At 40.8% G+C, this 144,179-nt stretch overlaps 5 protein-coding genes across 8 annotated transcripts in view; all 5 read left to right on the forward strand.

Annotated features, from left to right (window-relative positions):
* The first annotated feature begins 27,421 nt into the window (after positions 1-27,421).
* Positions 27,422-31,245, forward strand: rpl38 (ribosomal protein L38). Its single transcript, XM_088599883.1, has 5 exons — positions 27,422-27,503; positions 27,722-27,748; positions 28,191-28,251; positions 29,524-29,646; positions 31,182-31,245. Exons 2-5 carry the CDS (start codon positions 27,746-27,748, stop codon positions 31,205-31,207), a joined length of 213 nt encoding a protein of 70 aa, XP_088456009.1. The 5' UTR covers positions 27,422-27,503; positions 27,722-27,745; the 3' UTR covers positions 31,208-31,245.
* Positions 31,246-33,274: 2,029 nt separating this feature from the next.
* ttyh2 (tweety family member 2) lies at positions 33,275-85,375 on the forward strand. The gene is made up of 14 exons (XM_088599884.1): positions 33,275-33,792; positions 49,324-49,496; positions 59,894-60,005; positions 66,224-66,444; positions 69,193-69,288; positions 71,914-71,986; positions 76,089-76,158; positions 76,740-76,795; positions 77,584-77,676; positions 77,792-77,884; positions 78,296-78,438; positions 78,788-78,973; positions 79,157-79,235; positions 82,436-85,375. Exons 1-14 carry the CDS (start codon positions 33,661-33,663, stop codon positions 82,514-82,516), a joined length of 1,608 nt encoding a protein of 535 aa, XP_088456010.1. The 5' UTR covers positions 33,275-33,660; the 3' UTR covers positions 82,517-85,375.
* An 876-nt stretch (positions 85,376-86,251) lies between these two features.
* LOC148652758 (dynein axonemal intermediate chain 2-like) lies at positions 86,252-94,046 on the forward strand. The gene is made up of 14 exons (XM_088599885.1): positions 86,252-86,501; positions 87,347-87,537; positions 88,019-88,180; positions 88,476-88,597; positions 88,807-88,949; positions 89,384-89,497; positions 89,823-89,962; positions 90,205-90,327; positions 90,609-90,832; positions 91,415-91,550; positions 91,965-92,111; positions 92,298-92,528; positions 93,168-93,206; positions 93,751-94,046. The coding sequence occupies exons 2-14, from the start codon at positions 87,355-87,357 to the stop codon at positions 93,754-93,756; spliced, it is 1,770 nt and encodes a 589-aa protein (XP_088456011.1). The 5' UTR covers positions 86,252-86,501; positions 87,347-87,354; the 3' UTR covers positions 93,757-94,046.
* A 2,515-nt stretch (positions 94,047-96,561) lies between these two features.
* kif19 (kinesin family member 19) lies at positions 96,562-136,615 on the forward strand. 3 transcript variants are annotated; one of them, XM_088599887.1, is made up of 20 exons: positions 96,562-97,237; positions 99,780-99,860; positions 115,154-115,264; positions 116,349-116,436; positions 118,186-118,322; positions 120,274-120,399; positions 121,240-121,434; positions 124,675-124,821; positions 125,537-125,659; positions 126,294-126,450; positions 127,108-127,279; positions 128,053-128,251; positions 128,895-129,165; positions 130,055-130,176; positions 131,030-131,199; positions 131,654-131,759; positions 132,203-132,320; positions 133,028-133,413; positions 134,069-134,225; positions 134,660-136,615. In XM_088599887.1, exons 1-20 carry the CDS (start codon positions 97,199-97,201, stop codon positions 134,803-134,805), a joined length of 3,051 nt encoding a protein of 1,016 aa, XP_088456013.1. In that variant the 5' UTR covers positions 96,562-97,198; the 3' UTR covers positions 134,806-136,615. The 3 variants fall into 3 exon arrangements, with proteins under 3 accessions (XP_088456013.1, XP_088456014.1, XP_088456015.1); XM_088599888.1 differs by having other exon boundaries at positions 134,069-134,203; XM_088599889.1 differs by having other exon boundaries at positions 96,585-96,656.
* Positions 136,616-138,375: 1,760 nt separating this feature from the next.
* Positions 138,376-144,179, forward strand: part of abca5 (ATP binding cassette subfamily A member 5) — a 25,304-nt gene continuing 19,500 nt past the window's right edge. Inside the window, exons 1-6 of one of the 2 annotated variants that reach the window (XM_088599890.1) lie at positions 138,376-138,472; positions 138,796-138,996; positions 139,776-139,939; positions 141,588-141,783; positions 141,970-142,125; positions 143,753-143,850. In XM_088599890.1, the coding sequence (XP_088456016.1) occupies positions 139,835-139,939; positions 141,588-141,783; positions 141,970-142,125; positions 143,753-143,850 (555 nt within the window). In that variant the 5' untranslated portion in view covers positions 138,376-138,472; positions 138,796-138,996; positions 139,776-139,834. The other variant, XM_088599891.1, reaches the window with a different exon arrangement.

The raw sequence follows: 144,179 nt of genomic DNA on the forward strand, positions 1-144,179 counted from the left end.
CATGAGCCTGTCACAATCAGACGGCAGCACCATGCTGAGGCCCTGAACAGAGAACCTCTTGCTGCTTGCTCTCTTGTGACTGTCCCTCACCGGAAAGCGCTACTCTCAGAATGGACAAAGCTTGCAACTTGAGGGGGAATAACACAGTCTCCTTTTAATTGTCACGGATTGTTTTCAGAGCCACGCGGACACGAAGTGCATTCCTCAATGAGTGTTCTGCAACCTGGTTCCTCGCCTCATCCCTCATTTAAAGGATTATTCACTCAAGCCTCCTCTCCCTCATCTTTCAGCATTTCATTTCCAAGTGCGTCCCCCAAGGGAGAAGGCACTTTCTGTGAAGGTGTCCATAAACGTGCAGCAGGAATGTTCTATTAAAATGACCTCATTTACAGCCTAATTTTATAAAACAATTTCATTTCCCTGTAATGGTGTGAGCTGTTTCATCGCAGTGGCTTTCAAGCACACTTACAAGATCCCCTTTTTTTCCTGGTGAATTTATTCAGTCTGGATTAAAGTCTGTCCTTGTCAATGCCTAATTACTTTTTCCCCTCGTTACAACACTTGTTTACTAACTTAGCTCATCTCATTTAACAGCAGGGACATGGAAAGTTCCCAAACACATTTGCTGCCTTTGTTTTCCCTGAGAAAACATTTACCTGTCTCTTCATTTGCCTTTATATAGGTTTCTATTCCAGTTTCTGTGTGATCGTAAGACTGCAAATGTCTTCCGAATGGATGAGACTCACAGGTTAGTTTCACGGTTTTAAATGGTCTTTTATAAATGTTTAATGAATATGCCAATATATACTCTGAGTTTTACTCTTGCATCTGTGATTCATACTCAAACAGACCATTAGTAATATTCCCACCTTAGTCAGTGTTTCTTCTTGCTGTGATGTTTGTGTGCAGAAAGAAATGTGTACATACAGTAGATGTCAAAGATGACAAAATAAAATTACTTTATAAGGTAAAAAGTCCAAAGCTGTGCTTTGTTTATCTATGATTTAGGCTGCATTGCATTGGGAGAAGTTTTTTTTTAACCAAGGAAAACCAACTGCTTCCAACTGTAGAAAAAGACTTATTTTATTCTGAACTCCTCTTTATGACCTTGATTTAAACTTAAAGTAGAGAAAAAAGTCAAGAAAGAAAACTCAATGCGGGGAAATTGAAACTTGGATTTATTGTTATTTTTTGTATGATGATTTTTTTAATACTTCAAGGCCAAGAGTCATGAATTTACAAGGAGGAAAAAATCAGATTGTGATGAAGGAAACCAAATGGATTTTGTTTTTTCATAGGCAGTCTAGACAGAACAAGGTTCTAACAATGAGGTATTGATTTTCTTTTCCTCTCACTCCCCTTTTCTCTCTCTCTCTTTGGAAAAAGTAAAAATAAAAAAATAATACATTTGCTGTGATGTTTCTATCTGATCCTGAATTTCCCTTTTATTCCACTGTCCCAGAGGAACAGGCAGGGCTGAGATTGCGCTTCTTCAATTTGGGAAATAATGCATTTCTATTCAGTTAGAAAGCTGAAAATGTGTTGTGGTAATAAAGGCACACTTTTGATAACTGCCCAGTTGACAGCACTGACTGAGTTTTTAAGGCTTTGGAACAAGTAACATTTCGGAACAAAAGACTAAGGAAAATCATAGGATCCTTAAAGGCAGTTTCACTTACACAGCTCTTACAGTGTTTTGTAAAAAAAACTCTATACATGCAGTTTTTTCCAGCCTTGTCTCAGAGATCTCAAGCTTATTACAGATTGTCCATCTATTGCACCTTTTCTTACTTTCCCAACTGTGTCAGTAACATTACATTATTTTTCCTGACTGCCAGGGGTGGATCTAAACCAAGCTATGTAATGTCTTTGTCCATATACAGTACAGCATACATTAAATTGCAGGCATATCTATAATATATCTAATTATATTAGACATTTTCATCTAAATGTCTTTTATTTTTTGCTTTTATACTACTAGGCTATTTTGAGACACAAATTATCCATATTCAATATGCAATAGAATTATAGAATTTTTCTACAAATCCAAGCATGAAATAATGTTAACATGATGCACATGGAAACATCGCTCCTAAGAATAATACAGAGTCTGGGCTGGCTTTACTGTTAAACCGATATATAAGAACTTGAGAAGTGTTATTTTACTTCTATGAAATGACTCAATAATAACCTACTTTATTTTCATAGGGGGTTTATAGAACTCTCAACAGCATTTTTTGATTGCAGATCATTTCCACTGTAAAAGCACTTTATATACTGTATATAAATCCACTCTTTGCATTTGTGTCATTCTGCTTTTTTGCCATCTTCAGACTTACTTTTAAAAAGAAATAAACCCAGGGAGGCTCAGTGTAGCACTGCTGAGCAAGCAAACAGCCCCTCTCTTTCCCTCAGTTCACTTGCTCGTTGCTCCTGGCTGAGAGTGTATTCTGCAGGCCGGGAGCTGACCCGCGAGTGAGCCTGCTGTTGGTCACGTCACCACCAGCAGAGAGCAGTGTCCGTGCCTTCGAGCCGAGCCGTCTGTGCGGACGATCCCATCCCTAAAGGCCCGCTCTGTGTTTGGGCTCAAAGCCCAGAAGGCTGTGAAATGACAGTACATCTCCATCCCGAAAAACAAGGTCTTATTGTTTTTCGCAGTCATCAACAAAATAAATAGGTAATGGCACCGATGACTAAACATGAAAAACAAATGTCTTGATATCTGATACGGAGAGGCACACAGAAAACAAAAAGGGATTTGGGATCACAATGACCTTTGTCTGGTAGTGCTGGAGAAAAAGGTGACAGGGCTTCAGTTAAACTGCCAGAGACGGAACGACCCTCTCGGACCTTAAACCAAATCAACCCAAGGCTAATTTTTCTCGATACTGGAATGTAAAGACCCATATGCAGGCCCTACCCCTCAGTTAGTTTCTCCTTCTGAATGTAAAATTTAATTACTTTAATGTTATTGCTCATTCGGTGCATTAATAAAGATACATATTTTGCACCAGTAAGATTTACTCCCTTATAATACTCGGGTATTACAATTAATAATCATGTTATTACATGTCACTGTAGTTATTACATGTAACTACAAAGGTTTGTTCAAACTCAGACCCATCAAGGACATTTTCCTGCACCACAATCACCAGTTGTAACTTCGCCTGCACAAAACAGTTGAAAAAACTGCCCCATGTCATTAACCTCTTTCACATTTTATTTTTATCTGACTTCCACACACTCAGGAAATATGCATTCAGTCGGCACTTGCATTCATCACACTTCCCAGCATAATGTGATTTTTTTGATTTTCAGATTGTTTCCATCAAATGACAGCATGCAGCCTTGTAGATAACCAGAGGTCATTTGGGACAAAGGCACATGGGGTAAAGAAAGAAATGCATTTAAAAATTCATAACATGTCTATGCCCATATAGTCCTTCATATAGCTTTCATAATGGAAAACAAAACAATGCATAAGAGAGAGGATTTATTGGATTGCAGTGGATTAATGTCCTTACCCCTAGATTTCTTCTTTCACAACCTTCATCACAGTTTAGGCAAATGTATCATTATTGTCCCTTTTTAGCATTCAGCTGTAACCCTGAAAAGAATTTCACCTGCAGAACTCCTTGGTAATACAGGACGCGGCGCACCTGGTTATGGATGTACTGCAACCTTAGTTCTGTTAAAAAGAAAACTGCCCACCACCAATGGATTGAGTCAGGGTGCAGGCAGGCTGAGCTGGATATAAGAGCTCAGATAATAATGAATAATCCTTACACTTATATAGCACTTTTCTGGACACTCCACTCAAAGCACTTGACAGGTAGTGGGGACTTCCCTCCTCCTCCACCACCTGTGTGCAGCCCCTCCTGGATGATGAGATGGCAGCCAGAGTGCGCCAGTACGTTCACCACACATGAGCTGTTAGTGCAGAGGAGAACAGAGTGATGCTATCAGTGGGAATTTTTGGGAGGCCACGATTGGTAAAGGCCAATGAGAAATTTGGCCAGGATGCCAGGGTAATGCTCCTACTGTTTTCGAGAAACACCCTGGGACTTTTAATGACCAGAGAGAGTCAGGACCTTGGTTTTACATCTCCTTCGAAGGACAGCGACTTTTAACAGTATTGTGTTCTGGTCACTATACTGGGGCGTTAGGACCCACATGGACCACAGGGTGAGCGCCCCCTGCTGGCCCCACTAACACCTCTTCCAGCAGCAGCCTTAGCTTTCCCAGGAGGCCTCTCATCCAGGTACTGGCCAGGCTCACACCTGCTGAGCTTCATTGGGCTGCCAGTTGTGATCTGCAGAGTGATATAGCTGCTGGCATATGCATTAGAACAACAGCTGAGGAAACCAAGATACTGTTGGGCACTTATGCTTTTACATTGATACACAACCCTTGGTTCAAGAGCATTTGTAATATATTTAGGGTCTTTTTGTGTGTCTAGTGTGTAGTACGCAGCTAAAGCCATTGTGTCGGGGTATTTTGTCTTAAGGCTTTGGATAAGAGGAGCTTGGGGTTATGGAAAAGCTGTAAATAAAGGAGAGTGTAGAGGACTTTGTTTGACTTCTGCTGAGCCCAGCTAGCTGAGCCCATTTCGCATGTGAAAATTCATTTGGACTTGGCATAGAGAGGAAAGAGCAACAATAATCCTTCCCTCAAATGTCACCTGTTTATAATTAAGACTATAGACTTTAAAACAAGCTTTCATCGCAAATCCACTTCACAGAATTTCATTCTTGCAGCTGAATCACCCCTGACCCTATGAAGCCACAAACAAATAATAAATTCTGTCTCCTAATACTCTTTATTCCTGCTTTCTATTACACATCCCGAGTAAGCAAGATAAGGTTTTACTGTCTGACATTGGAATGGATACTTGGATCAGGATGTTTTTCATTATATTGTATTGTACTCAGTATGCTGGACACTGTTAACATACAAATGTGAAATATACCTTCTTAATGCATGTTTCGTTCTAACAGTAACACAGGGCTGCACTTAACATATTTATTTTCTCAATCTGATGTATGCCTTTTAGATTCAGCATTATACGTTATCTTCATTCCAAGTTGACTGTGTAGAAGTAGCTGGGGATTTATAGAAGTAACGGTTACTATGATACAAGAATCATGGCTGTACATTTTAATGTTTTGGTTCTTTACCACGCACAAAACTCATTTGGCTTTCCTGCAGACTGGATAGTTATATTGTCGTTTCTCCTAACACAATGAGCAAGCAGGATAGGCCCATGTCTAGTAATAATCTAATAAAATCAAAGAGAGATCTGTATTATCATCATCGTTAAAAGACCTGAAATGAAAAAGTATAACAGATGTATGTAAGGAACTAAAGAACTTACTGCTGCTAAGAGGTGTTAAAAACATTGGAACTAAGCAGAGAAAAACACCCTTGTTTTGTTTATTATCAATAAGATCTTTTACTGCGGTGAAAACAAATTCTCTTCTAAGCATTATCTTTGGATAGTCTACTGCATTTATCAGTAATGCTGTATTTTATTTTTATTGTCCACTTAATTTACAGAAATGCCCACTGATGTATTACGTTTTCCGGCATTAGGGGAGCTGGTTAATTCACTCATTTATCTGGACTTTTCCATTATCTAAGGTGGCTACATGCAGTGAAGCACTGCAGTGTAAGAGTTCCATGAAACCAAATGTTAAATACTGAGCAGATTCATAATCTAAATGCCAGCGAGTAAGCCTGGAATTGGGAGATTTGTTATTTTTATTTAAACAAAAGAGTGCCTAAATTCTTTAAATACTTTGCACTGGTAAAGATTTCAGGCACTGATTAATTTTCCATAGCCTGTTGTACATCAGCCCTTGTATCCATCAGGCATGTTTTACACACAAATTGTACTACTAATAAAAGCACCGAAAGAACTAAAACGTGCTCATGTTGGGAGAACATTAGCGAAATGTCATCCGGTTACAGATACTCAGTGCATTTTTTCCCCAAGATCTGATAAATGTGCATGCAGGCAATTAGGGAGAAATATAAGATTAGAAAAATAAATTAGGGGTTATACTCCTTGTAAAGGTCATTCTTTATTAGCTTAAAGATTCCTTTTGAATAACTTCAGAGCACAGTGCTGCTGCCAGAATTCTGATCACTGTAATTTTCTTGCAAATTGTTAGGCCCAGCTTTAAATGGACAAAGAATTCTGTGAGGGTCTATTGTATCTCACTTACTGCTTTTCTCCCTGTAATAAAGTGACATGCTCTATGTTGATAGTATCTCTATTTAGAATGGAACCTAGGATTTGAAAGGTGACTCAATTTTTTTAACATTATTCAATAAACAGACTTTAATAAGTTACAAACATTCATTAATAGCACCTTCATCAAGGAGATATCCATTCAGAACTCTGTTAGAACTTTAGCCAATCCACACAGAGGAGTGATCTTCTGAGTTAGTGGATCTGTAAAGATTTTTTAATTTTCCTCTCCTGAGTACTAAAAGACCAGGCTATCATCATAGCAAATGAGTGCAGATGGACTGAATGGCCTTTTCTCCATCTCTCTTTCTTATTTTCTTTCCAATCAGTAACTACAGAAGACCGGTTTAGCTCCAGTCGCCTTCAAAAGGAACAGGGATTGATCACTGAAATAACTGGTAAAGTAATGACCACTCCATGACATTTTCATTTTTTCCACTGTGTAGTCTTAAATCGCATGCACCCATAACAGATGATTTTGCTTCAGCGAACCGGGAAGTTACTCCAAAACTAAACCATTTGTTCAAGAGGGATGAGGTTTACATAGAGCAGTGCCAAGGTCTTACAAGCTTGTGAGGAGTGTGTGACAACAACAATATCTGCTAGTTTTATTAGAGCATGCGCACCAGGGCACCAGTCTGTTTCTGATTTATTCTGGACCCCAGTCCTTCTAGCTTCAACAGCTGATGAGACTCTGTCTTGTACACAAACATTTAATGAGGATTTATCAAGAGACCGGGTTGTCTCCGTATTGAATGCACTCCATTTCAAACATCAATAAAATGTGTTCATTTGTTCAGCAACAAGGAAAAAATCCACCCTCCCCCATTCTTCCTCTCCTACACACTACCTGAAAATAATGGCTTTGTTATATTTTAATTAAAATCCCCAGAAACACCCAAGGTAAATGCAGCATTCTGCCTTAATTAAAGAGATATTAATTAGTTCTTTCCCTCTTTCTCCCTTCTGCTACATTCCGCTCCAGGGCATTAGGATTGACCGTTGCTCCGTGTTTAAAGAAGAGCTTGTTAGACTAGTCAACCTTATTAAATAGGTTTGTGTGTATAGAATATATATATCTGTTTGTTTGTAAGATACATTGGTTCTCAATTCTACATTAGGAGAAAACTGAGAGAAAAATATTGCTGCAGCTTCTCATCCACAGACAACCAGTACACTTTATACTAGATCACTCTATTCCCGGTTCAAGCTTCGTCTTTTGCTGGTTAGCTGAAAATAAGAAAGGAAATCAAGCTTGCTGTCATGCGAGGTTTGTCACTAGAGAATGCTGTCAGCAATGCATTCATTTTCTTTGAAAATGGTTCTCTAGAACTGAACAACTGATGACCATTCATTGCTTGGTTTTCCCATTATCATCATCCAGAGTTTTATGCTTGCAGTAAACACAAAACATGCTGTACAGACAGTTTAACACTCTTAGGCCATTCCTTCCATTTGAGGTCTGTGGGAAAGGTTGCTAAGTTTGGTTTACGTTTACCAGTTTATAATGCTTTAAAAAAACTAGTGACTGTCTTTCCACAACACGAATGTTGATACATCTAAAGAGAGGCCCTGCTTATCCTCTGTGCCCTGTTTATTCAATGCAAACTTGCTCTCTATGAGAACTAGAAGAGCAAATCAAGTGGGACACAGTTTTCCTTAAAAATGTCAAAACAGATTAACACATCAAAATCTTGGAGCAGCCCACAAGCTGCCTGTTCCTGAGTGTGGAGGAGTGAGTTAAACACTCTTTGTCAATGTCCTCAGTGCCACATGTTCTGAGCTGATCTTACAACAGACTTAGATCCGTTGCACAACTGAAACTTCTTTTTCTGTGACGGGGGGAAATGTGAAGCCCCAGGTCAATTTTTAAAAGGGGGAGGGGGAAGTTCCCTAGTGTGATTTGTTGTTTAAGTTGAGGGACTGAAAGAAAATCACTGCTCTGCAATTATTGGTTCCAATTGAATGCACTTTCACAACAGTTAAAGTGTGGATACAAGATTTAAAAGGAGGGATAATAACAGTGTGGTGAGACATGCAGCACAATGTAGAGTAAAGAAAATCAGACTTGCAATTATCTTTGGAGTCTGAGCAACTTGAAATGTGTAGAGCCTTAGATCGCTGCCAGACGTGAATGAGTTGTAATAAACTCAGGCGAATGCTTCAGAAACCCAATCTAGCACCTCGAAATTGTGCGAGATTTTCCTTATTTTAGAAACATAGTTTTCCATCAGAGAGCGTTATTTAATGTGCTGGTCAATGCATTCATTTACATCATTCCATCAGTCAAGCGCGTGTCACCCTGCATCTGTTTTAATAAGAGCCTGGGCAGCACTCTGCTGTCACTTGCTGCTGCCCTAGAATGATCTCTGAAAAGTTATCCTCTCATCTTAATTATGAGCACCAATACTCTGCGTTCTCAGTTCTCCAGTATCAGCACCTCTGCAATGAACCCTAGTACACTCCATTTTCAATTCTCCCTGCTGTCAGTGAGGAAATGTTGTTTCTGTTCACAACATTAGGATCTCAATTACAGAATAGCACACTGTCTAGTGCAGCATTCGTTACACATCTGGCACTGAGGTCATCCTTGTGACTTGTCAAAAACCTCACCTCCTGCTCAAACACCTCAGTGAAAAGTAGTATTCTCCTCTATAGAAACAGGAGGGTTTTTGCAAAGTCACAGTTTATTGAAAATACTGTTGATATATCAAAGAACTAGCAAACTACCTTGTTGATATCTATTATTTTTCACCCAATAGAACATTATTTGAGTTAGAATTAAAAATGCAACTGAGAATAGATGAACAAGACATCTGAAAAATGACAAGCAACCCACTATCACACAAACAGGATCAGATCACTGAAAATCCCACCCATCCTAATTTCCCTAATGTCATTTTTTCCAGTATCGTCCCATCTGTTAAGTCGGGGAAGAGGTGTGATTCAAATAGCGAGCCTAATTGAGTTAACTTACTTGGCTAAGGAGAACACAAAGCCGTCTTTGAGGGTGGAGCAGTTGGAAATCCACTCCCTTTTTAAACAAGGTGAGGAGTTTGGGTGAATGATGGGATGTGAATGCAGAACACACACAGAGAAGTGAGCAGGAGCTTGACATTTAGTCACACTGTAGGTAGGAAGGGATGGGCAAGGTTAGGGTTTGATCTTCTCCTGAACCTCTGTTTAAAATTGCATTGATATGCTTCTGATGTAATAAAATAGGTTAACCTCTAAGTTAAATAAAAGCACAGAGCACAATATGTATTAGATTTGGTGGTGTGGAAAATATCCATGACTTGAAGACAGCTCCTTGAAGAGCAGACACTTTCACAAGGTGAAAGCTGAGCCCAAGAACATGGCATTCACTGTTCTCCAGCATAGCTTCATAAGGTAACCAAGACTATCCTCTTTATCTATTTTCACAAAGCCAGAACTGCATCTGTGTTCTTCATCCAGTGGGGATTCTCCAAGACTCCCTGTCTGATCTGGCTGTTACATGTGGTAAAACAAACCAAGGGGGAAACGAAGGCCTGTTTTTGTTCATATTTGTGAGTAATAAAGGTGACAAAATACTCTCCCTCCAGACAATTTTAGTAACTGCTCTCACAGTGCAGTGCTTTGCATGCTTTCCCACATCTAATTGGATTGCCCTGCCTGTGTTCCTGTCTGCAGGTGTGTGATCAGGTGGGCACCACATGTACAGTCTGTATCAAAGCTTCATATACTGTACATCGGGACTTTAAAAGGTACAAAATGAATAGGGCTGATATTAGTAAACAACTTTACAGGATTAAATAAAAAAAATTCTGCAATCCTAGAGCTAGAATGGTTTTCAATGAAATTTACATCGTCACTGTTTAAAAGACCCTACATTAGACCTCACTGATAATGTTTCAGGTGGGTAGCTGCGTCAGCATGTGTAGGCTGCAAAGGAACAAGTAATAGGTTTATTCCATGCTGGAAAAAAAAGGAAAAAGAAAACACAACGTTTCGGCTGTGGAGCCTTCTTCATCCTTCTTCTTCCCCTGAAGAAGGCTCCACGGCCGAAACGTTGTGTTTTCTTTTTCCTTTTTTTTCAGCATGGAATAAACCTATTACTTGTTCCTCACTGATAATGTGTAACTGTTAGGCCTGTGCTTGGGTCCTATTTACAACGTTGATTATTTCCAAAGTCTAGATTTAGAATGCTGAATTCTTCCTAAATTGAAGATGAATCAGAAGAAGCCTTTCCTGATGGAACTCTATTATCAGAGGTTCCTCACAGATTGGCAGCTCTGGACAAATGAGGAAGTAATGATGTGTTCATGCAGTTGCAGTATTTGCCACATTAGAGATGGGTTCCACAACAATTAAGATTCAATTACCTGCAGAAGCAAAGAAATTACTTTCCTTCTTAACATACGTTTGGCAAATCTATTTTCTCTTTGCAGCTCCTAATGCAATTTATAGAACGCATTAATGAAATAGAAGATTGAAAATGAAGTGGTAGGGAAAAAAGGACATGAAAATTGAAGTCTGAAGTCTAATAATATCCATCTGAACCCCTCAGCGTTTAGGAGCAAAGCAGAAGGGCCGAGGGGAAGTGATTCAGTCATGTAACAGGTTGCTATAAGACCTTGGAATGCAAGTGGAGCGAATCTGGGGGCAGCAAGACTTTATCCTGATATTAGAATAAAGAAATGTGGTTAGGTAACAAACATTGTGACATCTTTTGTTTTTCACTGTGCCATTGTAAGCTTTCAGCAGCAGGTAATTACAGCTGAAAAGCTTTTTTTTTTATTAAAAAAAAACTAACAGCTATGCGTGGGGGCTTTTACATGATCTGTTTCAAACGAAAAAATCAGTTGAACCTGGAGCTCATGTGCAATTAAATAACAAAAGCAAAGGAGTGGTTAAATCAAGTTTCATTCTCCAGCATGCTACAAGATGAAAAGATTGAAGAGGCTTGATGGGGAATGTCATTTCACTCAAAAAATAAATCAGAAATTATCCTATTGAAGGAATACAAAATGATCTCTAATGAATCAGAAATGTGCTATTAGGGCTGTATTACAACGCAGTAACATAAAAGGCTAAATTAGGCATTAGGAAGCAAAACAGTAATAAAAATCTTTAAATTACTCAAAATTTACAACTGATCCTCTGTGCAGACCCTCTGCTGAAGTGTTATGACTCGATTACTGGCTAGCAACATTAGCAATAGCACGCATAATGGAATTAATGCACAACATTTTTGAATAGCCCTTTTACTGTCCTTTGACTAAGGTATAGCTGATTAATCAGGGTATCGCTGATTAATCACATTAAAGAAAGAAGGGATTTTGAGTAAGATAAGATAAGATCACTTTATTGGCCATATACAATTTCTTGTATCAAGAATTTGTCTTTTTGCATACCCCTACTTGCTCTCCATTAGACAAACAGACAGGGAGAGAAGCTTGGAATCAGAGCGCAGGGTCAGCCATTTATACAGCGTCCCTGGAGCAGTTGGGGTTAAGGGCCTTGCTCAGGGGCATTACGGAGTAGGATTCCTCTGTCAGCCATGGGATACAAACCAGCAACCTTCCAGCTACAGGCGCAGATCCTTAGCCACAGAGCCACTGCACCACCCTAAGTAAGGTAATATCTCCAGTTTCAATCAGTCATTATAAAGCCCATCAACTAAGTAGAAGAAGTTTTAGAAGGCTTCAGTTTGGAATACCCTAATCGAAAAGTGCTAGTGCTGTAAATTTAACACAAAAGGTCTGACACACCTAATATCTATTGCAGCATCAACCCAGATGCTCTATAAGGATGTGTCCTGTCTTTTCAGAGAATCGGGTGGCTCTCATGTCTCTATGTTTAATTTGCCTACATCTGGAAAATCAAGGGTTCAGCAGCTATTTGGCTTCCCTCATTAGATACCTAAGGATCAGGCACTGGCTCTTCCAGGGAAGCACCTCAACTGGGGAGTAACCATGAGCTGCTTGGAGTTACGTGAATCTTAAAGGGTGAACTCTTACAGGTGTTTTGTACTCTGGGATTTTGGTTTTGCCTGAACGGGGACTTGTTGTCTCACAATTACATGGAGGAGATAGGGTGGGATCCTGAGCTGTTTGAAGGGATGCAGGCACATCAAGTGAAAAAAAAGGTGGTTAAGCAACAGAGACAACAGTTGTACAGACCATTTGTTTAAAAATAGCACAAAATGCATCATTTAGCAGCCCAGGGGCTTGTGAATACAGAACAATAAATGCAGCTCTGGAAGTAACTCTGAAAGTCCCCAGGCTAGGGGGCAGCTGATGTATTACTTAATAATACAAAACTCTAAATCAGTTAAAGATTCTAAACATGTGAAATGTAGCAATGTAAATGATATACAAACGTTTATGCGTTATACTGTAAATATAAATACTTACGTATTTATATTTAACTCTAATGCCAGATGTAGCTTTCGGCCTTTCACCATGCAAAGAAACTCTAATGCTATTAGAAGGAAAACAAATCCAGATTTTCTGCATTGCTACAGAGATCATAGCGTACAGTTAATCTAGACTTCAAGGTTATCTTCGAGCCACTTGCCGCATTTCCTAACATGGAAATTTTCTTGGCACAGAACAAGCCGCAGGGAATAGAGACAGCGGCTCTTGGCTGGGAACCGCACTGGGGGATGCTGAAATGGGCTCAGCCTTCCCATGGGCATGAGAGTTTACAGAGCAGCAAGGTGCAAAGTGTATTTCTTTTTTTCAAGGATCTATATATATGTTCAGAACCTGGCATGAACAGAAATTAAAAGATACCAAAAGGATCATCTAATTCATTGATGTCAGTTACTGCAATATTTTCCGTTTGTCTTTCCCTTGGTAATGGAGTCTCCGAAATGGAGACTGTACTGATTCTGTTCCAAAATGGTGCTCACGAGGAATAATGACACCAAGAATTAGATGTGTATGAGGAGGTTTATTGAGAAATTAGAGAAGATGAGTGCATAACTGTTATTGGTATCTTTGGATTACTTCACAATGATTAATATGTAGAGATAGGGGGAACCTTTTGCACTGTGGTACATGAGAAAACCATGAAAAGTTAATCATCTAGGAGCAACACCAAGGTTGATACGGTGTGTAATGTGTGTAGAACAGACTAACTTTTTTATGTCTTATGTCTTTATTTATGTCTTATGCAGGAGACAAGGGATGGAGAATTGGGTGTAGAATTAAGGAAGAAATCAGTATTAAATGCTATGAGCACAGTACATAAGATGCATGTGTGTGTGTGTGTGTGTGTGAAGCGGTTAGAGTGAGGAGCTGCATCAGTATGTGGACTGCGAAGGAAAAAGCAGAAAATTAATTCCTCGCTGAAAATGAAAAGGAAAGAAGAGAAAACACAAAGCTGTGATAGCAGAGCCTTCTCCATTCATACACACATTATCACACTAAGCCTCCTTGTGTTCCCAGGCTTTATGGACTGATGGACAGACAGAAGAGAAAGAGTCTTCTGTTAAAGCATCAAAATGGCTTCATTTAGTCATATTATAATATATAATATGTGATATGGCAATTGCGAAACATAATGAGGCTTGGAATGGAACAAGGAGATGTAAAACTAATTAGGCATTACTGCAGCTTTATTACTATTATTGCCATTATTATTATTTTTTACCATTCTCATTTTCAGTTGCACACTCAATATACACAAGCAAGATTTAGAACCTGTTATTTATCCCATGCAATCAGGCAGAATGCAGTGTACTGTACTGGCATCAATTTGCTCTTTATTTCTTAGGCTGAATCCTTCTTATGGCTAATCTAATCCTGGGGAGATGATAAGATTATGAAGCATTCATTGTCAGTATAATGTGTTTTTCTGAAGTCACAAACATGTAAAAACATCTGCCCTATATTTGAGGAACATGAGGATATCTTCCTCTTAAAGCTGTGTTGTAATCATCTGTTACAGTATGTACAGATTGACTCTCTCTGTGTCTCAAACCTTTTTCCAGAATAAGATATATTGCTATACAGTTATTACCTAAGTGCAAGACTGCCTTTTAAGAGTCAGACAAAGCTGTTCCTGAAGTAGCAGAAGACTATAAACACTAAAAGAATTGTTGAAATGTTGAGCACAGGACACTGCTCTTCCTTGATGATAAACTCAAGTGAAATGCATCTGAAATTAGGAATAAAAAGAAATGAGCCAATTCCACAAAATGCTGCCTATTTGCCAAGATAGTGGTTTCAGGGGCATTCTCAATTGGGCAATCCTGCATAATATCTTCATCTAATAATAGTTATTTTTTTAATCTATGCAGTTCTGGGTTTCTAACAGGCTTTGAATGACTACCTTGTGAATTACCTGAGAGAGCCATTCTGGTAATAGCTTTTTAATCACCTCTCAAATCACTATTCTTCAACAAACTTCCATGTTGTTAGCAGAGTAAACTCCACACTTTGCCTAATGATCCTGGCGATGCCTAACAATTTTGAAATGTACTGTCATTTTTCGACCACTTACAAACTTAGTTTCCAAAAATAAATATATGCATGAATATCCATCCATCTTCTAACCCCTTTATCCAGCACAAGGTTGGGGAGCCGGAGCCTAACCCTGCAAGCAACAGGCAGAAGGCCAGATACACCCTGGACAGGACACCAGTCCATTACAGGGCACACGCTAACACTGAAGCCAATTAACCTACCAGCATGTCTCTGCACTGTGGGAGAAATCCAGAGCACCCGTAGGTAACCCTTGTGAACATGGGGAGAACATACAAACTCCTTGCACCCAGGTCTGGAATTGAATCCAAGGCCCAGCACTACGAGGCAGCAATACTAATCACTGTGCCACTGTGCTGCCTGCACGTAAATATATAATACGTAAATAAAGCCACACGATGAGCCTTTAAGTAATGGGAAGGAAATTCAAATTAGCCAAAGCCATGAATGGTTATTATTACACAGGGTCAGCAAACACAGACATTAATAGAACATCTAAAGGAAACTAATGAAGGTGTGTGCCTGTTGTCACCCTAAAGCCACAGAGTACTGTCATATTCTCACTCTCTGCATATACTTGTGCTGTAGTACATGGTCCACACGCAGCCCCACTGTGCTCTTTAATGAGAGCCGTCTCTCAGTACAAGTACATTATGGATGGTAACTACTAATAACACACGTAAGGTTTAAATAATTATATTCCTACCAAAACCTTTCATCTACATGATTGTGCACATATAAGGTTCTCTGCCCACTTCTAAGGGAATAGGCACACATCCCTTCATAATCTACGGCAGCAGTTCCAAACATAAAAATGATTTCTCTCCCTCTCTGTAGCTATTGTCCAGTTGGCAAGAGTTAAAACAAGTGCTGAACAAAAGAAAAAAAAATCAGAGATCTAGCAGACTGGTAATGAGAGAGCCCATTGCAGAGAGGCGTAATCAGGCCCTTTCATGGCTTCATTGTGTGCCCTCTTGCTTTACAGTTCAAGGACTCTTGCTGGGTATCTTCTCTGGTTTGCAGCCCAGCCAGTCTGCAAGTACATCATCAAAGCAAAAGCTGCAGTTTCTTGTCTACCCACAGTGGTTCCAAGTGCGGATGAATTTTAATTACGTTTTGCTGGTACAGCGCATGTGCATGGCTGCCATTCTGTGGGGGAAGGAGGTGGAACACAAGTTACTCAAGACTATATCGTTCTGGGATTGGGTGGCCTGTGCGACAAAGTGTCAGTCTGCGTGCATTTTAGACTGCTGTGTAAATGGGCACAAATGTGGTTATGTCTGAGATTTGAGATGGGGAGTGACTGTCTCGCTTTGTGACAGACTCGCAGTGTAGCCAGGGGAATGGGAGGTACTGGGAACCCCTCTGACAGGTGCCAGCTGCTTGTTGCCCAGAGCCTTGTTTGGCTTAGAATACAGGCTGTGGCGTGTGTGGGTGATGATTCTGAAAAGTGAGGAGATAGGGAGACTAAAAGTCACGTCTGCCACAACTCTGCAAAACTCATGAAATATTAGACAGAACATTGGTGGGCAACCAAACACTTCCTTGCTTGGAAGCTGATGGTGCAGCAAACAAAAGCTGAAACGGCGTTCTCTACAGTGATAAATGTTTGCTTGAATGGAAAAGGTGTTTTTTAGGCCACAATGAGCACAATCAGGCCTCGGGGCTGTGGGGCGCAAGTTGGTCCATCTCGTTCAGAGCTCTGCTGACTTGTGGTCAGAAAGAGGAAAGTGATTGCTGTTGCTAGCTGACCTATTTCCTGAGAAGGCGCACTTCAGCTCAGTGAAGAGAGTGTGGGAGTGAGCTTTGCCACTTTTCAAAAGTGGCCTTAATTCTGCAACTGAAAAATGTACTTGTAAATGATGGAATACATTACAATACTGAAAATATCTGCAACACTAAGATGACAAAGAGCTAGAGGAAAGGGCTTGTGATTTTTTAAACTATGTTGGAAATAAGATCTAATGATGCAATGCGTAAATGTGTAAAATCATTAAAGGCAGCTTTTCAGCAAATGGAAAGAAAGAGAAGTTCTGGTCTTTAACTTTCTGTTGTACAATACATGCACACTAACAACCTTCACAACATACTGCACTGCAACAGCTGATAAATAATGCACCATTAGCCTTAAGACTGTCAAGTAAGAGTGTGTATTTAGTTGGTGTAGAGTGGTAAACCCTATTAAATTTGTTCTTTGCACACTTACTCATCCCTTGTCCTTTCGCACATACTATCTAGCTTTTAACAAGGATTTTGCATAAGGTTGAAATAAAAGGTAAACCAGCATAGTTTAAAACGATGCCTGAAAAATGTGTCAGCACAATTTAAGTAAAGGTCAAAGCCATTAAATTTCTTCCCTAGGTCAGCTTCTTTCACCCCCATTCATTCACCAGGCTTTGGAGGTTAAGAAAGAATTAAATAAAAAGCTCTTGTTTTCTGCATCACAAATACATAATGTGCTCATTTGAGGAACACTAAGAACCCTTTCATGGAGTTCAGTGAAGCTTCAAGAAGGTGCAGTGAGAGAAGGGTTCTGATAGCACATCTAAACAGCACAATGTTACACCAGAGTGAATCTAACAGTGCAATTCAAAGAAATACTGAACCATCTCTCTCCATAGCAATACTGTACATTTTCAACAGTCCTGACAGGTCTTATTAGAACACGCTAAGAGAGAAAAAGCCCTCACACTCTGAGGTACGGCTTATATTACACTATTAATGTGCAACTTTGTAAGGCTTCCCCAAAACATTACGAGTACTTGCTTTTAGTTTTTGGAGCTTATTTCTTCTGGCTTGAAGAGGCAATAAGAAATCACATATAATGGAATGTGAAAACTAAACCACTTTATTGATTTTTCCATACAAGGGCAATTCAGCTGACTTTCCCTCCTTGATCCAAAGATTTCCCCTATATTTATTTTCAGAAATTAATTCTCTTGTGTAACTTGTATGGGCATTTTCTTTAATGCTTGCACATATCCAGTAAAATGTATTGGGGACTGAAAGGGAAATGGTTTCTTTATGCAGAAATCTTCACACACCGTTATAGGAAGGATGCTTGTTTGTATTAAATCAAAATCTAGATACAAGCATGACAAAAGCACAGAACCAAATGCACAGAGGAGCTGGTAATTAAGGCCATTGACTGTTTGGTGTAGAGGACACAATAACTCACGGCACTGTTCAGCACATGTTTGAACCAAGTTTGAAACGCGAATTTTCTGAAGAACTCCCAAGAAGACATATGGTACACAAGTTGTATCCCCCTTGATGCTCTGAATCCAGTCAGGAAGAGTTATAGTACAGCTGTGGTCAATTTCTATTACCATGAATGTGTGTTTAAAAGTGATCATTGCATATGCATTAGAACATTTACAAAACAGTCCCACACAAGGCACAATATCTGTTTCTCACAAGGTTGTCCTTAAAGATCAATGATTCCCAAAATGTCACATACTGTACAGCACATGTCTGTCTCCCTCAGCAAAGAGTAAATTCAGAGTGCGCGTGGGTCAGTTCAGGAAGAAACCTAAATCAGGTCAGGTCCTACATTCGACAGATGGAAAGATGGACCACAATGAGCAACCTCACGACAAGAGACACGCCTGCTTTCTGGATGAGCAAGCAAGAGCTGGGGCAAAGACTGACAATCAGAGTGGCGGTGATCAGAGAGATGAACAGACAAGTGGAAACGCTAGCATGCACAGCAATCGATGGGGAGATGGGCGAAGATTAAAATGCTGACAGCAGGGGTGACAGCTGAACCCACTGACAACAATTCAACAGGCTGCACAGTACAAAAATTAGAATAAACAGAAACACATGCTGGACTACAGTGTGATAGCTTATATTGGAATTACATTCTATAAAGATGGTAGGTAATGTACACATATCTGGTTTAGATAGCTGGAAAGCTGCAGTTCAACAGCTGACGTACTATAAATCATATGAATATGTAAAGATCTTAACCTCCTTGTAACGTCACACACGTTACAAGGAGGTTACCACTAGATTCTTCTTCAATAGCTTCTATCCACAAGCAGTGAGACTGGCGAACACATTTAGCCATCCCCCTCGGACCACACCTACACCATCATTACCTTGACACAGCAAGGGGTTCAACCCTAATATTTCTCTATAAAAAAAATGAAGCAAGAAAAGTAAGAAAGCAGGAAAGTAACTAAGTAAATAAGTAAGCAAGTTTAGTAAGTAAAGAAAGAAAATCCAAAAGGTACATAAGTAAATAATGTAATAATGTATAATAATAAAAAAAGCATTGGGGAATTACTTTAAGTAAATAAAGTAAGTAAGATAAGTAAGTGAAGAAAAAATAAGCAAGTAAGCTAAGTAAAGAAAGAAAGTTAAGTAGAGTAAAGACAGATACTAAGTAAGCAAGTGAAGAAAGTTAAGTACTTTAATGTATGTAAGCAATTAAGTAAGTGAGCAAGTATGCAAGGTAAGTAAAGTACTGTAATTTAAATAACAGTCATTTAAGTGAGCTAAGTAAGTAAAATAACTAAAGTATGTTTACGTAAGTCAAGTAAAATAGTATGTTAAGTAAATAACTAAAAGAGCTCTGCAAGCAAGTAAATAAAGTAAATAAGTTAAGTAAAAAAAGGAAAGTTGCTAAGTAAGCTAAGTTAAGTAATTAAAGAAGCTAAGTAAGTAAGCTAAGTTAGTAAAATAAGTTAATTTAAACAAAGCTAGCAAGTTATTAAAAAGTTAAGAATAGTATGTATAATAGTAAATTAAGCAAATAAGCCAAGTAAGAAAGTAAGTTAAGGGTGAAGTGAAACTAAAAACATTATTATCTTCATTATTAGTCACTATTATTATAATACAAAAGTAAGATGTTCTACCCATAGGTGCCCTTTATGACTTTTAATTAAAAACTCCAAAGATTATGGGACTGAATTTCTAAATGTCTTTATTTTATTTTATTTTATTTTACTTCCTTCACAGAATATCCCTTCAGGCTACATGCTCAGGCAGCGATAATGCTTTCAGAATCTTGCCGGGGGAAAAGAGACTTAAATGAAGGGTGGATGAAGGTCCATTCCTATCGAGTTGTACTTAAAAATGCTTTATCGCTCTTCGTTCTCAAATCCTAAGATATCTCTGTAAGGGTCTCCATTTGATCAAGATAAACCAAATTAAAATTATCTCTCGATTTATGGCCCCTTTAAATGAAATCTATTTCATTCTATGCATTTTTTTTATTAACAAAATCACTGAAGTCCGGTGCTGGAGCCACAGTGCCCCCTTCACATGTTTGATGGAACATGACAATCAACAGGTCTTGCCGGTCTTCCTCCAGTTGTTTTCGTTGTTCCACCGTGCCCTCTAGCGGTGAAGATTCATAATTGCATGCCCGTTACACAAGAATAGATGAAGAGCTTTCTCGCGTTTAGATAGCGTTCTATGAGGAAATGGCAGCCTCCAGTTGTTATCTGGTTCATGGTTTATGATGTTACCATATTGATATCTTTTGGTTATTTGGCTTGTTTGTCTAAAGGTGGGGCCTGTTATGTCAAAGATCTTCGCTGACCAGGCAGGAAGACACTCTCTGTGGTTCTGGTTCTCTAGTGGACAAAGGGTCAACTTAGTGGGGTTGGACTGGGCACAAGGTACAGGGAAGTGATCATAGTGTGGGACAGTACAGTACAGCCCTGTGACCATTCAAATTCATCAGACAGGGCCACCGCTATAATGCAAAATAAACTGTAAAATTGACATCTTTCAATCTTAAAAAAACTGGTTAGGCCGTGACGTTAAACAGATAGAAAGCCAGCTGCTAAGTAAAATACTACGGAAGCTGATTAGTGCCACAGAGAACAAAAACTTTATTGTGTGTGTCGTTTAAAACGCAAAGAATATTTTTCTCCTCGGCACTAATAAGCTTCCGTAAAATACTTTGAAAGGAACTGAATGTATTTTAGCTTCAATAAACTAGACTCACCCCATTTCGCTTTCATTTCGGTTATGTCGATCATTTTAATTGTCTGGAAAAAAAACAAAAAAGGTCCGTTCACATTTGAGAATAAACTGCTGCATGTAGATGAGAAAGGCCTGACAAGCACCTCGATGGATCTCTGCTGGTTTGGCATCATTAGCACGGTGTATTTCCAGGCACTGACGATCCGCAGGGAGGCAGTGTGCTCAGGAACAAGCCCCCGAGAGTTTCTTCCAGAGCTGGAAAACTTTCGCTTTCAGATGAAAAAGATTCCACCACCTTTCTCTGCCGGGGCTGTGCGCTTGCTGACCCGCCAGGGTGGGATGGGAGATGGAAGTCCCAGAACCACACACAGCCACACTCCGGCTGAAGTAATTAATGGCCTGCCTGGACTGTCTGTCTTTATTAATTAACACGAGTCCAGAGTGCAGGTCCCCACGGAGATTCGCCGTGCTGCCACTCAAACCGGCTGCCAAGAACTAACCCTCTCCTTTCTGTTGTCATGAATAATTGACAGGAGTCTCAATGAACAGCCTCTCACACTTCAGTATGGGGGGAGAAGAGACAAGGCCTGAGAATTTGCCTAGCCTCTGCTTAGCGGTTTTGGATGGTTAAATAAACCTGCTAGAACAGGTTTTTCACAAGGATGCCTGGCATTCATTTCACTTAATTTTTTTTATGAAAGATAGAGCTTTTTAGCCCAAATAATTTAATGTGTTCAGAAGGATGAGAACAGGCCTTTGTCCAATCCAAGTTCACTAACGACCTGAAATTGAAGTGATGCAACTGCAACGCCTTGAAGACCCTTGTAGTAGTCACTGAAGAATCCCACAGTATTTCACCAATCTCTAGCCTCTCATCTGAACATGTGGCAGTTATTTGGATATTAAATATGCTTCTGCATGTGTGCTGGGAAGCTGGTCTACCCCTGGTTACTGAACCATCACAATTTATGAATCTATCTAAATACATAGCAAAGGGAGGGAAGAAGAACCCTTTTCCTTGCTGTTCTACCATCTGCACTAAACACAAAGTGAATTTGGCTCCACTCATTTCAAATGCAAATGAGCGTTTTGTTGAGCATACATTGGCAATGAACAAAACAGCATTAATTGCAGTATTGTTTTCAGATTATCGATGGACAGAATGTTAGGTTCTTTTAAAAAATGTATAGAAAGCAGCGAGGCATAATGCTGAAAAGGGCCGTGTAACTGTGATTGCAGTTAATGTATGACATAGGCCGGTGGCCACAACAGAACAGATTAGTTCTTCAGGAGCATCATAGCTCATAGATGACAGTTTGATGCCCTCAAGGTTGCCCTGAGTGACAATTAATTTTAGGCCAAAAGTAAGTAGAATATTTGGGGAGTTTTTGCAGACTATATATTTCCCAATCCAGGAAACTGGAAACTGGTCAGATTGAGATTGTGTTTTTTATTAGTATGCAGTGCACCTTTCAACAGAGATCTGCTGTACCTCTCTGGCATCGACAGGACATGCTACGGTAAATGTTTCCTGGGGAGCTTCTTTTGTATGGAAGGAATTAACTTCTGATTCCTCTTTCATTCTATTTCATGATAACTGCATGGATTCAGTAATAGGAGCTTTGCAGTGCAAGCTTTAACCAATGATTTTGAATATTTTGACATAATGCTAAATACTGTAGCATTATTTGGGGGGGGTTTGCTCAGGAAAAACTAAAAGGTATGGTAGTTGCTAAACACTACCGTTACCAATATCACCCCCCAACACCACAGACTACAATAAATTACACTGGCACATGGCACTCAAAAATATCTGTAAGGGTTTTATCTGTATCACCTCCTCTGAGCTTTCCTCTGCTTTGATAATTGGTTTTAGGACTGCCACTGATCTAATTGGTAGAGTTTGTCCACGGACCTGTAGAACAACACAGAGCTTTGGGGGCTCTATTAATCCTCCCTGGCAAGGAAGAATGGGCTGTGGCTGATGGACTGAAAAGGTGAATATAGAGGGAGACAGAAAAGAAAAGGAGAGATGCCACAACGATAAGGAAATGAAGAACAGGGAGGTCTAGGAGATTCAATGAATGTTTTCATCCATAGTAATGCTTCAGCCCATCACGTGTGACAGTGTAACTGGGAAATTATTTCCCTGGGGAAAAAAAAAACCCAACTGCTTTTTACAAAACTGGTAGCTTTGCAGAAGAGCTTTGTTTTCAGGTCCTGGGGGTTGTGGGAGTGAAGAGGTATTGTGAATGGATATCAATTATACAAAATGCCAGCTGTTTTGAAAGGATTTACACCATCCAGATGCACAGATGTCTCTTCTGGGTGTGCCCCATGCTGCAGGCTTGGATCTCTGCAGATGTGACATCATAGGAACTCGAAACAACATGGCGGCCATTGACTGTGGTGAACCCTAGTCACCAGCTGCCATATTTTCTCAAGATACCCTGATGCCCAAAGTATCCTTAATCTTTGGTACAGTATAGTCCCTTCAGTGTGTTGCTTTATTCTCATGCGACTACCATAAAATGATGGCTGGCACATAAAACTACTGGGACTTTATCAGACTAGATTTCTGAGATGTGAAATGCAATGACACAAACCAGTAGCTCTTCCAGGAGGCTAGACTACCAGAAATTGACAGGAAGTGACAGTGCAATGTGTGGGTCATGGTTTAAAATAAATAGGTGTCTAGACCTGGAGAATGAAGGGAATGTTTCAGAGAGGTCGGCGATATGATTGGCTGTCAGGGGCAGGTAATATTGGGTGGCTGTCTGGCAATTTCTACTAGATTGAACACGACTGCCAGGCTACATCTTTCAGCCGAGATTCCAATAAAAAGTGCTCTGCGTTCTGCACACTGACAAAAACAAGCCGGGGCGACAGACTTTATTATGAGTCACAGATTGGAAACAGCAAGTGTCGGCCTGCATCTGACTAGCACACTTGAGCACAGCAATTAGATTTGATTATCTGACAAGGAGTGGAGAAAAAAAAACAACTTGCATCGCCATCATCCTCTTAAAGCAGTCTCCCATTTTCTATAAATTAGTGTTGATTAAGGGTGTAATGTGAATGGATATGGAATATGTCGCAATGAGAAAATGCACATTCAATATCTGTAGAGATGGAAAATTATTGTTCAGCTGGTTATCTAGGAAGAGTGAAAGGGTTCATGTTCCAACAGCGTCCTCTAGTGGTGTTCATAAGAAGGGAAGGCTTTTGCTTGGAATGTTCCTTAATTGCCCTGAAATTTAATCACAAACAATAATAGTTGAAACTCATTGCTCCTCTGAAAATTTTGCTTTTCAGGACAAAGCTGCAGAAACCAATAAATGTATAGAAAATATAAGTGTTTAGTCTGTATTTTTTTTCAATGCCGTTTTTTGTTTCTTTTGTGGTTTTTGTACCTTCTAACCATTTTCTTTTTAAAGTTATTGCTCTGTAATCCCCCAACTGACGTGCAACTCTATTTGTATTATTACATTTGTTCCTATCTTGTTCTTGGTCATTTGTTAATTATTACAATTAACCACTATCGGGGGAAATAAAAAATGTATTGATGTCCAGTGAATCAAAAACCTGTGACATTTTAAGTCATATCTGAATTTAAGGTAAAATTTAATCTACCCTACTTTGACTATAGGGGATTTTGAGTATTTTTGATGTTTGCTCTCTCTAGAGATGAAAAAGCTTTCATTTCACTCAGTCTGCTTTCACTGGTTTGAAAGTCTACAGCTATTGTCAACAGAAGGAGTAGTCAAACTTAGTGTTTCCATGACAATCCTTTGCAAAGCTTTAATCCAACCAGTACTGTATTAATTTTATTTACTCATAATTACTCAATAACCAATGCGATAATCAATCATCAATAGTTCATGTGGAGTTTAAGCTACAGGTCATGTTGAGGGCTGACACTAGGGTTAGTATTGGAGTAAAGGATGGGTTTGAAGTAGGTTAAGCATTAGTATTATATCTTTTAAGGTCCAGGACAGAGTTCAAGTTAGAACAAGGCTAAAAGTCAAACATAGACTGAGGCACAGAGCTGGAATCTTGGTAAGTACAGGGATGTTTTAAGCTTATGGTTTAGGATCTAGCTATGACCTTATCGTCAAGTTAGAGAGTAAGTCTGGGTTAGGGAGAAGCAATGAAGAATACCTTTGGGTTATATTTAGAATTCCCCTAATCAGAATTTTCTTCTGATAGCAGCAGAAGTGGAGACAGAAGAGCAGTTATCATTCCCAAACTCTGGGAGGTTGCCATGCCCTCTTAGCCAGTGGAACACCATTGACATGTTGATGGAGTGCCATATCTTCACCCTTTCGTGACACGTTGAATGATTCAGGTCCTGTTCCTAATATATTTGACAGTCTATATTTTCTTCTGTCTCCTCCTGTAATGTACAGCCCAGTAGGCACCTGCATGGGTAGGCTTGCACTGGTTTAGGACAAGCTGCAATTTACTTTGACATCTGCTCAGATCTAACTTTGCTTAGAAGCACTTCTCCTTTACTTAAATACAAAAAGAGTTATCTTAAAATCCCTAAGATCAAAATTCCATTTAGAATTGTTCAATATTAATGTATTTTTCTCATTGAAATTGTGCAACATCTGATTTTCATGTTATGCTGGACAGTAAAAATATATTTATTTCATATCAGTCATTATGTTATAGATGCAGGGCATACTATATTTTTCTGTAAAGGAACGGTACAGTTAAAAGGTGTACAGGAAACACTGGAAGACATTTTGCTTTTGTTTTCTGAAAGAAATATCATAGTCATACGGGATTATTAAATCTCCTGTAGTCATTCAATGTGTCTGTAATGACATTATCATTGATCTGTCCACCCTGGATATATGATTCTTAGAATTCTAAAAGAAAACGTTTCAATATTTCAACACATTTCAGTACTTATTTAAAGATTTTTTCCTTCAGCACCCAAGATCATTTATTTTGAGTCCTAAGTAAAATAACGAATTGACAATAATTACAGTCTGCAAAGGAACAAGTAACAGGTTTATTCCATGCTGGAAAAAAGGAAGAAAGAAAACACAACGTTTCGGCCGTGGAGCCTTCTTCAGGTGTGAGCTGATAATTACAGTCTGCCAAGTCAACAAAACCAACAAAACGGTTCGTTTGCATGTAATACTACTAATGTGAAGAGTGATAGTATTCTTCTAGTCACCATTCTTGCCTGTTTTGCCCTCTTGGATGAATTAATCAGGAAAAACTGGATGAGTCATTTGATTCCAAAGGAGGCTGGCGTATATGAATTTGTCCTCTTCGTGGGCAATGACAAGGCATAAGAACAAGAAGTGAAAGGCCATTAGTCTTTCTCTGCCCTCTCCCTTTGTTCCTGTAATTTCTCTCGAGGTAGTCAATTCATTAGAGATATTAGAAGCTGAGAGAAAATCGGCACCAGACAGGTGATACTTACAGTGTGAAAAATGTTTTCAATTTTAAATACCATAAATATTTAATGTGAAGAAATACATTTTGCATTGAAGAACTTTTTTTTTTTTGCTAAGACAGTGACTGGTATAGCCGAATGATTCCCTGACATTCAAGCCTGGAAAGGTCACACGATTCCTGAAGGGTCTGAGAGCAGCACACAGAGCTTCAGTGTGAAACTGACAATGCTGGCATCCAACGATAAGCAGGCAGATTGCATTACAGATGGCTTATGTGTGTGAGTCTATATTATAGATGTGTGTGGACATAAAGACATACTGAGCAACACAAGAAGTGAATCACTCTGTGCATGTATGTTTTTAGAAACATAATGTATAGACTACAGCTTTTCAATATTGATTTTATGTGTTTTGGTATTGTTTTGATAAACTGGTCATTTATAACTGACCATGATACATTTAATTGAGATGGACTGATAGTATAGACCAGTGAACAAGCACGTGCTTGTCCAGGCTCACAAAATCTCACAGGACAACACTTGCAACCTCAAGTAAAGTATGTATTTTAGTTAAAATATGACCAGATGAGCTCTTAGCAAACGAATTCAAGAACATATTTCGATACACCAGCAAACCCTACATTACAATATTCAAACCTGGACAATAATACAGACGTGTTACTGAGGGTAATGTCTAACTAAATCCAGGTGAAAAGTTCAGTTCAAATATTACGTTAAGCATAAGCATACAAGGAGAAACGTGCAACTGGGCTGATGGCTCCCATAATGCAGCACTTCTGAGGAGGTTGAGTTGACCAACCTCATTTCTGTAAGAATAGGATCTGTTTCACAGTCTTATATCGGAATCCTTTTGGGTGAAAAGTGATGTGCTGAAGGTACAGATACAGTATAGTGAAATACAGATTAACTTCCTTCAATACAATGAATGCATTGTCCAATTATATATCGATGGGAAAGGGAATTAAAAAAAATACGAGTCGCAACAGCCCAAAATTGGGAAAATTTAATTGTCAACGCCTTTGTAAAAAAAAAAGGATCATGTTTGTACCGACAGCGCAATGCTGCCTCTACGTGGCAAATTTAGGGATTACTTATCTTCTCTATTTCTTTACAACTGGAGTCCCACTTATATTAATGATTCTCTTCATCCATCGTCTTCTTCTTTCACTTTAATTATTGCCATGGTTATTACTGTGTTAACTTCGTACTATAATTTTCTAGAACATTTTTAGTATTTTAATGGTGCATAATCCGATTCGGCGTTTTCGAGTGTTTTAATTCTGACTCAACTAAACAAGTCACTTGGAGCACTGTTTGTCCTTCTTAAGGTGCCGTAGTTTATATTTAAACCAACAGGAAACGGAAGTCCCGCCCCTTTTCCTTTTCGCTGGCCGACTGTGTGAGTTGGGTATTTTGTTTTTACTCCTGAAAATAAATTTTAATCTAAATCCATCCGAACCAGAATTAATTTATGCTAAACCCAAATCCCTCAGTTCTTGTATGATCAGTTCTTATCTACGACCCGATGCTTTTTTGGTGTTGTGATGGCTCGTTAATCTTGTATAGTTTTGACTTGCATGAACACTGATCCCGTCCTTTTTTCTGTCTTTCGTTTAGGTCCCAGCCGACAAATACAACAAAATGGTAAGGACTGCTTTAATATGTGCAGCCAAATGTTAGGTTACCATGGGATTGCGTCTTATTTTTACTTTTCTAATCCCAGGTTTTCGCAGTATAGACATTGGTGAAGCCTGACGTTTTGAATTTATAATGGCCTGCTGCACTGTAGTGGCCTAACGCACGTTAGTGCTGTGTTAGTATTACCTCTATGTCGTGACCCAAATTAAAATGATTCTGTTCTTCATATATTATTATTATTTTTTTAATCGCCGGCTTTGTAATGTGTGTCTGTAACCTTTGGTGTGATTTACAGTATAACATCTGCTGGGCCTGGTCAGACTTTTGCGCAGCGAAAACATTAATTCTAGGTTCTTGATCGCATTGGCAATAAAACTTGCATCCCTGAATTTGATGCCTATAGCTATACTGAGAGCATTTACACTTGTTTCCCTTTCATTCATTTCAGCCGAGGAAAATCGAAGAAATCAAGGATTTCTTGCTCACAGCCAGGAGGAAGGATGCCAAATGTAAGTTCAAGTCAGGGTGTGTAGGCTGCCACTGTTTTGTTTTAATGCTCTCTGCAGTATCAACTGATGCGAAGCCTAGAACTTTAAAGAATACCTTGTTTTTGGTTGTGAATGGTTATCATCTGGGAATTTGAGAAAAGGCTAATCCCAAACCTAGGGATCGTAGGTTGTGGGAAACTGTCACTGAAAAGCAGTTTGCACGTCAGTGTGTCATGATGGTAGAGCTCCAGAATAAAGGATGCTTTATGAAATTTGCTGTAGTGCTTCAACAGTTTGTAGTAAGTACAGCTTATTTGGAGCAAGGTTATTGTGTTTTTGGACTGTTGGGGTTTAATAATAATTGCTTACACATATATAGAGCTTTTCTGAACACTCCACTCAAAGCGCTTTATAGGTAATGGGGACTCCCCTCCACCGCCACCAAAATCCGTTTAGCTCGGATATTACTGTGTACAGCAGTCTCTTAGGTGTGATGTGCTTATGCATTACAAGAGAAAAGTTTAACTTTTCAGGGAGCTGTAGTTGTGATGGGCCCAGTTTAGATCACTGGCTCCCAGCTTTACTCTTTTCTAGGTTTTGGTCCAGGCAAGTTCTTTTTTCAGATGGTATTTCATTTCAGTTTTCTATTAAGATCTGCTTTAAAAGATGCTAACAGCTGTTGAATGGCATTTATAAGTGGTATCAGCCCTGTACCTCTTTCTGTGTTTCCGAACTGTACTCTTTCAGGTGGGAGTATTTGATACATTGTCGTTTTCACATGTCTGTTCTTCATACATCGATCTCTTTAGAGCAGTTTGGGCCAACATAGGAGCAGGCTATTAGGCTGCTGAGAGATTGAATACAAATTCTTATGTTAATGGGACAGTGTTTTAAGTAGCGCATTTATGATACCAAGGACTGAGTGTAGCAACAGATAGAAATGTAATCAAGCAAATGATTGGTGTAATCAAGCATTCATTGGTGATTAAGAGCTCAGATTTAGAGGTCCTGCAGGACTGAGTTTGAGAATCGCTGGTTTAGATGTAAAACCTCTTAAAGATTACAAGTGTTTACATGTGTGATGGGTAAGCATTGGCACATGTTTTGGTTGACCTCTGAATTATTGCACTTGATGAGGCAATAATTCAGCTTGCCCAAATACGTTTGAAGATACAAGTAATGCTCCAGGCTGTTCTGATTTCACCAGCATGTTGCTCACTGTTTATTCAGCAAGTGACTACATTTTTGACATGCTCAGTGGACTCATTGCAGTGTTGCCCTTTGCTTGTACAGCTGTCAAGATCAAGAAGAACAAGGACAATGTGAAGTTCAAGGTGCGCTGCAGCCGGTATCTGTACACCCTTGTCATCACGGACAAGGAGAAGGCAGAGAAACTCAAGCAGTCTCTCCCACCTGGTGAGTGATCACGCTTCTTTCAGGTTTAAGACGTGTTGCTGAGCGCTGTCCTTCAGTAAGGAAGTTCCGGGGCTTGGGGAGTGGAAGCTTCTAGGGTGGCTTCAGTCACTCCATTGCAGGAACCCTAAGAAGCACTCCGCATACCTGAGCGACCAAATGAGGATGGTGAATCCGGTTTTTCTGTTACACATCTGACCTTAACTGTAGTAGTTCAAGTAGTTAGCTGTGTCAGCATGTGTAGGCTGTGAAGGAACAAGTAAATGTTCCTTCCATGCTGAAAAGAGAAGGAAGGAAACAACTTTTCAGCTGTGGAGCCTCCTTCAGGTGTGAGCCGAAACGTTGTGTTTGAAATAAACCTTTACTTGATCTTAATTGTAGTCATTATTTTAGAGATGCATCCTTTGCTAATTGAAAATGGCTGTGTAAGTGTTAGGTACCTTGTCCTGGAGGCAGAGAACTGGAGATCCCATCTCTCTTTGTTGGCAGGAAAGCAGTACTATTGCTATGGACCATGAAAATCTAGTATACTTTTCTAGTGTGACGTCGTTTGACTTCACTTTTGGGCTGTACCTAAAGTTTTTCAGGGTAATAAGTACAGGGAAAATTACCTGAACAGCACCTGTGAAGTCTTGATAAAACACTTGAGGACTTTTTTTCAGTGAGACAGTTTCCTTATAGGTATGAAGCATCTGTTAAAAGAAGGGCTTATAAAGATGTGTGGCTTTAAAAACAAATCCTCACTTGTAGCCTTGGTGCAAGAGGTTATTTAAAAGACGTTATTAAATTTCTCATTTCTGTGTAGATTTAATTATTTGTAGCTAGAAAACCACTCCAGGATGTAAAAAGAAATCAATGCACAATACCTTATGTGAAATTGTAAAAATAGTTTTTTCAGATCTTTATGTATAATGTATATGCTGATTTACATGGTTGAAAAAAGTTTATATTAATTGCATTACCCTTTTCTCCCATTTCTCTTGCCAGGTAGTGTTTCGTGTAGGTGATAAGTAAATAGCAGAACCAGTTCAGCCATGTGATCATGTAGTGGAAAGCTTCAGGCCACTGGGGCCCATGCATTAGGAGGGAATTTTGTTTTTAAAGTCTGTTGTGCCGCCTCCTTTCTGGACAGTAACTGTCCTATAACATTTTTACTTTTTCTACCTCTGTATAATACTTCAAGTAGGTAGCTGCGTCAGCTGCAGAGGAACAGGTAACCGGTTTATTCCATGCTGAAAAGAAAGGAAACACGTTTCAGTGGAGCCTTCTTCCACAGCTCAAACATTGTTTATTTTCTTTTCAGCATGGAATAAACCTGTTACCTGTTCCTTCTATATAATACTGTTCCACATCATGAAAGGATTTGCTGCATTCTTATTGTGGCATGATAAGAAAATTATAGATGGGTGACAAATCGTTAGCCAGAAAACATTTTAAGGGTAGGCTCGTGTCGAAATGTATGTGTGAATATTTGCTCAATTAAATGAATAGCAAGAATTTGTGCATTATCTAAATGTGCCTCTTTTTTTCTCTTTTAGGTCTGGCTGTGAAAGAACTGAAATGAGCTCTTCATGTACAGAATAAAAATTTATTGTAATAAAACTTGACGTTGAGACTTGTGCTTTTTCATGCAGTACACGGGTCAGACTAAAATCAGATTTCTAGGAAGTTAACATGTCTTATGAAAGTGCATTAATGTCTCTGCTGGTTGAGTGCATTGGATTCCACTATTAGGTGAATTACTTTCAGAGGTTCTCACTGAAATGAAGGAAGTTTGCCCTGTATTCAGAATTAATGTTCAGAATTTGTTCAACTAAAGCCTTTAATAGCTTTCTGGAAAAGGTGGCATTTTTTAATATGGTAGGACTTCCTGTCAATGACATGAATTTCAGGTTATTTAATGAATGTGCTTTATGCCACTTGATGGCAGTATTGAGCTTTGCTAACCTGTGCTACTCTCACCCTTTCACGTTGGGAATCCTTATTTTTATACACGTATAATTACACATAAAGGAAGTTGTAATATGAAATTTAATGCCTTTTCCTAATGGGTGTCTGACTGCATATTGGCAGGTTAGGTTCCTAATTAGCAAGATGAGACGGATGTAGAGCTCTGATGCTTTTAGTCCTGGTCTGTAGACATCCATTTAATCTACTGCTTATTCGTGAATATTTTAAAATGTCCTTCCTAATCCCAAAATTCAAGTCCTATGAGATTTATGTCATAGTTTGCTTATTTTCTTATGTAGCCTGCTGTCATGAGAATACTCTTACACTGTACATGTATCAGTGCAGTATAATCCTGCGTTTACTATTTGCCGAGTGCTTGCAGCCAAATTGCCTAATGTAACCAAGTAGGCGAGATTACCTCACGTTAACAGGAAACCTGGGAGTAATAGAGATATACTGAGAACTTATTTGAAACCCCTGTCTCGTTTTCAACGAACAGTAATTCGAACAGTAATGTCCTAAAGCAGAACTGGGTTTCCCTGGTATTTTTAGATTAAAAGAACAGCAGGTGGTTAATTGGTAACTGCACATAGTAGTCCAGTAGTGCAGTTTTACTCATATCCCGGGGACAGTGAAAATAAATTGAAAGGGGGTTGGATTGCATGAGACAAAACGGCACCTCTGAAAGCAATCCGCGTGGTGTTGAAATCCTGCTAGATGTGTTGCAACTACCGAACACGTTTGCGGTATGCTAAAAATAAGTGCGATGGATTTTTACGTTAGAACTGAAGTTCGAAAGAAGATATTACACCGGGTACGCTTCTGATCTTGATCTCTGGCGAAAAGAGGGAGGTGGTCTAAGTGTAATTAATTCGGAGTCGAATGCCACTGTTTCAGTATTTAATGTTAAATGCATCAGGTGCTACCTAAAGCACTCGTACGTTTACACCTTGTTCAAAGCTGTATTTTCTCTAAACAAGCTTACAAATCTACACAAGAGCTTTCCACACATACTCTTTCCTAATTTAAAATATAGTTTTACAATTTAATGGTCTGTAGTTTTAAAACTTTTCAGCATTCAAAGGTGACTAAAAATTTCGGATCAATTCGGTACTCGTTTAGCGACTAGATGTGCCTTCTTGTTTGCAATTGTATCAACGTTCTAGAAGATAATCATCTTGTTAATGCAGTGTAAGATGAGTCTAGCCAGGGTGCCTGTTTGGTTAGCCTATCTTTTGAAATGGAAGCGAAGAGCTTCGATTTTCTTTTTAATGCTTTACTACAAGATGTAACCAAGTGCTAGAAACTGCTTTGGTTGCTTTTCGCGTCTCTTATAAATGGACATTCTACGCTGAACAGCCGTATATACTCCTATGTTCCTGTGATGGAGAGGGTGGAGTCAATCAAATATACAGTACAGTAATACCCCAGATCCTTTGAGATTTAACATGACCTCAATATACAGTTGCCTGTACTGCCGGCTTTTATACATCAACTAAGCCTTCAGTTACGTTTTGCATGTATATGGGCACCTAAGGGTATTACTAGCATTTTTTAGACGAAAACATTAACCGTACTGCAAGCGTACTGTCTCATAAACAGAGCAGTGCGCTAGTTACGCACGTCCCCGACCCTGATAAACGCGTGATCCCGTGCCCCTGATTTACGCGCGTTCCCGCGAGGGCTGCGTGCACGCCGGAGCTCCGAGTGAATAACTTGTCAAGGGAGAGAGAGAGAGAGAATGGCAGCAGGCGAAATGAAGTCGTGGAGCTCAGTGAGGACTGGTTAAATCGTCTTTTTTTTTTCTATCGACCTTAAGAAAAAAAAGAAAATCTCCGAAGCGGGCAGAAAACACTTCGTATTCTTTTAACGCGTCTTCTTTCTCTTTCCGAATTTTATCTCCATCTTCCGATCAGTGCATCGCACTCCCCCTCTGCATCCCGATGCCTTGTTTTGTCTGATGATCGCGGACGGGGCTGACTGGGGTTGTGTTTCCAGTTGTGGGGACGGTGTGCTTTTACTACTGAAACTCCGGATTACTGTAGACAGCCGTAGCTCCGCTTTGCAATGTTGCCTACGGCGCGGGTAGATTACATTGCCCCGTGGTGGACTTACTGGCTGCACAATTTCCCCCACGTCAACCTCAGGTTCCAGCCCGTGAACAACAGCTTTAACCCCCAGGACGACAACTACCAGCAGGTCAGTACGCCGGGCTGAGGCGAGCCGGCGCTGTGTGGTGTGCGCGGAGCCGCGGCGGGCTAGGGGAGCGGTCTGTCGGATTCACACACTTTGTTGTGCGGGGAGGGGGGGGAGTGTGTTACATATTTCGTGGGGTGATACTGTAGCCCGGCGAGACGGCGAGGAGAATTGTTTCGGTGTCCCGAGATCACGCGCTCATTCCCGTTTTGAGAAGGCAGGGATCCGGCGTCACCGTGCCCGCTCTGAAAAAATTGGTTGCAACTTGACTTTTTATTCCATCCGCGTTTCATATAGATGAGTTCGGAGATACGGAGTTGGAAGTACAACATCGAGAGTTTGGCGTGATAGATTACAGAGTTACAGTGACCCTCCCCACACACACACACCTGGTGCACGTTTGCCTTTTCTACCGTGAATCAGTATCTGGAAGGAGGATGCCGGCTGATCCTGAACGAATAACAAAATCTTTGGAACCGGCCTCAAATGGGAAACGAATTGTAACTGTATAGATTGTTTTCTGTTTGCTGTAATAACTTCTATCGCTAAGACCAGTTTCGGAAGACTCGGAAATCGTCCTGGTCTTGATTGTTTTCTGGAGGTTTTCGCCAGCGAAATGACTTCACAAAGATCCCATCTCGGACTATCACGTGCAATGCTGTATCTCTAATTCAATGCAGAATTCGCCAGGCTAGCGTGTCTGAAAATGCAAATGACGGGCTAATTTTGCAGCGCCAGTCTGCTTTATATTTGTTTTAATCAGATGCAGTACCAATAATACACTTAAGCATTCGTTAGCTCGCGATTTTCGTCTACAGACCGCACAGGTCACTTGAAAGTAACCCCCTCTCCCACATCACAGGCATTTTGATATCCCACACACTGTCCCGGGCTGCCGCATCCCCAGCGACAATAACATTAGCCCGAAACAAAAACCAGTCGGAGCCCTGCAGTGTTTCTTGGAAACCAGCCGCACGATATTGGTTTGTATCGGGTCGGGAGGGCTCCGGCAGATCCTCAGACTCCGCGGGACCGCACTAACAGGCATGTCGGCATTTTCGCGTGCGTTTCCAAGTCACGCGGGTTAAGGGCTACCCGAAAGGCATGCTTTTCTGGCACCGTGCACAGCCACAAAGAACGACAAGCCTACAAAGGCCAGGGCATACCCATCCGTTCAAGTCCGATTGCGATGTGTTACTCATGTGCTACATAATACAGTACTTGATATCGTATCTTTTAAGTTATTTGCATTGTTGTAGCTGATTTCACCGGGGCTAGATAGACCTGTAGCGTTGAATGCAGGACTGAAGATCATCTTGAGCTCTTAATCTTAAGAGACCATACATAATAAACCGCGTTTCAGTGTTGTTTATTCTGTCATGTTTTATTTTTCCATCTCTTGTCAATTCTGTTTTTTTTTTGCAAGTCTGAAATACAGTGTTATCTGCCAAACTTAAACTGTCATCGTAGTGTTTCGAAAATTCAGTTTCTTGGTCGGAAATCATTAACTATCTTTACTGAGAGTTTAGCTAACAGGCTCCTGAATCTCTCTATTCCTCTGCACTTCTTGGTTTTAGAGACACTGGAAAAATAATGTCTGGCTATCTAAAACTATTTTTTTCCCTTAATTTATAGCCTGGTACTTGAGATCACGTTTAAGACGAGCCTTTGAATTAGTGCAAATTTGATTTCTAAATAAGACCTTACTGAGATGTGAGCTAGGAGCATTTCCAGTCCACTCTACACCACAACAAGGAGCTGATGGAGGGCAAGTGGTTTCCTTATCAGACACTTTTACAGCTCAGTTATTTCATCTTTTAAGCAGCAGTTCAGACACAGAGCAAATGCTGCTGTTTATAAATAAACAAAATCACTTCCTTGCATTCATATGCAGGAACCGGCCTTTTGGAATGAGGTGCAACTAGATTACATCTTTCTAATCTCGCCGAAACGGTGAGCTGATCTTCCACTCAGAATTGAATTAGCCACCCTTTACTGTTGCGTGAGCTGCCCCATTTTAAAGTTTTGTTTGCTTGTGTCATACTGGGGAAGCCAATATGCAATGTAAAGGCGAGCTACAATTTAACATTAAAAAGTTGATAATAATTAGTATTTATTTGTCCAAATCACGATCCATTTTTACCGCTGGGTTTATCCATTTACACAAGGAATCTGGATGAAGTGTATTGCCCAAGGGTACGAGACATCCCACCTGAGACATGAACCCCCAGCCCTCCAGCTGGAGACCAAAGTCCCTTCTCACTACTCCACACTGCTACCATAATTAATGATTGCTAACTCTTTTCTTTCTGAATATTGTCCTCACTTTGGTTTGAATACTTCCCTTCAGAAGCTCTGGAATGATTCCAGCAGGGTTAGGTAGAATAGCTGTGAGGCTGTGTCATTTGTTGGAAGGTCGCGAAAAATAATGAGTTTCTGGTAGGTTTGTCTTTATTTGGAATTGCATGAAATAATGAAGCGAGGCATGTTCCTCTGGTAGACCGCGGTGCTTCACGCTGCAGGACAGGCTGTTATGCTGCTGTGAAATTCATATCGCACAGCTGGACTGACGGGCTGTGACTGGGAGCGGCGGGTTCACCTTGTGATTTGTCTTTAGCAGCGAAGCTGCCTGCTCCTCACCAGTTCTGTGGGGCAGAACCCGGGAGATGGAGCTCATTCTGTTCCTGTGCAGTCCCAATAGGCAGAAGGCCGAGGCTCAGAAAAGCTGCTTGAAGCAAAGAGCCAGAAGGGAAAACGAAATGACTTCTGAGTTAGGAAGACTCCTGTTTTAATAGCATGTCTGAAGAACCAAACTTGCAATGTTTTGCTTTTTCAGACACGCTATTAAAATCAAGATAATGTTGGGGGTAAGACAGCTCCTGTGGAGTTTTATGATATACCTTGTGTTTTATGGATTTGTGTCAGTTTCCTTTGAAAATATATATCCTTAGGTGATCCTGAACCATTATTAAGGTCTGCAGGGGAGAAAGAAATTCAAAGGCACAAATTGAAACCTTAGGGCTCTGGATGAAAGCCCTTTGAGTGATTCTGATTAGCGTTCCTTTGCTTGTGAGAAATGCTCTAGTTTTGAGAAAAGGAGGTACAGTACTGTACAGTATGTGTTTTGGATCATTTTGCTGGTGTCCCAAAGGGCAACTGACACTCTGAATTCGAACCTTCATCACCAAGCCCGGATTAGCTACTGTGTCCTGCCAGAGGTCTTCCACAGAGGAAATGAGTGCATGGCAGCCCAGCAGCTCGCTTGTTCCTGCGGCTGTCTCTTTGCATTAGGCTTTTACAGCAGTGGAGGAAAAAGCAGGATAGTGCAGGAATCAGATCAGGAGTCACCGTGAGCTGCCAGTCTCACTGCACTCACTCTGTCACACTGCAGCCTGGTGTTTTGGGGCACTTGTCCATTCTGGCAGTGAGGGACTGGTATCACATTATCAACGTGACAGGTTAACCAGTTCACTTCTGTACTTCAAGTGACTTTTGTGTGTTATAAAAACAACACAGAGCTTTGTCTAAAACCTTTTACTTTGATGCATCCCAATAATTCTATTCTCTTAGAAATCCGGCAGGCCAAATCTGAGTTTTTTTAAGCCTAAGTTGAAACCTTTGTATTGACTTGCGCTTTTAATGAATGTTACTTTTTTGTATGTCTGTATGTATTGTGTAACTTGGTTTAAAATCTGTGCACACTAGTGTGAAAAATAAACGTATAAAATTAATTAGATTTTTACGAGTACTGTAGCAAAAGCCAAACACATGTTTTGTACAGCAGTATTTTTCTAGCATGGTGCTGGCTTTCGCTGCCATTTCAGTCTTTTATATGTTCATTCAAGACAGTGTTCATGGTCAGTTGGATGATGTAAAAGAAAAGAACATCAGGGTTTTGGTACAGTTTAGTCTAATTTGTGTAAGTAATGAGAAATGGAATTCTTGATTTCTGTAAACCCTTTGAACTAAAGGTAAAATCAGAATCTTGAGACTCTTCTCTGGGCTTTTTCCTAAACAAGCTCATAACCTTCGATAAATGACACAGTTCTCCTGTTACATTGTGAGTGTCTTTCAAAGAAAAGAACGAAGATTAAAATGGTTGCATCCAGGAAAATGCTCTCCCCACCACTTTCCGGATTCAGTCTTTCCTGCTTCATCCTGAAGACCAGGTGGTGGTCTGAACCGTCTGAATCTGCTCTCAGGGGGGTAAAGTGGGAGTAAATATTTACTATAGGGGTAATTCAGCTAGATACTCCAGCTCTTATTTACTCAAGGATGCAAAAGGAAAAGCGTGAATACATCTTGGATTTTTCATTCCGTAACCACTTTTATCTTTCACACCTGACCCGAAATCCCCTCAGGTTATTCCTTTTTTAGGATGATTTCCACCAAGAAAGCGTTACTTTTCTGTAACGATTTTACACAGTTTTCACATTCCTTATGCCTTTCAATAATATCTTTCGTGCATTTAATAGCCAGCTGCATCAGTATCACCCTTTCCAAGTGCAACTCTGAAGCAAAGTACTGTATATATATAGTGCCTAATGATCAGTGCCTTGGTATGCTTCGTAAAGGGGGACGGAACTTTAAAATTGTGCTGTGCAGATCTCAATGGCATCCTGCTGTGTGAGGCTAACCTGTAGGAGCGCCCCACTGTGAGCAGTTGGGATTCACTAATTTTAGCAGTTCCTTCCTCCCTGAGACCTCAGACCTCCCTGTACAAACTGCATATCCTGTCAGGTGTTCTTTCTCTTTTATGATCAATTCTGCCAGATAGCTGTTCTCCATCCTGGTTGTTACTTCCCCAAGTTACTTTCCCCAAGCCCGGTAGAAGAAATTTATCAGTCACATATTCAGGAATTACCAAGATGGATGATCTTAGTACTGTATGTGTAGATCAGATGCATGTAATTGCTGAAATTGCTCCCTCTCTAGTATTGTGCGTCAGTTTACAGTTTAGGCAGTATTAAGCTCCCTTGTTTCCCTTATGCTGTCACTGAAGCAAGGTCAGAAAGAGTTAAGGGGCAATTCGTCATGCAGAAGTGACTCATAATCATGCAGAATAGTGCAGACGTCTCTAGATAAGAATAAACTCTTACAATCCTACCTTTGTTTTGAAGGATGCAAAGCTATCAAATCAGCAAAATAGACATCTGAGCCCCTGAAATAGCTGAATAACGGAAGAAGGGAATAGTGTATAAATGTTGCTTCTACTGTGTTGTTGCCCAACTGTTTATGTTGAAAATTACTCTGATGATTACTCTCATACACCGAAGGAAGATGGTTAATTCAGACATCAGTTATCAGACAGCTTATTCATGGTAGGGTCATCACATCTTGTAGCGTGTCTCAGAAACATGGGGTACAAAACTGGACTGCAATCTGGACCTGATGCCTGTCTATTGTGGGGTGTATGCACACAAATGCACCCCACAATAGACAGGCATCAGGAGATGCCAATTAGCCTTGCCAGCACATTTTTGGAAGATGGGAGGAGACCCATGTGAACATGGAAAGAACATGCAAACTCCACACAGAAAGGACCGAAATCCAGAATCAATCCCCAGTGTTTTTCTCCCCAGAAAAGTAATAGTGTATGCATACTGCTAAATATACTGTATATGATTAAAGAGAGCTGAGTTAGAAGAACATCAGGTTAATTTGGCATTAATCTTCAGGCTCTGCTGACTGAAAGATCAACAGACTGTGATCTTTCTTAATTAGCTACACCTGAGCTCGTTACAGAGTTCCTTAAGGCCACAGTATTAAGTTAACTAAGCTTGTAGTGGAGGTTAGAATGGGTAAATGTGGTCTACATTACACTGCAGTATTCCAATACTATTTCATAATGTGTTTCTGCAGCACCACCTAAGGTCTTTGAGTGCAAATATTCATATGGGGAAGACTGATAAGTGAGAAAATGGGCACACAAACACACAATAAAAAATAAAAAGGCCTTTCCGCTCTGCTAACTCTGCTGTCAGGGGCTCGCTGGAAATTGCTTTTTGCTTCAGTGCCTCTGAACACCCGACGATTCCCAACCTCCTTCTCTCTATTCTCCCTCCTCCCCCCCCTTGCTCTTTTTCTCTCCCTGTCTCCTTGTCTGTTCCCTTCTTGATTTTATTAAAAGACTGCTGCCAGTGTGATTTAAATAGGCTGTGTGTAAAATCAAGAAACTATGAACTTGCAGGGAACTGAATTACTTTCAGTCTGTGCGTTTGTATTGATTTGCCATGGGTGATACCCAGAATAGACAGAGGAGCTCCTGATCTCAGGATTTCTTGTCAATTTGAATAAATTCTATCTGTACAAAAGACTCTCTCTTAGGAATTGTAGTACTCAGAAAAGAGCACTAACATCAAGCAGGTTGAAAAGCTAAATACCGATGCCTGAATGTTTGTGAACTGAACCCTGAAAAACATTCATAATCCATTTGTTTTAACTGCTTTTGAGTGTTGTAGATCATACAGGGACGAGCAGGATTGACTGTTAAATAGCAACACTTCTGTTTCAAGATGCCAGAGGATCAGACGTGTTGACACATGGTGAAAAGCAAGGTGTTGTGACTTGTCTTCTTAAAAATTGTAGCTACTGAAAGATGAATGTGTGTTGTGAAGATGACATAAAACCTGCCCTCTGCCCTAACCATTTAAATGGGGTTTGATAAAACAAAAGTCAATTTTTAGGATTGAGATCTGTGTGCAGCACATCACAAGTAAGGCCATTTGATGTTATGGAAAGGATAGAAAGAAAACTTAGGCCTTCACTTAGGATTGCAAGCCATGTCAGGTTTGCTGTATTTTTTCTCCTGAGGCAGGATGTTTGCATAAATTAGCTTTTCAGTTACCATTGGTTTGCTTTTTTCTTTCCACAGCCATTGTTTAGCTTTGTGTGGTTTGCAAGGATATTGGAGTGGTATGTGGCGAATCTTGCCCCATGTCTCTCTGCTTAGCTCTGGTTTATTTGCTGTGGTTCCTGCAGTAGATGGGCCATGCGTGTTACTTTTAGGGATCAGTATGTTTGCATGTTAAAATGTATGTGTTTTAGAACAGAAGACAGCAGGAACATGCAATTAATTTAAGACAGTGGTGTAGAAGTATGATACATATGAGGTATAATTACCCATACACAAAACACAAAGCCCAGCTAATGCCTGTTCAAACAGTGTAAAATGTTCTGCCAGGTAGTTCAGTATAAGGACCTCAGGAAACCAGACTAAATACCAGAAGCCTAGAGAAGTTATTTACAAGGTTCCTTTTGAATTTGCATGTCTGTGTTTAGTAGAGAAATTGGCCTGTTATCAAAACAGGGATTAATTGATTTTTGAGACAACATTACTTAGAACAAATGTGAAAACTAGGCAGGGAGTTGTAAGATGACCCATAATAAGCCCAGAACTATATAATCTATATCTATATAAACGATTCATATTGTTTCTAAGGACGTTGTCACAAAGTTGATAATCAAGATGAGTTGGGTAAAAATATTTTTTTGAAGCAACTCTGAACTGCATATATGTTGATAATTTTCTGCTGGAAGATAAGAATGCTTGAAAAGATGCAAAAAAGAGATGGATCTAGTTCATCTAGTTCACATGGTTAGGAGTAGCTAATTGAACTGAGTGAAATGTTTCATAAAACAAAAAATGATGGAAGTTAATGTTCTTCCTCAGTCATTACTGAAAAGTGTTCTTCCATTTTTAACAGAAAACCGTACATTTTTTACTAATGACCGGAAAAAAGAATTGAGAAATAATATGGTTGGTTTAATAATAAAACCCTTCCAGAAATAAGCATTGACATTTTTACAGAGCACATATGAAGGTGACAAACACCAGTACTGAACATGTTCTTTCAAACTGGGCTGGGATCCAAAGGAAATCATTCTCTACGGGCTCCTAAGCACACCAGATTGATTTGAGGTTTTATTACAAATGTTAACTGGGCTCAAATCAAAGCTTTAAATCCCATTGTAAATGTACCTTGTTAAGATCTGTAGCACCCCTCACAGTAATATAAAAAATGCAAAATAATTGAGAGATTAATGAGTGCCAGTGTTCTTTGTAAAATGACAATCATTTTGCAATCAGACGCTGCAGAGAAAATTGATTTTGTTGTCTCATTTATAATGAGGATAATTGCCTCGAAAGGAGATCTAGTAGTAGTAATACAGTCTGTAGTATGTGCAGAGTCAACCACAGTAGTGCAGGAAACCATTATGTAGCGTTTTTTTACTGTGCATTATTTAAATGTGCATGGTATATATTTCTATAGACTAATAGTTGTCTGCATTCTGGAAGTTGCCCTGTGAGGTTCTCATTAATAAACAAGATATTGTTTCTTTCAAATGTGTCCCATATTGCAAATTTGTTTAAAAGGCGACTTGACTTTACGTGATTTTCTCAAGGGCTAAAGGAAAAGCTAACAAGCAAATTGATGTGTAGACACCCACATTGTTTCCTGCCTAACGGAAAGGAAAAGACAATTTTCTAGAGATGTTCTGTCCATCGCTGTCAGCTTCCTAAAGTTTTCCCACTAGATTCAGCATCAGCACTTCAAGACCTGGGAAACCACCTACTACATGCAGAAACAGATGCAGTGATTTAAGAGCCTTTTCTCTATGAAAGGTTCAGACAGGTCACCCAGCTATGATGTTGATGCCAATACCTTTCCATCAATAAACAGCTGGATTAGATCCTTGGATCTGTTAGCTACTATCAACCAAACAATCTGGTTGGGCCAAATAGCTTCCCTTCTTTTGCAGATATTCTTATGTACAGGAGTAGGGTTTGAAAAGAAGGAAATGAGAAAAGAGCATCGTGGCATTTGTATCCCTAGGCAAAACCTGTTCAAAGCAGAGTTTAGTTAAGTTTTATTTCCGTAGTTTCGCTTTTCTTTAGAATGGAGGCTAGTCCTCTGAACTGCCAGTAAACATTAATACAGCCATGAGGGCTACAGATGTTTATACGGTAGATGTACTTTCATGTTAATCTATATCACTGCTCATTTCATGTTTTGTGAGATTTTTTTTTTAACTGGGAATCAGTACTGATGCACATCATAAAATCCCCATGACAACAAAAAAGGAAATGTTAATATTTTGCCAGGCCAGTGCGTCACAACTGTAATGAGCAACACTGCTTCAAAACAGTCTTGATAATAATTCGAGCTCCTGTTCATTCTTGTGCTCATTAATACACTGTTAACTGTGATAAAATATGTTCATGGCCAGACCAGTGGCATTCATCACTTGGTTCTGTTTCAATGGATATCCCATAGCATTTTATTTGTTGTACCAGTACAACATTTTTTGTTGCAAGTTCAGTTTGTTGAACGTAGGCAACAGAGCTCTCGTTTCATTTCTCTATTTCTAGGTTGACACCTGTAAATATTACTTTCGTGAAGTGTGGAGTCAAGTGGCATGGAGGCACAGCGATTAGCATTGCTGTCTTGAGTGCTGGGGCCCTGGACTGAGTTCCTGCGGTGCCGTGTACAGTATGTTCTCCACGTGTCTGCTTCGGGTGTCGCAGTTTCCCCCTACAGTCAGAAGACATGCTGCGGGGTTAATGAAAGATTTAATTAATTTATTAATTAAAGGTTGCATCATCCAGGTGGCGCTACTCATTGGTGGAGGGGGAGGAGAGTGTCCAGAAAAGTGTAAGGATTATTTATGATTTGATATTAACTGGCTCACTGATGTGAGTGTGAGTGCATTTGTCCCTTGTGAGTGCCCTGTGATGGACTGTTGCTTACAGGGATTTGCTATGGCTCCACTGTGACCGTGTATTGGATAAAGCAGTTAGAAAATGGAGGAAGGGTTTAATCTGCAGTGATCTTGAAATATTCAAATGTTTAATATGCTTACTTCTTCTTTGTTTAATAATGGTTACACTACTACATTTCTACTATGGTTAATAAACTAATCCTGATGATTAAATTAATTATTTCTTGAAGTCCTGGTTCTAACTGTTTAATATTCAGAGTTCATGACACTTTGCTTTTTCTTCGTTCTTGTCTTACCACAGTAGAACCACAGTAGCACTCCTGAATGGTGTTGAATAGACTCTCGACTGTCGTAAACGCAGTGTTCCCCGGTGTAGAACTGCTGTCTGTTACCCAAGCACACCTTCACAGTCAGGCACAGCTCCTGCAGCTTCACGTTGAGAATGAATGGTGTCACATCAGTGGGTGAGGAGTGGGCCCGTTCAAGCGCACCCTTGCAAAAGCCTCCAAGGCCATGTGATGGAACAGGAGATGAGGGGAACCCACTGGTGGTGCACCAAATAACCCTTAGGTGGCGCTGGGACAGAGAACGATGAAAAGAAACAATGTCTTTGATTCCCCTTTGCAAGTGTTTCAGACACTTGCAAATATGGAGTGCAGTATGTGAGCAAAATCCTCTGAGATAAATACAGGTGTTTAAATATCGTGTTATTCCGATTGCACACTATGGGCTTTTCCAGTCTACTTCTCAACCCTGTTTTGGAATCATATCTATCCATTCTCTAACTGCTTTATCCGACACTGGGTCTCTGGGGAACCACGCCAGGGTCACAGTTGCCAGAAGCCAATTAACCTACCAGTATGTCTTTGGACTGTGGGTGGAAAGTGGAGCTCACTGTGGGGGAAACCCACACAAACACATGGACAACACACAGTACAGGCTCCATGTGGATAGCATCGCAGGTCTGGAACTGAGCTCAGGGCCCCAGCAGTGCTATGTTAACCACTGCGCCACCATGAAGGAATCATATTACTTATTTGTTATTTTGCTGTTTTTTCTTTTTGGGAAAATCGTTGCCTCTTGAAATGTGCACTGTAAATGCGCTGTGCTGCCAGTGTGAAGCAGGAGTCGGGGATTAGATGTTTTGCTACACGCAAGCTGGGCTTGAGTTCTGGGATGAGTAAAATTAAAGGACCAGGTGGATTTCGGGCTCGTGAAGCATTGAAGCGTGAGGTGATGCCCTTGTCTAAAGAAAAAGCTCACAGGCACTCCTGCTTGAAAACGGCAATATGTCTGTCGGAGAAGATTATCATCTACTCCGCGTGTGTGTGCGTGCACTGAAATACAGTATGTGTACTCTGTGTTCACATACAGATTGCAGTAAGTACTAGAGAATGACTGGGCCAAAATGTTATCAATTCTAAAATAACTGTATTGGCATAACACACTGTAAAACCTGAACATCCCAATATTATCAACATTTTCATAAACAAGATCATCGTATAGCACCGGATAACTAATGCAGTAGCTCGTCTAGTATTCCAGTGTCTGGATTTATGTTGCTGGTTCCAGTCTGCTCTTAGTGTAGTCGTGTTCTCTGGGTTTTTTTGATCTCCCAGATGTTCTAAAAGCAGCAATATTAGCATTTGAAAAATTGCCTGTACTGACCTTCTCTCAGTTCCTGCTCACTACAACATGGGTGTTGCATTGTCATAATTAATCTGCAGTGTTGTTGGCATGCTATCAAGATTTCTATGATTTTCTAGACAAATGTCAGAAAAGAGTCCCCCAATATACATCAATAAGACATTAGATGCCAGGTTAAAATAAACGTTGTGAAAAGAAGGAGAAACACCTGGGATCTTGAATGATCCACTCCTAAGAAAATGTTAGGAAGTGTTTGTAAAATTTAATTGAACAGCTCAGAAACAAATCGTTCTCTTAGTGTATTCTTCATTTCAAAATAGACATGAGCGTATAATGAAAGTGCCCTGAATGAATTTCTGAATTAAAAACATTTCTCATGAGCAACATTTAAGACAAGCACTGTTCATGAATTACCTTGAATTGTTGATTCATATTTTCATAGTTCCACGATATGTATGGAGACTAAGTGAGGGTGAAAAGCAGCAGTCAATAAAATGGACGTGCACTTGAATTTTAAAATGTATAAAAAAAATAACGAAGTGTTATAATATTCAGAAATAAAAATGCAGAACTATTTGTTAAAATTGAAAAATTTAAGCGCACATTTCAGTTCATATTGCTTTTATTATTTTTTCAATGTACTGTATGTAGAATTATAATTAAGAGTTATTTTAATGTTTCTGTTTTCTTTAATATAAGTAAAACATAAGGCATTAAACATATCTGGTTTGAGGTCATATAAAACAAAGCAGAGGTGCTTTCCCTTCCTGTTTTGCAATGCAGAAATTTAATAGTGGCACTTTGACAAAATTATGTAAAAGCAAACATTTGCTCCCCTGGAATCTTGGAATTGGAGCTGCTTTGCATTGTGCTTGGCCTCTGTGTAGTTTTCTAATTTCTCAGTTACGATATATGAATTAATCATAACTATGAAACAGTCCAGACACAGCATTAACGCTATATGTGGACCTACACATATGTGCAAACAAAGAAGGTTTTGTCCTGTTACAACAATAGATTTCATGATACCTGTAAGAAAAACATATTAAGATTAACTCTTAATTCATTTAATTAATCTGGGTTCTTGGTACCAGTTCCCATCTCACAAGTGAATGGTCTCTCCAGAAAAGCACGTCTTGTCATTGCCGATTCTCAGTGTGTAGAGTGGAGACAGCAGGAGATGCTGTTCTTGTTTCAGCAGTGTCAGTGGTGCTGTGTCACAGCTGCACCTCAGTTCTCCTGGTAATCAGCAGAGCCTGGCTGGGAGACTAGAGCAGACCCCCAGAAGGGATTATTACTTGCCCACAGGACACCTCATACCAGCTCTTTGTCTTTGTGATATGGTAAATGGCTCCCCTGGTGTTGTCTGGGAATTTCTTTTTCTTTCATCTTTTGATATTCCATTAACGTTAGACACAGATAATGATTCTTTTATCGCCCCAGGGCACACAACTACAGAAGACATCGCTGGCCACACAGAGACACTTGATTTTTATCCGTTTTGTCTGACATTAAAGTAAGTGCCTATTCAATCAAAATGGATTAGTCATGAACAGTCTAATGTGCAGTAGAAGTACAGTATTAAAGGATTAACAGGTGTACCTACAGTTTTGTTCACTCAAAGCTGGTCAATAAGGATGGTTGACCTAGAGTATTTTATAAGTAGACATGACAGTGTATATATTTTATTATGGATTCTGAATTAAAAAAAGTTACACATTATATAAGGTTGGAGTTTGTACAGCCAACTGGGAGATTCGGCAGTGAAGTACTATGTACCAGGTTTTTGAATGGCAGATTCCTAGTCCTTCATCCCAGAATAGGCTCCTTTGTTCTCTTCCCCGTTTCTTTTCTCTCTTCCCCCCTGCCTCCTTCGCTCCGCCCCTGTGTTTTTCTCTCCTGCGTCCCTGGGCTTTCTTCTCTCTTCCTCCCTCCCTCCCTCCCTCCCTCTTTTTTTCTTTCTGTGAGCTGAGCTCCTCCTTTGATTCCTCCTGAAGGCTCCCCCCACCCCAGTGCCCAGTAGAGGGAACTTTGCTGGGGGAAAAACTGCTAAAGGTGCTGTAGCACAGAACAACAGCTAACAGCAGAATGAGGACCGCGTCGCATTCTTTCTTTGCGGGAACAAGCCTGCTACAAGTTTTTAAGTCTGCTTCCTTTTTTTTTTTCCTTAAGGGCATATTGGAGTGGTGCATATTATGACTTCTGTATTTTGAAATTTTATGGCCGATTTTCTACATGCAGTAAGGTACTTTTGGAGTTTTACCACTTGCTGGAGTTGATCTATTCCATTGCTCCACTTTAATAATAACTGTTCTGTGTCCAGCCTTTCATTTCTAGCTCTCTTTGTCTCTCATGCTCATTTCCTCTTTTGCCGTCTCCCATGTGATAAGAACCCCCCTCCCTCCCACACACACACACACTCGCACACAGACCTCAGTGCTTAGGAATCACAAGACTCAAGTGCAGTGTTTCAGCGGGCTGTCACATGCTACTTAATTCAAACGGACTGTGATAATTCCTCCTTTCAGTCATCCCTTTGCCTGGGCACCCAGGAACCAGGAGGTTGCCATGGAAACCCGGGGCTCCATCCTGGCATTCTCTCCTTCACCTCTGCCAGGGGCCTGTAACCAGTGGTCTTACCCCCCATCCCCCACTGCGAGCTTCCCAGAAATCACTATTCGCTTCACCTAGAGTGACAGCACAGCTTGGACAAGGGAACACTACTGGGGTTTACTAATCTGAGCCCATTGATGAATCGGTGCTGTTGTGCAAGATGCTGTGCTTTTAATAATGCCACCGCTTCTGCCTAGAAAGTAAATTAAGTTATGCAGGGCTCTAGCCATTTGGTAATGGAGAGGCATCTAAGATAGTGCAATCGATCAGTGTTGTGGCTGTTTTCAAAAGCAACATGGGGAATTTTCCATATTACTCTCCATCAAGCTACTCATTGTCAATTCTACGGCTGTTTATAAAAAAAAAATCACTGTGGTAAACTACAAACAAAATGTCAAATTAGCTGAGAGGCTTAATTTGTTGGTATAGAAATAGGTAATAAAAGTAAACTGTACTTTTTATTTTTTATTCCTAAACCACAGAATGCCCATATCGAGCTAGTGTGTGCTCATTCATACTGGCTCAGTGGCTGCAAGATGTTCATTACCCCACAGATGGAGCAGGAACAGAAGGATTAAGAGTCTCTTGTCTTGGGCTGCGGAAGGGGTAATCCTGAGATGCAAAACCCAGGGAGTTAGGACTTTGCACACTCCCTCCCTATCTCCCAGGATGAATCACTGTTAAATGATTTGGATCCAATGAAGAACTCTTTGTTCCGGATCTTTTAAAGTGGAAGTGCAGCTTGTGTCTTGCTGACTGGCATCAAGCCGAGAATCCCTGGGTGGGGAAGTTCAAGTTTAAGGCCTGATAGACCGCGTACTGTATAGGATTTGAGCTTAGCTTGGCTTTGTGTATGGTCTTATAAGGACAAAAGTACTACCAGCATTTTAACTTCCAAACCAGTGTGAATGATAATATCTGAAATCCCGTAAAAGGGAGAGGTCTTGGCAGTTGAGTGTGAATGCATTTGACTGCTAGAGGACTTGCCACGAGGTCCAGGAACATCTTTGTAGATGCCATTCACTCCTACTGGAAATGATGAATTTACACAGGCCTCAGTTTTTACTGTCACAGACCTTGCTCGTTTGAGATGACTCAGGTCAGCGTCACACATAGTCATCCAGATATTTTTCTTTCCTCTGAGCACCATTACTCCCACATTCATCTGATATGACCCAGGAGCTACTAAAGCAAAGACGAAGATACCAGCTAAGCTCACATGTTTCAAGGAGGGACAGCGGCTGGATGTTATACTGCTCCTTTCTGATGTTGGTGAAGGCCAGGGCAGCCTTCTAGTCCATCCTGTAATTCTGTCGAGCATCCCACAGCAGAAGAAGAATTGTAAGCCCTGTTTGTTGTGCTGCATTTTTGTTACATCAAGATAGGCCTGATGTCCTGCATGGAGCTGCCCTAAAGCTCTCATAAGAGCACAAAAAGGTTACAAGTGAGAGGAAACTATTTGGCGCATCTAGCCCTCTCTTTTGATCTCCTTTACTCTTGTGTACTCCCTATCTCACTGTTCTCTTTCTCTCTTTCTCCCGCCCTCTCCAGTCTTTGATATTCTTGGTCTGTGTGGCGGCGGCAGGCCTGGGGCTCAACCTGCTCTTCCTGGCCATCTACCTGAGCTGCCTGTGTTGCTGCCGCAGGGAGGAGGAGGAAGAGACCAAGAGGCCCAACTCCTGCTGTGTCACCTGGACGGCCGTCACCGCTGGCCTGATCTGCTGGTAAGAGGATGACAAATGAGAGCAGCCTACTCGTCCCATCCCAGTGACTGTTCTAATGGAACTTGGAAGTGGTGCTGTTCAGGGACCTTACTCATGGTGTAGTCAGTGTTCCACAAAATTCAGACTTTCAGCTCTGCGACTTTACTGGGCTGCAGAGCCAGAAAAGTCTCCGACTTGAGGCTTTAAAACTCAAGATTGTCCTTGACTTGATTTTATTCTTGTTTCTCTGTGCTTAAGGATGCCAGCCCTACAAGTCTCCTGAGCTATGAAGGGATTTGCAGAGTAATCTGGTCCTGGGAATCACTTTGATTAGATTTAAGGCTTTCAGATATTTAAATAGAGATTGATGTTAAGGAGCTGTTTATGTGGTAGAGGAGCTGCAGTAGGTGCTTCCTGACAGCTCTCACCTGTCTTCTTTTTGTACACGTGTATTTCTGCTGTCTAGGATTTCCTGACTATTGTACTACTGAACAGGAGGCCAGCACTGGTCATGTAATAACACAAAAACAGGAAAGGGAGATCTTTAGTATCTAAAGCAGTATGTTTATTCAGCAGGGTTGTATGCTGAATAGTCGCTGAGAGGCTGTCATGCCAGGTGAATTAGTCTTGCTAAATTCAAATTCCCTCTGAATGCAAATACCTCAAAAGAGAGATATACAAACAGGACTTATCTAGCTCTTGAATGCCCAGACTTTACCCTTGTTGTCCTTGTTGATATAATTGTAAGCGTTGATGTTCGGTAACTTGTTTTTTTTTTCCATTTAGTGTTTAACATACTTTGAAAGGACTAACCCAGCTAGCGAATGACACGTTACTGAATTAAAAAGTCAAATTAAGGAACCTCTGGAAGGATTGATTTAGACAGTGGTGGAGCCTGCGTACAAAGATAAGTTAATTCAAAAGAAATAAGCTAAGGCTATGCACTTTTAAAAGCTCGCTGTTTAGCTTGCAACTTTTGTTATTCAGTGGTGCATCAATCTACAGTATGTGACTGAAAAACAAATTAGGTGTAGCAAAAGGAGCAAACGCAGGGGTAAACTGTAAAACCAAATCTGTAAAGTGCATGCTACCAGTGTTACAAGGAAAAGAATCTGGGGTATTAATCTAACTGACTGATAAGAGAGCATTCTTGAAGAATGGGGAAGACGCACATCTGTGAATGTCCACCACGTGTCAAAGTCAAACTGAATTTTCGGCATTAAGATAAATTATATCAGCATGGAGATCAGTATTGGAGTGGAGGAGGAACTGAACATTGATTATATTAATTCATAATGCAAATAAAAAGAACAAATGATAGCTACATAATGCTTGATTGAATTGAAAAAGAATTTTCTTAATCTCGTGACAGTCAGCTTAGTGAGCTGGCTGATTGAGTTAAAGCCCTATTAACATTCCAGTTTGAGACAAGGCTCATTGTAGTGTTAAGTGCATTGGCGTGATGCTGTTTAACTGGGAATCTCATAACCCTTTGCAGGCTGAAGCTGTGACACTGTTATGTAATATGCCTGTGCACAGAGACTCATATGTCCTCATCTTTTGCAGCCCACTTCCTTCAATGCAGTGAAGCACGTTTAGTGCAATGATTACAGTACAAAATTATGTCTCGGTAACAAATTAGGAACCTGCACTTTTTCTTCCCCTCATTTTCAACTTTCACTGCTGATGAAGGGGATTTAATCATTTTGTGCTTCTCTTGGCAGCTGAAATGTGAATGCTGCACTGGCTTACTTCTGCCATTCGCCAAGCTGTCCTGCAGTGGCTTTGAGGTTTTGAATTAAATCGCTCTGCCTGATTGTTTATTTGTTTATGGCCTTCTTAGTGGTGCCTCATAGTCAGGAGAAAGAGACAGAAATGTCACAATTTTAAAATTCTCAGTGAATGAACCCAAAGGAGAGGTTACTGCCTCTTCAGTGTTGCATTGTGCTGCACAGGATATTCTTCAAGCTGTGCCTATGATGCAACTTGTACTTGTGCTTCTGCAATTAAGGAGGTTTCCGTTAAGCCTTTTGACTTGAGAGTTGGGTTTTGGACAAGAGAACTTGAATCGGCACCAACAACAGGCCAACACAGGATCAGACTTCCATTCCTCTCCCTCTACAAAATGGAGTAAAGGCTGGACCTCAATGAGATACTCCAAGAAAAACATAAAGTTGTTTAATTCAGATAAAAACTAGTTATATAGTAAGATTTCCTTGCATAAGGAAAATATTTACAACATGCGTATGTTTAAAAGCATGTTAAAAGAAAACTAGAGAATAAGGCAAATGTAGTGTGAGGTGTTATATCTTGACACTAAGGGTCATGTTGTGTTATGATGAGCTATCAAGATCTAAATTTTAAATTCATACTGCAGCTGTGATTTGAAGGGAAATAAAAGCCTTGAGGTTGGATGAAGACAGTTTTCTTGGAAATGGGCCTTGTTTTTTTTTTTTAAACTGGCCCTTTAGCATTTTCTACTAAAGCAGACCTCAGTACAGTATCTCAGTTCCATTTTATGTGACCCTGAAGTCACAGCAGGGGGCTCATTAGCTTTCATTGTGTCTCTCAGCGGAGGTTTTTGGAATAAAAGCCGTGTCGGAGGTTTTTTATCTTTCCATAAACTCAAGCACTCCCAGCAGGGTGAGGCGCAGCCTATTCTAAATGAAGGTGGAGTTTATACCCCATTTTGTCCGTTTCCCAGTCTTACTGTTTGCATCAGGTTTTTAAATAACCACTGTGTACTGAACTATGTGCAGTAGTGCTGCAATTTTAACAGGATGTTTGTGCAAAAGGCATTCCTTTCTGTTTTGGAGAATGACATCCTAGTAAGAGCAGCTGAAAGCACTTTGCAGGTTTAAGAAAACAGGATCTACTGACATTTTAGAATTGCGCAAAAGTGGATCTAACATTTACCAACAGCCCATCTTGTCTTTGTCCCTTGCCCCATGGGAAGAGAAGGTCCTATTAACTGAATTAGCTGAGACAAGGGGATTAGTACCCCTCTGAAATATATGTATTTTTTTAAATATTTTGTGTCTGAGTGGTTTTGGAATCCATTGACAATACAGTGATTAATATGTTTTTCATTTGATCATGTTCCATCCATAGGTGTCAGTTCAGCTTTCCTCTGTAAAACATTACTTTGAGGAGCATAAAGCTGTTTGTATGGAAAAAGAAGATGGAGTTGGAGCCAAGCCACAATCTGGCATCTTTCTGTTGCCAAAACAAGACTGTATTCTAGCCTAGGGCTTTACTGAGTGAATGAAACAGGCCTGCCCGATTAGAGCAGACCTAGTTGATCTTGCATCTTTTACTGGTCGAGTAATGACTGGACAGTAGGGACATTCTGAAATATAACAGCACTGATATATCATACCATTTGTTCAGAAAGGACAATTGTGTGCATTATGAAAGGCATTGATAATCATTTAAAATCATTGACTCACCCTCTTAATCTCTATCTACAGTGTGAACAGTATATGGCCTTTTGTTGATTCCCAGTGACCAGATCCACTCTAGATAGGCCAGGATATTAAGGTGGAGTGCAGGCCCAGATGCATCCCTCATGGGACCCAGTATTTGGAGAAAAACTCATGCCACACGGAAACAATGAAACCACCATGCTAACATGCTGCATGCCCCCCTCAGTGCAGATGTCATGATTCTCTTGACAGCATGTTACAGGCTTTCTTCTGAGGAAGCAGCCTAGTCACAGTAACCACTTATCACGTCTTGAATTCCTAGAGGTTAGAGAAAGGTTAGCGCCTGATGATTTTATGAAATCCACCGGACACTCTAAAAATTACTCTAAAATCTTTTCCAGTTAATTATGACTACACGGGATGCTTTGTTCATTGCAGTTTATTTCCGAGTTAAATAAAAAATGCTTCGTCTTTAATAATTGAGTTTCTTCGAAGCTGTCTTGCGGCTCCATTTTCAATATCTTTTTTTCGGTATTGGTTATGTTCAGCTTAAACTGAACATGGAACAGGGTGTTTCCTTGGAATATTTTGGAGGATACTTCAGATGCACAAGCTTAGAGTTCAGGATGTTTGTAACCGCAGTGATCCATTTAGTAACAATAGCTTGGTATGCAATAAACATCTCAATAATAAGCTCAAAGATCTAGCTCAGTTCTGAGGTCCAGTTATCCCATAGAGTGTTCCTCTAGCCCTTGCTGTTATTTATCAGGATATTTAGACTAAATGCTTGTTTGGACAGATTCCTGAGGTTTGTGTGCTCAACATTTCAAACAGACTACACTTGACCAGATGCTACCTAGTATCTGGTCTGCAATAAAGCCAGAATTCCTAGGAGAGGCTAATTGTAATCTAGCAGGTGCACAGTAGATTAGGGTCAGATGGGCTGTGTTAATCACAGCATAGATTCAGGTCAGACTCGGGTATGACTTGGCGTGATCCTGGTCAGATCTCACTGAAATAGAAGAGGATAGAACATGTGCATGTGTTTCTGCTGGATTGGACAAGTGCACCGCTTCCTGGGTAGTCCAGAAGGGAATCATCAACAAAGTAATGAGCCTAATTTGATTACAAAGCAGTAGCAGTCGGCAACTTTGACAGACACCCTGATTGGCACCTCTGCCAGCACGCCAGCTGTGCACACTGCGCTCATCATGCACAGAGCGTGATTCACCGTCATTAGCAAACTGTTTTCTGCTCATCAGAAGGGAGGAGCCGTCATTGTGTTTGACATTCTGGCTTCTAAGGGGTTTGCTTATGGCAATATCGATGCAAGGAAGGTCCTGAGAGCACATAAAACTCACACTAATGCGCAGAAAGGCAGTTAGGGCTGTCAGACGTGGACTAATAGGTAGGATTTTGCCTGGAATCCATCATTTTTATTTGCTCTTAGAGGGATACAGGGATGTTACACTCCAGGTCTCCTTGTAAATCTTTAGTTAGCATTCTGTGTTGCTCATGTAATGTATTGTCTTTAGGAATCCACTGAAAATAACTTCCATGTTTTTACTTCTAAGCCCTAGGCCCATAAATAGCTGAAATGCTTTCAAAACGAGCTTTCTTGGACAGATTTCAAGAACAATTAAGAAGAGAGTGCCTTAATGTGCACTTCATATACCAGACCTTGGGTTTTGCTTTAACCAGTGTCTTTTAATACAGTATACTTTAAGGTCTCGAACAACAAGTACTGTATATTAGTATGTGTATCCTTTAACAGCACAAACTTTAATTGCATTGTGCTGTGCTGTAGTTGCTCTAGTATTTTCATTTATGAATAAAGCCCATTTAGTCACCCCTAAACTAATGTTTAATGAAAAACACATTTATTTGATTTGTTTCCCACATCTGTACTGTCTCTTGACTGAGTGACAACTTCAAACTTTTCCGATTAAAAATCTCTTATTGTTACATAAAGCAGGTTCGACGCATATTGTGCTCTGGAGCAAAAGGCTGTGAAAATTCCCGTTGTGTGTTCGTGTGTGTTTTTTAAAGTGTCAGACCCACAGTTTGGTTTCTTAAAGAGAAATCTAAAGCACTCTGATTTTTTTAAAATTTAGAAAATCTTATTATTCACAGCATGCCAGTGAGTTAGTTGTAGGACTTTAAAAGTGAATATTTTAAGTGTTGAGGCAATGATGAAAAGTAATAAAATTGTAGTTGGTGAAATAATAACACAAACTGGACTACTGAGGTGCATCACTGTTCTTTCATAGATATGAGAATAGATTCAATGTCCTGCCTTTTCGGACCCTTTCGTCTGAGTGCTTTGTTGTTGTATTTGATATGAGGACACTACAATGCCTACAAGCGATGTATGAGTCCTTTATAAAGAGCTCTGCCAATGCAGTTTGCAAGGTAGGGTATAAGCTCTATCAGAAGGCTATTGAGGCTTTGATATGGTTGATTAGCATTAATGTCTATTTCTCTTTTACGGAGTGTCATGCCACTGTGATGATGCAAATGCCTTAATCCCCTAGCTGTCTCAGCTTTGACCCTGCTGGGGACACGCACAGAGCAACAGTGCCTAAGGAAATTAAAGGAGTTTGGGGAATTTGTTTTAGGGAAAATATCTGTATAAGGTAGGGTAGGATGAATATCCTTGGAGCTGTACCAAAGAATATGCCTTTTACAAAACTTTAGTCAGTAAATATTTTATAACTCTGCATCCCAGCAATAGGCAGCTAAACCATTCAGTTAAATTGTTTTACTACAAAATAAATCTAGGCTAATGTAAATCAAAGAAAACAGTGGCTAAGGCAATTTCTGTCTTGAAACTGGTCATCGTCGCTATTAATTCATGTTTTCTTCCTTCCTGCGTTACCTGTTCCTGCTCCTAATCTTGTCATTTGAAAGCATTGCATTCATTTGCCACATACCTGTCATTTGAAGTGGGGTGTATGTTTTTACCCCTTTGAAAGCATCCCAAAAATGTTCTGGCAAAGTGTAGACTTCAATGCATAAACTACCCATACTAATACAAAAGTTCTGCCGATGCCTAAATTCCCGTCTGCAGAATATCTTCCAGTTTCATGTTCTAGAAGGACATTCCTTGCATTTTAAAGAAGCCTTCAGCTGTGTAAAGATTTGGTTGCTGCACAACAATCTCTTTTATTTTTTCATCCAGATTAGTCTCCTAAGTTTTCTCATTTTTTCCTGCCTGATCTAAATATAGAAAGATGAAAGCCTTTTGTCACGGTCTGTGTTCAGCTTTTTTTCAAGTGCAAAGTGAAGTGTGATTTTGAGGATGTTCATGCAGCACTCGTAGCCTCCAGGTACAAGGCTTAAAGATGCTGGTCCTTGCCATCTATCACAAGCTCCACAAGCACAGGGACTGCGTCAGTCTGTGGTGCCCGCTGTGGGCCATTGGAAGGCTCTTATTGAGGACTTATGTAACTTGTGTGTTGCTGGGTCACATTTGGTCAAATGCACCATCAAATAAATGCCAGGGCAGTCTTCTAACAAGACTAATGAGACAGGCGGAGTGGTGGCGCTGTGGCTAAGGCTAAGGTTGCCAGTTCAAATCCCATGGCCGGCAGAGGAATCCTACTCCATTGGGCCCCTGAGCAAAGGCCCTTAGCCCCAGCTGCTCCAGGGGCGCTGTATAAGTGGCTGACCCTGCGCTCTGACCCCAAGCTTCTCTCTCCCTATCTCTGTGCCTGTGTGTCTCGTGGAGAGCAAGCTGGGGTGTGCAAAAAGACAAATTCCTAATGCAAGAAATTGTATATGGGTAATAAAGTGAGCTCTCTCTTATGAAGGAGTAATTCTCGTTACTGATGGTGTTCATACGGTCATGTTTTCAACGTTAGAAACCATCACGGGATGTGATGCTGTGGGTGCCATTCTGTTTTTTTTTCTTCAGCTGAGATGCAAACCACCTGAGCTGCAAAAGCTGCAGCATTTGCAGGAGTATTGATAAGGTCCATCATGCAGTGGTTGAAGCTGTGGAGCCTCATTCAGGTGTCAGGACTCTCATAAGAACCATAATAAGAGGCAGAGGAGAAAAGTCACACAAAAAGTCACTTGTATGCTCTGGGAGTCTAGACTAAACATTTTGTCCTGATGGAAATCCCCACATTTACCATCCTTGGGTGTTACCATCTGTTTTTATTATTACTATGCTGCTTAATTTCTTAGGAGGATGTTTTTATACAGCCGGGTATTTTAGTGGAGCAATTTGGTTGAAGTGCATTGGTGCTCATGCTCAAATATACAACAGCAGTGTCTCACATGGTTTTTGAACCCATAAATTTCCAATTATGTGTCCAGCACCCTAACCAATGCTCTACACTGGGGTAAACCATACTCGTTAAAGCAAGTCATTATATTCTAGAAATCTTACTTCTTTGTTTGTGATGTATGTTTTGCGTGAAAAACGAGTGGATTAAAATAATGAAATCAGTATGTATAGTCAAGTGTCATCATAGTATTTGAATCACAATCTTTCGTTATGTCTGTAAAGCCCTAAAACCTCTGCTGTTCTTGAGTATCCCTGCTTAGGTTCTGAGCCATAGTTACACCAATTCCCATTACTATTAAACTGCAAATAACATTAAAATATCTGCAGAGCGAAGGCTTTGTGTTGAGGCCTGGGAACTAGACCCTTCATCTTCCTTCTGCACCAGTTCCAGCCCCTGTGCTGCATTGGTCCGGTGAATGGAGAACAGAGATTACATGCATGCACGCGCTCTCACGCCGGATAATAACTGAAAGTGCCGGGCTCAGATAAAGCGGCGTTTGCATACAGCAGGCAGTGTGGAGAAGAGTGATAAGCTTCGCTTAGATACTTTGCCAGCCATTCTGTCTGGGACACAGTCGAGTAGGAGAAGAGCAGGAATAAAGGCGATCGGAGTGAATACTAATTTGACTGAGCAGGACAGGAGCAGTCAGGACCTCATTCGTCTCGACCTGTTTCTGGAAATGGCCAGTTGCAGACCACCAGGCACCTGCACCCCTCATCTGTGCCACGGTAAATAGTGGGTGGGCTGTTTTGTCGATGATCTCCCACCAGGGCTAACGCATGGCCTCTGATAATGCACACTTAAGCTAATTATCAGCAGTGTGGAGTAGGGACTGGCCCTAGGGAGCTCAATGGATTCTCCTGTTTGTACATGGAAAAAACCCTGACTCTCATTTTGAATTACAATGTTAGAAGCTTGTTAAAGACCCAGCAGTCTTTATTGGGCTGTAATGTGGTATCATGTTGTCCCTATGGTACGAAGTGATTTAAAGTTCTTTATTTTCAGCCCTTTTCAGCATAAATGTGATCTCATTTCCCCTACTCTGTTTTATACTGTAATATGTAAGTTCTCTACTGTTAGGCATGTGTAGACTAAATGACTATGGAACCCTCATTAGCACAGAACTGCCATAAAACTCTTATTTTGATTTAAGGCAAAAATAAAATCGAACAGATGGCAGGCAAGCCCTTCAAGATGTTTCCAGATATTACTGTTGTAAAACTGGGAGCTTCCCATTTTCCTTTAAAGCCTTAAATCAAACAATCACTGCTTTTGAGAGGCCTCAGACAATACTGAAACCCACCAGTTTCACCAATAGAATATCTACAATAGTTTTATCGAATGGCAAACTCTCCGCAAACTTTAACTCAGATGAGGAGTTGCAAAGCACGTAAATTATTCAGAACCTGGGATTTATTTGCAGGTCATCTCTAGACTGTCACTCACCTTGTCCAGTAGTAACTCTCATATAAGACAGCTGAGTTACATGTTTATAGTAGTTTCAAGCCCCTGGAAAGTAAAATTTTATTTAAGAGATTTGTTCAAATAAATAAAACCAGCACAGTTACTTAACTTAATTTTTATCTGAAGGTAGGTCTGTATAAATCCTTTGTAAATGTATTACTCAAGGCTAATTGCTCATTTATTACCTTATTTATAAAGCGGCATCCATTTACATTGTCCGTTTCATGTCTGCCTTGGACTGAAGAGAATTCTGAGGCTAAAACGGTTCAATCACAGAGGGAACACAGGACCTATTCATGGTTAAACAGAAAACAGTTTGAAAGAAAAAACGTATTTTTATACTTATTTATTCACAGCACTTTATCAAGATGGGCATGCTGACAAATATTCAGGGGACATTGCGTAAGGTTTCATTCAGCCGTGTGAAAATATTTTCAGTTTTTATCCTTTCTGTTTTTATAGGAGAGGTGAATAACGACATGGCGCTCCAGCATATAAATATAGTGTTCATGGTTCTCACCACCATAACCTTGCCCACTATTCATGGACTTTCGTCTCAGTCTTGCTTCTTTTCTCTTGGATCAGTTTCATCTGTCTCATTTTGTGAACTTTATTATTTACGTTATTTTCGGAGGTTTCAATGAAGTCCTGGTCCTGAGGGGGTCTTCAAATTAGCTTAAAGGTTTCTTCATCTGGCTGACGCTTGTATCCAGTGCGACTTATAATTGCATCTGGTCAAGATGCAAAGGGTGCATAACCCGGAGAGCAGGAGAAACAACAACAAAACCACAGAAAATAACAACGACAACAACAAAGCTTTAATTAAGTGCTAGGATGTTGCACAGCATTAAGGAATTTCAGTATTGCTTGAAAGACAGGAAGTATAAACCCAAGAGCGTGATCGGTAGGTGAAAGAAGGTCACAGGCCTCTGGGATCAGCCACTGTACAGTATACCCTGAAGACGCAACTTCAACAACTTTTGCGTTTGCTTTTACGCACAAATGACACTGTTGTCTTGTTTCTGGCTCTGTTTTGTTTCGGTCAGTACCTGTGGCTCGTGGAAGGACGCGCAGTACAATTTTCCCGTCCTGTTTATCTATAGCGCAGACAGTCAATGAAAAGTTTATTCCGGGAAAAACCATCACCGTAAGCCTGCATCAGATAAACTTCCTCATCCTCTGGAGGGAGAAAAAAAGAAGGGAAACTAATGGTCATGTTCTTTCTTGTCTGCAGCGCCGCGGTTGGAGTTGGGTTCTATGGGAACAGTGAGACGAATGATGGAGTGTACCAGCTGACTTACTCTCTCTATAATGCCAATCATACACTGGGTGGTGTCGACAGCCTGGTAAGTATTAGAAACCCCCCCCCTTCCCCTCACAACTTCAGGCTGTTACCGTAGGTACAGTACCCAGGTGTAATGTCGGAACAAGGAAGTCATGACAAATTTTGAGTCACACTACAGGAAGCCAGTAGCAGGCTTGACTTGGCCTTCGTGTATTCCCTTGCAGAAGATCACAAGACCACTGTTCGCCCGGGCTTTCCTGGAGACAGTGTCGATGAGCTGATGCTTACAGAAAGCCATCTTCCCTCTGAGCACAGACACAGACAGTCCCACGAGGCAGTGAAAGTGCGAGAAAATAAGATGTGAAGTAAAAAGCCCAGTCTTCAAAAGGCCAACATCTGTTTTCCAGCTCCTGTTATTGAATTACCTTCCCACTGATCTCAGTTTTATAAAATTATGTTTTCCCCATAGGCTTTTTTGCATCCATCTTCATTTACAGGAGACTTTCTTTTTCAGTTCAAATACTGATGGTTTTAGTGCTTTTTCTGTTAAATGCTGCCCAAAGTTAAACTCATACCCAGTACAGTTAGACGTGCTGTCACCCTCTGTCCCTACAGTACGTACCCTACAACAGAGTCTGAAGCTGACAGTTCTGAGCAATAGTTCTGTTTGATTGTGAACCCCCTAGGTTAGTTCGTATTCTCATATATGTTAGACCTAAAACGTATCTAGACCTTCATAGAAGTTGTAATAAACGATTAAGATAACCTCATTAAACATAGAACGCAAAGACATAAGGTAGAACAGGATTATTTTAGTATCAAAATGATCCAATGGCGAATATTCTCTTGTGAATTAGTATATGATCCCCTTAGATTCAGTAAGTGGTGACCCCTCCTTGAGAAACCTGTAACTCTTTATCAGTCTCTTTTAATTTGGGGCCCATTCTTTCATATAGACCTTCTTAATGACAGATGCTAACTGTGTTAATGACATTTGAGGAATTGATGAAAACCTTACTTCAGGTCCTGCCATATCATTTCAATGGAGTTTAAGTCTCCAGAATGTCAAATTTCTTCTTCTCAAACAATTGCATTGTAGATCTCCCGGTATGTTTAGGGTCATTTTCCTGCTGCATGACTTACCCCACAATGTGCTGATACATCACCATGTTTCTGTCAATGACAACAAGCCTTTGGGGCCCTGAGGCAGCAAAGCAGCCCCAACCTGTGCTGGCTGGGGTGAGGTTCTGCTGTTGAAAGGCATTGTCTTTCCTGCTAGAAGTGTCTGGTTTTTGCCACACAAAACATTTCCCTTTGTGACCAGAAATTTCAAATTTCCCATCTGTCCAGAAAACATATTTCCCATAGTCTCGAGGATCATTCAGGTGCTCTCTAGAGAACTTGAGACGGTGAGCCATGCTCTTGTTAGAGAACAGCGGTTTCTTCCTGGCTGTCTTACCATGAAAACCATTCCCATTCAGTCTTTTCCTGGTGGCTGAGGTATGAGCCCTGACATGCAGTGAGAGAGCCAAGCAGATCCCCACATGTTAATACAAAGGCCTTTGTGACTTCTGGATGATTTTTCAGGTTGTTCTTGGGAAGATTTGATAGGATGACCTGTCCTGGGTGGTGCCACTGTGGTATTGGATATTGTCCTGTCTTGGATGATGGCTGGAGCTCCGAATGTTTAGGAAATGGTTCTTGCAACCCTCTCTTGTCTGATCCTAATCACCTATTTTCTTCTGAGCTTTTTAGTAATCCTCTTCCTCTGAAGCTCTCCTTTGATCGTGGCGTGACATATTTCCACTAACCTCTGTGATAGGACTAATCTCCTGAAGATTCTGACCATTATATAGGACAGGGCTGCCCAAACGCACTTCATGTTTACTCGTTACTCAATGATTTAATCCCTTGATTCTAATTACCGCCTTTTTATTCAACATTTGCTGCGTCTTAATACCTCACTCATTTTTTTTTTCAATTTCATATACCACCTTGTCTCAAAAAAAAACATTGTGTTGCTAAGTAGACACCCTTTTGGTTATTTAAGAAAAGGGTTTGATTAATATAATATAATGATAAGAAATTGGCATTTCCATAATTATATTAATGGTTCCCAAACTATTTCTCAGCACTGTACATCTCCTACTAGAATTCAACAGTTCCTCCAGGGGACAATTGTGACAGATGTCTGCTCTGCAAAAATTGGAATGGCCTTTTGATTTGGAATGCAATAGCCACAATCAAAGCACTGGGATTAACTCTCCCACATCTACATCAACAGGGATTAAAAACTCTGTGAATCTGTTAAACGCCGAAGCTTGAATCTCTTAAATGGGAAGTCATTCTTGTGCCAAAACCCCTGCGTCAGCGACCTTACCTTTCTTCTGCTTGGTCCACCCCCTGGAAAATAATGAAATAGAGAAGATACTCAGTTCAAAAAGGAACCAAAAATAAGAAACGGGAACCAAGGAGACATTCATCGTTCCATGTGTGTCGTTTTGTGTCATCGGAATTCTCTAGAGTGTTTGCAAGGAGAGCCACAAAGAAAATGTCTGCTGTTGTGCACAAAGCCCACAGTGTTTAATGCAGAGCACAGCCAGTAATGAAATTAGCCATTAACGAGTCACAAAGGCCCTTTGAAGTTGGTCTGGAACAAGCACAGGGCTGTCTCAGCTGCCTCATGCGGTCAGTTTAGTTGTTAACCACTATGGTAGAATCAATGGTTTTAAATGGGGATGCTGTTTCCTAGTGTGCTTGTGCAAAACAAAACCCAAAATAAGGAAAATTCATTGCAGGGAAAAAGAAAACATCCATACGTTCATGCTGGATGGAGACGTGATCTTCAAGAAAACTGGTTTTTGGAATCTGTTTTTAAAGAGGGGCCTGTGATCCAAACACAGTGATCTTCTGTCCCTATAGCTGCAGTATAATTAAAAATTGTAACTCGATATCCAGACTGCAGCTTCCTAAGATGTTCATATTGTAATGGAATTTTAGAATGCTACAGAAAATGGGATTTTTATCAATGTATTTGAAGTGCCAGGCTAAACACTCTTCTCATTCTTCCAGACTTGATTTTTACTATTAGAATATCATGGCTGCCTGTTACTGAGGTTGCCAAAACAGGTCAGTTGGATGAGGGAGCTGAGGTTTGTTGGGTGTCTGCCAGTTACATAATTCTAAACATATTTTTTAGCTGAAGAGGGGGCGAGTTTCCCATAACTATAGACGACTGAATTGGAGAGCAGGATGATTGATGGGTTTATTGTGTGTATCCCTGTGTTTAGTCATGATTTCAAGTACTTCAAGTAAGGCTTTGGTAATAGAATTACAGTAAGCATACACAATAAACATCATGCGGTATTTATTCATTTGAAAAGAAACAGAAATATTTCAAGGTACATCACTAAAATACTGTAAAAAGGATTTCAGATCTAGGGTACAACGCCGGGCAGAGGTTTTTAAAGCTCTTGTTTTGTGAATAACCTGTAACATTTATTACATAATGCTCTTGTTACTAAAAGATGCCTTACTAAATGACACCGGACTATCTCAACACCAGTGTCTTATCATGTTTTATTATCAAAGATGCATCATATTTTTCTAGCCCTAGAGTTGCATTTGAAATTGCCCTTCAGCATGTCATTAAAGTTTAGCTGGCAATTTGGTGTGCAATGAATTTTAAATGTAAAATAAATAGAAAAGAAATTCTGATGGAAATGCCACTTTTTAACCAGTAATTAACAAGTAATAAGCCTACTGAAAACATCTTAAATTGATAATGGTTAAGCCTGCTTTAAGCCACACTGAAGCAACATTAATTGAAAGTGATTTAAAAAAACTAAATATCAGGCAAAACTCCAATGTATGTATGAATTTGCTGGAGGCTTTATCTTCTAGGATCATGATCATACACTTGTCAAAGTAAAATTAAGTATAAAAATATTGTCTCTGCTGATGACAGCCTACTAAAACTGCCTTAGTGCTGTGTAATCAGATAAAAGAAATGATGCACTTATGAGAAATGATCAATGCGACTGAATAAATGGTTTCCAGTTCTTGAAGGAGAAATCTCTTTACTTGCAAGATAAGATCCCCAGGAGTAACCTTGCATAGGCCATTGTAGGCAATGAATCTGTTTCTGATGCATGTATGAAAATTGTTATTGACAAATCCCAGAGACCTTGAGGGAGATTAAAAAATGATGTACTTGCTAAACCAGGGATGCTCTCCATATTAATACCCCATTTTCGTACTGGGAAATGTTGCACTACTTTGTAGAAAAAAAAGTAAATTGGCTGCCGTTTGCTGACGTTTGCTATAAGCATTTTACGTTACAAGCAACTGTTTTATTAAAGCAACAGATAAATGAAGAAGACCACAAGATTCCTGTTTTTATTTTAACATTGGGCCCACACTGATGCCTGTTTACTGCAAGTCTTTCACAGCATATCTGTGCTCAGTGTGCCCATAATATTTGGGGTCTTTGTGCTAAAGTGGTGCAGAATCTTTAAAGGTATGCTATTGGCATTTGGCAAGGAGTGGTGATTATTCCCCATACTCCCCCATGCCCCCTGCCTGCCCCTGCTACCCTTTCAAAGCTAGGACAAATTAAGGAGCTACCTAGATATTCAGAAGCAGAGGCCAAGACAATAATAAAGTCTTTTCTCTAGATTTTATCCAGTTCCTCTCCGAGTCTCCTCCTCCAGCACATGCACCTCCTCTTCCATGTAGGGACACACTCAGACAATGAACAAGTGACCCCATGAGAGCCACAAACCCTGACATCAGGGGATGAGTATCACATGCTCTGGAGCTGCCGTAAAGGAAACTGGCCCAGGCAAGCTGAGATATTCTCTCAGATTGTTGTCATTGAAATTTAAAAGACTTTGTCCTCTTGACTCTTTTTGTGAGTTTTAGAATTCTGAATATCCTCGTCGAAAAAGATCTTAACTTTTTGCCTTTAAAACTTCATGGTAAAATTGGATCTTTTTGTGCGTTTCCAGGGTGTCCTCTGTGCTTTCGTTCTGACACCACATTACTCATGCAGCTTGTCCAGTTCCCCAGGAGACTGATAAAGATGTTGCAAATCTGTTTTCCTTCTATGCCCGTGGCTCGACAGTCGAAACTATCGACTTTCCTTCCCAGCCAACTTTGTGCCACATACTTTCAAACACTGAGCCTTAAAAAGTGACCTCCTGCTCCAATTTTACAGATCTTTTTCTTTAGTTTTCTGTAACTCTTTTTAAAAGGCAAGGTGTTCTCTGCCCTCATTTGCCTGTCTTGCTTTTTTGCAACACTTTACTTATAAGGTACTGCATTATTACACTATATTAATACCGCTTTGTGCTCTATTAGTGCAAAACTGTATTATCACTTCTCTTTGGTGCTGAAAATGCCATTTTTGTTCTTAAAAGGAACATTTTAGAATAACAGAGCAAAGCCTATAACAGTTTCCAATAACAGTGCAAAGATGGTACAGTATGTTCCTCTGTCTGATAATTTGTGGTCTTTTGGGGAATTTAGAAATGCTGAATATTGTGGAAACTCCTAGGAATATGCTTGTAAGTTCATTTTTGAAGGATTTTACATGTAATAGAAAAAAAAGAAGAAATGAGGATGGGGATTCACAAAGTATTTTGTTCCTGAATGTCTTCTGCACCACTAACAAGTGCCTACCAGTTTTTAGTTAAACATCAGAGACCATTTTTCCATTGCCTTCTGTTCTTAGCAATGCTGAATAAGACAGATGTCTATTCATTGTTTTTGCAGACTTAAGGACGTTTCCGACCCAAAAACTGGAAATATTTTTTGGTACTTGAAACAGCAGTAGAAGCAAAACGTTACAAGTAACATGCAAAGAAGCAGGACAGGCAACTGAGAGCAGTAATGACTGTACCACACCTTCCCTCTTGCAATGTCATTTAAAAAGAGTTCCGCATCCCAAACAAAGATCTGTAACTGTGGCGCGTAGGTGCTTTTTGAGACCTGGCTGGCACCATGCTGTCTGCTTAACAAGCCCACCTCGAGGACCCTGGTCCTCTGGAACACACAGGTTTTGATGATGTGATGAGAACTGAGATTCAGTCATGGAGCTTACTGGAAAATCCACTAATTAACAACCATTGTATTATTTGCCTCTGTTTTGCAACAGTATGGATACAGGCATGTAGAAAGTAAATGATGAAGTCCAACTCACCCTCTGCTTTTTTCTTATAACAGTAACAGCTGTCCAGCCCGAGCTGTGCTCATGCCACACTTCTGGTCTCCCCCCAGGTTTCTGGTACCATGGACAGCATGCAGAGGGGCCTGAAGCAGCACCTGGAGCGACTGGATGAGATTTTTGCCACACGTGGGGACTACATCCAGACCCTGCGCTTCATGCAGCAGATGGCTGACAACGTCATCGTGCAGCTGACGGGCCTGCCAGAGTGGGGCCAGACCAGAGTGGACCTGGCGGCCACCGCTGTCCAGATCAGCTATGTGGAGTACTACAGGTGACGAAGCCGTTCGTGAACAATAATCAGAACTGCGAGACGCTCGGGTGGGGATCTGAGTCAGCGTGCGTTGCCCTACAAAGACACGAGCGAAGGTTGTTCCATCCTGTAGTGGAGAAAGACGAAGCAACATTTTGGCTGTCCAGCCTTCTTCAGCCATCACCCTTTCCAGCGTGGCGTTAACCTTTGCCGGTTCCGCCATACTTGTTAGTAATATTTGCGCTTCTCATTTCTACAAAGAATCACAGAATGGTACCCGCTTCTCCCGCCACTGAAATGCAGTGCCCACCGGCTGGGTGATGCACAGCAGCCATTTTACACCCCTGCAGCTTCACTGTGCAGCACAGCAAGCGGCAGGGTGAAAAATCACCCGCCACCCACCACCTGCTGCCCCGAAAATTATTTGGTGCAAAATGCAGGGAGACAATACTGTGCAAGCCCAGAGTGGAATTTAGCCAGGACACGGGGGTTGACACATCTACTTTTATGAATACGTTTGATCTTTAATTTCATTTGTGTCTTACTATTTGGTGTGGTATTCCATGGATGTTTGTATCTGTGTGTATATTTGCACAAAAGTAAAGAGAATCGTCAATGAAGTGGGTAGTTGCTATAGGCCACTTTTATTCTGTAAAATCTCAAGTGCAAAGCAAGAATGGGGAATTTTGCGGGTTTTACCTGGATTTTTCTTGTCACGAGATTCGAAGACCTCTTTTCATCAAAACAATCTTGGAAAAATTCAAGAGCTGTAATTCACTATTGTGCTGCAGGTGGCCCTGGTGTACGTAACACACCAACCCCACTGTTCTATAAATGCCCTTTCCTTCGAGAGAGGAAGGCTATTACAGCTAGATTTGTTTTTCCACACTAGAGAGCTAGTATTGATAAAGGTGTTTTATTTCAAATAGCAGGAGATTTCATCATTGAGTGGAAATATAAACTCCTGTATTTGACTCAGTATTCTCCGCGGCTTTAAAAGCGATTTGAAGATCAGAGAGACCTCTTAACACAACAGCTGCTGTCTTCATCATCAGCTCAAGATTCTTATAACAGAGTAAATTTGGTGTCATTATCCTGCACAGAAAATCAAGAGGGGATGGACTCAATTTCTGCCTCTGTTACTATTTCCAGTATCTGTTTTTTTTTTGGATTGTAGGAAAATACTTCAGTAACCATGAGTGTATAAACAGTATATACGATTCAAACCTCCCAACTACACACGTACAGGCTCACCATCAACCAGTGCAAATCTGTGATTAGGATTCATAAACGCAGTCGATTTCCACAAATTCAGATCAGTTGTATGTGTTGTGATGGCCAGCTTACATGTATGCTGTCATTACGTTGCTTTATTTACCCAAACTTGATGAGAACTGATTCAAGAAACGCAAGTCGGGAAGAGAAAAAACAAGGCCAGTGACCTCTGTGCAGCTTTGACCACATTAAATATTCACTTAAATGGATTGGTATCATTAATTATTAACTTTTGGAACTGGTCCACAATGCTTAAACCAGTAAGCCTCCAAATGTCTTGTATAGGTTTTAAATCCTGGAAAATCCCAGCAGACTGATTGCAATAGAATTAAACCTCTATTCAAAGCCCAGAATGTTATTCTACTGCTTTCTTCCCAATTCATAAAGCTGAATTAATTTTTCCTCTTATTGCAAATGACATATGATGCAATGAAAAGAAGTCCACAGAACGTACCTCTCTAACTCAATTACCGAACCCAAGCTGAGTTTGTGATACAGTATCTACAGTACGCTTAGTTATACAAGTATATGGTGAGCTGGGTACTTTTTAGCATCCATTTTTTCTTCATCAGTTTCAGAGGAAGTTATAGGTCAATACAACAGTCCCATAGGTACCAGACTATTGATCTTATCCATGCAATGCAGGATTCATGCTAGCCACTAATGATAGTGTGTCTGATCTGGCATTCTTGTTGCTGTGTTCTGGAGACACAGGAATTTAAGGAACTCAGAAAGGATTAAAATGATCAGCAGTAAGTGCTATCAATCTGTAATTCTGTGGAAAGGGTTTCCAATGTGGGTAACCGATATCAGCAGATATTTTTTTTTCTGCAAAATACATAATAGGGCTATCAATATCCCATGTCATTTATTTAATCTTGAGCAAATTAATGTGGTGTATCAGGTCGCCTGAAGGCTTCAAGAGCCACTCTCGTGGAACAGAACAATGACAGGACATCATCCTTTTTGTGGGTGGAAGATTTATATGTTTGTAAAACATTGCCGCAGTTCTTTTCAATGTGTCGAGTTGCTTTGCCTCATCAGGAATGTTGTGATAAAACATGCTTCCGAAAGGGCAGAATTGTAGGAGCAGGCTGTGTCTGCGGTTGGATTTTAAGTTGCTGACAAAGGGTTTGTAACTGGAAATACTTACAAATGCTTGCTATGTAAATTTTAAAAATTGTAGCGACACGTTTTTTCCCCAGATTGTTGGCTGTCTTCAGAGCTGGATGTCAATAACAGCCCCATGTCATGTCTACTGGTGGAGAATTTCTAAAACCATTACATTTTTAAAGTAGTGCCTTGCGGAAAATGGATCCCTTACTATATTGTTCATCTGTCTTCCTTTCATTTTACTGCTTTTCTTCTTTCTACACATTAAACTGTAATTTGTCATGTCACTTTAATGCTTTAGAGGAGAAAAAAATCATTTGTATTTCTGCCAATATTTTGAAGGAGAAAATAGTTGATTGTATTTCTATCTCCTACCTCTAGGTGGCTGTCTTATTTGCTTCTACTGATTCTGGACCTGGTCATTTGCCTGGTGGCCTGTCTAGGGCTGGCCAAGCAATCTCGGTGGCTTCTCACTACGTGAGTACCTCTTGGTTTTTGCCAGGACTGTCTTTAATGCTCATTGAGATCAGCCGGTGTGGAATACTGATAGACGACGATGTCTGTAGTCCTGCAGCTTAACTGCAACAGTACCTGGACAGAACTTGAATTGAAAAACAAGTCCTCATGAAAAAGAAATTCTTTTGAATTGTAGTGCCAGCATCCCTTAGTTCAAATTAGTCTAATGGTCCCAAAAGCTCAAAACTAATTATTTTAGAATGAATTTTAAAGGCTTTATGATTGAGAAGATGTGCATTATCAGGAATATAGAATATATTTAGGTGGGCAGCTGTGTCAGCATGTGTAGGCTGCAAAGGAACAAGTAATAGGTTTATTCCATGCTGAAAAAAAGAGCCATGGAGGCCCACAGCCGAAACGTTGTGTTTTCTTTCCTCTTTTTTTCAGCATGGAATAAACCTATTACTTGTTCCTAGAATATATTTAGATTTTTATGTAATCTTTCTTTCAACTTATCTACGTTTAGCTGCTTTCAGTCAACTGCTGAATATTGTGCTACGGTCGCCAGTGAAATGAGTGTCTTACAGTATGTACTCAGTCTGGGAAGCAGTGGTTAGCCAAGAGAAAAACTCCCATCCCCCTACATCAGTGTTATAGACCAATGCATTTAGACACTCATAGGATTTGCAATGGTATTACTAAAGGAGAAATGTATTTATATGAAGACGCCACAGCATTGCACCAGTTTTACATACAGTATACTGTAGCTTCTGTAACTTCATTTAGATAATATGAATTTTATAGAATTGTAAACGCTAAGGTGCCATGTATTTAGAATCACAAAGTTAATTCTAAACACAAACCAGTGAGTCACAAGTCCTTACCTCTTGCACTCTTTTGATTGTTGTTATTCTGGATGTCTTCTGAGTCTATTACTATAATCCTGATCAGCATTGTGCAATGTATTGATGATTGCATTTTGCACTTATAACAATATGCCACACATTCATTGGTGACCAGTCTCAATGATCCCCCCCCACAACTCTGCTACGTGTTGGTAGCAGCGCAACAGCTTTTCTTGCATGCTCTTGAAAATTGTTCAAAAACATGCCGCTCTTCAAGACAGGGCCTGCAGTCAGCTGAGCCCATCCTGCAGTGGACACGGACACGTTGATGTTCCTTATTGTGCCGTGGGCAATCCTTGTTTCCCCTGGAAACACAGACTTTATCAGACTTTATTTAAGATTAGGTCAATGCACATTTACATATTATTTTCCTCCACAACTGATTCAAAACAGTACTAATAAATACTGATGATTTATCCACTACCACTCTTTTTTAGAAAAATAAATCTGGGAACATTGTGGCGTATTAGTTAGTTCTATAGAGGTAAGTTTAAGCCTAAACAGAAGGATTATGTACCACTAGATGTTTTGGTGCCTATGGGAAACCAGGTCTGCAGATCTGCAATTGGCAGTGACTTCATGAATAAGATCTGGTGTCCCATCCACAGTACATTGACCTGAGCTTTGTGCCAAAATGGAATTTGCTGCTTGCTACAGGCAAGGGAACAGTACGGCTATCTTCTCTTGTTGTGGCTGCAGTTAGCTCAGATCATGTTGTGTGATGGCTATTGATTTCTTGCCAGGATGCGTACACTTTGACTAATTATTAAGTACTTCCAATCCAATTTCTTGATGCTTTTAGGCATGAGCAGAGCCGCTTGTGAGAGAACTTGGCAGCCTTTTAGTTTCCATCTGGGAAATATTCTTTTTACTTCTTAGGCAGTTATGTATAGTCAAAGATGGATATTGTAGCCTCATAGTGTGCAGCTGGTTGAGGCTTCAGAATGTCTTCCTGTAAATGGAGTATTAGTTTCACTTGAAGTGCTTAAATTGCGGGTGCTTTAGTGCATCCTTCTACAACATGAAGATTAATACAGTAATACTGTATATATTGCGCTCTGTATAGACTTTTTCACGGACCACAGAGCGAAGCAAACAGTCCACACAGCTCTTAGATAGATGATGGTATCTGGAGGCACCTATCGATTATCTGGTCCCTTTAGCTATTGATGTGAGACAGCTGGGCAATGATATTTTCAAGAAACAACACTTTAGTTTTCTCTCCTCTCAGTCATTCATTCCCTTCTTCTTGTAATTGAGGATGGTTGTCTTGCCTGAACCCTGAAGAAGGCAGGACACACTCGGACAGGTAGTGCAGGTGTATGATTCTGTTCTTGTCAAGAGAATAGAAAGATGTGGTATGAGAGCATTTCTAAATGCATTACCAAGAACCGCTACAGTATGTTGATGTGAGCACTCTGTAATAAGAATATTAGCTATTTAAGTACAGTACTGCATTGTGTGATGCCTGTGATTGGCTATAATTACTTTACAGATGGGAGATAACCTCAACACCGCTGGAGTGCTCTCATGCACCTTACCTGTATGATACAGTACCTTGTGCAGTAGTCATTGTCTCCACATCAGATGCATTATGGACTGGTGAATGAACCTCTGTTCAGTTATCCCCACTATCTCTCCCCATATGTAGTCACCAAAATGTAATTGGACAGCAGCCCAGTGTGGTACCCACTTATGCACCCCCATTGTTGTCCTCTCTCTATGATCTGTTGGTCTCCAGGATGATGGTGTTCGGGGTGCTGACACTGATCCTAAGCTGGGCATCACTGGGGGCAGATACAGCCACAGCTGTGGTAAGTGTTTTTTTAACGTTTTGCATTGCTACAGAAACAGTACGGGGAGGTGGGATGTCTACTGAAAGTCCAAGCCTGGCGTGTCAGCGGTTGTTTACGCAAATGTGTTAAGAATCTTGCCAGGAGCTGTCTTCTGAGGGTACAACTGGAAAACTGGTAGAAGGTTGAGTCTCAGTCCTGATTGGGCAAGTATTCCGTCCCCACTGCATTGTAGTATTACTAGTGTGGGTCTTCTGCAGATAGTACAGAAAAGGGCTGAGTCTCTGACACTGATCTCACATGCTTGCAAGAGGATTAACTGGCAGGATTTTGCCGCTGGACAGCTGTGCCAGTGACGCATGTCAGGTGCAAAGTGGGAGGGAGAGAGCCACCAGCTCCAAGGAGCTTGGAATTACAGGCTTGGGAAATATCTTGAAAATGTCAGTGTCAAATGGCTTGTGTTTGCTTGCTTCTTTGTAAAGGCCAAATGTGGTAACCTGCAATCACAGAGTATTACTTGTTTCAGATCATTATGTTATCTCAAGAGGGATAGCTGTATATCGTTGTAATAAAGGTCTTTAACTCATGTCAGGCAGGTCATGTCAGAATATTATTATCCATGCAATCGGCAATAATGTTATTGGTCTTGTTCTGTAGAAGGTCATGGTGAACAAATAGCCAACTTTAGTCCACAATACAACTGATTCACGTGCCTCTTGCTTCATAGAATTGCTTCAATAGAACTCTTGTATATACAGTGTATATGAAACAAGCTATAGATGAAAGTCACTCTGGGTTTTATAGAACAATGAGGCTTATTTTAGCCTGAGCAGAAATTGTGTGAAATTGCTGTGCCTGTGCTGTTTGTCCGTCCTTCATCTATTAGCTGCCCTGAATACAGTCTCCTGAGCTAATAGAACAACTCATGTGTGAATCAACCTATCAACTGTATTTATGCTTTTGCAAATGCTCTAGAAAAAGATGTGAATTCGATGATTGTGACAAAATTATTATTATTTTTATTATTATTCAGTCTATCCCTCTGAGAAATCAAACAAGAAATTAAGTTAAACCATTTAATCTGGCAGTGATCCAGACAACATTTTGATAAATGGGATGATGGATGGGCATGAATAGTCTGGCCCACAATCCTTTACCCCCAATCCAGTTAGTATTTCCTGGGGTCAAAGGTCAGAGTGAGGTCAGGGGATGAATGTAACCCAGGAGAGTTTAGGGGGTGAATGCTTTCAGTAAGTGGATTATCACTGTACTTACAGCTGGGTCCTACAGGAGTTATTGATTCATCAAAGCTCCAGCAGGAACAAATAATGACAACATTTACCTTATAACATTAACATTTACAGAAGCTTTGTAAACAATTGATAAAAAAATGTAATAATCCTTTTAAAATCAACAGTGAAGTCCAATAGGTATGGGAAAAGGTTTTATTCATATTAATGCTGATGAATTTTGTTACCCAAAGCAATGAATATGCAGTGAATTACAGATTTTTTTCCTACGAATTACAGCTTTCAGTGAATGGGCCATAATAGTTATTTATTGATGCAATTTATCACCGTAACCTTCAGGAGTTCACATAGGAGACATCACTCCTCTATGCGTAGCAATTTTGGTGCCGATAGGAATCATTTTTAAGATTGTGCGGCACCTCATTTCAGTAAAAGTCTGATCAGAATAATAGACCTGACTTGTCAAAACATAATACCGAGCTGCTTTTACCATATTTGCAGTTTGTGGTGAGATTGTGATGATTATGTTGGAACCAAGCTGAGGTTTGCTTGCAGCCTGTACTGCTGGATGTGAACCCTGATTTGTATGTTATTTTGTCCTCGTTTGAGGCCTTCATTCAATTCATTCAGTTCTTAAGGTGGTCTGAGCATAACCACATTGACTTGTGTTTTGCTTTGCTAGGCTGCAGAAGAGCTTTTCCCCTCCTTAATGGCATTTTGTAGCAAAAAACCTTTTATGAGAATAAATCCCCATAACACCAGCTTGGGCGGCAGTGTTGTGTTAAAAACATCTACTTGACGTTTGTGCCAGAAAATAAACACTCTTAGCTGTTACTGGCTATATAATTGCTTATGCATGCACGTAAACAGCTGTCCACAAACCAATTACATTCTGTGAACAGTTTGTACAGTTTGTAGCACTTGGCAAAGCTGATTATGAGCCTTGAGACTGATGAGAGATAGCGAATGGGGCTCCACTGCTTGTGTGGTTACCATAGATTCCAAAACCTTTGAGCTGCAGATTGAAATGGGGCCTGCCTGGTCATAAATATTGATCAACCAGGGAAAAAGAGAGTGTAGGAGTAGGTTTCCATTTTAATCACCAGCTGTAATTGTTATACGGTACATACTGTTGACAGACAACTTTAAGAGGCATTTAAATATGACCCATCTACTTTGAATAAAGTATTCCTCTGGAGTTATAGTGAATGGAAGACAATTTGTGGCACGCTTTTGCCTGTAGCAGATCATGAAGTCTGTCATGAAGTTCTAAAAGAAGAAAGCTAATTCTATTGGTTCAGGCAAACTCCAGGACTCACCTCACCTTGCATGTTTCCACCTTGATCAGTAGGTCGGGAGCTCAGGAATTAAAATGTTATGTAGTTGTTTGGAGTGACCACTTAGCTCACTTGGTTACAACCTTGTACCAATAAGGTGAAGGTAGCAATTTTGTGTTGCCCAACATGTCAACCAGTTCATCCTGTCCAGCATAGACATTTGTGTCTGACCCCCTTACTGAGGGAACCTTCATCCCCTAGTACACAGACTGGGGTTGGGCATTTATCTTTATATTTTGTAATTGTATTTTTAAAAATATAAAAAAATATGTCTGTTAATCCATTGTATCCTTTTAATCTGAATCCTGCGCTATGTCATGAAAGAATGAGTGTCTGCCAATGTGGATTCAGGGAATTCACAAGCACTTAAGTCCCATTTTCCAGACCCCATCCAGCTTCAAGTCTGACTTCCATTGACTTGGAACAGCGCAAAGTATATGTGGGACTTACATATTCCCAGCAGTAAACAAACAGTTGGTTTTTGCACTAATCCTATTTCAGACTGCCCACTGAGGAATCATAAAGCACTTGTAATGAATAAACAAACACTTTGTGGCCTTCTACTATACTATCACAAAGAAATTACACATTAAAATCTCATCAGGAAAGAGATCTAAGCCAGTGGGATTTAATATACCCTTAAAATGCACTGAAATACCACTTAAACACCACCCTTTAGCTAAAAGAAAAAAACATCCTGGGCTCTAATTATCAAATTGTAAGATTAAAAGATGTAAGGTATGCACCATACAGTATATGCTGTACATACATAGTGTTTGGTAGGTATTGGTTATTTATTTGTGTAAACAGATACACTATTGCTGTGAGATATCAAGCAGACTCTCAGCTCTTTGTTAATGTCTATAATCCTGCCTTAGTTAAATCAGTTCATATTCACAATATGCCAGCTGTGATTTAAAATAAAATGTTTATGTGCCCCCTGATTCCTCCCATAAATTGTGATAATTCTGAGCATTCCATATCCCAGCCAGAATTTAAACTGCATAGCAAAAGGATAAGAGATCTTTCACTCTTCACGGCTTCAGGCTTGAGATAATAAAGACAAAGTGACTACATCACTTGGCTCGGCGCTCCGGTTGCTAAATTGTATTAAGGGCTTTCTCCAGAAGGAAGAAATCAATTCTGTCTTAGCCCTGAGTCTGGTTTGCTTCACTATGTAATGTAATGTCCGATACCAGGTGATCATGTCTCTCTTCAACAGTAGCTGTGATCTCCATGCCCCTTCAGCATCAATAAAGTCTATATTAAAATTCCCCACTGCTATAGGTGATTTGTAGAGTGAAACCAAGGGGGGATACTGCATTATATGTAATTTCTGAAAAAGTTTGCTTTGAGGGGTACTTTTTTTCTACAGATTAGTACAAATGTGTATAGCAAGGTGAAGGGTAAGGTACTGTTACCTGTATTTTATTTGCATTACAGGTCTTCGGGACCTTGTGGAAATCTTCGATTATTCAAATGTTATTAAAATGGTCTCTGTCCTCTCAGTCTAATGTTATCCCCGTCTGTCCCCAGGGTACCAGTGACTTCTGTGTGGCTCCTGACAAGTTCATCATGAACATGACCCACAATGAAATCAGCACTGGTACGCCACTTCTGTGCAATCCTCTGTCCTGCCCTTTTCATGCCTTTCTTGCTCCAATGCATTTAGGAAGAAAGGGTGTTATTCAGGCACATCAAATAAAATTGTTTATTTATTATTTTTGTCTGGACAATGATCCAGCTGCATCTTCCCTTCAAGACCATAGGATAGGAAAAGCTGGAAACAAGAGGAGGTTATTTGGTTCAGAGAACTGAATCAATCCCAGAATTGCTCTCATCTTACAGTACATATATAAAGTGTCCTAGAGAGGCAGTTTAAGCCTGCATTTAGTCCCAGGCACCCACATACTCTTTCAAGAAAGCCATACCTCTTATTTTGAGCTGTAAATGCATCTCTTCATAATCGTAACTTGATGACCCAGACGTCCATGCTTGCTTGCTCAACTCGAAGCAGACCCTTGAGCATGACTTTATCAAAACCTCTGAGGGGTTTTTGAACACTCCATTCAGTTTTGTGACCTAACGCCTGCACATGCAATTCAACACCAGCTCTGGTTATAGAGGATCTGCACTGTGGCATGGAGTCAAACAAGCATTGTAACGCATCTCTTCCCTGTCTTGCAGATATTGTGCACTACTACTTATACTGCAGTCAGAGCATGCCCAATCCGTTCCAGCAGGTACAGTGTTCAGATATTATTATGCTGCATGTGTAGGCCCCATGGGATCTGTAACACACTTTCCACTGTGCAGTGACATGTCTGTGATCCTGATAACTGGATGCCCCTCCATAATTCATTGCCCACACCTACAGATTTTCCCTGTTTGGAAGGGTCCCAAAGCAGCAAGCTGCAATTGCCATTAGCCTACTGTCCTGTATTTGGATTTATTCAGCTGACCTACATTTGTACATCTAAATGTCATTATTATGAAATTTATAATACAAGCTTTTGTGAGTCAGTTTTTCCTAGAGATGTTTAATTGTTTTTCAGTCTGGAAATCTGAAAGAAACACTAGTTTACCTCTTTTATTCTTTTTTTTTGCTAATTTGTCTTAATGCCATGTAATGAAGTCCCTTAATGTTTAAACCCTTGATCGTTTCAGGAGTATTCAGTGCACACACACTAGATTCTAAAGTCTTAAGCACATCAACAAGGTCAATAAACATTGCTATTTTTAGAAAATCGCTCTTGTCAGGACTGTACATCACAAAAGTGCAGAGGGACCTTGTCCCAGTGTCTCACCTTCATTTCCAGTTTCATAATAATTATGTCACAGCATAACCCTTGGAAACATTATACTCGTTTTCTGCATTCTGCTTACAACTATACAATTGAATATGGGCGGGGGTTCGTTGTCCAGGAATTTCAGACTGGAGTTGCTCAGAGTTCAGAGTGGTTAAGAGGGATGATGGCGCCACCTGCTGGGGAAAGTGCTCATTGCAGTCCTGTGTGGTTTTTCTCTGCAGGCCCTGACTATTTTCCAGAGGTCCCTGACCACCATGCAGATCCAAATTCAGGGGTTGCTCCAGTTTTCCGTGCCCATATTTCCCACTGCTGAGGTAAGCACAGGAGCAGTTTGCACGTTGCCCACTTCAGCATGTTCAAACGTGCATCATCAATCTTGCCATTTGCTCCCCATTCCCTCATTGCCACGTGCCTGTGTGTGTTCTGCAGAAGGACCTGCTTGGGATCCAGCGCCTGTTGAACTCCTCAGAGTCCAGCCTTCACCAGCTCACTGCCCTGCTGGACTGCCGCGGTCTGCACAAGGTGGGCCGAATCTCTCACGCCTCATGAGCGAGCAGAAACATCCCACATTTCGAGCCCTGATTTAACCACAGTTAAGTTACTTCAAGGTTGGAGGTATTTGGTTCTTTAGTTCAGGCTGAAATCAGTATCTTAACCAATAAAGCGGAATACAGGAGTGAATGAGAATGTAATTCCTAGTAACTCCTTATTGGGATCATTTGAAAGTGATTGGGAAAGATAACGTTTTTCTGCAACTTTGCTCTTTCTCTTTCATCCCAGCATCTCAGTTCACCCCAGGTTAACACAAGGCTGAATGGGAGTGTGGTGCCATGCACATTATGTCTTAAAAAGCTTGCCTGTCAACTCTTCAGCCCCGTTTACCCCAGACTGAAGTGTCCATGTGCTAAGCGGTGTTTGTGTTGGACTTGGCAGGACTACCTGGATGCACTGATCGGTGTGTGCTATGACGGGGTGGAAGGCCTTCTCTATCTCAGCCTCTTCTCTCTGCTGGCTGCCCTTGCCTTCTGTGCCATGCTGTGTGCCATCCCTCGTGCCTGGAGACACTTTGCTAGCAGGTGAGGCTCTCAATTCAATTTGTTGTTTTTTTTCCCCAATTTTTCCACTTCAAGCTTTTTATCCCCTGGGGGGAAATTAGTTTTTACGGCAGGATCCGACACAACAATCCAACAAAAACAGCGGAGAATACACTACAGATAAGAGACTTTTTCGACATTGTTTGAGAGTGAGTTTGCAGAGGGGATGAAAGATTTCCAGAGTCAGATACCATGACACTTCTCAGAAACATAAATCCGCTTTGGACTGTAGCCAGGTGACATACCTTGTGTGGCTCCCTGACATTTGTGCTGTCCAGGTGTTCATCTGCGTCTTCTTTGTTTTTCCCCGCGGCGTGCCTGCTCCCCTCAGGGATCGGGAGTACGATGACATCGACGAGGAAGACCCGTTCAACCCCCAGGCGCGGCGCATCGCGGCCCACAATCCCACGCGAGGGCAGATGCACAGCTTTTGCAGCTACAGCAGCAGCATGGGGAGTCAGAGCAGCCTGCACCCCCCGGCCCAGGCCGTCTCCAACGCCCCTGTCTCCGAGTACATGTGAGCGCCCACAGCCGGACAGCAGGGCTGTGCAACACGGGCATGCGGCGTCTTTGAGTGGTTTGAGGGACTAAAGAGGGCTTGGTGGTGGGGTATGCTGGGTTAAGCTAGGGCTCTGGTTTGAGGGATTGCAGTGCTGCTTCTGAAGCTGTAGTAATCTCCTCTCTCTCCTGGTCTGCGCAGGAACCAGTCGGTGCTGTTCGGGGGGAACCCTCGCTATGAAAACGTCCCGCTGATCGGCAGAGGTTCGCCACCCCCTTCGGTGCGTTGGGCCCCAGAGGCCAAGTCCTTCTTGTGACCACACTGTGTTCCAATAAACGCCACTCAATTATACTCCCAGGCACAAGGAGTGCATTTCAGACACATTCCAGTCCTTCAGAGATATTCATCTCATCTACTGCTCATTTTTTTTCTTTGCTTAATTTATTGTTAAAATGTAAGCCATATACAGTAGATCCTAAAAGGCACGCGGTCATGATCATGAGGGAATGTCGCGTATTTTCAAACTGCAGTATCTTCAATGGGAGAGACGCGAGCAATTGTCAAGACTGGGTTTCGTTCTGTTTCTGTGTTGTTTCACGTCTGCTGCACGGAACATTTCTTCACTTCGTGTTAGTGTCGCAGAGCTAGACACATCACCTACATCTAGGCTGGGGTTCACTCCTGCCGTTCACCGACACTCATGCAGGATAGTTTGGAGTGTTTCTCGTTACAGCTCAGTGTAGACGTTTTTCAGCTCGATAAGGGTTTCAGTCGCCCAGTAAGCTTGTTGCGTTCTTTATTTTGATCTTATCTGTGTCTGTAGAGAACTCGGTAATGGCCCCTACACTGAGTTTAGTCAGTGTGTACAGAAATTCAATGCACAGCTGTTTGTGCCTTCTCTCCCTTATGTAGCAATTTCCAGTCATTCCAAAGTGTTAAATGATAAAAGAAAGAAAAGAGATTGCGATTATACTTTTCCTTTTTGAATCTGTACAGGTACAATTGCTGAATTGCTTGTCTTTGACAGATTAAAACAAATAATTAAAATGAATAATACCAGGTTACAGAGGCAATCATCTTTCCTGTTCCACTCGTTTGGAAAAGTCTGTGAATATAATATATACACACCGGTCTACTGTAATTAATGATGTACAGTATAGCGAAGTATACAAAATGCAATGTCCGTGTTAATTGTGAGTAGAATACTATATGCTGTAGTTGTCTCTCAATGGTGCTTTTAAGTGGTCAAGGAAAAGAACATCTCTTCTGTTTTTTCCATTTATTTTTAAAATGTCCTTTTTAGTGACCTGGTGCTACACTTTTTTGCGTCTTAACAATCACTTGAAAGATGTGTATATGATAACAAAAAATATCACACAACATGCAAATATATATAATATACAGCACAAAAAATTTAGAGTTGAATTGGGGGAGATGACCTTCTGCCTTTTTAAGAAATAGAATTACAGCCAAGTTAACACCATCAGGTGATACAATAGAATTTAGGAAAAATGATATTTAAATATATACAGTATATATTTTATATACAATTATATATTTTAATGTACTGTACTCCTTTGTGTTTGAGATTGTGAGCATATATTTGAAATGTGTACAAGACGGACGGAATATTTTCTTAAACTTGAAAATGTTTGAATAGAAAACTTACAGAAAATATATGATCTATATTATAAAGTAATCAATTCTTAAAGGAAAGTTCACATGACAGCAAAAGCCTTTTATCTCCTTTTATCCTGGCAGTGCCAAGATCAGTGCCCACTCTTTGACACCATGAATATGAGCCATTTCACATGCAAACCAGAATCAGTCTCACATTGGCTCTGACATGTCCCAAAAGATTCTCCCGATATCTTCGTTTTTTTCCTGCCACCCCATCCCAGTTCATGCCCTGCCTCTGTCTTTCTCCCTCCCTCTGCAAAGCAGCTTTTTATATTTTCAGCTAATAGCTTCTTTGTTTGTTTCTTTGTTTTTATTTTTCGACTTTTTTGGAGCTAAACTCTCAGCCATTTTACAAAAAGAGTAAGTTTTCTCTGGATTTCTTTGTCTCACTCCAAGTGCACCGTTTGAGTTACTAATTTTTCCACTCTTTCTAAATCCATTGTTCTGACTTCACCTCATCGTGCAGTGCAGTCATGTTTCCATCTCATAGTTCTGCATGTTTTTTTCAAAAAAACCTTTGGTCTACTTTTGTTTACAATTTGGGTTATTTTTTTTTATCTGGAGACTGAGAGGGTAAGTTTTCACCTTTACAGAAGTGTTCTCTGAACTCTTTTAAGAAAGCAGCAGCGATCTCTGATGTAGGACTCAGTGTCCAGGACTTGCATGACTCCTGCATTTTCAACAGTTCTATAGTAACTGTCACAGGCTTATGCATGACTAGTTTCCTGTGTTTTCTGTCATCTGTTGCTATAGAATTGATATTCAACAATGCACAGTCCTACTTCAGACCTTAATCTTAAAAACTTTTATTTGTAAGGGCAAGTACAGTATATAGTTAAAAGTGCATATGTTTTTGACAAGAATTCTTGTTGAAAAGAGTGAAGGTCTTTGTACTGGGTGCAGAAGTGGCCTCTCTTTTGTGTTGTGGAATATTTCAAGATGGCATCCCAGACTTTAAAGGTACCCCAAGTGCCTTTAACACATCTATTTCCTTTCATCTGTTTCAATTCAAAAACGCCCACCAAACTATACTTAATGCAGATGTTCACAGGCAAAAGAAAGGTACTTCTGTATTTCATTTGCATTTGAAAACTAAGGGCTTTTAAGCATTATGCAAGTTCCATTGCATCTTTGGAATAAAAAGGTGTTCTAAAACTGGAATCACCTTCTGACTCGTATGGTAATTATCATTACTGAAATATTTCAAAATAAAAATATACCTTTTATTGAGTTGTAAAGTATAAGTAAATAATTAGAATTTGTTCCTTGCAGTCCATGTTGTTAAGTTATTATTTCTTCTTGGCCAGAGATTAAACTTCAAACCTTCCACCAATCACTGGGCAGAAATAAGGCAAAACCCAACAGAGCTACCATCTAGGGTAGCTGTGTCACATGTTAATACAGTATGTTGAATTAGAATTTCAGGCTTTACTAATGAATAAAATACAGGCTTACAATTCATTTTGTCATAAAAGTAGTGTTATCCAACATGTTTACTCACCAAAATGAAAAAAAAACGACAATTTTATTTTTCTCAAAAAAAAATTAAACGTCACATCTCTTAAATTCCCAGTTTCATTTTGTTGTGGAGATTTGCCATACATTGATACCAAAGATGAGTTTGATACAGGCTCCAGTTGCTTCCACCTTACGGTGTAAAACATGGAAATAAGGATTTAAAATTTGGAGGAATAACAGTGTGGCGAAAGCATTGACATAAAACAGCTCTGCACAGATAATAATCAGGTGTCAAATGAATGCATAAATGAAACTGTTTTCTCTCTCTCTCTTCCTCCTCAGTACTCTCCCAGCATGAGGGCTGCCTACCTGTCTATGACTGATGACCAGACAAGGCATTTTGGGAATGATTTTCAGGCTTAGATTCCCATTTTCCCCTCCTACACCTCCATGGCTAAGGAATCCGCCCAGTGTCGCAGTGTGTGGCATTGCTTTGCCAACAACACTGTTGAAATGGAATCTGCACTGAGTGTCTGTTCTCTCTCCAGCATGCACAAGCATGGCTGCACAAGGGAGAGAGTCCTCATGCCATTCTCACATGCCTTGAACGAAACAAATGAATGTTAGGTACCAGTTTGGAAGCCGGACTCGCAGTACATTTCTTCTAAAACCATTCCTGGCCACTTGAAGGCACACAAACACTTAGCATCAAATATATAACTCCACAAAAGAGGTGTTCTGTTTTCCTCCCCCTGAAGCCACAAAGCTAAATGTTCAACAAGTGTTATTTATATATCAACAAAAGTTAAGACATTCTTTGACTGGACACACAGCTGCATTTTTCACATATAGTCTGATATTTTTAACTGCTTCATATTTGAGAAATTCAATGTCAATGTGAAATTTCTGAAAGCGTCAAATTCTGTGCCAAAGAATGGTACAAAGAGAAGAAATGGGTGATCTGAAGTAAAAAATAAAAAGCCTGTTAAAAAGCTGGAACTTGACATATTGTAATTGTTTAACAATAGCAATGGCGTTTTGTGCCATTATAGAAATGTTTTTGTTTTCTTCACCTATCCTCAGTTTGAACATGGATTCAGGGTGGACCAGACAATGCAGAATCCTATTTTCTGTCTTTCATATAGAGAGAGTCAGTGCTTCCATCTGATTTTACTGGGGGGGGGAATGGATAGATTTTTTGTCTTTTTGTGTCTGATCAAAACTTGCAGATCGGCGCGTTTTAGGTATTTGGGGCAGAATATTAGAAATTACAGCTTTTAAATGAGCATCCTCTTTCCATCTCTACTTTCCTTCCTCTGCTTCTTCAGCTGAGAAGCTACACGACTGTTACATTTCTCGATAATCCTTTGCTTCTCTCTTCATCTCCTCCTTTAGGCCTTTCGAATGCCCTGTCAGAATGTATCCCCCCACAGTGAGAAACAATGCAATAGGAAGGTTTTCAAAGCCTGTACTGTATATTTACTGCTAATTCCAGACAATGGTAGTCTGTAAAATGTAAAGACAAGGTAAGGGAAAGGGTGAACAGGCTTCCTACAAATAGTGAGATTTTGAATTTCTTTAACCTGTATACTCACTGTACAGACTTGAGATCCTAAAGAACTGTGGTCTTCCACACTTTTCACTTTCCACACAATTTACTGCCCGGTGTTCTACCACTGTCTGTGCATAGCTGTTGAACGCATTGAAGCACAGTGCAGTTGGTGACCATAATGGAGGTCTTGTAACTGGAACAGGGACCAGCAATCCTTTGTATCCTAGAGCCTTCGAGTCTCAGTTCATGCAAGGCAGTAGTCATGCAGACTTGCACAGATTTGTTTTCCTTTCTTAGGCAGGATGTCCCATATACAGTAGGTAATCACCCAGAGTGAAAATAGACCTAAAACAAAGTTGTTTAGCACTTTTAGATTAAAACGAATATTTGTTACAAGTCCTGTCGGGGGTGTACTCTGCTTACACCCATTGCCTGCTGGGATAGGCCCCGGCTCCCCTGTGACTCTGAATTAGAAGAAGCAGGTAGAAAAAATAGTAATTTAAATTGTGGAGATGCATGATATTATTTACCAGGGGTCACTAAATTTGTGGGGATGTGTTACCACATTTTGTCCCGAGAGTGATTGCAATACATGCCCAGTCTCACACACATCACCCCCTCATGTTATTGTAGAGCTACAATGGAAGTACTGTACATTTTCCAAAAGTGGCCGCAGACTCTCGCTTTGCACAACGGTTTTCCTTTTTTTTAAAAAAAACCTGTATACATCACCTTGACAAATTAAATACTGAGCACACGAGAGCTGAAACTCAAGCCACAAGCCTCAATTCTGGAGCCTTAGCTCAGAATCTTACACTAGTGGAAGGTTTAACTTTTAGTGGGTTAGTCTGGGAAAGCCGGGTTTCCTAATGTTGATTGGATGCTGAAGTGTTCAAATTTGTTCCAGACCATTATGATGATTTTTGTTTCTGTACATAAAATGTATAATAACTGCATTTTGTATGTTCATGTGTCACAAGTGGTTAGGCATCTGCTGTATATTGTAACTGAATGAGGGCTGGCACATGCTTGCCAGGAACTCTGATTTTAGTCATTTGATTCTGGGGCAGGCTGATGTTTTCTCCTTCACAAAGTGCATCAGTTCTTTCATTCTAGGACCACAGATTTCTAACAAAATTAAATAATTTACTGATTCTGTGTTCTGTAATAAAATAGGACTTGAGAACGTACAACTGGATATATGAAGAGAAGAGATCAGGAAATCCCAATCAAACTCAAATGGCACTGTGTCAGTGTGCTTTCAAAATGGGGTCTTAAGGGGAAGGTTACAATTCAGCCTGAGCTGCTACAAGTGCTCTTTCTCTTGTGTGCCAGTTTCTAGCTTTTCCAATGTGGTTTGCATACAACTGTTATGCCAGTACTTTAAAGGCATTGATAAAAGCACGGCAAATTGGGCCAATCTGACGGGGATACTAACGATACTAATGTTGCTAATACTGTACTGTACGTCTTCCACGGGAGAAAACGCAGAACTAGCCCCTTCACCCCGATCAAATCTTGTTTGCCTCTTCCGTGTCTGATAATGTTTGACTCAATATAGGTATGTTTTTTTATCCTTAGCGCCGTCGTGGTATTTTTTCTTTTTTTTTTTGCTGCATGTAAACTTGTTCCATCGCGGCACCGTCTGCAGTCGTTGAGAGTGGTGCTTTATTTTTATGTATTACGCCCCCACAGGAGGGGCAATAATAATAAAAACTTTTAAAACGGTTTCTCTGATGGTTTTTTTTTTCTGTGTGCATGTGTGAGGCAATTAAGGCAGGACTGTCTCAAAACATTTAAGGATTTAAGGCTTGGTGTTGTAGTTATTTACTGTAGCAATTTGACAAGTTCGGCTGATGACAGTAGGTTTACAGTACATTAGAACAATAGGTTTATTCCATGCTGAAAAGAGAAGAAAGAAAAAACAACGTTTCGGGTGTAAGTCTTGCCCTATTGTAGCCTACGCATGCTGACGCAGCTACCCACATGAATTACAATACATTAGCTTGATGGACGATACAGGCAGTCAATTAACAGAAATCTGACCTAGAGAAAAGAAACATGCGCTGATTAATACCTTGGACCAACTATTACAAACCTTTGCAAGACCTAGAACCTCTATTGCCCGTTCTCCTAAAATAATATTTTTACTGAGTTTTACTCAGTCTATCGCAGCAATGACTTATTTGAGTGATGTTTCATTCCTGAATAACTTGCTGAAAGCAGTGTCTGGAGACCCTATAAACCAGCAAATCGTTTTTTTTAAAGTAGTAATTATTAACACTGAGAAAAGGCCAGTAAAAAGTAACGTGTTGTCTTTTAGCAAATAATTGAAATAATACACAGCTATGAAACATAATTCCGTGTCTATGAACACGTTTAACGATACCTGACGTAAAGACTCTATTACAACCAATTTGTAATTGTCATGATGGTCTATCGATTAACCAAAAATAAAGTAACATGTGTGGTACAGTAGTTACAAACGCAGTTCTGACTACTACTGTAAGTTTTAGCTGAACACCGTTGCAAAAGGTTTATTTTGAAAAGTAGAAACGCAATTAAAAATTGTATTTAGATTATATTTTAAAAATGAATTTAACATTTCGTCTTCGTTTGCTGAATTAATTTAGGATACTTGTGAAAAAGACCGAATCATATATAATGCCAGAGAGGAGACGCTCGCACGGCGTGACCAGAAACGTGTACTTGAGGGTGGAACTGTTGCTAGGAGACGGTAAACTGCAGCTAGAGCTGTTTACTCCCGGACTCGAGATACTGAGAAGAAAACACCTAAAAACGAAAAGAAATACTGGAAAAAGAAATTACAGCACAATAAGTCACCCAGCAGACCAGGTATGAGAGTGATTGCAGATGAGTGTGAGTGAGAAATACTGTTGTTAGTGCTCTCTAAACTTGACTCGGACCAGGCCCCCACCTAAATGCTCTATTGCTGCTATCCATATTACAAAGTAAAACCGAGAAACGCTGAGTTATAATTCAACGGTTAAATGTTTTGAGTATACAGTTGTTATTCTGACATGGTCCTTACACTTGGAAAGTCTTGAAAACCCTTTTTTCATTTTTACAATTTGTTAATTTACAGTACTTCATAGATGTTTATGTGGTGTTGATCGTTAGGGAATCATGGAATGATTTGTTTTATCTGTATCTTCATATGTTAATATATTAGTATGATGTTGACCAAATTAATTATATTTTAACAGCTGTATAGCTGTTTTGTCGAGGACTACAGTTTTTTTAAAAAAATAAATATTCCCTAGTGCAAATTTGTGTTCCTGCGCCCTCAATCGGGATTATACGAGTACGGATTATGATTCTAATGAGAATGGCCCGCTGTCATTACAGGTGCTATTACCCTTTTAATGTGGTATTAATCACGAAGCAGTTATTTTAGTTGCTTATCTACAATGAAATATCTCCCTGTGCTCATAAGTGAAAAATAAACATTCTATATGATGTATAAACCTTCAAACTACCCTTTTTGCCTCATGAATATATTTATTGTCCAATGACCTTTAAAAATGAAGGTACAGTACATTACTCTTCTCTAAAATGTTAAGGAGACTGATTCAGTATTAAATTAAAGGCCATTTGGTTGCCAATTTTCTTTCTCTGATTTCTTAATCAGTTGTTTTAAGCTAACAGGAATGTAATATTACTGTGTTTTGTATGTCCAGTAAGCACCATGGAGATAGTATACGTGTATACGAAAAAGCGCAGCGAGTTTGGCCGGCAGTGTAACTTTTCAGACCGTCCAGCAGAGCTGCATGTGGACATTCTTCCTGATCCCAGCCTGGCGGTCAATTTCATCGAGAGAAACCCCTGCGACACCCCCACACAATGCACCCAGGAGATGTCCGAACACGAGGTCTGTCTTTGCTTTTGTTAAGGATGAGTGCGTTTCACATCTTTGGAGGCCTTGCTTTTAGTGTTCTCATTGTGCTTTGGCTGCCAATGAAGAAACAGTCTTGCACAGATTATGACAAAATGCAGAAACAGCAGAAGAGGAAGGTTTTCAAGTTCAGACTGGGAACACTGGGAAGGATATTGACAAAACTAGGAAATTACTACACACTCTTAGCTGAAACCATCTATTTAGCTGCAAATACGATATGGTTCAGCATGTCCCACTATATAATTCAAACTGACTTAACGCCTTCAGCCTTTAGGTTGGTGTAGTGATTACACCCCTCTTGCATGGTGCCTTCAGAGTCCTTTCCTACTGACTAATGTCTTTTATCTTTGCAAAACAATTTTTGAATCCAAAAAATACAAACCACTAGCACCCTCTGAGCACAGACCAAACAATGAAGTCTGTTTTAAAAACTGTGATGCTTGGCTTTTGTTAGGTGAATACAGAGCGGTTCGAATCAGAAACCCGAGGCATAAACCATGTAGAGGGGGGCTGGCCAAAGGATGTTAACCCCCAAGAAATGGAACAAACCATCCGGTACAGAAAGAAGGTGGAGAAAGACGAGAATTATGTCAACACCATCATGCAGCTGGGCAGCGTGAGTACTGGTGCTCGGGGTAAATTCTGGTTGGGGAAAATAATACAGATTTTCAATTTTGCCCCACAGACCTGCTGGTCAGAATGCATGAAATAGCATTGTTATTGTCAAGTGTGGTTGGATGAAAGAACATTTGTCTGTCACTAGAAGATAATGTTTTTTATAAGTGTTATAAAGTACATCACTGCACCTAAGACTATGTACTGATATTGTGAGTTAAGTATGTATTAGTCTATTGTTGTACAAACATATTAAAAATTAGGTGTAATAAACTACTATTATCTCTTTACAATAGGCAATGGAACACTGCATCAAACAGAACAATGCCATTGATATCTACGAGGAGTATTATGAAGAGGAGGAGATATTAGAAGAGACAGAAGAGCAACCTTCAGCAAAAACTATCAATGTTTTCAGGTAATAATATTATTCATTATATTGATGATATAATAACAGCTATAGAGAATGGGAGGTATAATCTTTAATAACATGTATTGTACTATAAGGTAAACTGCACACTACACTAAGAGAGTTTCAGTGATTTTGAAGAACAAGTATCAAATTTGTGTACTGTAGTAGTTGATTTTTCATTCTTTCATTATGTTTTCTATGTTTTCAATTGATAGGGATCCAAATGAGATCAAGCGCACTGCCACAGGCCTCTCCTGGCACCCAGATGGCAGCCGAAAACTAGCAGTTGCCTACTCCTCTCTGGAGTTTCAGCGAGCAACCAAAGACATGAGCTTTGACTCCTATATATGGGACATTGGTGAGGAGGACTTTGTGTATCAAATTAACTGCAGAAAAGATATGTCTCACCCCTAACAATGAAATAATAGAATACATCCCACATCCAATTTCAAAAACTAAAACATTCATGTGTTTACAGCTGGTTCAAGGCTTACTCTTTACTTGTATGTCAAATGCTGAGTCAAATGCTGAGTTATTGACAACATCATTACCGCCTTTTGGCCTAACCTGGTCAGATGTCTGAAGCTAAGGAGGCTAGGCATGGTCAGTCCTGGGATTTGAGATCTTCAGAGAAAACCAGGTTACCTAATCAATTATTATTAAGTGGTGGTTGTAGGAAAAAATGACAATCTAATCAAGGACACAATACAACAATATAACACAATATAACAAAATAGCTAAAGTACAGCTGTGTTTTCTAGTATGTAACCTTCCTCTGCTTCTATCTTACAGAGAATCCCAACAAACCAGAGATGGTCCTTAAGCCTGTGTCACCACTAGTCTGTCTGGAGTACAACCCTAAAGATTCACACATTTTGGTTGGGGGTTGTTATAATGGGCAAATAGGTGAGATAGTTTTATGGAGGTCTTTCTTTTGTATTCAGTGCTTACAAAGCGCATGCATTTTTAATCTACTATAAATAGCACAGAATATTCAGGTTTAAAAACATAATGCAGGTTTTCATGTATTTTGTTATGAATTTCATATGAACAGTACTGTATGTTATTCACAATTGCTGATCCATCTAATAATTTATCATGTTTTGTAGGATTAACATGTGTTTCATCATTGATACATTGATGCTACCCATGCTTGAAAGGTTTCATTATGTTTTCAAAAATATTTAAAAGTAAAGGTTGAGTTGCACATATCCAGCTTGTTTCTGAGCAGCTTACTGGGACACACGTAAAGGCAGTCATCCAGTGGAAATGTCCACCATTGAACACAGCCACAGAGACCCTGTCTATAAAGTCATCTGGCTGCAGTCAAAGACAGGAACGGATGCCTTCTCAGCCTCCACAGATGGCCAGGTGCCCTCATATTCTTTATCTGTAATTTATGTTGTGTGTAACTGTAGTAAGCAATGGTTTTGATTTAAAACATTTGTGATGATAATGTTTACTAACACAGATTGAGAAATAATACTTTTTCCAACTTACATTAAGAGCAAATGCTAAAAAAATGCATCAGGTTTACAGATGCTGCAGAAAATCAGCCAAACATCAGAATTATTTCTGATCCTTATTCCAGTAATGTTATTTGTTCCTGGCAGGTTCTTTGGTGGGACATCCGAAAGCTGAATGAACCCACAGAGAGACTGGTACTTGACCCTACTAAAAAGGGAAATCTGGACAATGCGCTTGGAGCCATCTCTCTAGAGTTTGAAACTACTATGGTGAGACTCACTCAGCTTTACTTCACCCATTTAAAGTTCTCACCATTAAGTGTTTTGTACAGTATTTAGAGTATTTCTTCATAATGCACTTCACATCATCTTCTTTACAAAAATAGTCATGTTAGCTTTGTATGAACAATACTGAGAAAACATAAAAATAACCACTCTGAAGAGCCATATAAAATTAAACATATGTGTTTATAAACAGAATATTTAGCATAGAAGGAAGTTCTCAATGGTTTAATTTGTACATTGCTTTCTTTTTCTATTTGTTCACTCAGCCCACAAAGTTTATGGTGGGAACAGAGCAGGGGCTCGTTGTGTCATGCAATCGGAAAGCCAAGACTCCAGCAGAGAAGATTGTGTGTACCTACAGCGGCCATCATGGGCCAATCTACTCCCTGCAGCGAAACCCCTTCTTTCCGAAGAACTTCCTGACTGTAGCAGACTGGACGGCACGTATCTGGTCCGAGGATATCAAGGAGTCTTCGATCATGTGGACCAAGTAAGAAGCCTCTGGACATCAGGTTTTGTATATACTGTAGGTCTTAAAAGACCTCTCATTTCAGCCAAACCGAACATTTGCAGAATATTTACACGGAGAAGTTGCATGTTAAGTAAAACTAATCATATCTATACAATAACTTAGCAGTGTGAAAGTTAAGATCATGTTTTATTTTTGCTATCACTTTCATTCAAATACTTCACATCTGGTGATTAAGCTGTTAATTTTTTTATGTAATTTGTCTGCTGTCTGTTTTTTAAGACTTACATTATTTTTTATACGGATGTCCTGAATGAAAGGCTTTAAAGTCTTTAATAAACCTAGAACAGTTTTAGATGTTTTGATAGTTCAAATACCCTTGCTATTTGAAGACATTTGTGGTACTGAAATTAACTGCTTCAGAATTTACATTATTGTTAAAGTAGCTGGAATCCCCATTCATATCAATCCAGGCTTTATACAGTATGTCAGCAGAGCAGTACTGCATTTGCTCCTTTTCTCCACAGGGTGCCAGCAGTCATCTGTTTTTGATCCTGTATTCTCTGGTTAACTTCTAGTTCACTCAAATTCCTTTACCTTTAGGTATCACATGGCTTATCTGACTGATGGGTGCTGGAGTCCAGTCAGGCCCTCTGTGTTCTTTACAATCAAGATGGATGGTACACTGGACGTGTGGGACTTCCTGTTCAAACAGAATGACCCCACACTCAGTATAAAAGTAAGTCTGTGAAAATTAATCTATCCAACTTAATCTCAACCCTTTTATATGGAAGGAGATCATGTTGATTTTTGATATCTTCAAATTTAAGTACATTTTATTCTTCTCCAAGTTATGTTTACTTCTGTAATGGTTTTCATTATTTTTTATTTTCATCTTGAATGTGGACAAGATTAGTAAAACAAATCTCTCAGTCTTAAAGTAAAGTAGCACATAATAGTGAACTAAATATAAACTAGACCCGATAATCTATATGGCTTCTGCCCTGAACACTGCTAGCAATAAAAACGTTGATGGTGGTTCTCTGTAAGGATTGTGAGAGGGTTCAATATTATGGATGTGCTAAAGATAGACCTTCAATAGATCACTGTCAGATGTTTCGCAATAGGCCTGAGCTGTGTGCTTTGTTGGCAGGTGTGTGATGAGGCCCTGTACAGCCTGCGAGTGCAGGACAATGGGAGGTTCCTGGCCTGTGGCTCCCAGCAGGGAACAGCCACACTGCTGGAGATCTCCTCTGGCCTGTGTAGTCTGCAGAGAAATGAGAAGGCACTGGCCACTGCGGTAGGAACAATTTTAAAGGCTCCAATAATATTCATGTGTGTTTGAAACTGAGCTGACTCGGTTTTTTTGAAAGTATATCCTTCTGCAATAGTATTTTAAAGTAGAATGTTGATCCAAGATCATCGAAAATAATGTATCAATATCAGCTGTGCTTCTCCCCTCCCTGCTCACTCCTCCTGCACCCAGATGTTTGAGAGGGAAACCAAGCGTGAAAAGATCCTGGAGGCACGGCACCGCGAGATGCGACTGAAGGAGCGCAGCCGCTCCGAGCAGGGCAAGGAGGAGGAGAGCAAGGAGGTGGACACGGAGGAGAGCGCGGAGGACCTCATTGCACGGGCCGAGAAGGAGTTCTTCGAGGTGGTGGAGGCCGAGGTCAAAAAGAGGGAGAAAGAGGAGGAGAAATCCAAAGTCAACATGGTAAGGGACATAAAAAGATTCTGAAGAAGCAGCGTAAAAATGTTAATGATGTGGGTCATGCCAAAGCAAGGACATTTTACTTTCCATTAAAGAGTGACAGTTTCTAACAGTTTATATCCTCATGCTGCTGTTTTCTTGGAAGTCAAACTGCCTACCTCTTTTCATTTTGTGCAGAAGCACAAAAATAGCTGTGTAGACCTTAGCTCTTACACTCTATAAATAGATCTTTAAATTCTTTACAAAACTACTGTTATGTAAGATAATCAATAATCCTTCCATCAACAGGAATGGTGCTTCCATGAACAAAAACACTGTATTAAGTGCATGCTATACCACTAATACTACATGAGCTTAATGTTATCTTGCTTTTCTTATTCAAACTATAGTGCATCATTCTTTCATTGCTTATAAACATCTTGTTTTTTGCAAACAATAAGTGAGCAGAATGAATTGAATGACTAAAGAAAACTGCTTGTTCAGTATAACGAAACATAGTATAAGCCTAAGGGTTAGCTTCCAAGCTTCTGGTTTGATCTCCACTTTTATACTGTTTAGAGATATATTGACTATAAATGTAACTATATATACAGTATATATTTTCTGGTATTTCTGCCTCATTAATCTGCTTTTCCACCACAGGAGAAAGATGTATGTGAAGAGAAAGAGACAACTGTGAAGGTATAGTAGGTTAACTGTGAAGGTAGTAAGTTACTAATGCCACAGGATATCTTATTTTTAAAGGTCATCTCCAGGGTTCTGAATAAAGAATGATAATGTTGTATAATGGGGTCATTATCATTGAATCATTAGTAACTCATGACCTAAATGAAATGTGACATAAAATGCATTCTGTCTACCTTGAGTCACAATAGCTATTACATGTGAATTATTTATTTGTTATTCACTGAAAAGGTTGGTGTTTACTATTACTTTTTTTTTACATTTTTTCTGAGATGCATTTGATTTCACTGCTATGCTCAGGAACAGGAAAAAAACATTATTGAGCTTAAAGACCTTTATATACAATTGTAATGCAGTGAATTATCATATTGAGAATCTGTACATGTGAGGAAAATAATACACATTTTCAATGAAGTTTATTATCATATCCATCCTTTAATCAAAAATATGGCTGTTGTTTAAAATTAATTTAGCTGCTTCCAGGCATCTGAACTTTCTTTGTATCTTTACCACACTCTCCAATTTGTTCTTTTTTTTATAGGACTAAGTGGACCTTTGGCCAGCAGAGGAAAGTGTGAAAACAGGACAAACAGTAATTTATTGTGTTGGAGTCAATCTTATGTTCACTTTGTATTGTGGCTTGCCTTTGCACGGGAAACCTGTTTTCAACTTCCTGACAAGTTCTTGGGGTCTTCTGGGAAGATGTCTTCTGAACGTAAATAAACTACACAGACTTTGCCCAAAGGAGGACTAGAGGTGTCCCAGAGTTATGTACATATTTATGTACTCCATTTTTCATTTATATTTAAAAAATAATAAACTGTTATATTAATCTAATGATGTTGAGTTTTATTTATAAATCTTCATCTGAATCCTCAGGATTGATATACAATGATTCTCTTCCATTCAAAAACATGGAAGTTTGTTTAGTAGAACCTATTGTCTCCTAACTTGATCTCACTGACCATACATCAAGTTAAATTATATGTGAGTGGCAAAAATACTGTATATTAATATAACTGTTGAAGAAATGCTAGTTTATTAGTAATAATGCTACAGGTAATGCTGCTGTAGTACAAAATAAATTATATCACTTAGTCAAGCATGGCTTACAATTAGTCTGGTTCTGCATATAAACTGGACACATGCCACTGTCATGTATTATTTATTTGAGCAAAAATTAAAGTTTGCATGGTGCATCTATAATAAGAAACACAGGTTGCCAGAGGGCTGTCAGAACTGGTCAAGTACTATTGTCGATAACTGGATTTATTTTCTGTTCAATAGACAAAACTATTAATCATTTAAAGCAGTTTAGTGTTTGAAAATATTAAAATTTAAAAACTTTTCAAGAAAGTCACACACACAGAAAGTCTATATACTGTATATAAAATATATGGATATATCTTTTTAAAATAAAAAAAACATTTACTAGACTTGAAGCATTATGTTAGTGTTTTATTCTCAAGTATTTTTGTCTGATGAAGAATCCAACAATAATGTTCTGTTCAATTTATCTTAGCACTTAGTCTCAAAATTGTTTTCACTATGTGATGCCTGGATTTTGAATATAGAACATATTGTGAGAGAAATTAGCTTGGAAGGTAGCAAAAATAGCCCACACTACAGGAGATAATTTACCTCAGTTATTTACTTGATGAACTGAATGAAAGCTGGTATCTTAAGGTTAATGTTCTCACACTTGAATCTCATAGGCTGGACCAAGTAAGTGCTTAATTTTTAGGATTAGTATCAAATTCATTAAAAAAAATAATAAAGTGCCCCAATAAAACAAGTGATGGTAAGTTTAAAAGCATTCAGTGGTGTATTTGAATTCTGTTGGGGGCCTATGGCCTGTTAGCTTAAGTGATTAAGGGATTCTGCAATGTAATATCACTCTGCAACTCACAAATGGCAACCCACTGAAGCTAAGTAGGTATGAGCCTGGTCAGTACCTGGATGGAAAAAACTAAGGTTTCTGCTGGAAGAGGTGTTAGTGGGGCCAGCAGGGGGTGCTCACCCTGCAGTCCATGTGGGTCCTAATGCCCCAGTATAGTGACGGGGACACTTTACTGTAAACAGGCGCTGTCCTTCGGATGAGATGTAAAACCGAGGTCAGGTGGATGCTGCACATTGGTGGTGGTGGAGGGGAGTCCCCATAACCTGTAAAGCGCTTTGAATGGAGTGTCCAGAAAAGCGTTCAATAAGTGTAAGCAATTATTATTAATAATAATAATGCTGTGCTGCGAGAGACAAAAAGCAATTTCTCAGGTGATGCAGCTATCCGTCCGAGTCTGACACCTAACACAAGGACAAGGTTCTAGGCAAAGCAAAATGAAGGAGCAGGTCACTGATGGTCTATCACAATACCCCGAAGTGTAGCGTTTTCGCTTGTTAGCGATTTCCCTTTGATCCCAAGGACTGTGCCCAAGGTTTACAAATCAACGAAGTTCTCTCCTTCTGCTCCCGCTTCTTTTTCCTTTAGCAAAGTCTTTCTGGAAAAGTGCTTTCACTGTAAAAAGCATTTTTTAAATTCTTATTCGCGTCCTTTAAAATATCCCATTTAAGCACACTATCATTTGTCACCAAGAGGTACGCATACTGTACGCGTCTCCACCCGTTTCCCGTGTTACTCAAGCGCTGATTCCACTTTGCTTCTAGACCTGAGGGTCACTTTAATAAGTGTCACTGTAGCGTCGCAGCGTCCTTGAATCCCTCGCCACAACAGATGTGAATATACAGCAGGAACAGACGCTGTATACACACCACGTCTACCTGAAGCTACACACTTTAACCCGTACCATTGACGCTTCAGCAGTGAGAGGACACATCACCGTCACCCTGGTCTGAGGCTGCAGTGTGTACTGCCTTAGGACTTTCTGGCGCACTGGCATTTAAAAAAAAAAAAAGATTTAAGTCTACACAATCAGAATTATGTGCGCAGCGACATCACCACCGATATGAGCCAGCAGCACACACACAACATGGGTTTCATACTGTGCTCAATAACGCGTACTCTAGTCGCGATTTACAGTACAGCAGTTTTAACATGGTTTTACTCTGGTTTTCTGCACTCGCTTGTGTCAGACTGGCTGTGACTGAGCACCGTGAACGCCGAGTGCCCGATAGATGGGCGCGTATGCTTTCACATCGATAAAGCCTTTTACAAGCCAGATGACAAGTTATGAATGCATCGGTACAGTAGGTCTACAGTGAGACAAAACATTACTAACCTGCAGTCGACGCGCAGAAGCATGACATGTATGACCTGCCGGAGTGCGGGTTCTACCACCAGAGGGCGCAAACGTGCATTCGTAGCTTAAAGGGTGCTTTGACTTTGAGCGTGAGCGTCGCATAATTACCTCATGTCAGGCTGCGAAGACTGCTGTTGTGTACATATACCTCAGTGCCGATCTCTAAGGGATCCAGGAAAACAACACACAAGCGGTGAGAGAAAAGGGGAGGGAGACAGAGTGAAAGGTTTACAGATAAGCCGCTGACCAGACCGGTTACTGTTACTCTATATACTCAGCTCGCATATAAATACTGTGGGATTTGTTTTTCTAGAATGGTGGAGACCAAAACTGAGCAGAACTGGTTCCACACCTCATCATAAAAAAAAAAACTCTATTGGGGTGACGTTTGAAGCAATGGTTAGTTAAGCTAACCTATCAACACTAAATTATTCATTTATAGTGTTTGCTCTCGGTCGATTCTAATCAGCGACGGATCTGGCCGTGTTAGTTTCCCCAGCAATGAACTGGACGGGCTGCACAGGTGATGAAGTCGGAGACTCTCCGTGAATGTTAGAAATACTGCTTCGTAGCCAAAGAGGAATCGCCAAAGATAACCTTATCGACCACTGCATTGGAGCTCCGAGTGTCGGACAGCCATGCGGGTCATGTCCTGTGGGTCTTTGTCTTAAGGTAGAGCAGAATCGTACTCGACTCGACCTCGGCAGCGCAGGGAGCTACCGAATTATCTAAGCCATGAAAGACACAGGTGAATCAAAGGACCAGCAACTCACGGTAAGTGTTCTGTACGTACTCCTCCTGTGTGAACGAGGAATAGACGTGGACCGAGAGGTCAGAACTGTTACTGTTATAGGCTGTGTTAGACAGTCATTTATCGTGCAAATAAAATAATTGATGCTCTACGTGATCGTTACCTAAATGATCAGTCAGTTTTGTCGGACAGCATCATTTTAGAAAAATCATGTTTTTTAAAAATGTTTTTCGTCCAGATTCCTCTTTCTAAAAATAGATCATCAAAAGCCAACCTGAAGTGATTTACATTAGAAGCACAACCTACGGTACTCGCACCCCGAGAGAATATCCTTGGGCCAGACCGGTTTCTTTCACAAAATCAAGTTTCAAATTCGAACTTTTATACTAGGTGATAGGTCTGCTTGTAAGCGGCATGAACGTTAATGACACATTTAAGGAGCATGAGCTCGATCACACAAGCTGTCAAATGCATGAATAACGCCTTATTCGTAATTCACAGTATCTATGAAGTCAACGGAATGAAGCTTTATATATTATTTCCTAACTTTCCTATTATTCCTTTTAGAAACACTGCTGTTAATTCAGAATTTGTGCTAAACGTATTGAGCATAGAGACTATTATCAGTTTAACTAGGCAGCCAGATTAAAATAACGGCTTTGAGGTTTACATTAACTGGTTCCTAATCTTACTGCCCAAATAACGATTACAGTGCATTCCTGTGCTCTTGCCCTGTACTTCAGTAATGCATGGATATTTCCATTCTCCAAGTATCGGTACTGTCACACTGTAAAAATAGCACAAAAATAGCTCCCCTCGTTTAACATTTATATTTCTCCCTAGACTGCTTCACAAATGTATTTCTCAATTGACATGCTTATACCTTTTTGCTGCTGTGTGAGTATTTGTACAAGCAACTAGCAAGAGCGACAATAATCACTGTTATACAATAATCTATTGTATATCTCTCCTTGCAACAGAACTAAAACCAGGACGGGATATCCATTCTTTAAGTTAATCTAGTTAGTTTTAAAAGTAGCACTATTGTCATGCACGGAAATGGTGGGAGTTTTATTTTATAAAAAATCAAATCCTGACATCTTTTTCTCTGAAATATTTCTGGAGCAAAGATTTACAGTACATGTTTTTCTCCTGACTGCGACCTTCTACCTTTAACATTTTGCTGGCAAAGACAGCGACCAGCAGGGATGCAAAATTATCCGCATGATAAATATTGCAGCTTTGGGCCTCTTTATCCTATAGCCTGAATACGTTTTTTGATCCGATGATTTTACTTTTTGTCAAACATATTCTCACGTTTGGGGCAGGGATGACTGAGGCTGTCTTGAGCCTCACACTTCAGACTAGCTCGAGCTGAGTTTGTATGAGGCTGAGGAAGAAATGCAGAATAAATCTTAGTCGTTTCACAATGTAACACCTTTACTTTGTGTTTGGTCAGTTCTGAGGGTTAGGAACAGGCACTCTTCTAAGCTGTAAAGAACAGCACAAAGCACACTAAAGAGGCAGGCAAAACGTGGAATCAGACAGCTTGACAGGGGCCCAGACAGAGGAACACAGTGATGCAGCTCACCCTGCACACCTCAAACTCCTCTTCTCCAAGCCCATACACAGGAGCCCCTATTTCTACTCCTGTCCCCTCACACATCATGAGTGGATGTAAGTAAGGGGGTTCACTTTTAGTTGGAAAGAGCAAACACGCTCAAAAGGGGACCAGAGTCTTTTTTTCCCACAGAGAAGCCTTCCTGTTGCCATATTGTTTCTGGCAGCTCTATCACCCTGTGGCTTCCAACAGGCAGCCCAATGGAACTCAGCAGGTGTGAGGCTGGTCAGCACCTGGATGGGAGACCTTCTGGGAAAGCAAAGGCTGCACCTGTGTGTGTTCTAATGCCCAGTATAGTGATGGGAAAACTATAGTGTAAAACAGGCACTATCCTTCGGATTAAATGTAAAACCAAGACCCTTCGTCGTCGTTAAAAATTCCAATGCATTTCTCACAAAGAGTAGGGGTGTTCATCCAGTGTCCTGGTCAAATTTCACCCTGGCCTTTTTCAATCATGGCCTCCTAATAATCCCCATCTATGAATTGGCTTCATTGCTCTGTTCTCCTCCCCACTGATAGCTGCTGTGTGGTAAGTTGAGTGGAGTGTCTATAAAAGTGCTATATACTGTAAGTGTCATGATGTCTTTCTAGTCTACAGCAAGACACATTGTCCTAGGGCATCTGAGTCCCAAATGTCTCTCTCGCAATGTGTGACCGCTCCAGTATCATTACACTTTATAATAAATGATACCAGGTAACTGGAATTAAATAAACATTTGCCAATATTACCATATAATATAATAATAAATAAAAGTTTATTGTTCTGCAATAGACTGAAGATCATTACACTTGATCTGATTAAGCAGAAAGCAAGATTTGAGTCAGTGTGCTCACTGAAAGTATTCCAGTTTGCTTTAACAAGCTTGTAAAACTGAGGCGCTCTGTCATGTGAAAGTCTGATCCTGCTGCCGAAGTGCTGATCTCTGTGTTTCAAATGTGTCCAGGTGGCCCTGCGAATTCGCCCACTGAGTGATGCAGAACAGGAGGAGTCAGCCTCTATAGTGGCCCATAAAGTCGATGACCAGGTGAGACATTTATATTCAATTACCTGTGCTTCTCCAGAGATATGACTGCAGTTATTCCAGTCAAAGGTGCTTAGTGGCAATATTATCTGTACTACACAACCACGAAGCTGACATCTTGTGTTTGTTGTGTACTTCTCTGAAATAAATGTGTTGTGTTATGTTCACCAAACATACTGCAGACTGTGTCACTTCAGTTTTTATTCCATTCTAACCTAAGTGATGTGCCTGAAAGTACTTGATCCCGTTGGTTTTCTTGAGATATAGCTTTCAGGTTGAGCTGGCTGAGAAAAGCTGTGATGAAGTGGGGGGTGATGTGGGGTAGAGGTGGGGTGTACTTGGGATTATGAAGCCAGTGGACAGTTTGCAAAAGAAGATTCACAACGTGACAGCAATGTGTCATTTTTCTGTGCCTCAGCAGTCAAACTGCTCAGTTGAAAAATCCCTCAACAGGAATGTTTTGAGTCTCTTTTTTTGTCCCCTTAGTACATGTAGTGTATAAAAGATACAGTGTTGTTATTCTGCCTCTCCCATCTAAACAAGTACTGTATACTGTATAAATAAATGAGCAAGTCCTTAGGCCAAGTTAGAAGATTCAGATCATTTGTTATCACATGCTGCTATAACTTGTAATCAGATTTTCAGCAGGCAGACCTCTGATTGTCCCAGTTGGCAACAATGTCATTTTAGCAGCAGATGTGGAAGAAAACGATTGACCGTTGTGTGGGTAAAGGGCAGGGGAGCTCGCTGCTTGCCTGGAGTTGACAGACACTTTTAAGAAACTCTCTCTGGGACAGCCCCAGGAGAACAAGTTGCAGGGGCAATTATAGTTGTGTTCCTATATTGTACAGGCTCTTACATCATGGGTTTGATGAGACCCAGGCTCCTGTGACATTGTGAGCTCACAGACCATTGTCTGCCATGGTGACAGTCCCTGTCAGCTGACACAGCTCAGCTTTACAGCAGCTACTGTACAAAGAGACCATACACTGCACCTCTTTCCAGTTTGACTGCACTGAGATTTGTTCACCTGCACCACATGGAAAGCCATTAATACTGGAAGGACTACCACCTAGCAGATATTGGGGAGTTTTCTTCATTGGTTAATTGTTGTTGGTTATTGGTTATTGGGGAGATGTCCAATCCTGTTTCTGGAGCACATTTTCACGGTGTTCAAAGAAGCAGCACCTTAAGAGCTGAGAGACACTGTTAAATTGGTCAGAGTTAAGCCTGAAACCAGCTGGGTTTGCCCAGACAGAGCGAGTTGAAATGAAAACCTGCAGATAAACTGGCCCTGCTGGACCAGGAGTGGGCAGCCTTAGGTTAGGTTCTGACTCACTGTCAATAACAACCAGATCCTATAGTCCTTCCATTAAATATGGCGACTGTATTCAAGGGCATGGAGACAGATTAGTCTGGTTTGAACTGGCAGCACAGACAATTCCTTTAAAGCCAGGCAGATCTGGATTTTAGGCAGGGTAAGATCATCTTAAACGTCCACCATCTGCTGCTATGCAGGAGTGGGCACAAATCCTGAGGCTTGAGAGTCTTGTTCTTATCCATATCATCAATAATGGCAGATATACAGTACTGTGCAGTATGTTCAATATCTAAAAATGGGATGGATTTAATGAATCCATGTTGATGGATTCAATGAAGCAGAGGGATTGGTTTTGCCCAGTTCGTTAAACGGATGCAAGCTGACTCTTTTGGAGGCTTGCTGTCTGTTTTGATCTGGTAATTGAAAAAGATGGGATGCTTCACACCTTGTGAATAGTGAAAAGGAACGATCCTAACAGAGTGGGGTTTTGTTGTGAAATGCAAAAGCTTCTCCAGCCTTTGGCTGTGTGCTGTGTGATTAATAAATTACATTTCTTTCTGAGAAAGTGTGCCACCTACAGTACATGTAGCCTGGATCTTGAGAAGCACATTTAATGACACATTGACACTGTATTGAAGTGGGAGTTTGTTTGTGCATGTTTTGATAATGAGCAATTGCACTCTCATTTTGCATGTATGTGTTTGCTGTCCTCATTGATTAATGTGCCTGGCTTCCTGGTGCCGTTCTTTGCTTGCTCACATGTTGCTGTGCTTTCTGTACATGGAGACAAAAAGTATCAATTCTCAATAGTGCAAACACACAAGGTTCAGGACAGGAAATGAAAAAAAACAACTATGAAAGGGAACTTAATCTGAAGGAAAGTGAAAGCTCTTAAGGGCACGCTTTGACTGACAGGTTTATTTGGCGTCATTGATATGTGATAGGGTTCTTACATTGTTCCTCGTGTCAGATATGCTTTTCTGGGAGAGCTGAGCAGTGTTGTGTGTCCAGGCTGTTATAAGCAAGACGAAGACAGGCTCCAATGACTCTTCTTAAGATGTGTTCTCTATAGTTAGGATACGAGAGGAAGAGGCAGACGGACCTCTGTCTCTCTGCTTGGAGAAAGATGGTCTTAAGAAGAAACAGAAGAAGAAACATATATTTCTGTACATTTCTTCTTTAACCAAAAACAAACAGCAAATATTTCCATTTTACTTTTGCTTTTCCACAGTTATGGATTAGTAACCATAACCTTTTATGTTTCTTAAACATACTATTCCAGTGGGTCATACATATAGATAACCAGTACCTTATAAAGGTTTGCTGTGACAATTGATTCTAATGTAAGCGGGCAAAATGGGATGATATGATATTAATGGTAATCTTTCAAAATTCTGTATGGTCTCTTAATATGCCCCATGAAGTGCTCAGTGCCAGGACTGGACTGTGTTGTTGGTAGCATGCTGAGGTAGCAGGATGTAGCTCCTGTTGTTTTAGAGCCTGTAAAGGGCACAAAGCCCGGGCAACACTGCCAGGAGCATAGTGGAATGGTTTATAGGTAGGCCATGTCTCCATGGCGACACAGAGACAAGGTCAGGTCCATTGTTTGGTTTTCAGTACTGTAGGCCTTTGGAAGAAACATCAGATGTGTCAGATAGGATGGGAAAGGAGAGGGAGGGGTGTCTTGTGTTTTACGGCCCCAGGCAGTCACAACTTGAATATGGAAAGGTAATGTTTTATCTTTCTAAGTTAATTTGTTTACATTAGCCAGACCAGAAAGCTTTACCCAAAGAAGCTGACATTTAAATGCCAGTTAACACATTTTTGTTTTAAAAACACATGACTGTTGCTAAATCAGGCACTCCATGTTTATGAGGAAAACATCTCCGCAAATCAGAAAATCATCCACCTGTAGCCAGTTTGTAGACCCCAGAGAATCAGGCAATGGGTCCTTAGTGAAACTTGGTGATAATTCCCGACTCTCTCCTTTCGATTCCCAACCCTTATCGTCCTGAATTGAAACATGCACAACGGTTTCTTTGAGAAACAGGTGGCCAATACAAATTTCTAACAGAGAAAAGTACAAAATGCTGCTTCAGGATCCAGAAGAATATCTGGGCTAACAGAACAAAGACTTTACTATAAAGAGCTCCTTTGGGGCTTTACCTGATAACACAGCACAGTGAGTCTGCAGATTCTCTTTTTGTCAACAACAAAGCAAACTTTCTGAGCCTTATGACTGCAGGTCTGTTATCAAGATTTGGATTGCTTTAACTGGGCCTAAGACACATTAGTGTCAGGTGCTAATTAAATCATTCAAATAAATATGTGTGCACATATAAATGGATATTTCTTAGAAGATAGACATTGATATACTGTAATAATGATGCATGTACATACGGTAATACAATGCAAGTTAAATTTGTTTTAGTTTTTAGAATCCTCACAGAAGCCACTAACATAGCCTTTATCCTTAATTCAAGTTTTTAAATAATGTATGGTGAATTCTACATTTCTTTAAATAGGACAGAGAAGTAATATGCTAGGTTGTTTTTCCTTCTGGAGAATGCCTTCAAGAAGCATCTGTTATCACAAGGCAGTTGAATTTAGTCAAGGCGTCATAAGAATAAATAAACAAATGAGCCTAAAAGAGGATTGGTTGGAAAAACCAAGTTTCCATGTACAACAGTGTCGATATCAGATGGTCAGTCACAGTATAGCTTAAGAGTTCGCCATAGTCAGAGGAGAGTGGGAAACAAAAGAGAGGGTGAAGGAAGGGCTCCTTCCTGGAGAGGAGTTTAATCTGTTTATCCTAACTGATGGTCTTAACCCTGCTCCTCGAGCTGCTTATACAACCAGATTCTTTTAAGTGGATCAGAAGCCTCGACATTAATAAGAGCTCTGCAGTGGAGCAGGTTGAGCCTTATGTCTGAGCTTTCTTTGCTAGACATAGTGCAGGCTTAATTCGATACTGTAGGTCTGGTGAAGGGAAGAAGCTGGTGTCCAGATCAGCTTGTTTTAACTCTCTTGAGTGGGACGTCTGGTATATACAGTACAGTAGATATCATGAAATATATCTACTAAAAATTCTACTAAAAAATTACTTCCATTCTTAGCTTTTCACTAATAGGTGTCCAGGTTGACACTGCGTAGTACTCATTACACATTTTCATGGTACGTTGTCTGGAGTTCTTCTTTAAGGAAAGGGGAAGGGGCCAAGCCAGGAAGGAAAGCCCTCTAAGGACTCTTTCTCTGTTAATTGAAAGATTTTGGTGCCACTTCACAGCTCTCGTGTGTCAGTGTTATTCATTTTTAATCAATATGGTCCTGCGCATCAGGGGTTTTGGTACCATGGCCTAAGGCAGTTTTAGCCGCGGGTTAGAAACCAAATGATTACAATTCATTGTGAAAATATTAGCAAAGACTCACTTCTGTATTGTTCCTGTAACATAATACAAAGTTTTTGACCTGTAAGTTACAATGCATTCCAGTCCACAACATGTGCCTGTGTCTCTGTCTTCCAGTTGGCCATGTGAGTCTGAGCAGAGAAGGGCTCTTGTGTAATTGAGAGAAGAGCTCTGGGCGCCTCTTTACTCCATCTAGCCACTTAATACCTGTTATGCAATGGGTAGCTGGGGGAGTGGCAGGGCTAATGAAGAGCTCTCGTGCAAATTAAGACCAGAGCCTCATCAATTTTAAAATCCAAGTCTGGCGAAAAATCTGGATCTTCAACTTAGTGCTGTTTACTTTGCTTTCCCAAATCTGTTTTTGTCACTATGCGTGGCAATGCGTGGAAATGCATGGCATTATAAAAATGTTGGGGAACTTTAATATTTAATTGTATCTCTGCATGAATTCTTTCTTATGTCAGATTTGGGTACTGGGGCGTTAAGTTGTTCTTAGCACAACTGTACAGTACTGTACACATCCCAATAATCTTCTCATTTCACCGAGCCTGGATGACAGATAAATCTTAGTAATGAAACTGTGGAATCTCAAAAGAATATTGTTTTTGAAAGCAAAAAGCATTCTGTCTCAAGCATACTGTAAGTCCATATAGTGCCTCCAACATGGCATGACATTGTGGAAGTAGTTATTGAACTGTTTCTTCTGTTTTGGGGTATGGGGGAGCTGGAGCTTATTCTGGCAAGCAATGGGTGCAAGGACTCCGGGACAAACAGACACACACACACACACACACACACACACACACACACACACACACACACACACACACACACACACACACACCCACCAGGGCCAGTAATGCAAAAGTTGAACCAAATCTATGAAGTACGGGGGGGAAAAAAAAAATCCTTCACTTTGTGTGCGGTGCTTTGTAATGTCACCAAAATGTTCAATTTATGGAAACCATTGATTTTTTCTACATGCCACATTACATTAAAAGCACTTGATTGGCACATTTTCTTATACCTAACGACCTGTGGACAACGGTTAAATTGACCCAGTTATGACTGAATTGCAACTAAGATTTTTTTCTGAAATAATTTGCTCATTATTCGAATAGACTTGTTCTCTTCAAGAAGCATGTGCATTAGCAGACTGGAGGTGCTGAGGGGAGATCAGCCTCCCGGCATGCTGTTGTTAGCCAGCGCAGACGCTGTTTCTGTTTGTGGTTCGACAGCCGTCAACACAAGCTTGTGACGCTCTGTTTTCTTACTGGCCTGTCATTGTTGTGCAGCTCTGACTTGCCCTCACAGTTACCTCCGACCCCTGCAGTGACCTTTGCAGGGGTTTGGGAAAAGCCTTTCGATTGGGTGAATGCCAATGGCAAGCAATATCCTTTCAGGGTGTGCATGGAGAAAAAAAGAGATGAACCAGAAGTCTTTTAGCATAAAAAGTGAGATGCTTGCCCTTTTCTGTAATTGTGTAAACCATGTGAAACTTAGAAAAAAGCATTTTTTATTTAAGTGGATACCTTTAGCTCACTTATGATTGTTTTGCATTTGCTACCATAGTCTGCTCTAGTAAAGAAAATGTCAACAGTACAGTTTAATGTGCTGGTGTCTGTGATTTGGATCCAATTAAGTTTGAGTTTGCAAAGCAGGTATTGGTTCAGACCAGATCTGTAAGTATCGTCCAGTCATTCCATCTTGTGACGGGTTGCATTAGGACTAGGACGATCTATTAACTTTCCTTAGGTAAGCACACAGGCCAGCAGATAGACTTCAATACCTCCGTGAAATGTAACTAGTCGATATGATATCGCAGAAATATGTGCTGCTTTTCATCAATAGCACCATAGAGAAGAAGAGTAGTGAGTTAATAGTGGTTTTGTACACCAAAACACATTGCCAGTACAGTGTAATCTCAGAAAATATCTTACTGAATACTTATTAGTCATTTTATGCAACAGGATTCCATGTGTTTTTGAGATAGAGGCATGAGGTAGAATAGAAATGAGGTTCTAAATATGTAACACTAAGGACTGAATCAGAAATCCTTTGTTAGCTGGTTCATTCATTTCTGGTTTCAGAATTACTGAGAATTGTTAGGTTTCAAATTATGTTAGAATTACTACTTTATTATTATATTTTAACAAGAACAGCGCTGTTTCTTTTAATACCATTGGCAACAAGCCAGTCCTGGACTGCTTTTTTCTTTTGCTCTTGGAATACATTAAAATTAAAGCTGGTTGCATTCAGTTTTCAAATGCATTTCACTCCCTGGATCAACACTGGGCTCCTCAATTGCAGCATGGACAGAATCAGATCAGCTCACGTTGTTATGCAATGTGAGTCGTGTTTTGATCCCATTGAAGATTTGTCTTCTTTAGTCCAGAATCCCCTGGGCTTTATTTATCTTGCAGCCTGGAGTTGAGAAATTGGACAGGTTACAGTATGTAAAGAGAACAAGGCTGCAACTAAGCACCGTGTATCAGGTATGCTCTGAATACGGGCTGTGGTGAAATTGATGAACTGCCTCTGAAAGGAGATACACCATTCTGCATACCTGGTGTGTACCTGGTGCTGCCTCAGCCCTAGAGAATAAGGCTGTGCATCAGCAAGCAGCTGTTCCAGATTTCAGAGGAGATTCAAAGGTTTCTGTTTAAAGTCTGAAGCTGAGAGACGTGAAATGCAATTTTGCAATCAACATAATGCAATCAACATCATTTCACGTTCAGATGTCCTGGATTCTGAGTGTCACTGTGTCTCGCGTTGCTCTGTAAAACACTAGTGGAGATGCAGACTGCCGACTGCTTTCAGTTGTAATGTAGTCATTAAGTAAAGAACAGAAAGAGGGAGAAAACCAAGATAACATGTCTTTTCAGGAACAGAAACTGAAGCCTGCAAAGGGTTTTCAAAGGGACATTTTGATCACACTGATCAGCTTATCAGCCTATGGGGGTGTTGTTGTTCTGGTTTCTTTCAAGCGGTGTGAGACACAGGGAAGCCAGCTGGTGACGAGAGGTTCTGCGTTGTGTGAAACTCCCTCCTTCTGCAGAACCCTAAGACAGGTGCTCTTGTCCAGATGGCTGAAGGAACACCCTATCTGTTCCTATTAGCGTAATGGCAACAGGTGTCCCAGAGCTCTGGGAAGGAGGAATAGGCAGTGTAAGCAAACCGCTACCATGGTAACCTCCCTGTACACAAGGAATAGAGATTAAGGTAATCAGTGGAAAGATATATATAAACAATATTGTTTTAAACACAAGGATTCGTGTATTGTAGATCAGATGATCTGGATCTTTTGTATGTATAGATGAGCGATAGTGAATAAGTACTGTGTGTTTTCAGCTAGACATTATATTTTGCCTTCTTATGCCTAAATTACACTTATTATATTAATGATTGTTTATTTTTTATTTATAAAGTGCCAAACCCAAGATATCATGGATAACGAAAAAGACAAGAAAAGTAAATGAAGAAAAAATATAAAAAAATATATATATAAAGTAAATCTAATAAATATATATTGTAGATTTCCCTTAATTTGGAATATTTGATATGTTTATCAATTAATTGAATCACGTATCTAGTGCCATGGTAATGTGAAATAGAAACACATTACATTTTCAAGTCAGGCATGTTGTGCCAATAAACACTCAGAAACATTCAAAAACAGATTTTTCTTGCTTATCAGGCTAAACAAATGAAATGTGCCATTATATTCCAATTTTATACTGTAAACTTTGACGTCCCATCAACTATTTTGCAATCCATCATCTCCAACGCACCTTGTGTGTAGTAAGTGTGTAACCATTGCCAATCACTCCTTACTTATCTTTTACTGGCACTCTTGCAATACCAGGCTCCCCTGTAGAATCTCTGCATTCAGCAACAAGCTGGATACATTCCAATGTCACAGAATACAGCTTTATATCTGTTTTTTTTTCAGTTTTCCATATAATTTACTCCTATACAAATTGGAGCAGTTGGGGACATAATAGAATAATGCCTCTGTCCAGGCATAGCCTTCACATCTGAAAAGCTGCTGAATGTAATGCAGCTGGTGACACAAAATGGAAATGGATCTGAATATCCTAGAGAACTCACTTGTTCTGTGACCTTCAGAAGTCATCAAAGAATGACATTGAGTTCCACACTTTTCAACACTTGAGTGTTCATTGCTGAACGATTGCTATGCCCTTCATCAACATTCATTTTCATTCTACAGTGCGTACTGTAAGATCCAGGTTTCTTTTTAAGCATTGGAGTGAATAATTGGGTTGCACATTCATGCTTTGCTGATGCGAAGTAAAGTGTGAGTTCGAAATGACTGCCGATTGTCTTGCTAATTAATTCTATCTGGATTTACTTTACACGTTGACAACGTTAGATGTCTTATTGATGTTATAAAATAGGTATGGCTTTAAGACCCAGTGCACAAGCCTGCAAACATAAACATAAAAAAAGGTTTCCAGTAATACTGTACCTTGTGGCTTGAGAAACGTGACTACAAATATGCTGTTATTATTACCGAAGTGCTAAGATAATGAAGCCCTTATGAGTCCCCTGTCCACTCCTGCCCCCAGAGCACATTAATTAAGTCTGATTATCTCTCGTGAGGGATAATCCCTTTATTAACCTGCCAAAGCACAGTGCTCGGCCGCCGGCTTGTCACTGAGGTGAGCTCTGGGTCAGTGCCAGGAAAAAAACGTATTAGCCTTTGTGCAGTTGTGAGCATCAGACGAACAGGGTTTACTCACTGCAACATTATTCACCGCGGCGCTCTGCCTTCTACCCTGGCAGTCAGGGGAAATGTCACGCTGATCAACAGAGGGTTAATGAATACTGCACTACTGCAGCACTAAGTAAGCTTGGGATCTGGGCTGTGCTTTGCAGATAGGTTTATAATACGGTACATCTAATTGCCCTGTAGAGTTCTTACGTTACCCATATAGCCATGTCATAAATATATATAAAAGCATTGAAAATAGCTCATGCCCATCAAAGTCAAATAACAGGAATGAAGGTTTAAAGGACATAGGAATAAAATTGATTGCATGCTGTAATCATTGACATATGACATTGTCATTGACCATTTGTCATTGTCACAAACATTGACATTGAAACAGTATATCCAACTGTAAAAAGGTAGTAAGATTTTTTGTTTTGGTATCATTAGCACACACATTTCCATCCAAGCCTACAATTCATCACCGAATGACACATCATTACTCCACTTCCAGGCATTTCTCTGATGTGCTTCTCCTACTCTGATAAGACGCACTGCTCCTTCTGCTCGGGACTGTGGAATGCATGTGCAAAGCAGTTACGTGCTGTTGGATGTAATATTATATTTGAGTCCAGATTCTCTGCGCTACCGTGTTTCAACTGCAAAGCACAGACATATAGTATTATTTGATGTATTTACAGGTAAGTTGGCGTCTATTGTCTCAGCTCAAATCAATCTAAATTGCTCTGTAGGATGAATCAGAGTCCAGTAAACTTTGAAAGTATCATACAGGTATAGCAAAATTTTGGCCTTCAACTGAATATGCTAGTTCATATTGAGAAACAGAAAGAGATAATGGGCAGTGAAAATGTCAGCACCTTTGTCAATTTGTTCAGGGCAAAACAAACAGCTTCATATTTGCTTATAGGAGTACTGGCATCATTACTGAAGTTTTAAATTCAAGTTTTTTTTTCAGGAGGTCAAACCCTAATCTCACCCACTGTCACCTACTTATAAATATCACATTTCTGGCTTTCCTGCTCTGCGCATCTACTCAATATTCAGCCTTGCAGCAGCCTACTGGCTCATTGCTTTTAAAAGAAATGTAGGGAGGGGTTCCACAGCCTTATCCTCATGGACAGATTGCTCTTCTTCTCAGCCAGGCAAGTTATGCTAATACAGCATAAAGCACTAATTCCGGACACACCTCTCCTCCACCTTAAAGTTTGGTCAAACCCCAGATAAGACTATAAAAGAGTTAATGCATTTGATGATACTGTGCTGCCTAGTGGCTACAACTAAACTGAAACACTGAATGTGAAGTGTTAACACACCCAATACAGTTAATGTACTGTTTTAGAATAATGGCTCCAATTACTAAGGTGCTTTGAAGTCTTGGGTAGCTCTGTGAACATTAATTATTCTGCATGTAATGTGAAAAATGACATGACCTCGGTTATTTGTCAGGTACTGAAATGTAAGGAATTTCTTTCAATGAATTTGTTTTGTGCTAGACATATGGTTCTGGTTATGCAAACATGGGTGTCACATATTAATGGTTTTATTCTATTTATAGAAAAAATGTTATTTTGTAAAGGAGATCACAGAACAAAAACTGTGTTATTCTGTGTTATTCTTAATTTTTTAACCTTAGAAGATTATAAATAAATAAAAATATATAATATATATTATAAATAATTTTTGTAATGGGTAGTGCACTGGCAGTAATTTTCTGTCTGTCTGGGTTACTACATGTAGTAAGTAAGTTCAGTAAGTTCAACTGAACATTCTCGCAGCTGCATGACACTCGACTGAAAGCCGTTAAGTGCAATAGCTCCTTTAGCTCTGTTGACCTTCGCCGATTCCAAGTTACTACGATTTAAAACTGTTGTTTTTCATAAAAGAAAAAATAATATGGTATCAGGTAATATGCTTTGTGATGCAAAGTGCTTTAATTAAAAATTAAAAACTAAAGCTATTTATCGTAGCCAGGGACCAGGAAATTGCTTTTCATTTATGTTCACATCGGCAACAGCACATTAATCTTCCCTCCCTGCAAGATCACACATCTCAGCTGACGTCCAATTTATTCAGCACATAAATTAGTAAAGAGACCTGCCTGCACCTGTGCTGGCAGCCAGCTACAGAGAGCGCTGGCCAGGGAGGAAATCTGAAACGGCTTTCCCAAGCGACAGCGAGGAAAGTTTGGCCTTTTGTTTTCTGTTGAGCTGAGTGTGAGTGATGGGAGCACTGGTTTGGTAAATGGGAATCTGTGGTGCAGCAGGCATTTCTTTCTGTGATCTGTGATTGCCTCCAAGGGGGAAATATTAGGTCATATTTAATCCCACCTGGGTGGGAAATACCTTTCCATGAGCATTTTGCCAAGTGAATATGAATTCTGGAGCAAAGCTTTACCACATTTATTCCTATGCAGATGTGTCTTTTTTCTAGTGGTGCAGTGTGTTCACCTATTGGCTGTGAACTGGTGCCAATATGTTTGAAAGAGTAAGAAATCATCGTACGCATTGCGATTTTTAAAAATCCATTAGTAGAACTAGATCACATTTTATCTTAATAATCTATGCCAAAATCTTGTCCAAAATACATTTTCTGGCAGAAAATATGACTACAGCGTTCACCGGGCCTAAATAAATACTGTGGTTTTTTTTAAATAAAAACATAAGAGAAGGGATCTGATGTATCTCATCATTTTATCTTGCCTCCAAAAATACTCATCTATAGTTACTGTACATTATTACTCTATTGTGTTTAGTCCACTGCTATCCAGTTATGCTTAACAGGAATCCGGTAATGCTGTGGGAGATGTTGAAACATTTCCTGTAAGAGTCGGACAGAATTACATTTCGTATTCTTAAAATTTAATGACTGGATGCCTGACCTTGTGGGTTGCGTCTGATCACAGCTTGCCTCTCAAGCCAGGGTTGAGCCTGCAAGACTCAGAGCCGCTCAGTAAAAGAAAGGCTGCCCTGGGAATGTGAATGGGCTGCACTGTGAGAAGTTCTGGGCCGCTGTTTTCCCATGGCTGGTGGGCTGGATTGGTGTGGAAACTCGGAGAGACACGCAGGCCAGGGTGTGGGAGTCATGCGGCATGTCCTGAGTGGTCGATCAGATGGAAGGAAGCCACGCTCCAGCCAGCTTGTTCTAACATGTCTGTCACAGCTGACAGGATTTCCTGTCTGAGGTTCTACGCGGATCTCAATGAAGGAAATAAATAGCTCTTATAAATAAATAGTCCCGAAATGGGGGACTAAAAAAAATGTCCCCTTGCTTAGAATCCACATTTGAAAATGATCTCTGGGTTCTTCCTCAGATGAATCTGGCCAGTTAATTGGGAAAGAAAATTTATTTTTTTGAAAAGGAAGTCCAGTGCAAAAGAGACACCGACCTGCAACAATCATGCGCTGCAGTTTAGCTTAGGTGTTGGCAGTGTGGCATTATGCAGAAGACCAGAGGCATGGAGAACAGCAGTTTGGATTAGTTAGGTTTTTTACTGGATTGCCTGTTACAGGTATTACTGGAGCTTTTTTTTCTTCACAGACTGACTGTATTGAGAAGATACTTGATTGCCTCTCTTGTGCTACAAAAGAATCAAAATGTTGCCTTTGAGAACCCTGTTGATGAGTAACAATAAGCTGTCCATTATTCATCATGTCCAGACCTGTTTTGGGTCAGAGAAGGTTGTGGATACACAATAATCTGCCCAAAGTTGTGAGTCTGGGAAGGGATCTTCTGTAGTTTTGTCACCCATTTAGGTGTAACAGCTAATATCTTCAGAGTCCTGAGACTTCCTGAGACTCAAGGAGATGTTAATAGAAAACTGGATGAAACCCTTCACATCAGACAAGTTTTATTTAAAAGCAGCTATGTGCTACCCTTGCAAAATTAAAAAAGGACAAAGCATATTAGCACAGTGCTCTGCCTTAGCCTTCTATGGTTGGAGAATCACCTGCTTGGCCTTAAAAGATGCCATCTGTGGCCTCTGTGACGTACTGGAGGACTCAACGGGTACAGCCAGCTGAACCACATCTTCTCTTGTTTTCCGATGGCACACCGTGGGCACAAATTCATCAGCCCTCGCCGCAGCCCACTCTAATGGACCATTTCACACAGATAACAGTGTAGCGCTCATTAGAGCACTTAAGAAAATTAGCGTTACAAAATCTTCCTGGCACCATCTGTCACCCGTCTCCCTGGCTTAGGTAACCCAAAGCAGGTCGAGCGCCAGATGGCAGGGGAGACTTCAAGGAGCAGGAGTATCTCCAGCCTTAATCTGCCCCGCACGTGAGCAACCGTCTGAGCCCTGCCTGCCGTCCTGGGAGTGATCGGCCCCTGTTTGAGCACTTCACTCTCATCGCCTTCCTGTTTTCCAGTCATGTAGAAACCTGTTGTTGTGCACAGCACTGTACAACAATGTGTGTGTCACTTTCAGCTGAGGAAGAGAGACTGACTGCTTTGCAAGATACCTTCCAGTGGAGGACCTACAGTACAAACACTTAAAGCCTCTGGCCCCTGTCATTTCTCTTCTGCTTGTTTTAGTTTTTCAGAAGCATGGGTGCCTTGTAGTCTGATTTCATCAAATCTCAGAAATTAAGCAGGGCTGGGTCTGGACAATACAGTGGTGTTGGTAGACCAGTAAGTGGGACTCTTTCCTCTGGATCAGAATTTCTAAACTAATGCCCAGGGCAGTGAATAGGGACACTGTGCTGTAGGAGCACAGTGCTGTGGGTTCTTCTCATTTAAATGTGTACTCATGGAAATTGGTATTGAAACTCTTAATTTTTTCCTTTCCATTTAGCGTTTGTGTCACTCGCTGTGTGCATTGTATCTTGGTTTAATGGAGGTCTTTTAAAAGTCAGATTGCTTCTCATGAATTTAAATGGAACAGCTTCAAAGTGAACAGGCCCTACAGCACTGAGTCTCTGTCACTCATCAAACAGCACCATGGCTATACAGCTGAAGGGCTGCTTGCTCTTGGCTAAGGAGGTATGGAGTAGTTCTGTACCTCTGTGGATTTTACTTCATTTTCATATTTGGTAAATGGGATTTTTTTTCGTGCATGTTTCATCAAGAGAAAGGCCAGCTCATCTTTTTTTTTCCCCAAGATGAAACTGATTAAAAATAAACCACTCATTTCAGTCAAGCATTCAGAAAGTGGGATTGTGTAACATTAACGTTGCTCTCACCCTGTCATTTGTACTGACATGCTGCAGCCTTAACAGTGTTATTAGATGCATTCTGCTCAAGTGTATTAATGGTAGTAAAGCTAAAAGTAAGTGCAGATAATGGACTAATAGCTTTTAAAAAGCATTGGTAAGTAGGTCTATAAATGAGCTGGTTGTATCCAATCACAGGACATTCATTCTGTCACCAGGGTTGAACCCTGTGCCCCATTCACTGTTTCCACTATTGACCCCCACATTTCCTGAGTACGTTTATTCCAGTTCTGCACACTTACCAGCAGTCTAATGCTTCATGGATATGGCTCTGTGAAAACTAACAAATATTATTTGCCACTTAATTAAATAGCAGTCATTAAACTTGTGAGGGTCGAGATGGGTAGCTTGCCTGCACATTCATTGCACATTTTAAATACATTTCTTAATGTGTGGCTTTTACTTATTATGCATGTCTTACAAAGCTTTTGTCAGCATTTGCTTTTGTTCTGCAGGACAGCTCCTGTATGTGTCGACACTCAGGCACTGAAAAGCCTCTCTGAGATCTGTTTATGTTTGAAACAGGAGCTGGTTCTTTGCACCTCTTGTCAGTCCGGCCCTGCTGTGATGTGGGGCTGACCTTTGTCTTTCTTTTGCCCCAGATGGTAGTTCTGATGGATCCAATGGAAGATCCTGATGACATCCTGCGTGCCAATCGCTCCAGGGAGAAGACCTACCTCTTCGACGTGGCATTTGACTACTCTGCCACTCAGGTGAGAAAGATCCACTGAGTTACATTGATCCACCACACTATCCATTTCCTTTTCAGCTTCTTCTGGACACTTGATACATTTATCTTGTTACAGGGCAGTTTCTGGAATCTTAGCTTGACTTTACTGTATCTAGGATCTTCTGGACTCTACATTTACAGTATACCTTGACAGATATGACTCCTGCACTCCTGAATTTCTGTGGTTCATGACAAAGTTCCATTTCAGGCAGTTCCTCTTTATCTTTGTTACAGAATTAAAAAAAATGTTTAACGTGCTTTTAACCTCTAAACTATGTTATTGCTACATATTTTTTGATTGACCCTTGGTCTGTCACAGTGTTTTTCAAATAATAAAACAAAGGAATCCAGCTTTTCCAAATAATATATCTTTTAAGACCAGTTCTAAACTAATAAGCTGCTATGAAACATGGTTAAACTCTGAAATCACACCATCAGGCTCTGCGGTGTGCATCGTCCCTAGAGTGTTTTCAATTAAAAACAAATTGTCAGCTATTCGTCTGTCGTCAGGTACATTGCACTCAGTGTTATTACCATCCCCAATGCAGAGACGCATTACACATTGAAAAGCAAAATAACAACGATGGAATGTTATGTTTTCAATTGGGAATTGAAAAATGAGTAAACCTCCTCTTGTTTCCATTCTCTTACCTACAATTAGCTTGGACGTATGTTAGAAAGTTGTTGGGGTGTAAAAGTTGAAAGTTGAAAGAGATGGTGTGTCTTAAATTGAAAGCACATGGCAGACTGCCTGCGTTAGAACCTGTTTTTGTGATTACCTGCGCTCAACAGAGAGGTCTATGTGTCCATTCAGACACAGTCTTAAAAGAAAATGAGCTGCTTCTGGCACATGCCTAGTTTATAATGTCTGTTGACCCTTTAACTTCTGATTGTAGACATTCTTTCTGATTGATGAAGTCAAGAGGGGGGGTTTGGAATTGAAAAGACAGTCGGATGTGCCTATGCCTATACACAGGTGCATGTGCAGAGAACCTAGATTTGCAAGTGATTTGCTTTTGGGAGGGGGTACTTCTCTGTTCTCTTACATCATCTTGATCCCTTCACAGGATGAGGTGTACCGTGCCACCACCAAGGGGCTGATCGAGGGGCTCATCTCGGGCTACAATGCCACAGTGTTTGCCTATGGTCCCACGGGTAAGTTGCAGGGCACACAAGCCCAGTGTAACACCTCTCCTGTGGTATGGTGTTTGTGTGCTTGTCTCCACATTAATGAAGAGACATTGCTGCTCTGCAGTCAGTCCGGAAAAGAGCTTCCAGATCCATTCTGGGCCTGGGCAGACTGGCTGAGGAACTGAACTGTTTGCGTCTTGAACAGAATACTAAGAGGGAAGTTGATTGTAATATTTAAAATTCTCAAGGGCAATGACATCTCAGTGGGTTTCTTCAGCATGAGCAGTGAAACACGAACTACTATGTGGGGGCACTTCTTTACCTAGAGGATTGTGCAAGTATGGAAACATACCCAGCCATGTTGTTGAAGCTAATCCCCAGGTTTCTTTCAAAAAATATCTGGATGAGGTCTTTGGATCAATTAGCTGCTAACTACCCAGTGGAAGAATAACTTCCTCTCTTATGTTTTTATTGAATGGAAAAGAGTAAGATAAATACTATCCAAATGTACATCTTCCATAAACATTTTTACAGTCTTTGCACTTTGTTTGTGGTTGAGATATACCATTTAGTCTTGTTTTACTATGTTTCTTTACAATCTTAGTCAGTAAACTCAGAGTCAGTTGTTTCATTTGTTGATCACTATAGGAAACCTAGTGTGGGACATTAGCTACCTGAGCAGTAGAATGATTACCACTCATTCTGAACCGGTTTATGAACCAAAATGAAGTGGTTTGTGGGAAATTATTTCTGTCTTCCTAGGTGTTGTTGTTGTGGATTTCTCAGGCTTTATCATTTTATGGTTGAAAAAGTGGATCTTTTTCACACAGAGGCTAGCTTTTGTCTTGCTTCTCTACAGGTGGGGTAGCCTCAAAAGATTTTCATTTTGGCAGAATTCAGGAACACAAAAAAGAAAGCAAAGTAAAACTCCATCTCTTCCTCCATCCAGTTCTCTATTCTCTATTTGCTCAACTGTCCTGTAGTGTATCCGTGTTTCTATGAACACTCGTGACAGTCGTGAGCCATCATCACTAGGAAACTATAACAACGTTGATATTTGGACACTGGATCTTCCCAGCAAGCCATATATATATAAGGTCAAAGTCAGAGTAATTGGAACTAATTGCACTATCGGTAGATTTTATTGTGCTCTGTGCAAATACAGTAATATTTATCTACCAGCAGACCAGACTTAATTTTCCTCTCCCATCTGGCACTAAGGCTCTTTGACTGCTCATTCTGATTCAGCTGCTGCCTGTCAAATCTTATTACAGTTCATTACAGGTGTGCACTGTCCTTCTTTATCTCTGCCATCATAACCCAACAGTAATATATCAGATAAGGCCTGCCTTGCACTACTCAGATATGTTTGGGATAACCTGGGTAACATTTAATGTAAAGCTGTAAATCATGGTTTTAATGTATTCTTGTCTTATTCGTTTTGTCAACTGTAACACAGGTGAAACAGTCTCCGTGCTGCAACCCAAGAATGCAACTGGAAAACCTTTTTCTAAACCATTTTCTCACCCCAAGATAAAACTGACAGATGAGAGCTCCCCTACTCTCTTCTGTTTCCCCTTTTGTCCTTTACTCATTTTGCAAAAGCAGTATTTTTTTTCAGGAACTGTGGCAATATTTAAAGCCCAACTACTAAATCCATCACAGTGGACTGTAAACTATAAGTTGGCCAAGTCTTTTATTGGTGAAAAAGTGAGTGTGGGTAGATTGGATGTGTTCCTCCTCTGAATGATCTCTAAATGTGTGTGTGCACAGGCTGTGGAAAGACCTACACTATGCTGGGCACAGACAAAGAGCCAGGGATCTACGTCCGCACTCTGAATGACCTGTTCAGAGCCATTGAGGAGACCAGTGATGACATGCAGTACAGTGTTTCCATGTCATATCTTGAGGTAAAAGCACTTTAAGATGTTTTACTTGCACTTTTTTTAGAACTGACAATGGCCATCACATAAGATTTGTACTTGATACTGTGATTTTAAAGAAATGTTCAGATATAATGATGAGTTACATAGGATACTGTGTAAGAGCATGAAAAATTGCAAACAAGTGGTGGCTTTGAGACCATCTTTTCAGTCCATTTCTACAAAAGCTGAGTCTAAAAAACTCTTCTGAATGATTTCAAGACATCCACTGTTCCAATACAATGCCGTGTGATAGTTTGCTTCATCCCACAGATTGCTCTGTGTCTTTAATGTCAGTACTGAACTTTCTCCATCCACATGATGAATATTAAATAGGCTTGTCCAACCTACTGTATAGTCTAGTGATATGTGGAGTGTTTGAGGACCTAACGCCTGTTCACAAGGTGATAATCTCCCCACAGGTGATAGGGTGACAGGAGAGCCAGAAAACAATAACTAGAAAGCAAGACGTCAGCCTCACATTGAGGCTGTGTGGGTTATTTCAATATTTGCAGTTATTGCATTTTATCAGCAAGCAGAGGCAGGTAACGCAGGAGAACAATGCACCTTTTACTGTACATTTGTTAGGCACTGTGAATATCTCCACATTAATATACAGCATTGAAATGCAAATATCTCCCAAATGGTGTCCTTTAGATACCTCTGATTATTTGTACTACATTCTACTCCTCATTCACTTCAAACACTCTTTAAGTGGAAATGTGTTGCAGGCCTTATATGACATTCTTGTTAGTTTGCAGAATGGTATGTGTAAGAAGGACTGATACATGCATCATAGAAGAGAGGACATAAGGTGTATGAGCTTGGCAATGTGGGAGAAGGAGAGGATAAAAGCAATTTCATTGAATAGAGTTTGAAGTAGAGCTTGAGAGCTCTTTAATGGGCTTTAAGAAGAATCCATTTGGATCTTTTGTGATCCTTTTTTCCCCCAAAACGTACTTGTATGAGTTTGCAGGTAACATTTCAGTCAGAGTACAGAAGCAGTGAAGGCTGTGGTTTCTGTGGCTGGCTCAGCTAAGGCCATGAGGTTGGGTTTTGAAGTTTCCAGGGCCTCAGTTCTGCAGTTTCATTGGCGGCTCAATGAAGTTTAGTGCCGTTTTATTGCCTACTTTGGAAAACATCTGCTCCTTTCTCTTTCAAATAAGCCTTTCCATCCTCTCTTCCCTTTGTCTCTTTATTCCTCCTTACCCATCTCTCTCTTTTCTCACAGCATCAATTAAACATGTGGATCCTCCAATGGGAGCTTTTCCTATAATTTGTTTATGTTACATCAACCTTGAATCAAGCACAGTGTGGTGGCATGGAATATACTTGAAATGAAAGGAACTGGATATTGAATAATTGCTTTAAAAGAAAATGCACTGGGTGTAGAAGGTTGCTGCTGGTTTTAAAGTGACAGGAAGACACTACAGTCGTAAAATTGTATTCTGACGTCAATGGTCCAGGGGTGAACCTCATTCTCCACACTCCTCCTTGTGAAAGTGTGTTTGTATTGTTTCAATGTCCTGGTAATGTCCAAAAATGAAATTTATTCATAGCTGCAAGGAACAATGCTTTTTCAAAAAACTAAATGGAAAGCAAATTATAGTGTGCTCAAAGCAAACAAAAAAAAGAACTTACACAATTAAAAAAGAATATATTTCATATAAAAAAGGACCAAAGCATATTTTAAACATGTTCTGTTCCTCTCTAACAACTGTATCATTTTTCATGAGTTTAGCCCCTATTTTTAGACCATGTCTCATCATGTTGCATTTTACCAGACAATCAGTAATCTTGTTAAAAAAAATACAGATTTTCTGAGACTTGCTTTACTGGAAGGTGTTCATTTTTTCGGCTTCAGGGCTTGGGCTCTCTGACTGTCTCCCAGGAAGCATTCCCAATACCCCTTGTTTGAACAGTATCTTTTGTTTGACAGATTTACAATGAGATGATCCGTGACCTGCTGAACCCCTCCTCAGGATTCCTGGATCTCCGGGAGGATTCCAAGGGAGTTATCCAGGTGGCAGGAATCACAGAGGTGTCCACCATCAATGCCAGGGAGGTGCGACTTTTCCACAAATATCATTCCCCTTCCTTCTTTAGACACACTACTGCCCCTCATTTCCTGGGGCTGTAAACCAGCTGACCACTAGATACTCATGTATCTAACGAGAAAAACAAATAGTCAAGGACAAACATCCATGGATCAGAGAAAAAAAAACAGATTCTATGTTCATCCTGTTCCAGGAGGACAGACAGCAGGAGACTAATTGAAAAGCCTTACGGTCTAGTTGCATGATCTAGTGTAAGTGATCACATACAGTAACTCCTATCCTGGAGTTCTTGCACTGGCTTCCTATCAAATCGACTTCAAAATCCTCATGTTCACTTATAGTGGTTTGCATGTCTTGGCACCTCAGTACATATCTGAGTTACTTTCGTCCTAAACCGCACCTCACTTTAATTGTCTAATTATGGTCTGCTGTCTGTTCCCTAAGCCCTCTGTTGGTGACAGAGCTTTTTTTCTGCTACAATCCAAAGCTCTGGAATTCTATCCCTATGGATATAAGAGAGTCACCTTCCCTGAGTTCTTTCAAATCTAGACTCAAAACATCCTGCTTGAGGGTCTTTATTTAACTGGTTCTGTGTCTGGGTCTTTGCTTTCCTACTGCATTCCAAACCCTTATTGTAACTGTGTAGTTCTCCTGTCTCCGCTCATTGTGTTTTTTTTTGTTTCTGTTCAGAGATTTGAGAAGCCCCTTTTAAAGGCACTATATAAAATAAAGTTTATTATTATTGCAGTCTACAGTGATCTTCCTCAGTTTCCTTCTTCTTCCTCCTTATCTCCTTGAAACAAAGGCTGTTTCCTTTTCAAAGTAGCGAGGGCGGTCTCTTTCCCCAGATCATGGAGCTGCTGATGAAGGGGAACAAGCAGCGCACGCAGGAGCCCACGGCCGCCAACCAGACGTCCTCGCGCTCCCACGCGGTCCTGCAGGTCGCCGTGCGGCAGCAGAGCCGCTGCCGCGACATCCTGCAGGAGGTGCGCTTCGCCCGGCTCTTCATGATCGACCTGGCCGGCTCCGAGCGCGCCTCACAGGTACACCGATTCTCCCCAGGGACCAGACTTTTGTGTGACCAGACTCTTGAGTGTTGTGGAAACCATGATAGGCTTTTGCAAATGAATGTTGAAGATCATACTGCAGTGCAGTACAGGGCAGTGTTTTACACCGATAGGTCCTCTTTGCATAACATGTCCAATACATTCACTCTTTATGGACTCCACTCTGTATGGATTGCAGAACTTTATGGATGTGGTCATGTGTTTTTGCAATCAGAGCATTAACACAAATGCAGAGTGCTGTGTTTTGCTCAAAGCTCATCTGACCCTTCCACGTACAGGACATGCAATGCATTGAAACGTGAGTAAAGGTCATTTGCATTCTCCAGAGGTTATGAGACTCTTGGTATAAAGTGTGGAATGAACAAAACAGCTCTTGTTTTCATTTTGTTAATAAGCAGAGTCTGAGTTTCCTATAGGTAAACTGAAATCCCAGAATCCCTGAAAGGATTAGCACGTGTACGCATTTTTATAACATTCTCGTGTATATTTACGTCCCTGTTTCCTTGAACCACAGAATGACACTGGAAATGACTACACTTATGCGTCGTCTTAAAATCTTAATTGTCTCTCCGCTTTTCTGGTTGAATGGATAAGTGTCTGACCTGGGGCCCCCCACTCAGCTCCCAGTTTGTTAACCAAATGTGTTGTTTATTCAGCCAACGAACCAGTTTGCGCATCTTTCTATGAGATCCAAGACAAAGAAAGACAAATGAGTTTTAAATATATAATGTATTTAAAAAGGGTACAAGGGAGACTCCTGCTGGATGAATTTAGTAAAAAGATACTTCTGATTCTTTAACCAGTATCATTTTACCAGATTGTCAATAATACAGAATATAAACATAGTGCTGAAGTGCTGCTATCTTCTCATGAGACAGAAAACATTTTAAAAAAGAGATTTCTAAATCACAAGTTTTCTATGTGTTTTTCTAATATGTAAGCCAGTGCAGTGCATTTCCAGGGAAGGTTTCAGTTTACAGGAGGTCAGATGATTGATTCCTGTTACACGTCCTGCAGATAAATCCTTGCTGTGCATTCTGATTGTGTTAGTAAACTGGGAATTCTTCCTTCATTATCCGTTTTTGCGGTGAAGATAGCGCTCTCAGCAGAATTTTTGTCTATTACTCACAATTTATTTAGAGGTTTCTGGGCAGCTACAGAATAAAACTGTCTGATTCCAGATTAGAATATCTCAAATGCAGCTGTTACACTCCTCCTCTAGAGGGCGCTCCTACCTTTTTCAAAGCTCAGCTTTGGAAGACGGACGCCCAGTAGCCCGCCTACCACCGGGCACAGCAGTGGCCTGAGGGCATAGGCTTCACCATGGCGACCTCTGAGTCGGAGGCTCGGAGCGCCTTGTCCCGTTATAATTTTAATCTCCCATGTACAGTACCTGGTTCCTAGTTCCCCGTTCCCTATTTTTGTCTCGGATGGATCTCCCAGTACCTGGACCCTGGACTGCGCCCTGTTTTCCCTTATTGGCCTTCCCCTGTTTGGACTCGTTCGCCTGCGCTCCCCTCATGCACCAGATCACAGTCTTCTCCGCCCCCCTGTCCGTCATCCCGTCCATTCCTCGCCCTGATGTCCTTCTCCAGTCACTTCCGGATTATACCTTCCCGCATAGGGTCTTTTACAACGCATTTCCCAAGAGTCTGACCCGGCTCTCATGAGAGTAGCACTGTCTAAATCGCCATGAATTAAAACGTTAGACAGCCTCTTGTTTACTTTCTGATTCATGGAATCTTGGAAACCATCATGGTTTCATCATTGAAGGTGTTTAGAACATGCAGTTTTTTAGCAGTTAAATGCTTTCTTCCCAGAGTGATATGAATCTCAAATTACCAGCTTTAAACATTGTAAATCATTTTTCAGTGAAAGGAGTTTAAATCCTTTAGTTGTACATAGGTGTGAATTTGCATGAACTTGGACAGATTATTCTGTTTTGTTATTGCTTCCAAAAATGTTTGTGGGGCTCTCCCTGGATATAACTTCTTCCTTGTGCTTGGCAGAAAGCGAACCACCTTTTTCCTTTCTGCGTTATGAGTTGAAACTCATTTGTATCAAGGTATTAATTGTGCTCTAATTCATTTTTACCATCATTAAAATCATAAAACATGTCTGATAGCAGATTTTTGGCTTCACGATGGGCTGATGGGCTAAGGGCATCCTTCACAGTAAGATGCACAAAGATGTACATTCAAAATAAAACCGAGTCCTTTTCCTTTTCCTTTCATGACATTTGCATAGACAGAAGAGAATCCATAATTCCATAGAGTGCGTGGGTTGCCAAAAACAATTACACTGAATACATTTTCTGTATATGCATGTTACTACACACTTTTATGACCAAGAGGTCTGTTTTTACAAATGTATGAGTCTGACGAAAGTACCCAATCGAGATGCAAATTTCCTTGTCACTGCAAACATTATTACTCTCATCCAGCATTTAAGTTGTCAGGCCAGTTTGATCATGCATTGTAAGTGATTCATAATGCTAGTTGGCTAAAGCTTTTATTGCCGATAGGCAGATTAAGACCAAGCACAGGAAAATTATTTAGCAATGCTTGAATTGGGAAACATCAACTTGATCTGCAAATGCAATCAGTATTCCATGCCCTGCAAAGGCTTGGTAAACAAATACTTCAGGATTTGTAACCTCCTGACCTAAAGTTTGTTGAGTTAAGTTTAAAAACTAGTACCACATGCTTCTACTGTAGGTTTGCTGGTGCTTTTTGAGGTCATTTAATTCAAAAGTCTAGCACCTCCAGATGAACAATAAAATATGTATTAAGATGGAAATCTGCTTTCTTTAGCGGGTAAGAGCTGCTCTGATCAGTGTTGTGTTCACACCCTTAGTGCCACTGCCTCTTGGGAGGTTCCTTTTCCAACATGACTAATGAGAAGCTTTGTGTGAATTGCATCAGTAGAAAAAAAGAACAATGATTGCAAAATTGCAAAGAGACATACCCTTGCTTAGAAATCGACTACTGCCAAGAGAACCGACCAAAAAGTGAGAATTACAAATTCTAAAGTTGAAGTGAATATATGCCATGTGATTTAAATGCAACTAGTAAGTAAACAGAACGGCTGTGTCCATGTAAGTGAAAAACAAGCAGACTCAGACAGTGGTATAGCGCACCCCCCGCTGTTCGTGTTTTAAGTAGTGTGATGTGCACGATGGCACCGAAAGAAATGAACACCTGCCCTCTCCCATAGACACAGAACCGTGGCCAGAGGCTAAAGGAAGGCGCCCACATCAACCGCTCTCTTCTGGCCCTGGGAAACTGTATCAATGCCCTGAGTGAGAAAACTGGAAACAAGTATGTGAACTACAGGGACAGCAAGCTCACACGCCTACTCAAGGTACAGCTGATATATCGTATTTCATCTGAGTCTTCCGTTATAATATAGAAAAAGTTAGATATTAACTGTGACAAAATGTGCATCTTACAGTTTCTCTTCCTTTCTTGAATTACCAGAATTATTTTTCATTATATACCCTTCAATTATTTTAAGTTTTGGCTGCCAGGCAATGGCTCCTGTACATGCTTGGGTGATATTAAAATGAAGACACACCCCTCTGACATGCACACCTGCGGAGGCATTCGTTGTTTGACATTTTGCAAGCTCCACGGTATCTAACAGGAAAGGCGCCATCTGTCACTGATGGTGGTGATCAGGCACTTACAGTTGTGCATTGCTGCTTGGAGATTCCTTTCTGTCAGATTGTGGTATAACCCTGGTTTGCACCAGTAATGCCTGGACTATACAGTGGTGCAATGTACAACACAACTTAAGCTCGATGTGAGAGTTTTACTGGTTGCGCCACATACAGGAGTTCTTTGCCATTTCTTATCATAATTTCCTGCACCTTACATCATGCCTCATTATACTTCTCTTTTCCACCATGCTTCTACTGTGCAGTACTGAGCTTTTACTTGCTTCTAGAGTGGCAGGCTTCAGTACTGCCTGTTTCTCCTCATCTCAATCCCGCATCTTGTTTCCTCCCCTCTCCTCTGTTCTCTTCTTTTTCCTCCTGCTCCCTTTTCCATGATCCCCACCTTTCTGTGGCCAACAGGACTCCCTGGGTGGGAACAGCCGCACAGTGATGATCGCCCATATAAGCCCCGCCTCCACCGCCTTTGAGGAATCTCGAAACACCCTGGTCTATGCCGACCGCGCCAAGAGCATCCGCACGCGGGTATGCTTCTGCCCAAACATGCCCAATTTTGGCTTTTCATTTATTTGATTGCAGCTCCCTTTATAGGTCTGGGGTGTTTTATTTGTGACATATGTCTGCTGTTTTTGCTCATTTGCTGTATCCCTCAGTAATACAGTATATAAAATGCTGACTATTGCAGTTCTGCAGCGCTTATTTAAAAGGAACTCCTTTATCCCTGAGTCAGGCCTGTGGTGATGGTGCTGATTCTGCAGTCTGTTCCGCATTACCTGAAAAAACTGGAGGCGTGTCAAGGCATGAATGATGTGGTTTAGGAAGAAAAGCAAAAGGCCAGCTGTTTCTTTATTACATAAGAACACAAGGAAGGTTAAAAATAAGATTGGGGCATCTGTAGTATCTCATTTGAAGTTGCTATTTTATTTCAGGATCGTATTCAGTTGTTTCTTTAAAGGTGAATGTGGCTTGTTTGCTTGATTTAGAGTCCCACGGTTGATTGTGTTAAGAAAGTGTCTCCTGCTCAATTATAGATGCATTTCTGCAGAATTGCAATGTGTTCCACCTGGCCAGGGACTGTTTCATTTTTTGAATAAATTCATTGAGTATGTGGAATACCGGGCTTCTGTGCAGTGCTGAACTGTGCTGTGTGGATCGGCAGGTGAAAAAGAACCTGCTGAATGTGTCGTACCACATCGCCCAGTACACCAACATCATCTCCGACTTGCGCACCGAGATTCAGCGCCTCAAGAAGAAGATTGCAGAGCAGGCCGCCCGACAGGCCCCCGGGGAGCGGGCTGACATCCGCAACGTGCAGGGTGAGACACTGCTGCCCTCCCAGCAGCTACAAAGGTGCTGTACCCACTCGGAAAGGCAGGAGGGTTGGGGGTTAACAGCCTCTACTTTATTTCGAGTTGAGACAGGATTTTGATTTGTGCGCTGGTTCAAAACTATAATCGTTGCTGTCATCGATGCCTTTAATTAAAAAATCAATGTAACAACAAACTCAACGATGAGCTGCACGAAGTACAACCATCATCGACGGACACGACGGAGAGCCATGACATACATTCTGCGTATATCTGTATATCTGCATTGCACTGTACACAGGTACGATGATGATAAACTTGAAACTGATAACGTTTTATGTACAGTTCAACATCAATAGAATGTTTCTTTACAATTCTAAATTTTTGTGGCATTTCTGATTGTAGTGGACGATGGCTATGTGTATACTCGAACCATGAGCCGCACTCTTGTACATGCCCAGCCCAGAGCCCACACAAGGGCCACACCCTCTAGACCAGTAGGCCTGTCCCTTACCACAGGGAGGCTGAGCTCTCCTGAGCGTGCTGGGGAGTGACAGCACTGTAACACTCACAGAGACCAGGGACTGCGGCTGAGTGATCGGTGGTTTTGTCCTGTCCTGTCCTGTGTGTGAGGTTATTGATCGATGCATTGGCATGTGCCCCCAGCGGAGGTCCAGGCGCACTCTTCTCAGAGCCGGGCGGAGATGGAGCAGCTGAGGGAGCAGCTCATCGAGGCCTTTCGGCAGCAGATGGAGGTCCGCAAGAGCCTAATGGAGCTGGAGAACAACAACATGGAGATCCAGATTGACACCTCCAAACACCTGCTCACCATCGCAGAGTCAGTACCCTCCAGCCGGCAGTGCCAAGCTAGACAGATCTGGAGTCCTGGAATCAGGGGTAGTGGAGTACTGGAGCATCCAATCCAATCCATTCTGAGACAGGTCTTCCACCAGCTAGTCCCTTCGTTTCCCGTCGATGAATTAAGCTGTTATAGTTACAAATTGTGTGAAAACCCTGCAGAGAAATGGTTAGGAAGCCCCAGTATGATAATACATCTGGCTAGAAATGATTTCCACAGAAATGCAGGGTAATCTTTATAGAGGTTTCATGCAATCATGCTAAACCTTAAAAAGACAGGCCCTCTGAAAGTGACTTAAACCTTGTGGTATACCATTTTCAGTGATGTTCCCCAACCTCCATATTCTACTTGCAAACCTATCATTTGCTATAAAGATACCTGCTGAGATCTAGTGTTATCTGACAGAAATTTCATTGAAGCATTGTACATGACCTTTAAGAGGTTACACACTGGTGCTGAGTGTAGTTAATCTATACCACTGTTCAAGATTCTGGTCTACCATTCGCGATGAGTAGGAAACTTTGAGTCATTTTTCTATTCCATCTGATCCAGAACCAGGGTAGGACAATTTTTTATGCTGTGTTTTGTCATAAAAGCCCGACAGAGTGACTGAGTGCTCTTACAGTATTTAATGATGAGATCAGACTGCCAGTGGTCAGGAACTCCCCTGCAGTGGGATGGAGTGATCTGTCCCATCACTGGGACACCTGTTCGCTATCGGCTGACCCCTCTCCTCTCTCCGCGCCCTGCAGCTGGGAGCAGGAGCGCTCCCGCCGGGCACGGAAGTGGCGCGCGGAGCGACGCAAGGAGAGCTTCAACAAGGAGGACAGCGAGAAGGACTCGGACACCCCCGAGGAGCTGCCTGATGCCACGGAGACGCAGGAGGTTGCCATGGCGAGGGAGAACCTGGTCACACTGATGGCCGAGCAGAAGAAAATTCGGAAACAGAAGGTACGTCTCCGTAGCTTCCCACTACCACAGTGGAAATGATCATTCTCCAGTCACGTCCGAGTCATTTTACCAGGACCAGTGACAATAACCAGACAATCATTTTTGCAATTTATTTTTTTCTTTGGACAATTGACACCTCCAGCAATGAAAAGTTTCCATTTATGCAACTACTGTATGTATCACCCACAGTAGCGGTGGCTCTGTGGCTAAGGATCTGCGCCTGTGACTGGAAGGTTGCCGGTTCAAATCCCGTGGCCGGCAGAGGAATCCTACTCCGTTGGGCCCCTGAGCAAGGCCCTTAACCCCAACTGCTCCAGGGGCGCCGTACAATGGCCGACCCTGCGCTCTGACCCCAAGCTTCTCTCCCTGTCTGTGTCTCCATGGAGAAAAGCTGGGGTATGCGAAAAGATGAATTCCCAATGCAAGAAATTGTATAGGGCTAATAAAGAAACATTACAACATTACATTTTTTGTAATGTTTTTGATGTAATGATTCTTTCGAATTGCATGTTCTAATTGCTGGGGCACGCTGTAGCAGTGTGTGGCGATTGTCCACCGTTGCTGAGAGCGGAAGCGGCCTCCTTCCTGCAGTCGGAATCTCACTCCGTGCCGGGTGCCTCTCTCCCCCCCCCCCGTGCCGTAGCTGGCGCTGGAGAGGCGGTTCCGGGAGCTGCGGGAGCGGGCCTGGCGGCTGGAGGAGCTGCTCCCGCGCCGGGTGAGCTCGGAGGAGCAGCGGGAGGTGCTGGGGCTGCTGTGCAAGGTGCACGAGCTGGAGATCGGGAACGCCGAGATGCAGTCCCACGCCCTGCTCAGGGACAACGTCATCCGGCAGAAGGACTACGTGGTGCGGCGCTTCCAGCTGCACCGCCACCTCTGCGACGAGATCATCCAGCAGCAGAGGCAGTTCATCAACGGTGAGAGGGTTGGGACTGTCCTGTCCGCACAGGCGCGTGGACACAGATGGCCCACGATCCCCGCCGAGACAAACCTCCATTCAGACCCTCGGAGCATAATACACTTCCAAGTAGGCAGCTGCGCCAGCATGCGCAGGCTGCAAAGGCACAAGTAAAAGAGACTCAGCGTTTTGGCTGTGGGGCCTGCGTCAGGTGTGACACCACAGCCGAAACGTTGTGTCTCTTTTCTTTGCGGCGCGGAATAAACTTTTACTTGTTCCAATCATGAACCTTATTTTCTGTAGTAACTTTAAAAGTGGATCCTCAAATGCTCTTTACATATCGCGAACGAATAAAGAAGAAAAAAAACACAGCAACGGGAGACAGCAGTGTTAAACAGTTCAAATGAGGGATTGGAATACAGTGGGGAAGCAAAGGGGGCACATACTATACAGAACCAGTAAGATAAAGGCCCTTCTAAAAAAAGAAGGTTTTCAGTCTAGATGTGAAGAGCTCGGTGAAGATGACTCGGATATCCTTATAGATAGAGTTCCAGAGTTTTGGGTTGTAGCAAGAGAAGGCCCTCATGGGGGACAGACAGAAAACCAGAATTAGACAAATGAAGGCTGTGAAGTGGGGAGTAGGATGATAGTAACTCAGACAGGTAAAGTCAACATGAAAGTTTCAAGGATTCCAGGATAGGATAGCAGAGGGTGCATTCACACGCCTTTGTGAACACAGACATAAATATGCATCCTTGCATATAAATGGACCTTCAGAATCAAACAGCCTATTGCATGCAGTCCAGAGGCACACAGGTCCATTCTGACACATTCTGTCAACTCGTTTTGTGAGACGTCCGGTACATTTCAGCACTCACTGAGACAATGTTGCTTTGACTGTGTTCTAGATCACAGTCTGCTGGTGCCTCCTCACCTGCAGGAGCTGTATGAGATGTACACAAGGGAGCTGGACGAGAGAAAGCTGGACAGGGTCATGGCCCTGGACAAAGTAACCGTGCGCACTTTCAAGGTACATCTGTACCCAGCTCTGTGACAAGCACTGACCTGAGTTCTCTGGCATACTGCTGTTTGTTTCACAGGTCATTTTCACAACGTGTCAGCAATGCATCACTGTTGTATTATTGTGGAGGGGGAAAGTGCAATGAAGATTTATAACAATGATGCAGAATACTCTTTGCCTGAAAACCTTTGCCTGTTAGTAACATACTGTATTTAATACACTGATTGACCTCTGTTGTCTTCTTATGAAATTGCAAGGACAAAATGTAAAATGTATTGTATGCTTATATATTAGAAGGTTTGTAGACTGCCAACATATGCTCTTACTTTGTCGACTGAGCAGCGCTTATTCATTAATCCTTCGGACTCCATCTTTGTTCAGAAATTTGAATTCGGACATTGCACACCCATTAAAACTAGTGCAGGATGTGATGATCACACCTCCAAACATGTCATAGAAGAGTAAGTCCACTGATCAGCATGGCACACTGAGACTCATTTGCTGTGCCCTGTGATGAGCTTTTGACCTGGTCAGACCCCTCCTCTGAAGGCTTTTCCTGAACCTAGTATCCTGCTTCTTTCCTTACTTCTTAATCCTGTTGTGCTTCAGTCCTTGTTCATTTTCTAGTTCTTCTTTTCACATTATTCTCTCCTGGTCTCTCCTTGTTTCCCTTTTCCCTGCTTTTTGTGTTTCATTTCTCCGTGGCTTGCCTTCCTGGTTCCTGAGTTCAGCCTGTTCCTGGACTGCGTTGGGAGATGTTGTATTATTATCTTCATACCTGCACAGGGTCCATTCCTCTGCTCCCTTGAACTGTCTAGGCAGCCCTTTACACCCCCAGGCTAACGCACCTCTGCTTTTTTAGGAGGGGTCCCTGCCCAAGATCCCCTTGCCCGGGAGAGGTCGCGACCCCCTACAGGATATTGACTCGGACCAGGAGAGCGTGCACACGCTGGGCTCTGAAACAAGGCGCGGCCGAGCAAAGTCACGACGGCACACCCTACCACCCATACCCATCCTCCCCGAGCCTGAGAGGTGAGACCCGCCTTTTGGGACAGACCTCAGAGATAACGCTGGGCTGTCTGCTTTAGAAGGGAAGAGGGGACACTTGTGGTTTAAAACCAACCCCCTTGCCTATTTTTAATTGATTTATTTTAGGTTTGCAAATGCAAAGCTGCTTCTATTGAAAACCGCAGGTTATTGTGTTGCCCACTGTTGATTCATAATGTAAGGGCTTTTCTAGAAAGGAGGAATTCACAACTGCAGAGCTGACTTACCATTTGAGTATCATGCTCTCCCAATAAGTACCATACAGATCTGAGGAATCCCCCCAAAACTTTTTATGGATTCAGCTCTTTAAACAAAATACCACACAGAAAAGTTCCTCGTTAGATTACAGAACAAATTCTGCACTGAAAGGAAGATTTGTGAACCGTGCATCTCAGTGGCCAGGACGAGGGCTGCTCTGACACTGCCTTGTCTTCTGCAGTGACAGCCTCTTGGTGTTCAAGAGCAGCCCTCACGCCCGGCAGATGAAACACTCCATAGTGATGACGCCACCTCCAATTCACATCAGCAGCCCTGGGACCCGCGAGGTGTGAGCCCGCCTGTGCTAGAATATCCAGTATTCGCCTGACTGCTCAAGCAGGGTTATAGAGAAACACACAGGCCAGTTGGTAATAGAGGTGTGGAAACTCAAGCTTGTTCTGTGTCGTAAAATGGGATAAGTAAGTTATACGTTGATAAATAAGTTTACAATGTCGGTGTATTGCCCTTTTCAGCACGTTTTCCTTCATCCTAGACTGTTCACATTTAATTTTATAAACAGAGATTCCTGGACATTTGAAGTGTGATACTTAGAACTATAGTTTTCTGCTGTTAAAGCAAAAATTTTTAGAATATAAATAGAGGGTGGTCTTTATGTAGTAAGTCACTATGCTCTGTCTCCTAAACATTTCAGACTAGGCTGGGTCTTCATTACTGTTGAAATATTCTGTTTCACTTGTGTCTAATATCTTGTTGTGTCTCTTGGTTCCAGCCAGCTCCACAAGATGGGGTGTTGAGCTACAGCCTTCTGAGCCACAGTGTCAGCAGTCACCTGGATTCCTCTCCAGAGAGCAGTGAGAACGGGGCAGAAGTCCCTCTGTCCCGCAAAGGCGAGTCTCGACACAGGCATCACAAAGTGAATGTGCAAAGTCCTGCTGTATTAGAAACCGTACATGTGACACAAAAACGAGTACTTAAGGAGGTGAACACAGGTACAGCTGTACCTGTCAGCCTGTCCTGCTGAAATCTTCAGGCACTGATGCAAACACTAATGTGCTGACAATTGTGTTGAGATAGAAGTGGTCAAATCCAGTAGTTTAGTGGATGGTATTTTTAATATGACAGAGTTCTGTAGTTGCAATTGTGAACCCATTATTATCAATGCATGTCAATAAATTAATAACAGCAGTGCCAGATTTCCCATTAGGCACTGTAAGCACAGTGCCCAGGGCCTACAACATTTTTAGGGCCTACGAACGTGGGAAACACCTTTGACTAACGAAAAACTAGCTGAAATGACATGCTTGCCACCGACTCTAGGTGCTCTAAATCAGTAATCATACGCTACCTAGCAGCTGTTCTAGAAACTAAAAGTATCAAAGTGACGGTCACTCCATCAATCACGTGGTTTAGCACTAGAATAGTTTAAAGTGCATCATGTCAATGGACGAAATTCAATTGGAGTGAAAGTGCTGAGGGCCTACGAATCCCACTACCTGGCCCTGAATAACAGCTAAAATTAAATTCAAGTGCAGGTTAAGAACAGAGAAATAAACCCGTTGTCTTCGTGGAGAAGTCACCCCTCTCTCTCCCGCAGAGCGCCAGCAGATCCTGAAAGGGGTGAAGAACATCGCCGTTAAAGCCGCCCGCCGCCGCTCCAAGGTCCTGGAAGGAGACGCGCTGCGGCTGCCACCACCCTCGCCCCTGGACCCTCCCAAACACAAGAGCAGCCTGTCTCTGAGCGAGGGGCCCCCCCGCGGCCCGGCCCCCCGGCGGGACAGGAGGCCCAGCCCGCAGCTCCAGCACGCCACCTCCGAGGACAACCTGTCCAGCAGCACCGGGGACGGACCCGGCCCGCGGGCCACCTGGACGCGGCCCCAGCACCGCCGGCCCGGCGAGAAGAAGCCCGCCCCCAGGGAGACCGACTTCGAGGCCCGGCGCCGCAAGAGGAGGTCCAGGTCCTTCGAGGTCACGGGGCAAGCGGTGAGCCTTCCTCTCGGCCGGACTCAATTAACGCTCAGGCTCCGTGTGGGACACGTTCTCTTACCAGAGCGATACAAGTGCTGCACATATAGAACAGAAAAACGGACACGGAAACGTTTTTTTCCTGCTGGCATTTAACTTCTTTGACCAAAAAGGGGTTCTGTTTCAGCATTCACGTTTTGATAGAAAAAAAAAGTGTTTATACTTCACTGGTAATTCAACAGAACAGGACATCATAGGAAAGGGGTGAACCCCTCCTGCCCTCTTACTTACAAAGAACTGTCCAGTTAACATTTTTAGTCAAAACTCTCTTATGAGCTGCAATGAAGATCATTTTTATTGTTGTTGGTTTTTGTTACATTTCTGATGTTGAGATCCATTCCATGTGCAATTCATAGTAACTGTGGCTCTCCCCTCCCTCAACAATGCCTGGCTTCTGTGTTCCTGGCAGATCCTGTTTCTCTCTCGGTTAAGTAATTTGGGCATCACGGGTGTTGCAGTGGTGAAATCCTGGTTTTACTGAATGGTGACTGGAAATAGCCGAGAAGACCTGAAATGTGAAAACAGTAAAGCAGCAGGGTTGCCTACAGTATGTCTGCACAAGATCACCTGGCATTGCCCACCATGATTCTCTGTCGCTCTCTCGCTGTCTCAGCTCCCTCAGTCTAAGAGCACAGCCCAGCGCTTCCGGCCACTGGACAGCACCTCAGACCCCCACCTCCATATCAACGGCCAGCAGCCTGCCCCTGTGCCACGGGCCCAGGCAAGGGGCGTCCTTCCCTTGTCCAAAGTGAGGCTTCCCCACCAGCCAGGTGGGCTCATGTACTGACATCCTGATTCCTAGCTGAATAACCACATGTTTTTCCTGACGTTTTCAATGTTTTGACTTGATTAGTTTATCCATCCTCAAAGGCAAGTTTTATTCAGGTATTTCTTAAGCGGAAACATATAGTCTAGGTATTACAGTGTGTATATACTGTATATTTGATTTTGTGGAATCAATGTTATATGCTTTATTGTTTTTGTCTTACACAGTGGATCTTACTGTATTACAAAGAGATGAATCAGCTTCACTGGAAGTATTTTTCTATTCTGTGGCTTGTAAGCGCTCCATCATCTACATGGGTGTCAGTGTACTGGGACTAGAATATGCAGTCTCCATTTGTTCTGCTAAATTGCAAATAAGAAACAAAGAGCAAGACCTCTTAGTAAATCAGCCCATTGTGGTGTCTTTTTTTTTCCCCAGGGCCAAACACAGCTGCCTCTGACTCCTCTTCCTCCAGCTTCCCCCTCAACCACCCTGGGCATCTCAAGCGAGGAGCTCAACACAGGCAGCCTCAGCATCTGCTCAACATTAGCATGACCGGGGGACAGCGCACACGGAAACACTAAAACTCAGCAAGACCCGTCAATGAGGCTGTCAGCCACACAGACTTGGCCAGACCTTCCTGATGCATACCCCTGGACATTTTCATAGATGAGATATGAAAACAGTAGCAACCTGGTCTCTCTCTGGTTCTGGTCTTTGAAACAGGTTACAAAAGGCACTTCTCCGAATGAAAAAGAAAAAAAGAACCATCTCGTCATACCACCTCAAGGCAGAGGTCTTGTGCCTTCTCCTTTTCAGTATTTGCCTGGCCAGCATCACAGAAACATCACTCACGAGTCAGAGAGAGGTGTGTTTCTCCAAGCTGAAGTGGTATATCAATTTGTTGATGAAGGTCCTGTCTTATGGGAGTATTCCATTAGTTTGTGCAGCACATTTCACACATTTTCACTCACATGTGACACTTTTCTCACTCACATGTGACTTTTTAATCAGAGACTTTTTTGTAAATGGTGTTGCTGTTTCAACACAACAATTAAGTGGAGTTATAAAACTGAAATGGCTCAGATTATAAGTGTCTATGTGTTTATCGAAACCAAATGCAAAACAATGACTGTACGTTCACTCCCTTTGTAACCATTTAATAGATTTGTTCATTAAATAAAACAGAAGACAACAGCCCACTGCAGTAAGAACATTTTCATAATTATCTGGTTTGAGGTGACAAAGATGCTGAAAACATTAAACTGTTCTGCAGATTTTAAAAAATCAAAGATGTAGAAACTACTTCTAGTACTATTGAGAATAATCTTTTGATTGCACTTTATGGTAGCAAACCCATTGATTTATCTTTCAAGTCTGATGATTATGAGCATTATACAGAGACAAATATATCCAAGACAAAAGGTTTTTGTGCGTTCTACATTTGCTGGTCATTGTGCTGCTAAATTTAGAGCCCAATTATTAAATAACCACAAAATTAAGGGGCAATATAAAATTAGTAAAAAATATAAACTGATTTTAAATCTCATCCTAAGCAGACAACTGTGTACACTTCTAACTTTTAACTTTTGCCTTTTTTAATGTTTTGAAGTCACAATTTTTGTCTGGTTTTGTAATTAGAAAACGAGTGTTTTTTTTCAATTCTTTGTTTTGTAAATTTTGTAAAAAAAAATAAAAAATCTAATAAAACTTGTAGAAAAGCCTTCCTGAATTCAAGAATCTGATCAAAGCCTTTCTGCCTACCTTTCAAAACACAGCACGCATAGTTCTGTCTTTGTAATACTGCTCATTGTAACGAACATTGAGTCAATGTGAAAGTAAAAAATATCATGTCACTATATTGAAACTGTACAGGAAATTTGTGAGAGCTTTATCTCAAAAGCATATTTTTATAGAGCTGCATTTAATTTAATTCCAAATTATCCCTTGAAAAAGACTCAAGGATTAATAATAGGAACATTTAGAACTGAGATGGGCTCTGTGGACAACCACCGTTTGACGATGTAAAACCCTTATTTGGACCAGAAAATTCCATTTTCAGAGTTGTTAACAATGGGACGTGTTCCCTGCTCATAATATGAACTATGCAGAATGGTCTGGGCACATTTCATAAATTGGTTTAAGAGCAAAAACAACTTTTTGTAGCGTGAACTTGCACAAGTTTCCCATGTAAGTGTGAGGCTTAACAATTTCATATTCTGCTCAAGACCCCTTAGGCAACTATATTCGAATAGATAAAGAGGATGCAATTAAAGCCTGTTTTTTCCAACTTGGCAATTACTTTGTACATTATTTATCATTTGAGTACCTCATTAAACTCTGTAACAGTGATTTTTTCTCCTTATTAAAATAAAGAAAATGTTTTTTAAATAATTTCAATGCAGAGTCATTTGTGATTCTAGAAAACACTGCCGTTCTAGCTGCTTTCAGTCATAATTGAGAAAGACAGGGCAGACAGCAAAGATTAAATAGCACAGGAGAACAAAAGCTGGGAGAGGGGAGGAGGCGGGAGCAGGGCAGAGGCAGAGAGGCCACTCAGGTGGTGCGAAGTGGAGAGAGGTGAAGAGGGGTGAAGTAAAAAACCTGCAAGAATAGAGAAGATTTCACAAAAACAAATCTGTCGTTGAGAGAAGGGGGAAGGTGTGAGCCCAGTTTCAGGATAATTTTTGTTTCAGATGTCTTTCTGCTATGGGAGTTAAGAAACCCTTCTTTGAGAACGCAGACAGAGAGATCAGTGTGATCACACCAGCGCCAGTCTTCCCAGAAGTCAATTAACCTTCCAGTATGTCTTTGGAGTGTGGGAAGAAACCAGAGCACCCCAAGGAAACCTACACCAACAGTGCCGCTCATAATGCTACTAAAATAATAATATTATCGCTAATATTATGATCTGATCATAGCTAAGTGAAGTTCTCTAAAATGATTGGAGAGGTCAACAGCTGTATAAAGGTTCTAAATAGGTAAACTACCAAGAAGGCCTACAGAGTAAATAAGCCAATACTGGAATACCTATAATACTGGAACTTTATTGTTGTTTTATTTGTGATTAAGGCTGTATGTATGAATTTTTTTCTATAACATTAAGGCCTATTAAGGAAACAACATTCAGGAGTGTCACGACACAATTGGATAATACTAGTTTTTTTATCCTTCAATCTGTACACAACGGACAGGGTTCTGGTTGTTGTTAGGAGTCAGGTAAGGCACTGCTGTTGCACTTTTTAGCAAGGTGCTTCACCCACATTGCTGCAGTAAAAAAAAAAACAGCTGTACACATGGATGAAAATGTAGGTTACTTTGGATAAGAGCGTCAGTCAAATAAAGGATTACACCTCTGTATGGTGGTTCTTAAGAAATGCTTTAACCTTGCTTGAAAGCAATAACAAAACATCTTCTTCTTAACAATGACATGTTTTTGTTTGCTGTGTTTTATACAACTAAAGCAAAAAAAAAAAGGTTTAATCACTGAATTTTGCAAATACTGTAGAAGAGAGGTTTAACATCAGTGCTCAGGTGACACCTGGAGTTGCTCAGACTGGTTAGAGTAGGGGTGTTAAGCTCGTTTCTTCTTTTATTTGTCATAACTGAGCTCTCTGTTACAAAATGGGTCTACTTTAATTTATTACATAAATGCCAAATAGGTAACTGTACTTTTAATAATGCAAATATTTCACCAAACTGTAAAAATCATAGGAAAAAATCCTTTCTGATCATTGTGATTAACTAAGGAGTCTAATTGTTTAATTGACAAACGCAGCTGGACAGAAAACCCTATGACACTAGGCCCTCCAGTACATGAGCTGGACAAGACATGGTTTAGGGTGTCCATAGAAACACAGTGACACGTCCGTTAACCACACCTGGTCTGGCAATATGTGTAAAAACGACTTTCTCTAATGGTGGCCCCGTTCTGGCAGCTGTAAAGATGCTAATATTTTATCATGTATCGTGGCGTCACCTATAATAATTGTTGATTTCCACTTGATTTGCGAATCCTTGTTTATTGAAATAGACTTCTTCACAAAACCTTTTCAAAGGGGGTTGAGAAACCTGCTGCAGAAAGACCTCCCCTAGTTCCCAGCAGCCCCTTCCCAGTAAAGCTATTGGCTGACAGCAGCCTGTACCGACCAATCAGGTTCTCCAGAAGAGTTTGGTGACCAGCGGTTGGCCGGAGCGAGGATCTCTGACGATGGCAGAGGCGGAAGTAAAGTGCAGCCTGGAGAGTGTTGGGTTGAGTCTAATTTGTTTACATTAAAATAACCAAAATGTCATACTGTACATCGCCGCTTTTTCCCACTATTGACTAAACCAATTTTTATAGATAGAACACAATTCACTTTCTCTGTTTGAAGTAATGTGTATCGAGTTCATATTCCTGTTCACTCCTTGTAGCTAGCAAAATGTTTTACTGTGATAATATATATTACAAATATTTGCCTTGTTTTGTTGGTATACCAGTTTGACGGGAATTTGCGCTATTTTTTTTTTACTTGCGTGTTTGAACATATCGTTGTCCCGAACCGCTGGTTTCTGATGCAAACTTTACTTTTCAGCTTCCTTCCGACGCAATCGGACTTATTCTGAAAGGTTTCCCAACAGAGGATATTCGATCTCATCTTACATTTTTAACGTTGCAATTTCCTCGGAATTTTACTTTTGTTTTTAAAAGAGGAGGATCGAATATTTTTTTAGTTTGAGGATTGAGTTGGGCCCATCCTTTCGTTGTTTGCTGGTTAATCAAGGATAACTAGACCGTAAGTTTATCTTTCTGATTTTTACACTCGGGTTTGATACCATTGTTATCTGACAGATAAACAGTATGCCGTCAGTCTACAGTATATACTAGAACAACATTTTGTTTCCTTTGCGAACAATACTCTGCCCTAAGCTTGTCTTAACAATTAATTTCTTTCTTTGCGCACTTCGCGAAACACATTTTTTTCCGGTGCTGTTTTGTGTACAATGGCGCTGCATTTACTTAACACACTAGCAAACCATAAATGGCAAATTTGAGATAGAAGTTACAGCTGTCTTGCTAGGGTGACCTTTGAGGCTCGCTGTGTCCCACGTGCATTATAGGCGTATAATTTATGAGGACGGTTTTTGTTTTCTGATCAGTTCAGTTCACTTTATTGTCATTCTGCACTTATACAGATGTACAAGAGAGAAGGGAATGTAGTTTCTCCTGGGTCGAGGTGCACAATACACTAGAATACACTAGCTCATATTGTTACTTCTTGTCGTTTCTAGTCCTAGTTTCTAGCACTACAGCTACAGTGGTTCTGAGCCCTGTTTTAATAACAGGCGATGGCGGGTTTAAAACCACGAATGGTACGTTTTGTATTCAATGACATTTTTATAGCACGGATTTTTATATTCGTACCTTTGGTTTTTTTGCTGGGAGGTATTGAAAGCTACACCCATGCCACAGTGTTGAAGTTCAGGCAACGGAGATATAACATGCAGCCGCTCAAGTATGTGTGTAATTCTTTTTCCTCTTCACTCTTTCCCCCTTTTTTCCTTCTTCTTGCAGCTGGGCCGAGTGTGAGCGCGACTCCTTGCCCGTTTTGCCAGTGAGAGAATGCGAGAAACATGTTGCCCGTAAAAGGGAGAGATGCCCGCGTCTGGCAGCAGACGAAGAGCCTGCTCCACAAGAACGTGCTGATCAAGTGGCGCACCAAGCAACAGAGCCTGCAGGTGCTGTTCAAGTGATTCTGATCCGCTGTCGGGTTCAGTCCCTGACATGCGCTCCACTGATCTTGGCTTACCAACCCGCTCTTCCTCTGTATTATGTGACAAGGTGACAGGCCCTTGTGTGGCTGTTTCCCAGAACTCCGAGACGCCATCCCAAAAGAAACTGGGAGCTGTCACATTGGGTGCCTTTAGGTCTACCCTAAAAGGCTGCTTTTCCAGAATTATAAGATGCTATTCCTATCTTCTGTGTCTATGTTTTCTATTAGAGATTTGTGTAAAGTACTTTTTATCCATCTTAAAAATACCTTGCCATGACTCGTTTTAAAGGTGATGTGTAAATTAAAGCTCACTGTTATTTAATTTCTGGTGTAAACCCTCTGTGAACCAGGATTATTTCAGATCACTGAGCTGCCGTGCTTTTGTAAGAGACTTGTCTCAATACTCCTTTCGCCATTTCCTGTGTTGTTATCCATCTGCCACATAAAACAAATGCCTTGGTGAATCACTGAGCCTTAACTTAACCATGATTTTTTTTTAATTCTGTTGATGTTATTTTTAGTTTCTGTGTCTAACTTCTGTCTGGGCGTGAATTTTAGTGGCTGAATCACACTTGTTTGAAAGGATCTTGTTTCAGTAGTTTTGCTTGTGGTTTTTCTGAACTGAAAAGGAACGGGTATCTCTTCTAAGCATACACACTTGTATCTAACGAAATATTAGAAGCTGACCAGTCAAATTTCAGGTTTTCTCATAAAATAGTGTTTTCTAATGTTGAGCTGACTTTCATCCAAATCTAAGATGCACTGTGATATTTACAAAATCTTGTGGTTTAATTGACACTGAATGATCCTTTGAAAGGCTGCTCCAGCTCCAGATATACTGTAGGCTTAGGTAACTAAGATTATGGAAGACAGTTTAGAGAGTTTTTATTATTTTTATAGCTCTTTATATAGCTCTTGTGCATTTTAATAGGTTTCACTATTTGTTCTTTCCCAGGGTGTGGTGTTTTATAACTTAGTACAAGTTAAAGAACTAGATGTTCAAATAAGTCTTGATTAACGCTCCTGCCTCAATTGCTAGCATTTAATGCTGTCTGATATATTCTGTCTGTATTTAAATAAAGGCTACATCAAAGACTTGGGGACTGCTTCAGAAATAAAGGCTCTTCAGATATTATTTTGTCAATTGTTGTTGAACATGTATTCTAAAAAGTTTTTTTTTTTAAAAGAGGACTGTGTGCCATTCACAGCATCTCCAGATCTTGCTGGAAAGTTGTTGTTGTGCATGTTTGTTAGAGCAAGGTTTAAACATTGGACTTTGGTTGCCTTTCAGACATATTGATGAGGCCATATTATAAAAACCTAAGTGTTTTGGATTGTGCATATGTTTCTGGAACAAGCATGCTACTTGGGAATGTTTTATAGAACCTAGTCATTATGTGTCTCAAATCAGTAGTGTTGTGTTAATATTATTGTATTGGTCATAACAACTTTATAAACAATGTTTTGGAGGCATATCCTTCCTGGTACATGAGCATTGCTTTACATTTCTGTACGGAGTTGGATTTTGTTTTACAATGCTGCCTCTGTGTTTTTTGTGGGTGCTATTTTAGTGTTCGTCATTTTCGAAAGATCGTCTCTTTCTCCTCTTGCAGGAGCTGATCCTGCCGCTGCTGCTCCTGGGTTTGTTGATTCTGATCAGCACGCTAAACCCTCACATCACGTATGAGGGCATTGGCACTACGGAGCTGAAGCACGATGCCTACCTGCAGGAGAAGACTGTGGGGTACACGCCCATCACCAACTACACCATTCAGATCATGGAGGAGGTAGAAAGCAACCTCCGCATGGGTGAGCGACTGGCCTTGACTGGCTGTTGTGGGTAGTGTCTTGTTGTTTGGAACTATACAGGTGAAACTGTATCCCCTGAATTGTGGCTTCTCCTGGTCTGTGTTTTCTTATGGAGTTTTTCAGCATTGCTTAAAAACATTTGGAATGAACAGTCTGAGTATTTGTGCTGTATGTGTTTCTTTGCAGGTATGGAGATGTTTGACACTGAGGCTGCTCTGGAGAATGCCAGCCGGTATGATCCCTACAACTACGTGGGCGTGGTCTTTGTGGATGAAATGTCCTATCAGCTGCGCTTCCCCTATAACCAGCTGCCTATGCCCAGTGACTACACAGACTCCATTGGTAGGTCTCCCAGTAGGTACAGATGTGCAGCCCAGTGAACAGCATTCTACAGCACAGTTTGCTTTCTTTTGTGGAATCATTTGTGCTGTATGTACTTATTCCCCATTGCATAGTGGCTGCCTTTCACAAGGACCTGAACTGGAATTGTACTAACTTCACATGATGCCGTAAAACTGAGGAAGTAAATGAGGGCACTGGTAAAGAAGTATTTCCCAAAAGGAATTTAAGAGACTGCAACCCCAAAATGGGTCTCTAAAAGTATTGCTCTCCTTCTAGTCTGTGTTGAAAACCGAGTGACCGACTTGACTGGTATTGCTCCATCACAGTGTAGGGCAGCAATATTGAAGTGCTGCAGTTAATTCTGGACCTGGGGTGCATGTCTGTGTGGTGTTTGTATATTGTCCCCATGTTCATGTGGGTTTCCACCAGATTATCCGGTTTCCTCCCGCAAACCAAAAACATACGGGTAGGCTTCTGGGAAACCTGGCTCTGTTGGGAGTGTGTGTGCATGCCTGTGTCTGTGTGTGCTCTGCAACAGACTGGCTTCTTGTCCAGGGTGTACTCTGCCTTGCACCCGTTGCTTCCTGAGATGGTCTCCAGTTCTCCCGCGACTCGGACTGGTAGAAGCGGTTAGAAAATGGATGGCTGAATATATACCTGACCATTCAAGGCAGCTATGGCGAATGCAAAGATCCTTTTTCAGTCTGTGCAGGTGTGATGTAAAATCTGGCTATAGGTGTGGGATTTTAGAGTGCATTTTGGAAGATCCATCTATTGAATTTCTTACTTGGCCTTATAAAGTTTAAAAGTGCAGAAGGTCATTGTCACTTTTTCCATGGCCCTGCAATTGGCTGGTGTCCAAGAAGTAGAGCCGTTGTGTACTCTTAGCCCAGTATTGGGTCCCATGTTTGTGGGAAAAGCTTCAGTCTGCTGCAGCCTTTGCCAAGATGAGCAGCTTCTTTTAAGTGCATGGATGGACATATGGGTCTACCTTAATCATCAGATTTCTGCCCCCCAAAACTATAAAAACAGAAGGCAGTTTACAGATGAGCAGAGGCCTCTTGGTGGTTATTTGCTAATTAAGGCTCTAATCCAGGCTTTTTTTTACAGAAGCCAAGGTTCTAGCTTTGACAACAGAGCTGGGTGGCTTGTCCACACTCCCACCAGCACTCTGCCTAAACATGTGCCTCATGTTCTCATTTTGTAATGCACTTCCACATGTATTCCACTTGTGTCCTCTAGTTTGTATTTCACTGTTGACTCTGAAAAAGTCCACTGGGTTGAATATGTCAATGCCAATGTCATTGAAGTCTTCTCACAGTCATCTTTGTTTAAGACCAAAAAAGGTTCAGCTGTTTTAGCCTGTCAGTGCAGGGTATTTCTTTAAGATCAGGAATTTATTTATTTTTAACTGATCTCAGGGCAGAAATACCATTCCATGGTGACCACAGTAATACAGAAGTGGTAGCGATCAGGATAAAAGTTAGCATTACATGGTGACATTGAATGTGAAATGTTTTGCAGCAGCCCGGTGTAGCTCTTCCTGGGATGTGGTGAAGGGTGGAGTGAGGGTTTAGGGTTCCCTAGGGAACAGAACTGCAGCTGAAGAAGTGTTTATCTTTTGCAGCCAGCTGTTTCCCCAGCCTCACGTCATGCAGGGCCGCTAACTACTGGTACTCGGGGTTTGTTGATCTCCAGACTTTCATCAACACAGCCATCATACAGGTGAGGAGTGGTCTGACACTCATGGGCTTATCATGGATATTTTCCTTTACATGTACGGTATCATGAAAAGTAAAAAGTAAAGTTGAAGAATGTAGACTTAAAATAGCATTTCAAAGGAAGAGGTAAAGGTTCATTCCATGCTGAAAGATAAAGGAGAGAAACACAATGATTCAGCTGTGGAGCCTTCTTCACCTGATGAGCCTTCACCTTCACCATTTGGCTCCTTTGCAGCCAAAGCATGTTGACACAGCTACCTACTCTAAGAGCATTTCAAAGAACATTTTAAAGATGTACTGCATTTGCAGTGTTTCTTGTAAAACACACAATGT

The sequence above is a fragment of the Lepisosteus platostomus genome, chromosome 11, assembly GCF_059453375.1.
Source record: "Lepisosteus platostomus isolate fLepPlt1 chromosome 11, fLepPlt1.hap1, whole genome shotgun sequence".
Taxonomy (NCBI): Eukaryota; Metazoa; Chordata; class Actinopteri; order Semionotiformes; family Lepisosteidae; genus Lepisosteus; species Lepisosteus platostomus.

Excerpts from the sequence above, each read along its gene's own strand:
- rpl38 (XM_088599883.1), top strand. Across the intron at positions 28,252-29,523 it reads CAGGAGGAAGGATGCCAAAT|CTGTCAAGATCAAGAAGAAC; the intron begins GTAAGTTCAAGT and ends TTGCTTGTACAG. Across the intron at positions 29,647-31,181 it reads CAAGCAGTCTCTCCCACCTG|GTCTGGCTGTGAAAGAACTG; the intron begins GTGAGTGATCAC and ends TTTCTCTTTTAG.
- ttyh2 (XM_088599884.1), top strand. The coding sequence starts at position 33,661 with ATGTTGCCTACGGCGCGGGTAGATTACATTGCCCCGTGGTGGACTTAC. Across the intron at positions 71,987-76,088 it reads CAGATACAGCCACAGCTGTG|GGTACCAGTGACTTCTGTGT; the intron begins GTAAGTGTTTTT and ends GTCTGTCCCCAG. Across the intron at positions 78,974-79,156 it reads GCCCCTGTCTCCGAGTACAT|GAACCAGTCGGTGCTGTTCG; the intron begins GTGAGCGCCCAC and ends TGGTCTGCGCAG.
- LOC148652758 (XM_088599885.1), top strand. The coding sequence starts at position 87,355 with ATGGAGATAGTATACGTGTATACGAAAAAGCGCAGCGAGTTTGGCCGG. Across the intron at positions 87,538-88,018 it reads AGGAGATGTCCGAACACGAG|GTGAATACAGAGCGGTTCGA; the intron begins GTCTGTCTTTGC and ends GGCTTTTGTTAG. Across the intron at positions 88,598-88,806 it reads AAAACTATCAATGTTTTCAG|GGATCCAAATGAGATCAAGC; the intron begins GTAATAATATTA and ends TTCAATTGATAG.
- kif19 (XM_088599887.1), top strand. The coding sequence starts at position 97,199 with ATGAAAGACACAGGTGAATCAAAGGACCAGCAACTCACG. Across the intron at positions 97,238-99,779 it reads CAAAGGACCAGCAACTCACG|GTGGCCCTGCGAATTCGCCC; the intron begins GTAAGTGTTCTG and ends AAATGTGTCCAG. Across the intron at positions 118,323-120,273 it reads TTTCCATGTCATATCTTGAG|ATTTACAATGAGATGATCCG; the intron begins GTAAAAGCACTT and ends TTTGTTTGACAG.